The 129,439-nt window shown below is 46.8% G+C and overlaps 4 protein-coding genes, 2 non-coding genes and 1 pseudogene across 7 annotated transcripts in view; 3 read left to right on the top strand and 4 right to left on the bottom strand.

The window, feature by feature from the left end:
- Positions 1-13,965: 13,965 nt before the first annotated feature.
- LOC142802899 (uncharacterized) lies at positions 13,966-15,530 on the bottom strand (annotated as a pseudogene).
- A 4,302-nt stretch (positions 15,531-19,832) lies between these two features.
- On the top strand, positions 19,833-48,172 carry LOC142803870 (uncharacterized). The gene is made up of 7 exons (XM_075890131.1): positions 19,833-19,910; positions 38,728-38,896; positions 39,038-39,186; positions 40,083-40,203; positions 40,631-40,789; positions 45,128-45,253; positions 47,588-48,172. The coding sequence occupies exons 2-7, from the start codon at positions 38,780-38,782 to the stop codon at positions 47,789-47,791; spliced, it is 876 nt and encodes a 291-aa protein (XP_075746246.1). The 5' UTR covers positions 19,833-19,910; positions 38,728-38,779; the 3' UTR covers positions 47,792-48,172.
- A 4,445-nt stretch (positions 48,173-52,617) lies between these two features.
- On the bottom strand, positions 52,618-100,256 carry LOC119185213 (uncharacterized). Of its 2 annotated transcripts, none has more exons than XM_037434310.2 (4): positions 100,100-100,256; positions 91,629-91,730; positions 77,582-77,785; positions 52,618-57,095 (listed from the first exon to the last, which is right to left on the bottom strand). In XM_037434310.2, exons 1-4 carry the CDS (start codon positions 100,154-100,156, stop codon positions 56,661-56,663), a joined length of 798 nt encoding a protein of 265 aa, XP_037290207.1. In that variant the 5' UTR covers positions 100,157-100,256; the 3' UTR covers positions 52,618-56,660. The 2 variants fall into 2 exon arrangements, with proteins under 2 accessions (XP_037290207.1, XP_037290206.2); XM_037434309.2 differs by lacking the exon at positions 100,100-100,256 and adding an exon at positions 99,514-99,964.
- LOC119176171 (uncharacterized) lies at positions 79,335-90,464 on the bottom strand. The gene has a single exon (XM_037427327.2). The coding sequence runs from the start codon at positions 85,071-85,073 to the stop codon at positions 83,202-83,204; it is 1,872 nt and encodes a 623-aa protein (XP_037283224.2). The 5' UTR covers positions 85,074-90,464; the 3' UTR covers positions 79,335-83,201.
- Positions 100,257-116,548: 16,292 nt separating the features above from the next.
- Positions 116,549-116,621, bottom strand: TRNAV-CAC (transfer RNA valine (anticodon CAC)). Its single transcript has one exon. It is a non-coding gene; the product is annotated as a tRNA-Val (tRNA).
- Positions 116,622-126,280: 9,659 nt separating this feature from the next.
- LOC142803871 (uncharacterized) overlaps positions 126,281-129,439 on the top strand; it is a 28,061-nt gene continuing 24,902 nt past the window's right edge. Inside the window, exon 1 of the mRNA XM_075890132.1 lies at positions 126,281-126,315. The gene's annotated coding sequence lies outside the window, so the exon portion shown is untranslated. The remainder of the gene's footprint in view (positions 126,316-129,439) is intronic.
- On the top strand, positions 128,070-128,142 carry TRNAM-CAU (transfer RNA methionine (anticodon CAU)). Its single transcript has one exon. It is a non-coding gene; the product is annotated as a tRNA-Met (tRNA).

Below are 129,439 nucleotides of genomic sequence, written 5' to 3' on the forward strand. Positions count from 1 at the left end.
TATATAACAGCTCGTTAAATTGGAAAAGCCACATCGATCACATTGCGTCCAAAGCAACACGAGCCATGGGGTGGTTACGCAAGCTCAGCAACATAAAAAGGGGGTTGCGAAGAAATACATTGGTAATGGTCTATAAAATGTACATTCGTCCTATCATGGAATTCGGCTGCGTCTTATTTTCGGGCAGTGCGACATATAAAATGAGACCGCTAATACTATTAGAAAGGGAGGCCTTACGACTGTGCCTTGGACTGCCCAAGTTTGTTGCTAACAACGTGCTATACATGGAAGCGCGTCTACCGTCATTGTTAAATAGATTCAAAATGCTTACTATCCAAACATTTTTAAAACTATACACTGTGCCCCAGAGAGCATCCTTTTATGCTTTTATTAAAGAACCAAGTTTATTTTTTGAAACTTGGTGGTCACGATTCCACTGCCCACAGATCTTGTTCGTTCAAGCGCTGCTAGAACCACTGAACGTCAAAATAAAACATATTTTCACAACAAGAGACGTTAACTTAGATCTTATGATAGAATTTGAGAATATTTATCCCTCTAACGCAAAGCAAATGCCATTTCAATATTTAAATGATCGGCTGCAGGATTACTTGGCGCATTTGAACTTGAACAACATAATTGCGACCGATGCATCCGTATCAAATGAAAAGGCTGGGGCAGGTATCTTCTCACGTTCCCTTGACTGGTCCTTTTCGGTTAGACTCCCAGATTACACACCAATATTCATGGCAGAAATATTTGCTATTGTACTGGCACTACGGAAACTTCCTTTGGGCGAATCGGAAGCAGTCGTAATTACAGATTCTTTTTCAGTATGTGCTGCTCTGTCTTCAGAAGCCAACTTAACACTTATGCACATGTTTCGACAACTCATACCGACAAACTTGAAAAAACTGCAGCTCTTATGGGTACCAGGTCATCGTGGCATATATCTCAATGAGATGGCGGATGCACTAGCCACAGTATCTCTTAGCGGTCCCATTATCCCGATTTTGCCTGATACGGCTTACGCGACAGCAATAAGGTTTAGAAACCTCTGTTTGCGTGAATACGACTGCTACTCATTGGATAAATATCGAGATTTCGCACATCTAAGATGCCGCTGGAATAGACAGTGGTGTGCAACACGGCACTTGGAAGTTACTTTTACAAGATTGCGTTGCAGAATTCCTCAACTGAATTATTATTTGCATAAAGTTGGTCTAAAGGCGTCACCTTTATGTCAGACTTGCCAAAAAATGGAAACGATAGATCACTTCTTTTTGTTCTGTCGCCGGTATTCTCATCAGCGGAAAAGATACCTGGTAGCTCCACTTGAAAAATTGGGATTAGAATTAAATGTGGCAGTAATTTTGTCGTTTGGCAGCATCAAATTCGGTTATAGCCACAGGGACGTCTGCTCTGCGGTATTTGAATACATAATTGAAACAAAGCGATTGCCATGTTAATCTGCCTATATATGTATATATATGTATGTGTGTGTGTGTATGTGTATGTGTATATATATATATATATATATATATATATATATATATCATCATCATCATCATCAGCCTGACTACGTCCACTGCAGGACAAAGGCCTCTCCCAAGTTCCGCCAGTTAACCCGGTCCTGTGCTTGCTGCTGCCAATTTATACCCGCAAACTTCTTAATCTCATCTGCCCACCTAACCTTCTGTCTCCCCCTAACCCGCTTCCCTTCTCTGGGAATCCAGTCAGTTACCCTTAATGACCAGCGGTTATCCTGTCTACGCGCTACATGCCCTGCCCATGTCCATTTCTTCTTCTTGATTTCAGCTATGATATCCTTAACCCCCGTTTGTTCCCTAATCCACTCTGCTCTCTTCTTGTCTCTTAAGGTTACACCTACCATTTTTCTTTCCATTGCTCGCTGCGTCGTCCTCAATTTAAGCTGAACCCTCTTTGTAAGTCTCCAGGTTTCTGCTCCGTAGCTAAGTACCGGCAAGATACAGCTGTTATACACTTTCCTCTTGAGGGAAAGTGGCAAACTACCTGTCATAATTTGAGAGTGCTTGCCAAATGTGCTCCACCCCATTCTTATTCTTCTAGTTACTTCAATCTCGTGGTTCGGCTCTGCGGTTATTACCTGCCCTAAGTAGACATAGTCTTTTACAACTTCAAGTGCACTATTACCTATGTCGAAGCGCTGCTCCTTGCCGAGGTTGTTGTACATTACTTTCGTTTTCTGCAGATTAATTTTAAGACCCACCTTTCTGCTCTCCTTGTCTAGCTCCGTAATCATGAGTTGCAATTCGTCCCCCGAGTTACTCAGCAATGCAATGTCATCGGCGAAGCGCAGGTTACTAAGGTATTCTCCATTGACTCTTATCCCTAACTGTTCCCATTCTAGGCTTCTGAAAACCTCCTGTAAGCACGCGGTAAATAGCATTGGGGAAATTGTGTCCCCCTGCCTTACACCCTTCTTGATTGGTATTCTGTTGCTTTCTTTATGAAGCACTATGGTAGCAGTTGATCCCCTGTAGATTTCTTCCAGAATGTTTATATATACTTCATCTACGCCCTGATTCCGCAGTGTTTGCATGACGGCTGATATTTCTACTGAATCAAACGCTTTCTCGTAATCTATGAAGGCTATGTATAGGGGTTGGTTATACTCTGAGCATTTCTCTATTACCTGATTGATAGTATGAATGTGGTCAATTGTTGAGTAGCCTGTTCGAAATCCTGCTTGTTCCTTTGGTTGATTGAATTCTAATGTTTTCTTTACTCTGTTAGCAATTATCTTTGTAAATAGCTTGTATACTACAGAGAGCAAGCTGATCGGCCTGTAATTCTTCAAGTCCTTGTCATCTCCTTTCTTATGTATTAAGATGATGTTAGCGTTCTTCCAAGACTCTGGTACTCTTCCCGTCAGGAGACACCTCGTAAACAGGGTGGCTAGTTTTTCTAACACAATCTGTCCTCCATCTTTCAGCAGATCTGATGTTACCTGATCCTCACCAGCAGCTTTGCCCCTTTGCATGCTCTCCAAAGCTTTCCTGACTTCTTCTATCATTACTGGTGGGGTGTCATCTGGGTTACTGCTAGTTCTTATAGTATTAAGGCCGTGGTTGTCACGGCTACTGTACAGATCTCTGTAAAACTTCTCTGCTATTTTAACTATCCTATCCATATTGGTAGTTATTTTGCCTTCTTTGTCCCTTAGTGCATACATCCGACTTTTGCCTATCCCAAGTTTCCTCTTCAATGCATTGACACTTCCTCTGTTTTTCAGAGCGTGTTCAATTCTCTCCATGTTATACCTTCTTACATCGCATACCTTACGTCTATTAATCAACTTCGAAAGCTCTGCCAGTTCTATTTTGTCTGTTGTACTTGACACTTTCATGATTTGACGCTTCTTAATTAGGTTCTTCGTATCCTGGGAAAGCTTGCCAGTGTCCTGTCTAACTACCCTGCCTCCAACTTCCACTGCACACTCCGTAATGATACTCGTTAGATTATCATTCATTGTATCTACGCTAAGGTTCGTTTCCTCACTAAGAGCCGAGTACCTGTTCTGCAGCGACACTCTGAATTCCTGTACTTTCCCTCTCAGTGCTAGCTGATTGATTGGCTTCTTGCGTATCAGTTTCTGTCGTTCCTTCTTCAAGTCTAGGCGAATTCGAGACCGTACTATTCTATGGTCACTGCATCGTACCTTGCCAATCACTTCCACATCCTGCACGATTCCAGGTTGTGCACTCATTATAAAGTCTATTTCGTTCTTATTTTCGCCATTAGGGCTCCTCCATGTCCACTTGCGGTTTTCTCGTTTTCGGCAGAAGGTATTCAAAATCCGTAAATTATTGCGTTCTGCGAATTCTACTAGTAGCTCTCCTCTGGCGTTTCTAGTACCGATGCCATAATCTCCTACTGCCTGGTCTCCAGCCTGCTTCTTCCCTACCTTTGCATTAAAGTCGCCCATCACTATAGTATACTGTGTTTTTACCTTACTCATGGCCGATTCCACGTCTTCATAGAAGCTTTCAACTGAAGCGTCATCATGGCTGGATGTAGGCGCGTAAGCCTGTACTACCTTCATCTTGTATCTTTTATTCAGTTTAATTACGATACCTACCACCCTTTCATTAATGCTATAGTATTCCTCTATGTTGCCAGCTATGTTTCTGTGAATTAGGAACCCCACTCCCAGTTCTCTTCTGTCTGCCAAGCCCCTGTAGCAAAGGACGTGCCCATTCTGTAGCACCGTATAGGCCTCATCTGTCCTCCTAACCTCATTGAGCCCTATTATATCCCATTTAACACCCTCTAGCTCCTCGAATAGTACAGCTAGACTTCCCTCACTAGATAAGGTTCTAGCATTAAACGTTGCCAAGTTCAGGTTCCAATGGCGGCCTGTCCGGATCCAGAGATTCTTAGCACCCTCTGCTGCGTTGCAGATCTGACCGCCGCCATGGTCAGTTGCTTCGCAGCTGCTGGGGACTGAGGGCCGTGAGTTATCTATATATATATATATATATATATATATATATATATATATATATATATATATATATATATATATATATATATATATATATATATATATATATATATATATATACCCACCATTACCTCTGTCTCAAATCGCATCTGATGGCCTGCATCGCTCCCCGCTCAGATATACTCCTTTTTCGATTTTCGGCTTTCCTTTCTATATTTTTTTAGCCCAAAATTACGTTTTCTTTGAAAAACCATTAGCCTTTTAGTTAAGATCCTGCCGCCCGGTTCTTGGCCGATCCCCCTTTGTGGGTGTGCGCCAGAGTGTCAAGGATCATCATCATCATCATCATCATCAATTATTCAGCGATTGTGCAATTGTCGCGTTCATTGAAGCTCCCTACGTTCGTGAGGCCAGCGTATATCGAAGTCAGTCGATAGTGCTCTAATATTCATCATGGGTGAGTCGTGGGCTATATATACATTTCCGTTTATGATCTCAACTAGTAGACTTCGACCTAGCTGCCAATCACGAAAATGAACTCGTTGTTGATTTGATAACCATAATGGTTACGGTCATCGCGGCGGCATAGTACTATAAAGAGATAATTATTGTTTCTGTGTTCATAAGCGTTTGATGACGCAAGCTTCACTGTAGAACATTTACATTCACTTGAGCCAAGTGCTCTAGAACCTCCTTCTGTGTGATTTTATGAGCATGTATGTTTTGTATGAAAGTAAATAAACTGAAACTGAAACTTGCGCAGCCGGCACTGCTCATGGCTCTTCAAAAGCTTAATTATGAACTCACATAAATGCACGACAAGCATGAATATGAATTCAGGAAATGGAGCGTATGCAAACTATAAAACAAATGTAATGTTAGGTATATTGAACAATAATACAGTACGTTTTATCGGACTGCAGTTGGTGTGAGAAAACTATATTAGTTCACAAGCTGTCGGTTTAACCACGCGTGAAAATATGAACACACAAAATGTGACAGTAAAATTCCAATTGATCATTGTATACAATCCGGGATCCCAGTCAAATGTGCGCAGGCCGAAAACAGGCTCGTACTAACTTCCATGTGTGCACTCTTTTTACAATGCTAATTAGTGCTAAGAAGTATTTCTCAGTTTTGTTGCTGTTAACTTTCGCAGGAGTGTTTTTCCCAGAATATTTAATAGAATTTTTACGCTATAATTTTTGGCGCTATGTGGCGATAGCGGTACAATTGACATCGGTCGCGTCCATTCTCGCCAGATGATAAATATGACCATTGTGACGTCACGATACATTTTCTTTCGCCGAGCGGCACTGTACCGATGGTTCGTTATCGTTCGGTATATCGTAAACAGATGTGTAACTTTGTGAACGGAAAATAAGCAGCAGCTGCCGCCAGCTCATCCACGTTATTATATCAGTCTGAAGTCACCTGTCATTGCGCGTGGTTATAACACACCGGCTTAAATCTGTTACTACACCATGGGAACGTCAGCATGGGGAAGATGGAAGCTTGCGATAAAAAAAAATGCGTAAACAAAAGCTCTGTGCTCTAGTTGACGTTTCAACAAACGGCCATGTATTCACCAATTGATTGATGTGTGAGGTTTACCGTCCCAAAACCACCATATGATTACGAGAGACGCCGCAGTGGAGCGCTCCGGAAATTTCGACCACCTGGGGTTCTTTAACGTGCACCCAAATCTGAGCACACGGGCCTACAACATTTCCGCCTCCATCGGAAATGCAGCCGCCGCAGCCGGGATTCGAACCCGCGACCTGCGTGTCTGTAGCCGAGTACCTTAGCGACTAGACCACCGCGGCGAGGCATGTCTTCATCAAGGCTAGAACAAAACACTTCTGTCCTAGAAGGCAGTCCACTTGTCGGACTGTCGGCACGAGCATACAACCCCTGTTTACGCATTTTTTTCAATACTACACCATATTACTCGATGGTCTTCACATAATGCAATTTCATGTTCTTTTCATTACTATAGAGTAACATAGAAACATATCATTTTGCAGACACTACGAGCACTGAACAAAGTACCACGACAATATCGTTAAACACAACTACTGAACGTAAGTCAAATATCACCCACTACTTAATGATTCCAGTGCGGATTGCGTATAGACGGCAACCTTACCGGGTAAAGCACCATACTTCGCAGTGTTCACTCATGCTTTTACCTTTTAACATTCCGCACTTTGTTCGATTCTGTTTTCGTCCGTAACGCATGCGTGTTGAAGTGGTTGCCCTGCTTCTATCTGCTCTTCTTCTTCACGCCAGAACGTAGAGCGGCTCTTGTCTCTTTATTGATTAACTAGCCGTTTAGTAACGGCATTAGGTTGTCTTACAGAAAGGAGACGATATATCGAAATGCGTTTCATTCTGCCATTCTTATCTCTGTTGTTTTGGCCCCCCAATACCATGACTTGGTCCTAAACCTTGCGTAGTGGACTGACTGAAAACATCAGCCTTTCTGCCCATGATATTCTTTATCTATCTATCTATCTATCTATCTATCTATCTATCTATCTATCTATCTATCTATCTATCTCAAGTGAGCCCGCACACGTGACATGACCATGAAGGCGGAAGCCTTTCCAGTGGAGGCCTTTTCAAAGCAATGCTGTATGAGCTTCCTCGTTGCCTTCTTTCTGATGGCGCCGTTCACAACTGCTCCAACTTGAAGTCGCTTATTGTTTCTTAACAGCATGGTCATAGTCTTTGTTCTTATCGAAAGTTCTCGAGCAGTTCAGCATGCAGCATGCGACTGCTTTGCGAGGCATGATCGCTGCAGACAAAGCACAAAATATGCTTCTTCTATGGGGAACACGGGAGTATTTGCATGTCTGTGACGTCGCATGAATCATCTTAGCTCATGCTTCAAGAATGGAAGCGCAAAAAAAATACAAGGAATGTTTAACGCAATGAAACATTAAAAAATAACGCATGACTCCGTCGTTGGGGGCCAAAAAAGCCGGATAAACAAATTTTTAAAAGCATTTTTATCCGATCTACAGTTAGCTTCACTTGTGTCCAGTACAAAGGTGAACTAAAATATTTCACGGAGAACGATTCTACACGCAAGCTATTGATTCTTTTGGAGAGAAGCTCCTTAGTCCATCCCTCTGCCGTCGCCGTCGAAGCTCCCTGCGCCGAGCAAGCGCACCGAGCAACACAAGAGGTGCACGCTCCCGGCAGATGGCATGCGCTGCGCCACGCACACTCGCACACTTACTCGTTCAATTGTTCCCGCCATCGAACGCAGCAAGCCTCTCCTCGCCCGCTCAGCACCTACCACCTTCGTGAAAGCCAGCAGCGACATCAGGCCCATAGTCGTTTACTCCTATTTCTAAGCAGCTTCACTCATCGGTTTTACTCGTACACACAGTAACTGCCAGTATTTATTTCTAAGCACGCATTTAGGTTACATTTCAAGACAGTTGATTCAAATTTTCTATAGAGCGTTTGTCAATATTGTCTTCTCCATTTTTTTAGAAACCACAACTAGCTCCAGATCGGCCATCATAGACCCGTACACGATCCCAAAAGGTACAGCAAACATTCACTAGTATATATATGCCTTACGATGTCACGCACTTATGCTCATATTTTCGGTATTCCTGTTTTTTCTCGATCACAATCAGAGGGGTGGTAAGTATTCTCGTCGAACGTGCATGACAAGTCACCTTTCGGCATGCTATAGCTCTGGGGCTACATATTCGTAATCATTACAGCAATTACATAATTAGAAACAAACACGGCCAGATGGACAATTAAGAAGAGGCAGGTGTTTACACCAATCACAAAAATATTATGGGCCTGCCGAAATCACTCGAACAAAACAAAATACCCGGAATACTGTGGTATGTGTTGGGTTCTAAAGGACTTTCTGTAAAAACTTCAGTTGCGCTCCTCCCATACCTTCTTGCAATGTCTCAATTTAATTTTATGTCACTGTCATTCCTCCTGTTTTAATATTACGCGTATGTATATAGCTTTACCAAAGCTGTGTAGAAAAAATTGAACATGATATGAGTGCTTCAGGGCTGTCCTTGGATGACAATTTGTTTTACATTTATTGCGATGGCAACTGTATCGAAAGTCCACGTGCATTTGCCGCCGTGATGCTTTGTATAAACTCTAAATCAGCAACATTACCCCACTCTTTGTATGTTGTGTGTGCTCGTGAAAGCGTTGGAGGGATGCCGCCTACCGGTGATCTACCGGAGAGTAAACACGCAAGCCGACTTCCTTCGCACCAAAGGCGCATGGAGATAGAGACCGGAGGTGGTAGGTGTGGCTGTGTGGCTGGTTCCGTGAATGTGCCTTTGACCTAGCGGGTGTGGTAACCCGCTGGGGTGCGACCCCATTCCGACTTGGTATCAGCGGATAGCTCGTAGCTCCGTAAGGGTTATAGTCACTTCACAGAGTCCACGTTTCTGCCATAGACAAGACGAAGGTCCCTTCACACGGTGCAGTGGTCACGTTTCATAAAGGTGCGAGGTGCTCGCCTTACTGCGTATAACATTATAATTTGTTGCTATCTCAATAATTGCTTCGCCCAATTAACGAAACTGCAACTCATTTAACGGCGGAGCTGTGTGAGCTTGGAGAATTCTCGTTAGTCATAAACAAAAAAAATCATCATAAACCAGAACGCACTCACTTATCCTGTTGTTCCTCTTATTTTTCTACTTCACAGAACAAGCATGCTGATTTGTCCGGTGTGTGATGCAATAAGTCTGGTGGGCAAATAACGAGTACAAAGAGAGCGCAGAGCAAAAGTACACAAAAAGAAAATAAGCGAAGAAAAATCGAAGAAGTATAGAGGAAAATAGAACGAAGCAAGACATAGCAAGATACAGAAGGGACGGGAGGCTGTCATGTGTATGCGCGCTTCGATCAACTGAACACACAAGTTGTGTGTGTGTGTGTGTGTGTGTGTGTGTGTGTGTGTGTGTGTGTGTGTGTGTGTGTGTGTGTGTGTGTGTGTGTGTGTGTGTGTGTGTGTGTGTGTGTGTGTGTGTGTGTGTGTGTGTGTGTGTGTGTGTGTGTGTGTGTGTGTGTGTGTGTGTGTGTGTGTGTGTGTGTGTGTGTGTGTGTGTGTGTGTGTGTGTGTGTGTGTGTGTGTGTGTGTGTGTGTGTGTGTGTGTGTGTGTGTGTGTGTGTGTGTGTGTGTGTGTGTGTGTGTGTGTGTGTGTGTGTGTGTGTGTGTGTGTGTGTGTGTGTGTGTGTGTGTGTGTGTGTGTGTGTGTGTGTGTGTGTGTGTGTGTGTGTGTGTGTGTGTGTGTGTGTGTGTGTGTGTGTGTGTGTGTGTGTGTGTGTGTGTGTGTGTGTGTGTGTCCTCAGTCTCATTTGCCTCTTGTGTCCACTCACTAATATCGCAGGTGTTCCCCTGCTGCGTTCTTCTTCACTGCTGGAGTGGTGCTGCTCTTCCTCGTCGGGTTCACGCTCTTCGTGTTCGTAAGCGGTAAGCGCTTATCGTCACGCTGCGAACCTTTACATCACCTTGCAGGCATTATTGACGTGGAGCACCGCAAACGTTATTTTTATCATATCAGGCCCATATTACACAACCTTTTCCCAGTCACGGTAGTGAATTACTACATTCATCAAAAGATTACGACACAGTGGATTGAGTGATGCATGCTATCGATCTGTGTCGTAGAGCAGCTTATGCCTTTGGGAAACGCGTGCGCACTATTCGGGTCGAATTCTGAAAGTACTGTTCGCAGTTATTTGCCACCGGCGAGCGGCCGGATTACCTAATATACCCAGCCCTAGAAGACCGTAATTTTATCTAGCGAAAAAGAATTCAGGCTCAATGCATTTTGCTTAGTACTGGCCTTAATTAGGAGCAAAGAGTTGCTTTCAATATTTCACGTGTGCATCAGAAGATGCAGATCTTCACGCTTCTTGTTAAAATATTAATTAAATTCACGAATGTTGCGAGAGTCAGAGAGCTTTAGTTAGCAATTATTGTTTCTGTATATATAACTAATTGCTGCAACCACACTTGAATTTGGCATGAATCACTTTTGCAAGCCGTCACGGAATGACGTCAGTATCGAAGTTGATGCCTACGAATCGATTGCCCGGAAATTTTCTCTGGTTTGTTAAGGACGAGCGCAGTTCCAGGAGTTCGTGGCGCGCTTCAAAAGGAGTACTGACACGACTTCCTATCTTCGCTACGGGGACGTTTCTTTTTTTTTTTTATTTCCGTGGCATGTAGTGTTAACGCTCTTTATGCACAGGAGCTATGAAACATGTATAACATATTTTAGTTTGACGTTAACGTTTTCGTCTCTCAGCATCTGCAAGACAACGTCACCACAACGGACATTATCACGGCGATTCAACACAGTTCGTTGGATCTGTGAACTCCGTGACTTGGATGCGGCCGAAATAACTGCCGGAGCAGTGAAATGTCAATTCATCCTACGTATTTAACGTTCAACGCGTAAAACTGACGGTAATCTTCAAAGCACTGGAAGAACTGGAAGAGTTGCAGCTTCCATGTGAATCAGACCTGCGTCATATACTCTGCGTACACGCCGCTGCATGTGGTGCCACCCCCTCCGTGCCGAAACCAAAAGTGGTTTTCTCAAAATTGCCAGGACACGGTAATCAACAAACCTTCAGTTTTGAGCTAAAAGTAGAAGTATGGCGTCTATTATACCTGTAAGTATAACGAAAATGAACTGTGACGGAATATTTAATTACAAAACGAGCCCTAGAAGTACCCGGCTATACAACTGCCCACTGCCGGCGACCGACACTTTGTCATGGCGTGTGTGATGTCCTGTGCTTCTTTAAATGTAGACGTCGTCACCTACCCAAGTTTTAGATACTGCAAATTGTTCACTTTTGAATTCCGAGCTGAGAAAAGCGGAAATACCTTCATTGTACGCGCCAAGAAACAAAATCGTTGGCCGGAATACAGATGCTCGCAAAGCAAGCGGATTGTTACGTCGCAGCTCGCGAGTGCGTCCTAGTTTACGGACTTTCAGGTCGGTGACGTGTTTGTTCAAAGCATTTGTTGTAAGTTAAAGGGGGAAAAGAATGCGTCATCGCCTTGAGTGCGAGGGATGAAACGCGAGCGCTCTCTAGTGCTGCGATTCCCTATGCGCGAGTGTGGCTCACTGTATAGTGTTCGCAGACTATGGCGGAACGTATACAGTGGCACCCAATGCCAAGAAGCAAATCTTCTTTAAAGGCTGCTCTTAATTTAAGTTTGTTAGCGTCCTCTATTCCGCTTTTGGTAAAATTTAGGGTGTCGCCGGTATGGCCGTAAAAAAGGTGAAAATTGATAGAAGACACAACACACAACTCACGCACTGTTAAGAAAATGTAAACAAAAGAAGGCTGTATTTAATTAAAAAAACTAGGTTACAATTATTACTCGCGCAACCGTTCAATTCCGCACATCGCACAACGCACAACCGCTCAAGTCGCTCGCAATTCGCAGACTCTTGTTCGCTCGCCGTTCTCGCTGCGTCTCTGGCTCCTCCCGCGCTTTCTCGTTTTCTTCTCTCGACCGCAGATCCGAGCACACATACGCGCACGCTGACACAAACGCGCACGCACCACACACACACACACACACACACACGCACACGCACGTGCACAAATTGTTCCACGAAGTCAGTGGTAGAGGTCCGTCGCTTAGCCATTCGGGGAAACAGAGTCGAACGTCCCACAGGCCACGGATGCACAAACGGACATGTTTCTCTCTTCTTGCACCCGAACTGGCAAGGTGCATTAAAGCGGGCCGCCGCCTTTGTGCTGACCCGGCGCCCGCAGGTCTGGGAGGCTCGCCGATTGCTGTTGCCCGTAAACAAGCAGGACGGCCCCCCCTCGAGTGACCAACGGACACTCGCACGGCACAACACACGCAAAAAGAAAGAAATAAAACAAAACTTGGAAGATTTGAGGCAGTCGCGTACACTCGGTCGTCCTGACAGTCATTAACGTCCTCGTTAATGGAAAAAAATCATAAACAAACCCACACGCCAATACACAAACAGAACTGTTTCCTTCGTCGAAGAAGACAAGAAAAAAAACTGTTTAAGTACGCACAGTTCACTCGGTAAATCCCGGCACACACTGAAGTTCTCACAGACGCCAACGCAACTATGGCGCACTCGCATAGGGATGGGTCTTGGCGCAGCTACGGGCCGAACGTCTCAGTCGCTGCACCTCACATTCGGGGGCGTCCGACTCCTCCGCAGACTCTCCGTCGTCATCAAGGTGTGAATGCGGATGGGTCGTTGTCCAGCACTTCAACTGCGACACGTGCGCAGTTGTCGCGAAGCGGCTCGCCCTTGTTTCGTCAAGGTCGGCAACTCGATACGTGTCAGCTGGCAACACTGCCGTGATTACAAGGGGACCCCTATATTTTGGCTGGGCTTTGGCAGGCCTTCCCGTCTGTTCTGGAGCCCTCGTCATGAAGACCACGTCGCCGACACTGTACATTTTAGCCGGGAAGTGGCGTTTGTCGTAAGCGACCTTCATCTTCTTCTGCTCGCTCACGAGGCGCTGCCGTACACGTTCGCGCAGCCCGCCGGGCTCCTCCCACTCTGACGCTTTAGATTCAACCAAGCGCTTCAGTGCCACGCTGTGAAATTCTGGTCGATAACCGTGTAACATCTCGAAGGAAGTCTTCCCGGTCGTCTTGTTTACAGCGTTGTTCAAGCTGCACTCTGCCTCACTGAGCTTTTCGTCCCAATCTCGCTGCTCTGTATCGACCATCGATGTAGTAATGACTGGGCTCGCATACTCGGAATGTGTCTCAGTTCCGATTCCCTCTCTTTTCCGCTCTCCGACGATGTCACGTATAGCCTCTCGCTTTGCTGCATTCGTGCGGTAGGGCCGAACAGCCACGGGTGCTCTACCAGGTATCTCCTGTATGTCCATCGAAAGGGCAGATGTGCAGCCAAGTTCGCTGAGATTGGCGGCGAAACAATCCCGGTACTCATTTAGGAGGCACGCGAGCTCACGACGCTGCTCCTCTGTTACGGAGGGGTCAATTTTAATTTCCTCGCACCCGATCGGCCGTCGCGCCTCCGTAACCAGAATTTGTTCTGGCTTCGCCGTGCTGCACTTCTCTCTGCACTCATTTATTTCCTTCATCTCGCAACCTGGGATGTCCACCTCTGTCGCGTGGCCAAGTCTTTGTCCTTTACGTACAACCATGTCATCATTTGCGCTCGTAAGCACCGGCACAGTAACCTCTCCGTCCTCCATGTCAACAAGAATTTCGCACCCACAGTTGTTGAATAGCACTGCACCAGTGACGTTAGACTGCGATGACAGTCTCACCCAATTTATAACATTGGCCTGCAGTGGGGTCTCTTCAGCAGTTTTCAAACGTAATTTCGGACATGAAACGAAGGGTTCGAGATGTGAGAATGGGCACTCGTCTCTATGCCAGAATTGCAAGCTGCCGCCCAGCCTAGCGTAGGTCACATATGGCAGTTCGGTAAACGTGCGACCGACAAGCAAATCGACCGACTGGGCCTCGTCAGGTACAACAAGTATCTGTATATTCTTGCCAACGACGCCATCTATCAGCAAGTCGGCCCGGCACCTGCCAATCGCACGAGCAGCTGGAACTCCCTGGCTGCCGAAACCATACAGAGCTGTCGCATCTTCCAGCACTTCCGCTCCACACCGCACCGCCGCTGATTCGCGCAGTAAGCAACCGGAACTGCCTGTGTCTATCATGCCAATCAAAGTCTCATTGCCATTCCATTTAACGTGCTTCAAAAGCACGCCAGGGTCAATTTTCTCTCCAGACACAGCGTTCGTCTCATTTTTGGGGCCTTTTGCTTGGCAGTGTTTTTAGGTATGCCCAGTCCTCCCACATTTTAGACATTTTTCTATTCGTCTTTCCTCTGGGCAATCCCGCGAAATGTGTCCGAATTTAAGACAATTATAACATTTTCGCTCACAGTTCTGATTTGTGATAGGTGGTCGCTGGTCCCACCTGTCGTACCCGGACGCACCCTGCAGCGGTGCCTTGGGTGCAGGTTGCATACGAGGTGCATCGCTTGTCCCTCTTCGCTCAGCCGCTGTCCCGAAGCGTTCCCGTCGCTCACGGTCGATCCGCTCAAATTCCTGAATGTCGTGCAACAGGTCATCCGCGTCTTCATGCGACCTTCCGAGAAGCATTGTGCATAATTCCCGCGATCGGAGACCGATCAGCACCTGCTCCCTCGTATCACAGAAATCTAAGTGCGCCTCTCTGCAAAGGCGCACCTTCTCGTGGAAGTACGCAGCCGTGTTCTCATTTCGCTGCTGCATTCGCTCTTGCATACGCCTCCATCTCTCCGCCGCCCGTGTCTGGCTGTAGAAAGTCCGCCCGAACATCCGCTCGAAATCGTCCCATGATGAAATTTCGGCAGCTCTCGAACGGTACCAATCCTTTGCGGCGCCGACCAGGTGACACTTGGCAGTTTCGAGAAGGAATGGCGTTGGCCACCGGTGAAGCGTAGCCGTCTGGCGTAAACCTTCCATCCATTCCCGGGCTGCTGACGCGCAACCATCACCGGAAAAGTCTGGAATATTTCTGCTCAAATCGGGCATCACCTGAAACGTGTTGATGGCCGCCTGGTGTGGAGCCCCCGACGACTCCGGCTGAGGCAGCCGCCGCAGCAGGTCCGCCAACAAGCGGTCTTTCTCGCGCAAAGCGTCGAAAAGTTCCCGCTTGGTGAGCCCAGCACAGTCGTCGTCATCACGGTGACCACTCTCCCCCGGCGATGATCCGTCCAGCATGGCTGATGTTAGCTCTCTGTAAGTGCACGCTCACTGGAAGTCCACCATTGCTTTGTTCTCGCACTGACGCAATCGCACTCCTCGCTAAGGTTTTTCAAACTCGTTCCGAACGTTTTCTAAAATCGGTCAAATCCCACTTCTGATGAATGTTAGCGTCCTCTATCCCGCTTTTGGTAAAATTTAGGGTGTCGCCGGTATGGCCGTAAAAAAGGTGAAAATTGATAGAAGACACAACACACAACTCACGCACTGTTAAGAAAATGTAAACAAAAGAAGGCTGTATTTAATTAAAAAACTAGGTTACAATTATTACTCGCGCAACCGTTCAATTCCGCACATCGCACAACGCACAACCGCTCAAGTCGCTCGCAATTCGCAGACTCTTGTTCGCTCGCCGTTCTCGCTGCGTCTCTGGCTCTTCCCGCGCTTTCTCGTTTTCTTCTCTCGACCGCAGATCCGAGCACACATACGCGCACGCTGACACAAACGCGCACGCACCACACACACACACACACACACGCACACGCACGTGCACAAATTGTTCCACGAAGTCAGTGGTAGAGGTCCGTCGCTTAGCCATTCGGGGAAACAGAGTCGAACGTCCCACAGGCCACGGATGCACAAACGGACATGTTTCTCTCTTCTTGCACCCGAACTGGCAAGGTGCATTAAAGCGGGCCGCCGCCTTTGTGCTGACCCGGCGCCCGCAGGTCTGGGAGGCTCGCCGATTGCTGTTGCCCGTAAACAAGCAGGACGGCCCCCCCTCGAGTGACCAACGGACACTCGCACGGCACAACACACGCAAAAAGAAAGAAATAAAACAAAACTTGGAAGATTTGAGGCAGTCGCGTACAAGTTGGCCAATAGCAAGCTGCCCACTCTTCGACGTCACACAGCGGGCGCTGGCAGCCCCGAAGAGAGTTAGAGCAGATATTTGTAATGGAACAAATCACCTGAGAAAGTGGTAACTGTGCTACGTTTTGGAATTCTCTCACACGGTTACATGATTTGGCCGACATTTTCAGTAGCAGTGTCTGCTATACGTGACGCATGCTTTATCGCCAAGCCCGAGGAGTGATTTATGACTCCTGGAATGTCTATTAGCAATGACTGTTGCGACCCTCGATGCATGCATAAATAAAAACAGTTTACGCATATGCGTTGTCTATAGCGCATTCTGTCTGCCCTACTCGCAGCAAATACGGGCAGTGCGCCCGGACTGGAAGTCACGGCCGAGCCCGAGCCGGAGATCGAGCGAAGGGACATCGAGCGACGAGACACGCCTGTCGTTCAACGCCCAGAGGACCACTCCAAGTCCCACAAAAGAAAAGTGCCTATGACCTATCCCAAGGGTAAGTATACGAGTCTGTACCGCCTCTTCACCTAATGGCTGCGACTTCGGACCATGAGATAGCAAGATACTCGCGTACAACAATAGAAAACACACTTTCTTTTTTTCTTTGTCCATGAATATATGCAATACGGCAGAACTTGGCAGTTGTAAGAATGCCATTTCTTTTACTTTGGTGAATACACGAGCAAGGAGGCAGTCGGTTGCGTTTCTGTCGGACGGCAACTTAAGTTTTCCTGGAGACAGAATGTGATGTTAACCTTAAATGTGTACAAGTGAAAAGCAAAATTTTAATTCTTACGTTTGGTCGACGACCATTGCTTATTCTCACTTATCACGAAACACTTCGTTATTAAACAATTCTTGAGGAACAAAGCTGCAAGATTTGTGAAACTTCAAAAAATTCATTTCATCATTAATAGATGCATCTTTAAGTAACTGCCGAAAGCGTTGTGAATGTATTCTGAGTGCATCGTCAGCACCGGGTATACACCGATTTTAATGATGTGGCTATGACCATCCTCTCCAACCAGACTGCTTTGCCTATAGATATTTCATGCTTACCCCCGATTACGGAAGTGTCCGTCTCGGCGGTGCAGAGGTTATGGTACTCGGCTGATGACCTGAAGGTCACGCGTTCTCATTTCGATGCAGGCGAAATGTTTGAGGCTTGTGCACTGTGGAATTTCAGTGAGCATTAAAGAACACCGAATGGTCGAAATTTCCGGTACCCTCACTACGGCGTGCCCTCATAATCATCATCACGGTTTCGGGTCGTTCAACTTCAAACGTTAGTGTTTCATATACGGCAGGGCCAGCATTTTTTTTTTCATTCCCTGACAGGGCATTCCATCTCATCTAAACCACTGCTTTTTTTTCATTCATTCAAATATGGTATTTAGGAGCCCCTATTCGTCACCATAAATCTTTACATGACTATGCACCAATTCTCACTGTTATAAAGCAGCCTAATACTTTCCCAAGACCAAATGGTTTCTAAATTTTATATAATCTGCTGAGACTGGCCATTGCCAGTGCAGTCCAAGCATCAGACGCAGTCGTATATCATCGCCATGCTTTGCAGTAACGTTTCAATGACATCGGGTAGGCGACACGTAACTTTTCAAAGTTCAAAGGTAACCAAAGCTCAGCACCCGATATCTTGCAAGAATATTATGCCTAGTCTTAGCATGATAGAAACTCCGTGAGACACGCAATCGATCGCAAAATCGAACGCTAGTTGCATCGCATATTCCTTCATTACGGGCGAACATGTTTTCAAGAGCAATGCAGCTCGCTGCAGTTATTCAATGGTACCTATTTATGGAATTTCGCGTACGGGTCACACAGTGTGAAGGAAAGTTTATACTTCTTCTGCTGCCTGAATTAAACTCGGAAAGCCTTACCTACCATGTGAAGCTAATAATTTGAAGTTAACTTGCAAACTGTTGCCCAATTTTAAAGGGGCCCTGCAACACTTTTTGAGCATGGTCAGACAACGCTACCGATCGGTAGTAGAAGCTTCCGACAACACGCGATCCAAAAATCGTAGCGTGGGACACAGCCTACATGTCACAATAAATGATCAAAGCCATCTAAAAATTGCTTTTTTTTTCTCGGCAAGTGACGGAGCAAGCTCCAAAATCACTCGCAGAAGGCCATCCATCAGCCTTTGGCTGATTTGAACATGGCGCACTTGGTCGTTACAAGGATCGCCATGGGAGGCCGCGACAATAGTATCCACGCGTGCATGTGCTATCGCAATAAAAAAAGCCATGTATTCTAACAAAAAAAATGAAAAAAACAGCTCAAGGTCACGAAACTCACGTAACGCATTTTCTTTGTCCATGCCATTCCCTCCTCTTAGCTTCCAATGCTTTCGTCGGGACGAGAAAAGGGAGAATGCGATTACCGCGTGCAAAAAATCTTTGTAACTCTACTCCTCCTGGAAGGATTCTTAAAATTTTTGCGGCATTTAATTCATGAGACAATAAGCTATTTCAGTGAATTCATTCTATGGTTACTTGAAAAGTGTTTCAGGACCCTTTTATTTGAATTCTCTATTATTTCATGAATTTTTCATTCCTCTATGCAACACAGTTGATTCATTATTAATAACTAATCATGTGCCATGTATGAAGCGGATTGAATAGTCTGACGTGGAAGGTGCAGAAACTACGCTAATGCGTTTCTTGACAATAACTGCTCCACTATTTTTTTTCTGATTCGTCGAACTTTAGGGTGTCATAGTCCATTTCAAGCAGTCAGATAATTTTAGCGTGTATTAGAAATCATATTTGAACTACAAGCGTTGTGCATCACCAGGTTACTCGGCAACTGGCCCCGTATTTTTCATGGCGGACGACCAGATCTATACATCTCGGTGTTGACGCCTTATAGAACTATCCACCTAGTAAATTTCTCGTGTATTTTTTAAAACTAAAAGATTGTAGCCGGAAGAAGCAACCAGAGACATCTGTACCATCTTAGCTGAAAGGGTAGTGGCAGAATATTTTTTCGTAGTCGTCTTTTTTGTTGGTTTTGCATCAAATGAATGGCCACACACTAATGAGCCTAGCAAATCTGCCTGTAATTGTAATTGCCCCCCAGAAAATTATTTACAGTCTGTTATTAAAATATAGTTTCGATTCCCGCTGTACCCTGTCGACAGAACATGACATAAGCTTCTCGTCATCTGCTCCGGCAGATTGTCGAGGTGCTTCCATGGTCCCGCTGCGCTCCGTGAAGATCAGTTGTTGCACACAAGCGACCATTTTGAATGCTTTGGTACCCGACATAACCACAACTAGCCCTACAGGTGCGTGCAGTGGCCAGAATGGACACTGTAGCCTCACATCACGTGACCGTCGATGTTAGAAGGTGCGCCACACGAAAATCGACTTCTATGTCAAAATAAAATATCAGCGTTTACGGCACTTGACTCTTGTGCAGAGCTGTTTCTCAGTGTGGGAGATTTATATGACTGAGTAAATTTGCCTTCGAAAATTTGTTCCACTGCTAGTTTAAGCTACAGCTCCAACTGACTACATATTTCAATATGGGTAAATTTCTTTCGAATATGTGCAGCAAAGCCTACGACGGAGCAGGTGGAGGGGAGGGCGGATTATGATGGCAAAGCACTCACTGGCCTTGCTCCTGGTGAAGAGCTTCTTCACGAGAAGGTGAGGGAGCTTATTCCACTGGCAGCGACGACGACGGAAACGGTCTCCGCAACAGTGGGAACTTCAACGAGCTCCAACACCAGGGAATCGCAAGGAACCAGTAAGAGTTAAAAAAAACGAATTCCCGGTATGGCGCCGAGCGCCCCAGGAGCATTATTGACCATAGCCAATAAGGCTCTGCAGACACTCAGGCGAAATTCAAAAAGTTCTATTTCGGATAAATGAACAGCCTACAGAGTCTTGGTCCGATCTAACAAACACGAGAGCGTTGAAGAGCTTGTTTGGCTGAAATTCTGGTGTGAGGGAAAAATCTTTTCCGAGACCAAAAAAAATCGAGAAAGGTGCAAATAAAGCAAATATTCAAAATTTCCGGGTACGAGTAAAGATCGAACCCAGGCCTACGGCGTGGGTTCCATCACAGAGCCACGAGGTATGTTGAAATTGCTTTGGGAAGAAACACTATATGAATGTCACGTAGTGTACGGAGCTCCGTTAATACTGCGTGGCATAAGGGTATACAATCGCGCCAGGCGTCAAAAGATGTGAAATGAGCAGCGAGGGGGTGCTCTAAAGACCCAGCCATTAAAAAGCGCTCAGACGTGTTTCATCATCAGCAGCAGCACAAGCGCCAACAAAGTAATCGGCTACGTAGATTTGCGTATTACCGTACGGACGAGTAGTTGGCCCTTCGCTGATTCGCAAATGGAATAACTACGGCGTAGTGGGCACTTCACAACAGTGCTTGCAATAAGGAATGCATGATACTTCGAAGCGGCCAATATTACACGCGCGTGGTCGTTGGGCATCCTAACGTCACGGTTGAGGCACGCACCGAAAAACGAAGCGGGCTTGCAGTTTAGAAGGCGATGCGCGCAAGTCACGATTACGCTATCTCAATCATTCTCGAAGGCAAAGCTCAAGCGCCTTCCAATTTTTTAATACTAAAAGACAGTTTCTGACGTGCTTTGGCCACAAATAACACAAACCCAAAGTAAAAAACACAAAACGACAAGCACAAGCGGCTAGTGCTTGTCGTTGTGTCGGTTCCTTTACTTTGTCTTTGTGTTATTTGCGGCCAAAGCATGTTATTAAGCAAGTACCAACTAGGCCAACAATCAGCACAGTTTGAGACGCACGAACTCAAAGAACATTGAAGACATCATAATCGCGAAATAAGGGTCTTTACTTCTTTTTAAACGTACGTATTTTCGCATATTATAAAGATATTTTTTATACATGCGCCTCACGAATCTTCGAAAGAGGGTCAACGTGTTTCTTTAAAGAGATATAAATATGGGTGTCTATATGGCAAAAAAGAGCTGACCAATCTGCCTTATAATGCAGACAGTGTGCAAAAGCCTCCTTTGAGTTTTAGCTTCAACAAGCACTGCCATTGTTATGCCCTATTGTTATTTGTTATTGGAGGCAATTTTTTACTCGTACACTTTCATTTTTCTATATAACATAACTGACCAGAATTGAAAAATGCGAATAACGTCATCTCGCCTTTTTTTTCGCTTTATTACCAGATGTATTGGTACCCTAACGCCATTAACGTTTTATATCACTCGCCGAACACACCCCGTCATTTTTTTCGACAATTTCGACAAAGCCTTCCACCACGCGTAACTTCCACGAACTCAAGCTTATCCTCGTTCTGCAGTACCTAAATCCTTAAGTACACATACAGTCAGATATGACTCAAAAAGTGCACGGCATATTCTCCTCGAAGGCATATGCGTCCTGTACTGCACCAATAGACGCGCACTCCGGGCTGACGCCATGTGTTGGGCAGCCGGTGAGCCCGCCATAAGAGAACATTGCCGAGTGCATGAGAGAGAGAGAGAGAGAGAGAGAGAGAGAGACTTAATAATTTCCGGCAGATTGCTGGGATGGGCTCCCACCTAGGGGCCAACGGAGAGACCGTGTCTCCCGGCAGCTTCCTTGGCCTGCTGGATTGCCCAAAGTTGCTTGTCCAGGCCCGAACTGAGCAGCGCAGTCCGCCAACGCGCCCGAAGGTCTTCATTGGAGGCCGCGACCCCAGAATTTCTGACTAATGCTGGACATTCCCATAGGATATGTTCGAGAGTGGCTCTGGTGGTACAGTACTGGCATAGATTAGAACTAGAGACGTCAGGATATATGTGGTGCATGATGACAGGGTTCGTGTATGTGCGTGTTTGTAGCTGTCGCCACTGAACGGACTGGGCCCGATTTAGCTTGGAGTGAGGCGGAGGGTACTCCCGCCTTTGCAGTCGATAGTGTTGAATTATGTCATTAAATTTAGTGAGCCGATCGTCCCATTCCCACACCCGCGCAGAAAAGTCCGTTTGGAAGGCCGCTTCGTCTGACGTGACTCGAAAAATAAGACCTCGAGCCACGTTGTGCGCCACTTCATTCGGATTGGCCTCCGCGTTACCTAGTGGTGTGTGGGCAGGGAACCACAAGATGTGTACGTATTTGTCCACCTCGTGAATTTTGCCTGTATTAAGAATCCGCAATGCCTCGGGGGAGATTCTGCCGCTGGCGCAGTTTCGAACGGCTGTCTGCGAGTCGCTGATTACGCATGAGGCGTTCGTGTGGGCTATGGCCATCGCGATAGCCACTTCCTCTGCCGTTTCTACGTTCCGTGTGATGATTGACGCGCTGCTTTTGCATTGTTGTGTGTGGTCTACGACAGCAGCCACGAAGTGGTGTGACGTTCCTGGTAGCGTGCTGCGTCGACAAAGACTGCCTCATGGTTGCGCCCAAACATCTTTGACATGGTCCTGGCTCTACTGACACGTCTGCCCTTGTTGTGTTCAGGGTGCATGTTTCTTGGTATGGGTGGTACTGTTAGCTTAGCACGGATATTGCGTGGTATGTCGTGTTTGTCTCCGTGTTGAGTGTGGTAAGTAATACCGAGATTACATAGAATCTGGCGGCCTGGCTTAGTCTTGGCTAAACGCTCGAATTGGGAGATTTGTTGCGCCTCAATAAGTTCCTCAAGAGTATTGTGTAAACCAAGTTGAAGGAGTAGTTCGGTGCTGGTGTTTTGAGGCAAACCTAGCGCTTGTTTGTAAATTTGCCTAATTAGGCTGTTGAGTTTTGACTTTTCCGCGGTGAACCATCGGTGGTACGCCGCCGTATAGGTGATGTGAGTTAGAACAAACGCTTGGATCAAACGGATGATGCTGGCCTCTTTCATGCCTTTGTGTTTATTGGTAATGCGCCTAATGAGGCGCATCGTGTTGGACACTCTGGCTTCAATGTTGCGAACTGTCTCTCCGTTGGTACCCTTACTTTCTATGATCAAACCTAGCACTCTGATTTTGTCCACGGTTGGTATGGCGTGACCATCGCATGTAGTGAGTTTTATATCAGCGTGTGCCTGCGCTTGGGGATGTTGTTTGGGTGGCCGACCTCTAAGTGTAGGGCGATATAGCAGTAGCTGAGATTTCTCCGCCGAGCAGGATAGTCCAGTTCGTTGTAAATACCGTTCAACTGTGTCAATCCCCTTCTGTAATCTCTGTTCAATGGAACCGTCACTGCCGTCGCACACCCAGAGGGTGATGTCGTCGGCGTAAATGGTGTGATGAAGCCCTTGGATGGTTTGAAGTTTTGAAGGAAGACCAATGAGGGTGAGGTTAAACAACATGGGAGATATCACGGAACCCTGCGGGGTGCCCGCACTTCCTATGGTTATTTCGGACGACCTGAGTGCTCCCACAGTGATCGTGGCCGTTCTGCCCGTAAGAAATGCCCTAATATAGTTGTACGTGCGAAGCCCCAAGTTTAGGGTATTGACCTGATTTAGAATGGTGCTATGCGTGACAGAGTCAAAAGCCTTCAGATCAAACCAACTATGCCCTTAGTGGAGCGTCCCGTACTGTCTATGATGTGATGCTTAAGCTGCAACATGGCATCCTGCGTTGAAAGATGCCTGCGGAAGCCAATCATGGTGTGTGGGAAAAAATCATTGTCTTCGAGGTAATTTGTCAGTCTAGCCAGGAAAGCGTGTTCCATCAATTTGCCTATTCAAGATGTTAAGGAGATGGGCCTAAGATTGTCAGTATTCAGTGGTTTGCCTGGTTTCGGAATCAGAATCACCTTGGCCGTTTTCCAATGCGGGGGCAAGATTCCGGTCTTCCAGCAGTTATTAATATAGTCTGTGATATGCGTGATCGACTCATCGTTCAAATTGCGTATCATCTTATTCGTGATGTTATCCGGACCTGGTGCAGATTTGGTGTTAAGTTTTTGTGGGGCGGCACGGATATCCGCTTCGGTGAATTCTTCGTCTAGAGTAGCGTTGATCTGGCCCGTATAATCTGGATGCTGCTGAGTAGGAGGCTGTGAGATATATTTGAGCTCTACCTCCCTAAAGAAACTCCTCCTCGGTGCCCTTGTAAGCATGTATTAGTTTGTTGATGGTTTGTTTTTGGGCGGTTTTGCTGTCTTTTGGGTCGAGCAGGAACCGTAGAAAATGCCAAGTTTTACTAAGACTTAGTTGCCTGTCCATCGCATCGCAGGTTTCATCCCAGTGTTGCCGGCTTAGCTGTGTTGCATACATCTCTATCTCTGCGTTGAGGAGTGATATGCGTTTCCTGAGGTTTCTGTTGTGTTTCTGTGTCTTCCACCTCTTTTGGAGCAATTGCTTTGCCTCGCACATGTGGAGGAGCCGGCTATCGATCTCTTCGAGGTGTGCCTTGGGAGGTACAATTCGGGTGGCATTATTGATATCCTGTTTAAGCGTGTGTATCCAGTCCTCTATGTCGCTGATGGGTTGGACCTGGTTCTCACGTGATTTGCGGAACTGGGTCTAGTCTACCAACTTTAGCTCTTTTCCCGTGGGTTTACGTGGGCCACCTTGAACATGTACCTCGATGCTGTAGTGGTCGCTACCCAGGTCCTCTAGGGTATTTTTCCAGGTGGCTGCTGATGTGTTTCTCGTGAACGTCAGATCAGGCATTGTGTCTTTACTGGAGCTAGTGCCCGCACGTGTGGGTGTGCTAGGGTTGGTGATGAGAGTTAATCCCTCTTGCTGCGAGTCAAACCAGAGGGCCCTACCTTTAGGAAACACATAAGAGTATCCCCAGGCAGTGTGTGGTGCGTTGAAGTCCCACGCTATTAAGATGGGATTTTGGCCAGCGATGTTGAGGGCGTGTTTAAAGAGTGTGAGAAATCTGTGCTTCTTTTGTTTAGGGTTGCTGTATATCTTTAGTATAAAAAGACTTTCCTGTGTCTTGCGTTGCGGAACGAGTTCAATAAATATATTGTCTATATTTGGTAATTTCCGTGTCGTGTTGTGTGAACGTAAGGTTTCGTCTAACTAGGGTGGTAAGAACAGTCGTCTCCCCGTTGGCATGTCCGATCGAGCGGTAGCCTGCCAATTTAGCGAGACAATGTGTCTCCTGCAATAAAATGATATCGGGCTTAACTTTCCCCTTAAGGTATTGGTTAAGATTTGCTTGCTTATTCGCGTAGCTTCTACAATTCCATTGCCAAATTGTGTAGGCGTGATTTCTAGCTATGATGAGATGCAGGGGGTAGGAATGTCGCCGGCTGTATCACACTTAATGTCGACGAGGAAGGTTGCTTTACATTCGCTGTGGGGTCCAGTCTGCTAGGTGGCAGAGGGGTGATTCTAGCCTCCACAGCAATGAGTCGCTGTTGTAGGTGTTCGTTTTGTTGCTGGGTAATTTTAGCTATAGTCTCTACGCGGTCAGTAAGGACTGAGATCAGTCGGGATGCGTTGCTCATCCACTCATTTGATTCTTTGACTGATTGCTGAACTTCCTTCAGGACTTTATTCTCGGGCGTCACGCGTGCGGGTTTGTGTTCATTGGCCTGGGTTTCGGCTCTGCGCTTGGGAGGTGGTGGTGTTGTACCTTCCTCCATTTTTTCACTGGGTGTAACAGCTGAGAGCGGTGGTACTACTGGTGGAGCATGTTTTGTTGTTTTATAATGGTGTAACTCCTCCTTGAGGGTCCTGTTTTCCTCTTCTAAAGCTGTCATTTTCTGGTTACATTGTGCTAACATCTGCTTTAGCTCTGCTATTTCAGCCTCTAATTTATCAAGTTTGCCTTGAGAAGCGGCCTCCTCAGACCCCGAGCGCGCCCCCTTGACTACGTCTACCCAGCCCACCTTGAAGGTTGCGCCAGGTCCAGGTGTACGGCTCCGAGACGGTGACTGCGACCGGGAGCGGCGCCGGGAGCGGGGCCGGGGGCGAGACCGCGACCGAGACCGCGACCGAAATCTCGACCAGGCTTTCTTTCCGGGCTTCCGGGTAGGGGTAGTGTCCCTCTGCTCGAGGCTGTTGTCAACAGGCGTTGGCTTCGTCGGGTAGTCTTCATATTGTTGTTGTTGTCGCTCCCATCGCCGGCGTTTCACCAGGTACGGCGTCTTGTAACGTGCCCTGCACGCCTTCTCGGCCGTCTGGTAGTCGCCGCCACATAGTTGACAAGTGGGCTGGCATTGGTGATCTTGCGGGGGGTTGGTCGTACCACAGCCATGGCACACGTGGTCTTTCGGGCTTGGGCATACATCTGCGCGGTGCCCCAGGCGACCGCATTGGTAACACGTCTCTATCTGTTTGCGGTAAAGGGAGCACTTCAACATTGCCCCACCATATCGAACGTATGTTGGCACGCGAAGACCAGCGAACAGTACCATCACCGCCGTTGTGTTGCTGAGGCGTTTTGCAGCGATGGCTGTAGGGTTCTTTGTTGTAATCACATTAGCTGTAATATCTCGGGCAGTATCTTCCAACGGGATATCACGTATCACGCCTTTTGACGTACCGTCTGGTGCTGCTTCATATGCGCTGGTATCGTACGTCTTGTTGCCGACCACAATGCGACAAATTTTCTGGTATCTATCAGCATGCGCCTCGATGGGTGTGCTAACAACGATGATATTTTGCTGGAAATTCGGGCATATTGTGTCCTCATCTTGGGCGTCTCTCGGAATTTCAGCGGCCTGGTAAACGCTAGTCGCCAGTCGGGCGGCTCCATGATCGGTGAGTCGAAGGCCGCCGTTAGGTCGGATGATGATCTTGTAGTCACCTCGGGGCAGTGGAGGCATCCAGCTTGATCTTGTTATTTGACTCAGGCATTGCTCACGTCGTTTCCTGCTGTTATTCCCTCTTTGGGAATCCGCACCGGGTTCTAGTGATTGCCCGCGGGTCGACTTCTTTGATCCTACGGTGCTCCATCCTGTACTTTCTTCAAATTCTTCACGAGAAATGGGTTCTCCCTCCACTGTGACCTCCATTTCTTCTCAAGAAGTCGGACGCGTCAAACGCGCCGACCGGCGTTTCTTGGTGCCCGCAGAGCTAGGCCGGCTTAGGCAGCAGCGTCTCTGGCAGCTGTGCTGCCGGTGGCTTGGCAGGCGTTAGGCCTTTCCCTCTCGCTAGCGTGGTTGACAAACATGCGTCGGTAAATGTGTCAAAATTCAAGTCCCCACCTGGAACTTGGTGCCGGGCGATTCCTGATGACAAGCTGAATACGCGGGTACCAAAGTCTTGTGGGCTTCTAGGTGACTTCCACTGCAAAACATTCGTTGAAACCGGAGCCGACACGACGCGCGTCCACTCGCTCCGATGAGAGCAGCGTCTCCCCGAGTGCATGAGAGGGGCTATTTCTTTAGTCGTGGAAGGAATTCACTTCTGCACTCAGCTTGTCGGTGGGTCCCCTCCAGAATTTTTCTTAATTGGTATCCGACTATATTTTATTTTCTACACTATATGACATGCGTACTTGGCTGCGTTCGTTCATTTCCGTTGGATGACACAATCAGTGCTTCCCTTGAAAACCATTGTGTATGGCTAAACTCTGATATCGCTAACGTTGTAAAGGTTTCCTTAGTTGTTCTTTTTGTTTCCTGTTCGGTTAAGATTGTATGACCCCACTCCAGCAACAGCACTCTTACGCGACTGCGGTATGCACTACTAAACTAAACTAAATAAATAAACCTTGTCTTGTGAAACACAACCAAAAGCTCTGGAATGATTCTCGTTCAAGTCACGTGTGCTCGGAATACAATGGTCTAAGCAACATTTTGTCGAATCTGCGAGGGAAAGTTGGACACGCACACGCAGCGAGCGCGAATCATCCGGAAGCCGGTCTTCGCCACAGCGGCGGAGGTCCCCAGCAGCTTCCCGCCCGCTCGCTGGTGTGCGTACTGGGAGGCCGGTCCGAGGAGTACGGCCCGCTGGCAGTGGACGGCCTGTGCGACGTGGCCCTGGCGCCCTTCTACGTGCTGACCGGGGGCGACACCTTCATCAGCGATGGTAACGTGGCCACGCAAGCCGTGCTCCTGATGGCTGCCAAGGCCGTCAGGACAACTTACGGCATCCACGTCCCGCTCAAGTACGCTCACCATATGCGCGCGCATGCGGGCTTCTCCATTATTCTGCACGTCTTCGTGAAGAACAGCAAAAATACACACAAATGTGCACAGGTATAACCGAAAACATAGCGAGAGAAGCACAGAAAATAATTCTTCTTTGTAGTGAAACAAAAGTAGAATTTTTATTCATGCCCCTATTGAAAATCTTGGGTTGGTGGATGCTGGTATCGTTGGTCGATATTGTGGAAATAATACTGTATATGGTGGAAATCGTAGTGGATATGGTGGAAATGATAGTGGATATGGTGGAATCTGTAGTGGTCATAATGGCTGGTGACGGTGAAAGTGGAAAAAATGGTGGCAGATGGTTGTGGTGGTGGCGAGCCAATGGTGGCGACGGTGGAAAATGCCGGCTGATGGCAGTGATTCAAAACGTGTTTGGTGGATGGCTTGGTTAACAAGCTCGATGACGGTGGTATGATGGAATGTTGGTGGATGATGGTGGCATGAAGAAAAAGCAGATGGCAATACTTAATTATTCGTAGTGTTTCACTATGGAATGCACAAATAAATATGTTTACGGTCGGAAGAAACCGACGCCGCTCATTCTGCATTCTAGCACGTTTTAAATGCGAAGCATTTCTTAGTGAACTTCGGCGACTTTAAGCGTATCTATCTATCTATCTATCTATCTATCTATCTATCTATCTATCTATCTATCTATCTATCTATCTGTCTGTCTGTCTGTCTGTCTGTCTGTCTGTCTGTCTTTCTGTCTGTCTGTCTGTCTGTCTGTCTGTCTGTCTGTCTGTCTGTCTGTCTGTCTATCTATCTAATCTATCTAGCCGCCTCTGACGTTTAGCTCTCCTGGCCGTTTCGATAATGGTATCAATACCAAACTTGTTATAGCATAACATGACTCTATGCAGAACCTATTTGACTAGCCATAACATGAAAATCACCCTATGTATATGATCAATATTCATGCTTCGCATATCATCAATTCCGACTGTACGTGAAATCTGCCCATTTTCTTTTTAATGCGAAGCATTTCTTAGCGAAAGTCGGCGACTTTGAGCGTATCTATCTAATCTATCTATCTATCTATCTATCCGCCTAGGACTTTTAGCTTTCCTGGCCGTTTCGATAATGGTATTGATACCAAGCTTAGTACGGATAACGTGACTGTATGAAGAACATATTTGACTAGTCATAGCATTAAAATCATGACATGTATGTCAAGAATGTCATGACTTACATTTCATGGTCCTGCAGCTCTTGCGGTGGTTTCGTTCACATGGCATGTTGCAAAACTGGTATCGTATGGCATGATTGCATGGAAAACGCAAGCGACAGACCCTAACATGAAAATCATGACATGCGTGTCATGTAACAACATGACTACATGCCCCGCTCACGATGCACTCGCGGCCCTTTCGCTAGCGTCACATATACCAAATTTGGTATTACACTACGTGAATAAATGACGAAGGTATGAGACTGGTGCAAACAAGAGATGCGTGTCATGTGACATGCTACGCTTATGATGCGCTCGCGGCCGTTTCGCTAGCTTCACATGTGTCAAACTGGGTATTACGTGATGCGCACAGACGACATAGGTAAATGACGCATCCAAGCATGATAACACGACATGCGTGTCATGTAACAGCATGACTACATGCCACACCGATGATGCGCTCATGGCCGTTTCGCTAGCTTCACATATGCCAAACTTGGTATTACGTCACAAGAATGGATGGCGAAGGTATGTGACTGGTGCAAATATGTTAATCATGAGATGCGTGTCATGTGAGAACATCACTACATGCCACAGTGGAACGGCAACTGTTTCTCAATGTTTGCCAGAGCCACTGCATGCAACATATATTAATGAGCAAATTATGGCATGTGATGCAGGTTTTGTGTTGCTCACGAGTGCACGTGCAAAAGCTGCATAGAATATGCGCTGCGTTTGCATAGGGGTCCATTTGGGATAGCTGTAGTTGGACGAATCTGTTCCGAAGAGTTAAACAGGTGGGACTAAGCATGTCACATCTGTTCGTGCGGCAACTAGTTAATCATTTTATTTTCTGTCGAGATGTTCGACACGCGTTCTTGAGAACGGTATGCCAGTTATGCCTTTCTCGTGTTTTGCCTAACTTTGTGGTTAGCATCGCAAGCATGTCCGGAGCCACGCGAGGTTTCTTTAAGGAAGTTGCGGACAGTGCCCACTTTCTGTCAGTTCAGTTTTCTAATGAATACCTATTTTCGGTCGGGCTAAAGAAATTGCATAAGGACATGATTTTTGCGGTTCTTATGGTTAACTAATAGTGGGGGAGAGGGCAATGATAGTCTTAAGCGTGTTAAGAAAATGCGAATTCAGCCACGTGCAAAAAGCTTTTTTTTTAATTACACACGGTCACGTTACCGGTTAAGACTTTTTGATAACATGAAGGATTTTACATGCCATGGGGTTCGAACTGTTTGATCTGTCGAAAGCCGGAGACAATATATCACTTTTTTCTTGCATTGTTGGGAAGGGGTCTACTTCTGGGATGTTTTACAGAGAACTCTAAAAAAAGAACTTCCCTTACATAACTAGGTATCAGGTTTTTAGAAGTAGAAAAAGAGGATGTAGAAAAAGAAGAGCCTTTTGATCTTATAATGCTGCTTGACCTCCATTGTCTATGGCGGGCTAGAATGACCGGTTACTACTGTGACCAGAGGAGGCGCTGCGGTCGCCATTGAGAGCGTACGCACCTCATCTCATCTCCACAGTTTTCAATTGAATGCGCAGGAGTTTCACTGCCTTGATCAAAAGTTTGATAACCACCGACTCCGAAACAATCACGCGGACCCGGGAACACGAAGTTTCACGGTGAGTGTGCATTTTTTGGACCTTTACGGCCACATTTACATTGGCAACGCGTGTGAAGCGTTCTAGGCCCACTGGCGTTCCGACCGAGCTAGGCCGCGTCCACTGCTTGCGGACGCTATACGGCGGTCCCCACAGGGAAGATCCAATCATGGAGATGGACGAAACGGCGTCCGACGACACTCCGGATGGGCACGACGATAGAGATTGTCACAAACCTGCCTGAAGCTGAGACGGATGCTGACGGCTGTATTGAAGTTACGCGACGGAAGAAACACCGCGAAGCTCGCCGCGATGACGAACCATCCCTGCAGCGCGGGACGGAAATGTGCGGCCGCAAAGGAGGCATTGTGAAGAAAATCCTACGTACGAGTAAAATGCCGAGGCTGCCGAAAGGAGACATTAGGGTGGTCATGAGGCGACGAAATGGTCGGAACCACCGCACGGGGGGTGGGGTGGCATTGGACGAAACGATCAGGAGAATGGCCGGCATAAATGCGGACGAAACAATCACGATTTGCTCCAATTGCACTCAAAACATCCTGGTTGCCAGCACGCCCAACGAGGAGGCGGCAGGCAAGTTAGCAACTAGCATCCGCTGAATTATAGTGGGGGACAAGGAACACGAAGTCAGTGCGTATGTCTCTGCGCCGAAGAAATGGTCAAGGGAATAATAAGGGACGTCCCGCTCAGTAATATGCAAAATCAGCTCTCCCGGGCACTGATCACTAGGTGAAACCTCGATCTCGCCTATACGCGAATAGACTCGGAAATACCACTGCAGTAATCCTCCTCTATGAAGAAAACAGAGTCCCGACATGGGTGTACTTTAGCAGTATAATGATAAGAGTCGCGCTCTACCGAAAACAACTCGATTTCTATCGAGATTGTGGAAGACTCGGTCACAGAGCCGACGTGTGCCCGAGACCGGAAGTCAAACTCTGTCTAATTTGTGGCACTAAAAACCTAATTACCACGCACAAGTGCTCGCCAAGGTGCAAAACCTGCGGGGATGCCCACCCTACAGCCGATCACGCATGTAAAGCAAAGTACATGGTTCCGTACGTGGTGAAGGCAAGGAGATGACTCGCAAAAAGCAGGGATGGACGGGAGTATGGGAAGGAGGGCGCACTCACTCCCAAAGATGGCGCGGGGGACCAGTACCCGTCCCTCTCGCAGCATAACCCATCGGAATGTCACCCAAGGAGAGGCCGTTCTAGATCAAGGTCCGCCTCCCGACAACGCAACAGAGCCCTTGCCCCCCACTCCTCCTCATCAGCGGTAAAAAAGAGGCCTCGCAGTAGAAGCAAAAGCCGCAGCCGAAGCCGTACTGGATGAAACTTTAGTAGCGAGCCCAGTTGTTCGTCGGGCAACGGGCAGCCTCCATCTGACGGAAAGCCGAATGAATCATGCAATGTTACTTGGTCACGCCTGGCAGCTCCATAAAGCAGGAGTCCGGAAGGGAACTCACTCCCCGACGACTTAGGGAAGACCTTGAACTCGCCAATCGGGGTGCGGTTAAAGAAGTTAGAAAAAGAGAACAGGAAACTAAGGGACGAACTGAGTAGGGCGAGAAAGCAAAGCGCGAAATCGGCGAAGAAGATCGATGAGTTGCAAAAAATGTTAAACGAACTCCTCAAGCGCATGGCGGGGCACGCTGGAGGAGCCCCCACCCATCGTAGGCTCATGGATCACACCAGTGTGGTGGCGGAAGAGGAGATTGACATGCTCGACGTAGATGGACTGACAGTTGGGTCCAAACTCAAAAATCAGAGTGGCGCGCAAGCGGATGACGCAGAAAAAAAATGCCGCCATATCCACGAAGTGAATGATGATGAGTGGGCGAAGCTCCGGAGGTAAACCTGGTAAACCATGAATCCTCCGTACATTTTGCCCACTCGATTTTATTGCAACGCTCCCCCTAGCGTACGTCGCCGCACTATATCAAACGATGACACGTGCCATATGTGGCATCATTCCTATTTTATAACACCTCGCATCTTTCATAATCAACTACACGTACCACCGTCTAGTTTATAACATCTTGCATCTTTTGGACGGACGGACGGACGGATGGACGGATGGATGGACGGATGGATGGACGGACGGACGGACGGACGGACGGACGGACGGACGGACGGATGGACGGATGGATGGACGGACGGACGGACGGATGGATGGATGGACGGATGGATGGATGGATGGACGGACGGACGGACGGACGGACGGACGGATGGACGGATGGATGGATGGATGGATGGATGGATGGATGGATGGATGGATGGATGGATGGATGGATGGATGGATGGATGGATGGATGGATGGATGGATGGATTGACTGACGGACGGATGGACGGATGGACGGATGGATATGGCTGTACCCTTTAGATCGGGCGTTGGCTAGCGTAATACTTAGAACTGAACGAGAGGTGGCTACATACAGGGGACGCACAGCCCACGCCTTAAGGAGCTTCGCTCCTAAAACACGCAAGAATCGAAGAGACCCCGGTCAAATGCTAAGAAAGTAGAAGTGCATGAGCAAATGATCTACAAGTTGGCGAATAAGACGGACCGCATGTTTGAAATGCTTCTCACGAGGCTGAACGAGTACGACTGCGAACAGAATGCGCAACACGCAAACGTAAACACTCAACTTCTGGCTATGAACCAGCAAACAGAAGACCTAGAACGAAGGAAGGAGCAGCTGCAGGCGCCGGAAAGGGTCGATGCCCCGCCTGCCGTCACTAGCGTTCCGACAATCGTCAAAAGAAGCAATGAAGTCAATGTCATCCGCCCTGGAGCGGAAGGGATGCACGCATATCAGTCGAGCTCCTCCAACACCCTCGGATGACCATGGCTACGCCTCGCGTGCACTACAGAAGACTCATCGTCTGACAATGGAACTGGAGGGGCTTCAAAAACAAAAAAGCTACGCTGACGCAGTACATGAAAACACTTTCTAAAAAGAAACTCCCAGGCATGATTGCCTTACAAGAACATTATGACCACGCCAAGCTTCCGGCGTACGTCACGCACTGTCCCTTCTCCGAGAGCACGGGGCGGAGCGTCACGATATGCATCTTTGTAAGAATGGGAATAGCGTTTGTTGAACACGAGCTGGACGTGGTGAGCGACATCGATAACGCTCTAAAAGAAATCATACCAAGCAAGGGCATAACAGCTGGGCTGTTCGTCCTCAATGTTTACAGCATCCTCTCGAAGAAAAGTCTCGCTCACAACTTTGACTGCCTCTTCCGCGAAGCAATGGCAAAAGCCGCCTCCGAACCTCTGTTGATTTGTGGAGCCTAACGCCCCGCCCATGCACTGAAGATACGGCAACGCCTCGCCCAAAGGGAGGAGGCTGGCCGAACTAGTGGACGACCTTGGCCTCACCTTGCTGAGCGAGCCAATGTTGCACACCAGAATCGGCCGGCAGGGTGTGTGCCGCAACACGACCTCGGACCTCTCGATGTGCGTTAACACGGACGTGGTGAGCTGGGAAAATACGTTTGAAGAACTAGGACGCGATTATCAAATCCTCAACTGGCAAGAAGGCAGAACAAAGCGCAAATCGCAAAGTCAAGATCGTTGATTGGGACAGATTTCGCGAAAACGGGGACAACGAAAAGGAATACCCCATCAAGGATAAGGAGTCATGGTGCAAGAAAATCCTATCAGACGTGCAGAAAGCCGCGAAAGAAATCGAATGGACGGACTGGTAGGAAGAGGGAGGTCCGGGTAGCAAGAGAACTCAAGCCCCCAACCCAACCAGAGTGAACAGCCGTCTGGCGCACCTTGTCTTAGCCCAAAAATTGATGAAGCACAGAGTAAGCAAGCAGAAGTTTAATAACAAGCTGCGGGAAAGATCACCGAAGTCGACCACTAAATCGAGACACACTGTCCCCGCTTATGCGAGCAGGAACGGGAAGAGATTTGCAATACTATGGATGGAAATATGAGCGCGGGACGCACCTGGAAGATTTTGAAGCGCCTGCTAGACCCCACCAGTACCAGGACGGCAGTTCGGACAGAGGTGGCCAAGTTGTGGCACAAATACCAGGATGATGCAGAGGCCCTCACGGACGAGGTCGTGCGGAAGCACCTCACTCGCCCCGAGGGCCTAGATAACCTCGAATATACTGGCGCACCTAACGAAGAGCTTCACGCGGACTTTTCTGTGCATCAGATCAGGGCGGTTCTTCAGCTATTGACCAACAACAAGATCCTCAGGTCACCAACAAGATCCTCAGGAACCTGGATGACAACGCCATTGTGAACTAATGCGAGTATGTCAATGAGTGCTGGGGGACAGGTCTGGTTACGCGCGAATGTAAAATCGCGGACGTGGTGCTTATACTCAAACCGCGCAAGCCATTGGTAGTCAAGAACATGAGGCCGATCTCTCTCACGTCGTGCGTCAGCAAGGTGATGAAGCACGCCTGCCTCAATAGGGTGGTGACGCTCCTCGAAAGGCAAAAGCGTTTGGCACACACATCATCTTGTTCCGTAAAGGACTCTCCACACAGGACTCAAGGCTACAGATTAAAGAACAACTTGTTGAAGCACCGAGCACGCACCTTCGCGCCATACTCGGGCTCGATCTCAAAAGTACTTTCGACACTGTGAGGCACACGGCCGTACTGGAGAAGATCAGTCAGCTAAACCTAGGGGAGAGATTCCACCGATATGTCGGCAGCTTCCTCGACGGGCAAGAAGCGCGAATCAAGATCGACGGGTTACCACCAAAGACGGTCGATATGGTAGGTGCCGGGACGCCGCAAGGCTCCGTGCTCTCCCCAATGCTGTTCAACCTCGTTATGATCGGCCATCCGGAGTGGCTCACCGCGATCAAATGCATCAACCATACAATCTACACGAACGACATTACAATATGGACCACAGAGAGCATGAGTTCTGGGAGTATGCAAGATAGGCTGCAGCAAGCAGTAAGGGAAGTTGAAAAGCACCTCGCAGGCACGCGGCTCGCTTGCGCTCCGAACAAGTCGGATATCCTGCTCTACAGACATCGGAAACCTGGACGTTGCCGAGGTTCGTCAGACGGGCGTGTGTGCGATGACAAAAGAAGGAGTCCGCATACTCACAGTGTCCAAGGTACGAGTCCTCAGCCTCTGGCTGGAAGAAAACTGTGCCAATTCCAAGCTGGTGACCCGGCTGCAGAAGAAAGTAACAGCCGCATCGAACCTGTTACGAAGAATCACGAACAAGAGGAAAGGAATGAAAAGGCACAGTGCAGTGAGACTAATACAGACGTATGCTTCAAGCCACATCACGTACGTTGAAGTTTACGTCGATTGGAGTGCAAGTGAAGGCAACAAGCTGGACACGATCATCCACAGGGCTTACAAAACTGCATTAGGCGTACCTCGCTACACTGCCAACTGCAGGCTCTTTGAGCAGGGCGTGCACAACACGCTCGCCGAAATCATCGAGGCTCAGAGGATTGCGCAGATCGAAAGACTGTCGAGCACCAAGACCGGAAGAATCATCCTCAACTCCCTCGAGATTCGTTACCATGGAATGCGGGGACTGAAGGACGTGCGATTGCCAGCGGTGAAGAATGCTATACTCAGAGAGAATATGTGCGGAAACCTGCACCCAGTGCTCGCGATGCCGAAAAGCGCAGATGCAGAGCGGAGGCGATCCTCAAAGAGCACGGCAGCCGATAGGGTGTCCTCCCCGGCCCGACCGAGGCCAACAGCAGAACGAACGAGAGCAACAACGACGCCAATCAACACCTTCCTTCTCCATGGCGGTGGTCGACACGGGGGAACGAACTCTGGTGAGGGGATCTGCGAGGCTCCTATCGTCTGAGGCGGCAGAAGAAATCGCCATAGCCCTCGCAATAATTCATAGTGGAAACGAGGATACTTATCGTGAGTGACGCCAAGATGGCAGTCCGAAACTTTACAAAGGGATGGGTCTCTGTCGAGGCGGCGCACATGGCTAAATGCCTGAGCCGAAGATTTCAAGTCTGGCGCGATTGCTGCCAAGTATCTGGAGTGGTTCCCCGCGCACATGGGAGAGCTTGGCGGCGACAAAAGATCTGACCTCCCGTCGAACTACGAGTGCGCCCACTTCGTCGCGAGACTGCTAACCTGCCGCGACGCAGACAAAAGGGCCGCTGGTGTGTGACACATCGACGATGGCGAGTCACTCGAGGTCGGAGGACGTAATACCTCTGCGACGACGATAACAGACCCCGAGGCCTTACAGGACATCATGGTTACTTTCCACGAGATCCTAAACCATTATAGAAAAACGCCACGACGTTACCGACCATCCAACATGCAGCTAGAAAGATATCAGGCGCCTGATATGAAGCGTCTGCAGACCGACATATTTGAGAATCCCTGACGCTTGCATAGACTGTGTCCTAAGCGTCTGCAGACCGACATATTTGAGAATCCCTGACGCTTGCATAGACTGTGTCCTTCGCTCCACCCGTCACCCGGATGTCCATGGTGCGAGTACGAGACAGACGACATATCGCGTGTACTTTGGGAGTGTGAGTGCGGTGTTCGCCGCCACTACTCGAACGAGCGTGAGTGTACCCCAGGATGACTGGCTGAGCGGTGGCGAGCCGCCCTTTTCAGCCCATGTGCAGAGGACCAAATCTGGGCGGTCCAGCGAGCCAGGGATATCACCGAGGACATTGCACGATGCTCCGCGGACGACAGCTCCTGGAGGCCTAGCCCGGGCCAGTAATTCTTCGTTGGATCCTTAATAAAGTTTATTACCTACCTACCTACTGCGACCCTGACAGGCGTCCTGAACGCGTGGTTCTCCGCGAAAGCATTGCTCAATACATTGATATGTTCAAACATCAAGACTTTGTTTTGGAATGGCTCTCCAGGGTTGAACCCCTGGTGAACCTGAAAAAATTTTAGCACTGTAATCACTAATAGTTCCATGACTGTCTTGTCATCGCTTCTGTTGTGTATATTATTGTTCATAGCGACCTATATCCATATTTGTAACACATGGAAAACCGGCAACAAAAAAAAGTCGGCATGGCGCAGTTGTTAGCGTGTTCAGCTAAAAAATCGGAAGGTTGCACGTTCAAATTCTCGTGGTGTAGTTCTATGCAATTATTCTTTTCAATATTTTTGCAGCTCTTCACGGTGGTTCTGACGACGTTTCGCGCTCCAGCGTTGCCGGAACTCCTTCAACCACCTTATGCCACCATACACCGTGTGCCACCAATGTTTCCAGCTCCATAATCCATCAAATGGTTGATGATGGAATCCACCATTTCTATGGTGGACGTTTTTTTTTTCAATAGCGGCGTGTTGATTTGTAGCAGTAAACTTGTCTGAGCAAAATGCAGCTGTTAATTACGGTGGCTAATTCATATGTGGCCCAGTGGGTTGCTTCTCCTATCCCTCTACCCCTCCCTGATTGACGCCTCTGTCAAGCTGTTGGTTTCCACAACTTTTCAGCGTGCAGATATTTCAAATTGCTTCAACGTCTCTGCTTAACTAGACATCATTCGTATATGTCAATTCAACGCGAAAATTTCAAAATGTGTGCATAAGTATAATTTCTAATTAATTTCGCTTACAGATCTTATAAAGAAGCTCTCAGACCTAATATTTCGTTGTTGTTCAGTTAGTTTCTGCTGCTACTCACGTAGTGTCATCAATTTTTCATAACAAACATGTAAATGGTAATGCATAGATTTTTTTTTCAGGAAACTGCTTCAGGTTAAAAACGATCTCAACCAACAGAAAGCCCACAATAGGATGAAAACTTACTGGCTCGACCACAACATCTACCACTATGCAGTCCTTGACCTGGAAATTGAGCCCAATGGCACGACAGCTGTCAAAACGGTCGGACAAGTTTTCACCGTACTAAAAGTAAGCGTGAACAATGTGGTAGAAATGCTATCACGTACCGATGTGCTTAGCTTCTATTATAACCTAATGTGGTTCACGTCTTACGTATTCTGCCCCTTTCCCCCTTTCACTGTGTATTCTCACTTAGCCACGTCTCTTCAGCTGTTCGCGAAGATCCAGGAGACAATTCGCCGGGAGGTGTCGACCGAACACATGACGGAAGCGCTGCCCGATGCCTACGTCATTCTGGGCGTCCAGCTGTGGATGCCCACCAACGACAAGCTCTTCAAGGCACTTCAGACGAACGTCCGGTATGCTATGTCTCTGTCCTTACTAAGAACACTTGAAGCTATGCTCAATTTCATGTTCAAAAGGCCACGCAGCAAAGCAGCATGCGGAATTTGTTTCGACGCTCTCGTCTAGGAACAAATCATGTGTGGCCCCATCTGTGAAGCATGGAGCGAGCCAGTGTTCGGTCAGATTAGGCGATTTAAATCTATTTACAACGCAGAAGAAGGCACGCCTTAACGCCTTCTTTACGTCATGCGCAGGCATTGGAAATCACGACAATCGGTGTTTAAAAGCATGCAGTTGGGTGCATCGAGAACGTTAATAGGAACGGTCACTGCGCGAAGCTCTCTGCGATGCCGCGAAAGAAGGACAGCAGCCATAGTGGTCAGTGATTTCCGGTTAATTTCAGAGAAAAACATAACTTTCATAGAGTTGTTTTGCTAAGTTACGTACTAAAATAAATCACAAAAAAGGTAAGAGCGACAGGACTGCGCTCGTTTAGAGTATGACACTGGGCCTATGCGGTGTGTTTAGGTGTGGGTGTCCTGTGTTTCTCATTCACTCAGAACTTACGACCTAGCTGTCCCATAAACATCCCGTCGATCCCAGAAAAGCGTCGCTGGCAATACCGTCACTATTTCGATTGCCTAGGCAAAAGCCTTGTGTATCCTAGCACCACACTACGTAAGCTGAATTCAGATGACATTTATTTTTTACGAAAAACCGCAACACGGCACCTCAAGTTGAAATTCAACATTTCATTCATGTGGAAATGATTTCAATATCATGATTGAAATCATTTCTATCTGATGCACTTGCTTGCGTTCTCATTTGACCTTCTTGGTAGTCATGATGTACAGAGAATGGAAATAATTCGTTCTTTCGTTTCTTTCCTTCTGTTGGCATTCCGTGATAGGTCTTTTTCAATCAGTGCCCTCATAGCCAGAACTCACATCACCGAGCGTGACCAGGACAGCTGTAAGACCAATGGTCCGGCGCCGTACGAGGTTGAAAACAACGACCCCGTTATGGGAATGGTAAGACGAAACTGATGATGACACCTGATGCCGTCATGACTAGCTCCTTGCTGCGCTGAAGTTCCGTCTTCTGTGCATTAAAAGTGAATGAAGCGTTTAATCCAAGCGTATGCCAGCCTCCCTAAACTAGGTCACTATTGTGTGAGAGGTTTCTGTCAGACTAATAATATTATAATACCTTTATACGCTCAGACTTCATTAGACCACGAAACTATTTGCATGCGTTTAGGAAGACATGAAATGCAACATTGCTGAAACTGTGCTGATAGGCCAGAAAATGTCGTAAACTCCGGAATGCTTGCGAAAATGGTTTAAAAGCATAAACAAAAGCGATCATTTTTCTTCACTCGAAAAATCCGTTGAAAGTAATTTCTACGGTGATAACAGGACAATGTCTGTGACGATTGATTCGTTTCATTTGTGGCAGGCCAACGCGGTGGCCTACGTGAGGGCGTTCGCCTGGGTGCAGCGGACGTCCCTGGCCGTGTCGTTCTCGCTGTGCATGCGCTGGTACAAGCCCAGGAAGGAGTTCCTCGTCGGCGTCAACTGCGTCAGGGACGCCATGGCAGTATTGCCCGCCGGAACCGTGAGTGGCACACCGTCTCGCTTCTTCTGTGTCGTTCGATTCTTCTGCACCCATAGAGTTTCCTGAAATGAACTAAAGCGAAATATATCATTCGGCCACCGTATGAATGATGGGTAGTACACGAATTAGCCTAGTCTTCTTGCTTGCCGGTTTCGGGCACACTTTGGCTCTGTTTATTGTTGTGTTTCGTTTGTTTCATTCAAAAGAATGATCCATTGTGAACACTGTGAGCTGATTTGAATCGGTGAGCTTAGGAAAGTAAAATGACGAAGTGAAACTACTAAACATTTGCTGAACTTCGTCTAGTGACAAAGCGGCACCAAGCCTCGCGGAGCCAAACAGTACTTTTTGGCAGTGTCGATGGTGACGCGGCCCGTCAACGCAGTATACTATCGTTACAGTGAGGGGGCCCGTCAGCGTAGTACTATTGTTAGTGAAGGGGGCTGTTAGCATTGTGTAATCGTGATTACGGTAACGGGGCCCGTCAGCGTAGTGAAATCGTAACAGTGAGAAGGCCCGTCATAATAGCGATACGGCTATAGCGACGGGCTTCTTCACCATAAAGCAATACGGTGACGGAGCCCGTCACCGCAGTGTAATGGTAAAAATGAGGAGGTCGATTGCGGTAAATTTGTAGTCGGTTTAGACGCCACCGTATAGCTGTTCTGTTCATGTAGTGGGTTGAAGCGCAGTTGGGAAGCGATCGGGCCACAGGTCATCAGTTCGAGTTGCCGTTTGTTCTCGTGTTAATTTTTAGGTAATGCTTCGAAATTCGTGTTACTTCTATGAAGGAGTCATAGTGTTGCTTTCTTGCAAAGAAAATTGTGTAGCTAGTTGTGCCGGTTGTCGGACAACCCTGCCGTGCATGTGGGCACCGTGCTGTTCGCGTCCGACTTTGGTTCGAATCACGTTTTTCTTTATGTGTGTGTGTTCCCAGTATTGTTTCAAGTATTGTTACTTGTTTTTAAATGATAATGGTGCTTGTTCATCGGGGATCAACCTTCTTTTACGTCCAACGTGAAATGAAGACCCATCACCGATGATTTCCAATTGATACTGCGATGGGCGAGCAGATTCCGTTGTATATGCGTGCGAATTGACTTTATTATCTCATCGAACCCTCAGCAGGGTATCTGTCCCTTTGCATTCATACCATAGCTCCAGTACACATATTGTGAAGTTCCAAAATCAATTCGTTTCACGTGTTTTTCGTGTCTCTGTATAATGTGGATGCATGGGTTGATGCCGAATCTTGTGCAGGTCAACATAGAATGTGTTCCAACCTTGAGGGCTGCATGTGTAGTAGGACAGAATGTTTTATTACGTCCCAAAACCACAATACATACGACTACGATGCATGTGGCTCTGACTTCGGGCCTACTTCGTCTGAAATCGCACACACAGACTTCATGCGATCAAATCGACTCCTTTAAACAAGGGGATATATGCACATCGTTTTCGTCCCGTGAACGTGCGCTATTGCTATGCAAACGTAGATAAACATTCGAGCTGACAATGTCTTAGCACTCGTTTTTACTCAGAACATAATGTAACACAATGTTCATTGTTGAAAATACGTGTTTAAAGTATGAAGCTCTAAATTTTTATTATTTAGCCAATCCGACCAAGTTCGTATTTGTTTATCTGCGGTGCGATGGATATATACTCGCACAGTGGTGTGCTCTCTGTAGCTGTCTTCCCATTCTGAGATGATGCTTGTACTGCTGGAGCGAAACATGTTCCGTATCGTTCTCTGCGATTGAAATGCGAACGCGCCGAAGGCGTGGTTGTGACCGGTCGTCTGGTCGCTTTAATTTGCAAGCGCTGGCTGATGAGGCCGAGAGCTTTGGTAAACCACAAGGTGTGACTGAGTCGATGAAACAAATACGCAAGAATGAACGTGCGTCTAGCAGCGTCGATGTATCCTACGCTGAGAGAAGTTAGCTGTATGGAGCTTGAACACAATCACCTCGCGCAGCAGTAAAGAAGAAAAAAGAATAAATACTTCTCCAATCACTTCAGTAAAAGCACAAACAGCAACAATATGTTGGGGCCCGTCACCGTAGGCCGCGTTGTTAAAATGTGTCACCTCATAATTACGTCATTACGGCTGTATTAATTGCCTCGATGCGGTAGTGTAGGTGCACGCGCCTTTGATGGCGGTGGTAAAACTCGCTGCTCTTGCAGTGTTGCAGTGGATTTCACGTTGGGGGAGCTCGAACCAGGGCTCTGCGGGGGCTTCCGCTCGGCGAGCCAAGGTTCGTCAGCGAGAACCTCGGCTCAATTGATCGCCCAGGTTCTCGCTGGCCAGCAGCTCCTCCCATCGCTCCATTGTCGAATGTTGCCCTGTGCGATTCTCTCTTTAAAATAGGCAACATTACTCGGAACAATATAGAAAGCAGAAAAGAAAGAAAAAAACTTGTCAGCACGATTCAAACTGAAGTCGCACACCAACAACGAACCCAAAACTGAAGTCGCACACCAACAACAAACCCAGCACGCCTAGAAAAGTCAACGCGGTAGGGCACCAGCAGAAACAGCTACATGATTTTCTTGCAAATAAAAGCAAAATTACGACGATTTCAGAGCAGTAACGTCAATCTTGACGGATTATCTTAAAAATAAAAGGAAAAACAACAAAACGGGACTTCGAACTGATGACCCGCGGCACGACCGCTTCCCAAACTACCACTTCCCGCACGCACGTCAACCCACAACGCCATCAAAACAGTTAGACGGTGGCGTCTAAAACAACTACAAATTTACGGCAACGGGCCTCTTAATTTTTACCATTACACTACGGTGACGGGTCCCCTCACTGTTACGATTTCACTATACGCTGACGGGCCCCGTCACTTTAACGATAGTGCTGCGTTGAGCGGCCCCGTCACAATAGTTACTGCCTTTTGGTAACTAGCTATTTCGTGAGATACTTTCTTCTTTACCTCTTTTCCATTCAGTTACAGCAGGCCACCGCTGTTGCCGACGAGAGATGGCGCTACGTAGATATGACTAAAAATCCTGGTCGTGTATAACGGTGGCAGTTTGAGCTTTTCGACTGCTGCATCTTATTTATGTTATTTATGTTAGTGCTCGTCTTTCCGTGTCCGTGATACATATACACATGCAAAATTAAAAAAAAACTACAGCGCACGCAGGGGGGGGGGGGGGGGGGTCTGGACCTTCAAACACTCTAGTAGCGTAGACAGCTTCCTTAAAGATTGCCATTGCCCGTAGCAATGGCACCTATTTGCAAATAAAAGTATGCACACACAACAATGCCGAGTATATTACCGAACAATGCAGACCGAGTCGTGCAATCCTAATAGAAAACGTAAGCGACCGTAACTGTGAAATAGATTCAGTTTCTGAAAAAGCAAGCAAGACAGGTTTCAATTACTTTTATTGTATAGAAATTCGTTATCGCCCTTCGTGAAGTCCTTCCTGTCATCCACAGCATCGACTATGGGATAAAACACAGCTGTGGCAATGCTGCGAAGGAGATTGACTAGCTAACAGCAGCACCATGTGTATACAGGTCTGCGCTCTATAACAAATGTGGTACAGATAAGTTTTCGTTTTGATTCCTGAAGAACCGAAAAGTAAATATTAGGTTTAAGAAAAATCAGTCCAAGGATAGAGCTTAGCATAAAGATTACTGATAACTGAGACACGCCGCAATCTGCACAGTAGGATGATGTGCGCTCCTGAAACGGTTTTTCTCGGAAAAGCCATCAGATTAATGAGGCATCATTCAGGGATATACCGATACACTCATAGCTACATTTTTGTTATTAACGGTTTCATGTTTTTTTGTTTCTAAATAGTTGTTCTTTTTATGTAGGCACGTACATGTTACGCTGTGTATCCCCCCTCTGCAATAATGCGTTCGCGCGCTGCAGGTATTTCAAATGAATAAATAAAAATGAATAAATAAACAAAATCAAAGTTACTGAATTTGACATTCATCTTGGCTTTTTCTTTCATGCGACCTGAAAGAATGCTGTTCATTTCATGGTGCTTTGCATGCTTGTTATCACGACACTCTTTATATCGGCATGTAAAACAAATTTCGTACAGGCCGTCTCTCCCAGCGACGCATGTTGTCTTCGATAATATTGTTACTTAATACAATCAAATACAATTTTCTTCTAGCCACTGTCCAAGCGAACTCATATGATGTAATTAGTAATGCTGGTCCCATGTCATGTACATTACAGATGACTATATAATTACTTCTAATGTCCATTTACTGTACAGAGGAGGCTCCATATGTCAGAGAAGTTACATTCTGACTGCGTCTGTACGTGAAAATTGGCACTCGGCTCACTTTTTCAGGTATGCAGCGAGAAGCCGGACTTCTTCGCGAACGAGAATATCGACAATACGCAGCACACGGCGTTCTCGTGGCAAGTTCCCAGTCTGATGGCCACGTACGACACCGCTGACACGATGCAGTGGAAGGTGAGTGCATGCACGCGACTTGGCGTACTTATAACGTGGCTTCCGCGATTAGCTCCGGCTACGCACCTTTGCTCGCCGCGCTGCCGGAACTGCTCACGGAGGCCACGCTCGCAACTTTATTTTTAAAGAGCTATCCGACAGATGCGGATCAGCATAGGCAAGAGAGCTAATTTTCACGTCAGAATTCGTTCTATTTTCACTGTGCTAGCTGCGGGAAATGCGATTTTTAATAGCAGTATGTTCGAAAACACTCATTGGAGAATATTTGCTACGTATTGGATATTTTACTTATGTTATCTATTGATGAAAGAAAAATGAATGGATATCTAATAGTAATATGTAAAAACACTAATTGAAGAATAATTGCTACGTATTGAATTTTTATTTGTGCCATCTACAGATGAGAAAAAAGTGGTTATCCGGGGTGAAACAGCTGAATTAAAATTTTGAGCAATTTTTTCAGCAGCAAAATATTACTTTCGGAGCACTGAAATGGACAGTTGGAGCTGGTTACAGGAGAAAAAAAAACATCCTTTTTTATCACGAAAGACCAAGCTTGGAGTAATATAAAAGGAAGCCTTACATTTCGAAAAGTATGTATAAGCAATTCAACATCCGTAAAGCGCTCAGAGTAAACGTGAGTGCTGTTAATTCAATAGAAATAGTATTTTGAACCACCTTACTACGCGAACAATGATAAAGTTCACATAAGCATTTGCCACGTCTGTCAAATCATTTGACATACTCGGGGAATTCAAACGCGGATCTGCCAAGCTGGCGAACTTAAAATTCAGGGGATTCGTGAAACTGAGGAGTAAGGGTAGGACACAAACTGGCGCAGAAGGAGGGCAAAAACGTCCTACATTGCCCCAAGTGATTGCCAGTATTTTTTGGGGACGTCACCAATCTTACTGGTACTCACAATTATGCAGCGTACACACGCACGAGCATAGGCTTGTGCAAGATTCCCCTTCAGGGGGGACGAAGGTTGATCACAGTGCCCCCCTCCCTGATACGTCAATTTATGGGACAGACTTTGCGCCCCCCATCCTTATTTAGTCAATTCATGGGGCAGATTTTGTGCCTCCTTTCTTAGGTCACTAAAGCGGACGCCCACCCCCCCTGCCCCCTCGTGCGCACGCCTATATGCGCGTGAGTAACAACATAAAGTGTGCCGTGTCCCGCGACTAGTGCTGAAAGCTCCTTCCAAATCAAAATACGCTTTTTCGCACGGCACACGTGTACTGTGGCGAAGATGGCTTAAGCAGCGTTCTGCAGTGCCGAATCTAACCCGTGCAGAATCTGGACGGGTTTGAACAAGGCCATGAAATTTTTAAACACCGCCACGCCCACCCCCCTCCCCCCTTATTTTTATCTATTTTTATTTTCACTGTGGGGTTACGTTCAGGGCAACTCTTCTGGGCTCTCTTACAAGACGCGTTCTATTACTGGGACGACGGAACTGACGCTATACTCTGACAGCAAATTGTTTTATGTGCCGTTGCTATGGCACCAAGGTGTTCGCGATAGCAACGCCGGCATTCGCAGCATGCGACTCGGTTCGCGTGCGAAAACGCAACCTGCGCTTCCAGCTCTATGCTAACATGTCCCAAGGACTTGTTTTTGTGCTAGTTGGTGCATACTTGGTGCAGAAGACTGAGGCGCAAAAAACATATCGTGAAGCAGGAAGAGCAGAAGGCGCTGTTCTTCTCTTCTGCTCTTCCTGCTTCAGGATATGTTTTTGCGCCTCAGTCTTCTGCGCCAAGTATAAAATGCCACAGTCACGTTTGCCGACTAGGAAGCTTGTTTTCCGCGAAGCCGGCAACGCATTTTTGGCTTGATGTTGCGTCGTCCCGCGTATAGGCATGCACTGCGATCAGCGGACCGACTAGCGCACGGCGTTGTTACATTATGAGATCGATCGCGTCTCACGATGCCCTGACCTAATGAATATATATTCTAAACCATGGTTTATTGCTAGGGCCTGCGCGCTTGAAAAGACTAATGACGCAAACTGCTGGTGGTATCCATTTCTTGCTCGAGTTTACGCAACTAAGAAAATTTTGAGGCAGGACGGACATTTTGGCGTAGCGTTGCGCCGTTGGCAGAGTTTTGGTAGCGGCTGAGACAACCAGTATCACGAAACAAAAGCATCCGAGATCACGTGGCGTTTCGCTACCTATCCACTTAGGCGAATGCGCGCACGCCATTAAATCATGAAGAAAAATTGAAAAGCGCTCTCAGGTACTATATCACAACATCCGCACGTAGAACCCACAATGTCTGCGCTCTGTTGTAAACACTCGTATTCGGTGCTTGGAACGGGCCTCGCAGATGTGTTCACTGTCGTACGAGTACCGGCGGCTGAACCTGGCCGTCGCTCTGTTCGACGTGGAGTGCGACGACTGGCGCTCCCAGTGCAAGCGTCCCAGTGCGTCACATGTGCGGGGTCATGAGAGGACACGCAGGATGCGCGCCTATTTGCGCGGCAATGTCAGCGCCACGTGCCAAGGAGTACAGAAGAAGGTTGTGATATGAGCGCGTGCTCGACATGAAGAGCCCGTGTACACAAGCAGCATGCGGATAGCATGAAACCTCAATAAACTTATGATGATAACTCGCTAAAAAGTTTTTGCAATATTGCTCTCATCGTGCTGTTTTAGTCCCGTGCTGAAAATATAAGTTCATATATACCATTTTTGTAACTGTATATACACATAAGCACATGTAGAGATAAAATCACACTTGTCTAGGGCACCCATCCGGGCACTGCAGCTGCCATTTCCTGCAGACATATGTCAAGACCGACGCCGCAATTACACCACACGTGGTCATACTGCGTGCGAGGCCCTTGTGCTATAATTTAAGCATGAACGGAAGCTTGTGGCTAACGTGAGGTAGAAGCCGCGGCTAACAAGAGCGTCGACAACCACGCGCTCCGCTGCTGTAGACAATCCGCATTTTCCGTTTTCCTGTGCTGCCCTCTGGCGTTTTGGTACGGGCTTGGTAGAGGCCAGGAGAACGAAGGCCTCCAAGACCAGGAGTTTTACCGCGACCTTGTTGCCAGAGAAGGGCTCATGCACCGCAGTATCGTAAAAAAGGAGGATTGTGAATCTATCTGTACATGTGTATGAACGTATGTCAAGTATATACGTGCGTATATGTTTATGTATGTATGCATGGAACCACGGGTATGCTTGTGAGAGTTCGCGACCTCAGACTAATGAAAAATAGTAGTACTAGTATATAGTACTAGTATTGATTGATATCTGGGGTTTAACGTCCCAAAACCACCATATGATTACGAGAGCACACGGGCCTACAGCGTTTTAGCCTCCATCGCTAATGCAACGGCGGCGGCAGCAGCAGTAGTAGAAAATTTCATCCGAGAGCACAGGCAATTCGAGAGTAGTTACGAGAACGCGTAAAAAACAAGCAAATGATGTCGAAGACACACACCGATGAAAAAAATGCCCCCACCTCCCCGAAGGTAATCGCGATGATATGCGACTAGTGCATTGAGTAGCGTCCATAACAGCGTTTCGCACGTGAGAAACCAACGTTAGAATTTTTCGCTTACACCATGTAGGGTGCCTCGATATCGAGGCACCTTAACACCATTAAGTCAACACATAGTGTTCATGTGATGTCACTTCCACCATTGTCGCCTTCTCCCGCCATGCCCGGGTACCTCCCTGGGTACCTACGGCAGTTCGCGTGCTGCGGCGCGGTTTGTTGGGGGCTCGTCATCTGTTGTGTACGATGTTGAAAGGGTAGCATTGTGGTTTTTGTTGTCGTACATTAACGAGCTCATCGGACCAGGAAGACCTCGTTTGTTCACTCGATACAAGACCAGAAAATCAACATGTGCGACACGTATACCAGCCACCGCGTGCACCGGCTGCCCGCCACGACCTACGAGGGCCCATTATCTCACTTTCACCACAAACACTACAAATTGCGCGGCCCAAGAACAAGTGAAAGCCCAAAGTCTCTCGAGCCGCAATTTTAAGAGGGGATGAGCGAAGCGCAGCAGCTCCCATCATCGAACACGCGTCGTGCAGAGCTAGGCAAGTTTACGAGAGATATTAATATATTGCTGCGGCCCAGGCCACCAAAGTAGCAGCGCCCCCCCCCCCCCCCATGTGTTTTAAACAATGCTGATGTTGAGCCTCTTCGATTGAAATACGTGGAAGCAGCCGAGGAAAATATTATGCGGGGCAGATAGAGACTTCGCGTGGTGCGTGCCGCGGTATTGCCGGTCATCACTTTTTTTTTTTTTCGCGTATGTTTTGACACCTTTTTCACCTTGTATTTTACTTTTTTTGTACGCTAATGTACAGTGGAGTCCCTGAAAATGATGGAGACCGTGTTACGGAATGAAATGACCAATTTTTAAAAATACTGACCCCCAACTCGAACCAATCGGCTGTATTTCGAAGTGAACTAATATTGTTTTGCATCCTTTTTCACGGTTTGTTTCAATGCAATACCCGAATTTCCGTGATCACCATCACGATTTTAACCGCCTCCCTGGCACGCTGATTGTGCACGCAGTGGTCGCGGATAAGTTTGTATGTGCAGTATCTCGGTAAGCTATCTTTGTTTGCAGGTAAGTGCTTGGCTATGGCACTTACCCGGAATGAAGTTACACCTTAAGCCCCAAGTATCTCCGATTTTCTTCAAGTAGTTTTCTTTTTGTTGTTGTTAATCTGCGCCAGCCAAGCACGGCGGTGCTTTTCGGAAAATCGCAATGTGCGTTCTCAATTTTAGGTAAGAACGTTCGGAGAAGAAACTCCTCCGAAGCTCTGCTCCCGTTTTGGGGACTACTAAATCAAGTTGCCTCTCTAGCAGCCTTCAAACTTGCATCGTGAGGCAAAACTAAACGGGCACAAGCACGAGGAGACAACACGGCAGCGGTAGGCGACGGACTCTAGGTACCCGGGCATGTCGGTGGCGCATTTCGAAAGTGACGAAAGGGCGCTGCGTGACGCACGTGCACACTATGTATAGCGCCCTTCACCACACGTGGAGTTTTTCAGTCGCGAGAAACTCTGTGTGCGTTTCCAGCTCTAGTAGCTAGCGTGCACGGTTAAAAAGTACTATGAAGTGAACAAAACAAGCAGCGTTCTCGGCTCTGCATTTGTGTTTCACAGCGGCGTCTCGAGCATACATTTCCAGATGTTCGTGAGAGGCGCCCAGCCAGCGAACGGTCGAGTGGCGCGCGATCAGAAGGGAAAGTGGGGCGCAGGGAGGAGAGCGAACGGCGAGGAGCAGCGAAGCACTGCACCCACCCTCTCTCACACTGCATGCTCCGGTTGCTAGGGGCGAGGATAAGCGCACGCGCTCAAAGCTGTTGCTATGGGAGAGGAAGCGAGCACGAAGAGATAACACATTCGCGCGGACATTACCGGATGCCTGACACAGCCGACTAAGAAAGGCATTCGCATGGAGCCAAGGAACCCATTTTGTCGTTCGTGATTACGTGCGCATTAAGATACCTGCAGTTCACGGCAACCTGTCTTCACAATACTCTGCACACAAGATCATTGGAAAACGTGGACCGGCCTCGTACCTCTGGAAATTGGGCGTGTGGAACACATCCAAGTCGGCTGCTGTTCACCCTGGTGCAGTCAAGAAAATGAAATTAGGCACCTTTGCTGTTATGAACTGATCACCTGCATCTAATCAGTCATCTAGTGCACCGCAACCCGACACATCAGGAGCGGACGAAAATGCAGGCCCTGGAACATCTGGTGCAGAGGGCACGCAAGTATCAAACAAATCTGTCGAGATCTGACGTGCCCGTCAGAACAAAGCGTAAGAAGACTCTGCAGAAATTCAAGAATTTCGTTAAGAGAAAAAAAATCACAGCATGTCCACGGAGAGGATGATGCGTGGGGCGAAGCTTCGGAGGGTTTTATCGGTAAATCATGAATCGTCCGTCTGCTGGCCGCGTCTGTTTGTCTGCCCATCCATTCATCTAGTGAACACTCCAAGTACCACCTGGAGTTAACAATCATGATTGAATAACTCTGATCTAAGGCACGTAAGCGTTATACCACTAAACTACAAGACGATGTCCGCAACGAACGTTTGCTGCACGGTAACGCCATTCTCTTGAACCGCATTATCACGCTAATGGTTAACTGTAAATGTCTAATATCTCGTGTAGAAAGAGAGAGAGGGTTTTAATTGCAATTGAAAGGATAGCTTGAAAGATTTAACCAACAAGTTATGTACAGCACTTCTCGTGTCGCTAGCCGAAACTAAAATCCCTCGATTTTTCCTATTTACCTAAATACTGACAACTGCCTCCACTCCCAGCCCTCTCTCAAGCACAGCCATTTGTTTTCCAACATGCAAGATATACAAAGCCACGTACGTCTAAGCACATTAGCCAAGAATATTTCAGCGGAAAATGCGGTAACATGAAGCACCTGAGAATTCTCCTCCTGCCGATCCCACGCGTTTCACCAAGTGCCGAGAAAAAGTTTGGAAAAGCAATACTGACAAAAACGAGCATTAGGACCAAGATTCGTAAGTGGCGCTTAAACGGTTGTGGGTAGACTGTAGTCACCGGTACTTGAGGAGAATGGAAAATCTGGGGGCTTTGACAACGACGACAGTATCCACCAAAGGGGCAGCCATAATGGAGGTCATCCAAGGCGCTCTAGAAGGAGAGATTTCTTGTTTCCATGGTATTCACAATCAATGCTCTCCACGCACTGGAGCCAAACTATGCGTATTAAACATTTTACTTTGATTTCAAAGTTTTTGCAGCCTAGCACTAGCTGGCCAAACTAAATGGACATCACGAGGAGTCAACAGATTTCACTGGGCTTGCGAACTCTTGCGTCCTGGCAGCCCAATTCTCACAAATCACCTGTCAAAGCCGCTCAGCAATGTTCACGGGCACCACGCGAGACTGACAGCTAATGACAGAGCAACTGCCAGTATGTCGTGAGTTACAGCCATCTCGCGAAATCAGACCAATGTCTCCTAGGTGTTGATCGGACTTGTGCTAATCAGTTGAGGTGCAGCGGCTCCCTCGATACCAAAACAGTGTCTAGTAGGAGTGGTATTTAAAAAAAAAACATATGCATTACCAAGCACCAAGACACCACGGTTCTCAACGCCAGTCTTTTTAAAGTTTGTGTCAGTACCTCATCGCGATAGGAAGATGGGTATGGCAGTGTGCGTCAATGGTAGGGCATGTTATGAAGGGCTAAAATGTGATGGCCCGCACCAGTATAGTCTTGCGTACACTGGCTATTAATTAGCTTCCAGAACTGATGCTGTGATGCCTTCAAGCAAAAAATCCAGTGGCTCAAAACAGCCAAAGCAGGGAAAGCAACACACCGTACTTTGATGGAAACTTTATTGTGAATTTACATTTGCCATTATCATGAATGAAAAGAAAACAAAATGATGAAAGACCAAAACAATGGGAACGTTTATGACCACAAAAATAAAGAAACTCATGGCTGTAGGAACAGGAATGAGAGCAGGTCGAAAAAGCCACTTAGTGATGCACTCGGACGGGAGGATGCAAGAAGAGCTAAGACAATTACTGACTACACCGTTTGAGCGCACGTGCAAAAATAGTGGTCACAGCAAGCAAATGGGCTCCACACATGCGCTCATGCATTGTAAACATTTCTAAGGTTTACAGCTTTCAAGAAGGTCAAAACGTTGATGTCAAGGGAGCTAGGTTCAGCACAAAAATCCCCATTCTCCTAAGTACTCCCCGAATTTCACAACTTCATGTCCAGGTAAAGAAATGGCAATCATGAACATACCCCTAATGCTCACTGTGTTTCCCTTAATGCATATGCAAAGCGCTAAGATTCTGTTGGGTAACCGCTTTTATTACAGGAGTACTTGTGCAAGAACAGAATCTAGTGCCCTCGTTCGCTTTTTTTTTTTCAGCCTAGTCTAGACACATTCATTGAGAAAGTACACTACATTTCCCAAAGTGTGAGGTCACTGAGCTTACGACGGTAAACCACTAGAAAATCAATGAAGAGTTTACAAAGTGAAAGGGAATAGTTTTCTTGGGTCAGCAGAGAGACTCAATGGTGGTCACAGGCACCACATGCAACCAAGAAAGGCATTACACAAAGGGTTTGTGGCAAAACGCGCCGCGAGATCCATCCGAGCCAGTCTGACTCTACGCCACTGCATTTTGCAGTCGCAATTGGCACACGTGAGCTCACAGACAGCACAGCGTAGAAAAACCACCGACCAAAACCATACAACAAAAAGCAAGAGCTTGATTACACACTCCTGTATAGAAAATCTTTTCCTCACTTGTACGACAAAGCAGTCACAGACATAGAGGCCGCAAAATACACGTGTCTTGCTCCTGTACAATCGGTCCGGAAAGCAGACTTTCTGCATTACTTAATTAGGGCAGGCTGCCACTGTCAGTTCACGAAACCCACACAGTCAGGCTTGGGATCAGACGACCAAAGAGCATTCGCAACCCACTGCCGAGGCTTTCAAGACTTGAGCTCTGCACAAAAGCAGCAGTGTGCAAACACTCGCAGCTTTTCCGCAACAATGCACTAGCCAGCGGCACAAATGCACACGTCCACACGCATACTATTCCCGACTCTCAATGAATGGGTGAAAAATAAGGGAGGAGGGGGTTTGGCATAGACAGGGTGTGCCTGGAAAGAATGACATTTAGTATAATCAGACATGGCTCTAAATGAGCATTTTCAAAAGCCAATCTAATTAAATTGATGAAGGCGGTGAGGAAGCAAATTCATGTATTTACAGTCTGCCGGCAGGAACATTTTTGTTCGGAGTCCCAGCTTCCAGAAAGGGCTGCGTGGTAAACAGCGGGCCGTAAGCTAGCCCAAGCCAGTTAAGGGGCAGACTGGTCTTTGGGACAGAAAAGTGACCAATAAATTCATTTATTATTATTGACATATTTGGTTGCTGCAAGTATTTTTTTATCTGCACATTTTCTCATACCAGGAAATGGGTAATTTCTTTGTAATGTCATTCTAACTGTCCAGATTCTTGGTGCTGTTAACATGCAGAACTTGCAAAATATAGGGAACCGACTTAGAGGCTTTTTTACATTTTGCCGGCACCTGTATTAGAAGCTCTGCTACGAATTTATGAGCACCTTTATGATGATTGCAAAACATGCACGCCATGATTGTTGCTTTTTGAAGAGGCTGTGTGTTTCCAGTTTTTTCTATTTTTCTCATAAAGTAAATTCACGACTGTTCAATTTTGAGGCCTCAATATCTCTGCAGCTAGGGCAAGTACACTTTTTGCAATGGAAACCTGTATGTGTGTAGAATGCAAGTGTGGGAGCAGAATTTAGACCACAATCTTTTTTAATCAATTACTCATCAAAATTGTAACACAACTTCAACTGCTTTTGAAAATGGATAGTTCATTTTGCTATAGAATAGCCACGAAAAGGCAAAAAACAAAAAGAACTTGCATACTTTCAATCTATAGTCATTAGTCTTTGTTGGCATATCTTAAATATCACTTTTAATTAAGCAATTTTTTTCTATGGCAGCCTTAAACAATAGTGGTTGAACTCATGTTATCTCAGGAACAAAACTGGAAAACATATTAAATATTTGAAATCAGCAGAAAAAACTGCATAATCCTATGCAGATTGATCAAGATCACTGAAGATATAAACAAAAAAAGTTCTGCCACCTCAACGCATGCAGTCCTGTATTGTTATGTAAGCTACTGTGAACCAAATTAAGAATTTGAGATTAAGCCCTCAGAGAAGTAAGTTCCAAGCCGGCAATGTCCCTTAAAATCTACCTAAACTTTTGATCGACAAAAACCTGCCTCTTGACAAAATAACACACTGAATAAGCTGGGAGGATTGTGCGACTTTGGTACCACCATTCAAATGCGAAAAGCAAATCTATGGAAAAGAAAAAAAACGCAGCTTTCTGACAACTACGACAATGATGCCCCGAGTATTCTTTACCAGGGAGCATGAAGGTTATAAAATGCAGTCACAAAAGGGGCACAACGAATGAATAACTGAGATGACTGCCCAGAAAGTAGCCCCAGTGCTGATGGCTGTACGCGTTTCTTCCTGCTCTCCTTCCTCACAGAAATATCCTTTACCCGCAACTTGCAACACACATTCTGCATGTTCATTCTGTCCATAATAGAAGCTGGCTATCTTGAGTCAGCACAACCACCAGCACTCAGAAAGAATGTCTGACAGAGCTATGAATTGTAAATTAAAAACAGTATTACTTTAAAAATATTATGAGAAAAATTGACATGCTTCCCCGCCACACCTCATTATGCAAGCCTTACTGTAGGACGAAACAAACAAAAGAATGAACACGACTTGTGGATGAATATCGAAAACAAGCACGTTAAACGTTACTTAACAAATACACATACAGTCAACCCGCACCACACATCAACTCTTCACAAGCTGGTGCCACCAAGACCAGGCTTGCCACTGAGTGTTAGCAGATAGACAACGCATACACCGTGAGCTGATCAAAATTCAAGGCAAGCTGAGGACTTTATGTAAACAACTCCTGCGTAAGTTTGGCTTTCCAGCAGCCAATGACAAGTTTTCAAAGAAAAAAAAAACGATGACTGGGTCATTAAATGACCACCAAATCTATGGCTCCGGTGTCCTTTTGTTCAATGTAATCCCAATGTAATTCCTGTTTGCTGCTATTAGAGTGCCTATCAGCTTCATGTTTCAAGCAAGCCGATAAAACCAAGCAAACTGTTATCAATAATCAAAGCCAGTGAAGGTGCAATTAGTTTCATATTCAAGCTTTTGAAATAGGCACAATTGACAGAGAGCAGCGCCAGTGAGCGTAAGTAAATGGCAGCTGTTGCTGTCATACCGATACGTAGAGCTTACTGTCAAAGCAGCACTGCAAGTTCACTGAATGTGCCCGGCCCAAAAGCTTAGCCTTATGTACTAAGCACATCACTTGCAATCATCATAGGCCTTGTCGCAGGTAAATGACACAAGTGGGAACCAGAGCTCATGCCCTGTTACTCACTGCTAGCCTGAAAATTTTACCCAGGCAGCTATCTACGTGACTGCAACCTACACCCATGGTTGGAGTTGACTGAAAATGCAAATAAATACACACATTGCTTCTTCCCTCATAGTGAAGACTGGTGGGGGCAGCATGAGTGAAGTGCAGCCAGATAATTCCCACGTCAGTCACTGCTGCGATGTGCCAAGCTGAAAATGTTGCATCAAACAGAAGAACCAGAGGAGGACCTGTGAATTGCTAATGCATGGCAGAAGCCCTCAAGGACTCCAACAAACAGGCTTCACATTGGGATGATGCAAGAAATGTGTGATCTGAAAGGGGATGCGCGATGCCTGCCAGAGGAAACACAGCAATTGGGACTGTGCACACTAAGCAGCCACTTCCTCTGGTGGCTTGGTGGCCACCGGCGCCGAGACACTGTCCCCTGCGAGGGCGTTCTCCTTGGCAACCGGGGGCTCGGCATCCGCTTTCGAGTCTGCCGTCGTCGTGGCTGATGCCTTGCTGCCACCGTCTGTGGTTGCCTTCTCTTCTTTGTTGTTGACTTCGGGCTCGTTGTGATCGGTGTTGGCATCTTCGGAAGCCACTTGCCGAGCCTCGCCTCCACCGTCGTCGTTGTTCACCTCGTCCTTCTCGTCGTTTTTGTCTTTGTCGTCAGTTGACTCATCCTCGTTGGCAGCTGTCGTCGAGGCTTCCTCGGCAGACGCTGCCTCTTCCTCCTCTTCTTCGCTCTCCTCCTTCTTACTGCGCTTGGAGGCCGCAGCCTTCTTGGCCCCACGCGCTGGCTTAGCAGGGGTCTTCCGCTCCTGAAGCATATGTTAAAATATGTGAGGTTTACGTACACAATAGTGTTTTTCTATTTTTTTTTAACAAGCAAAACCATACCTACCATGGCCAGTAAGCCAATACAAACACGTACCCACTATTGCACATACAATGACCATTGCGTATAAATGACGTTAGTATATGGCTCGGCAAACAAGTTCAATATGGCTGATACCGTCTGACACACTCTGCATTTACATGCAGAGTGTATGTTTCAAAAATTGCAAAATTTTAAACTACTCTTTTGCCCAGCAAGCTCTGTTTCTGTCACAATGGTCTTGCACCATTGACTCTTGGTTTACTTCAAGGTTTGTTGAAGCCAGCTACACATCCCTCTTGCGTGGCATTAAAGGGTCCCGTAAAACACTGTGACATGCTTATAAACATTTCAGATAAACACAAGTTCAAAATGCTGTCAAGTTCAGCCACGTTAAACGCGACTCCGCTATGCATTGTGAATGTCCAACAAAAAAACAATTACGTGGACCTCTCTAAAGACTTGCCAAAGAATACAGGATTCACTCAACGTGACATCACTTTGGATGCAATGCTAATGGCAGCAGTGCAGCAATAGGCGCAGGCCATAAATAACCAAAGACTTAAGGTTAGCCTGCTAGTTAATCTCCACATCTCTGAGTACCAGTAACTCTTTCTCACTACGCTGCAGGTGCATGCAATTGTTGCATGTTTTGGTTAAAGATTCACAGTGCCACGCTGCTCATACTTCAAACAAAATGAGCCTCCAATGCGCTTGGTGGTGTGATTTGGAACAACACGGCAGCTGGACGACAACACGGTAATACGTCTCATGCCACTGGCAGGCCAATGGTGATTTTGCCTGCAATTGGCAAGTGCTCTCTGCTTAACAAAAGGTGGATCAACTTTCTATGATAGCCACAACGTGGAAAATTTCGTATGATGTGTTACTCCAGTAGCCCCACGATGGTGTCCCAGTCAGTCTCACCATTGCTTGAGAAGGCACGACTGGCACTTCCAATTTAAACACTGTTGCCAGTTTCCGCTCTCCTCACAATAATTTACCACACAGGAAACACTGCAATGTACAGTGTCTTCAGCTAGGATGCAAGCTCGACACCACCAGTCTATTGTGGCCTATCAATAGCCATGTGCTACCAGAGCTAAACATTATTTGTCTCTGTACACTCTGGGCTAAAATGTTTAACATTAAACGTCAGTTTTCAAAAAATACACAATTTTTGCGATGCTCTATCCTTGCCTGCATTATTTTTCTGGATTAACAACTGTGGTCAGTTTGTATTGTCAGAGGAGAGTACTAGCATAAGTGTCATGGACGTTGGACATGTTTCATGCCTGACGCAATCTACAACATCGAAGAACGGTGTGCCTTTTCTAAGCATGAATGACGCTTCTAGTAGCACAAGGTTGACAAAAGCATACTACAATTTTGATTACACGACTTTAAGGGGGGAGGTGGCTTTGAAAAAAAACTTTTTTATTTGTTGACCTACAGCAATCAAATTTGGCATGCATACTCATAAGTGTTTAGAATAGGGAAATATGCAGTTTTATCATGATAGCTTCAGTAGTTCTCAAGTTACATAATGCTACACGATCCAATTACATGGTCTGCTTGTGGAAAGCCTGGCGCTGCAACAAAACATGCCAGGAAGCTGCGAATGGCATTGATCTTTACTCAAAAGAAAGCTACAGGGTATGACACTCTCGGAATTTTTTAATAAGTTCTCTTTTTTTTAGAGATCATAATGGCTGCCGACACACATTGTCAGAAACAATGGCACGGACAAATCATTGTCTAGAAAAATAACAGGGCCACAAAACAGAAATTGAAGATTGCTGTACCCTCAAGCAGTGTTCAGGGATTCAGGGAAAAAAAACAAAATCAAAATCGGTCCGGTCATTCTCGTGCTACTCTTTCCACGAGCAATGGACAATGTCCAAAACACACTTGTGAGAAAAAGCCTGTCGAAGTTTTCGACAGGCTTTTTTCAATGAACTTTTTGTTTCTCGTTGGATATTGATGAATATTGGCACAGACACTAAGAATAACCTCACAGTGCTTCCATACAAATTTTGAAGCGATACCACGAATACTTTACAAGAAACAAATTATTTATTCATTGAACCATGTGGAGGGGCTGAGCATAATGTCAAAAAAAAAAAAAAGTATTGAGAAAGCTGCGTTCAAAGTTTGAACTTTTCTTTACGTCTCTAAGACAGCTGAAAATTGTGATTTCAGGTTTGTCTTGTGATATTTGACTTCTTTTCATGATTTACTCTTTTTCATGAGTTACAAAGAACAAGTATGGATTTCAAACCAAGTTCTTTGTATGCAGGAGTGGTGTGATAGATATGACAGAAAAGATTGTAATTGAATAAAACCATATACTGAAATTATTACACATACTTTTTTGTGCTGAAGTTGTAATTAGCGTAATTAAGTACTTGATTACAAATATTCACTGAACTTTTTTTTTATTTGGAGAGAAGTTTATTGCATCAGAAAAATGAATCACACCATGACAGCCTATGCCTTCTTTCTAAATAACAAAGTTATGGGCAGAAGACTGGTGGCACGGGAATTTCTAGCAGTATAATTAATGACACGAAACGGGCATATAAAAATTCGTGCCCCTGATTCACACATGCTCTTTCGCCGCTCTAGCCGTGAAACGCATCATCTTACAGCCGGTCGCGGAAACTCTAATTTACAGCAATTCATTAGCCTCGGAACATTCATAGACGTTCGTGGCAATATCAAGCACGGCTCCAAGCACGTCTGAATCTCGCATCACAAAAGCTTACTGACGGCACTCCATATGACCGTGGTGTGCGCGGCAGCGTGGACAGTGCAGCCGGCGCGTAATGCACTTGCCGGCGGCGTTCGATGACGATGTGCGAAATGTGTAACTACAAAGACAAAAAATCGGCACGCACTGCACTTGGCATCACATTTTCGAATAACGACACGCGAAACTGCGAGCCGCTGTTCCGAGCGATCCTTGGCAGTGAAGAGGGGGGGGGGGGTGACGAGCTTGACTGTGTTGTCCGCTGCCGATGCGTAAAATGCCCGTACAATATTCAGAGGAGCTAGCGAGTGATGTGGAACATTCCTTGCGAAGAAGCACGTCACCAAGAGTGCGCTTGCGCGTCGTTCCTGCCCGCAGTCTCGCTGTCAGCGGAGTTAGGCCTAAAGCCAACTCCGATGACGCGCCGCACTCGTAGACCGCCGCGCACCCGCTTGTAGTAATCTGATCGTGCATCCGGTGCGGCCACTCGTAGTAATCAGATCGTGCCGCCGCTTACAGCTTCGTTGCTTGCGAAGAAGCACGTCGCCACGAATGCGCTAGCGCGTCGTTCCTGCCCGCAGTCGGCGGAGTTAGAGCTAAAGACGACTCCAATGACGCGCGGCGCTCGTAGACCGCGCTGACGCTCGTAGTAACCTGATCACGCATCCGCTTACTGCTCGTAACTAAAGCGTAGTTATATCTTAAGTGAATATCAAGCCGTGAACACGTCACGAAGTGGCGATTTTCGAGAGCCATGTCCTCGCGACGCACAAGCAGCAGACGACAATCTCCCGGAGCGAGCATCGGGCCAATGGCGAGGCGAGCTGAGGCAACATGGCGGCCACGGCCAATCAAGGGCCTCAAAACGACCTTCAAACATTTGCTTTTTGCTCGCTTGTTGTTAAAGGGAGGAGCCAGCTGAGGCGGGAAAGTTAAACACGGAGAAATGCTCTTTCCGATGAGCCCAAGAAGCCGGCTCCCGGCCCAAGCATCGTGAAGCTATAATTTTTTGAAAAACGCAGTTTTCTCGCCATTTCCAGAAAAATTTTTGCTACCTAGGTGGGTGAAACAAATTTTCTGAAGCACTTTTGCGCGGTTTTCAGTGTAGATATTTTGGAACCGGATAGAAAAAGGGTTCCAGAAACGGAAAACTTGAGTTTCAAAAAATCAATTTTTTTTGCCATTTTTCGCGATCCCAAAGCCGCGTCCCCCCTTAAGGGAAAAAGACTAAGAGCTTGGCCAAGAAGCGTGTAAAGACCACGTGAATAAGCCTACAGCACAATGCTGTTTTTCGCCAAGGAAAGCAGATCAAATTATTTGCAAAAATGGTTGCATTATTTAATTCAATAAATTGAGTGAAAATTGCCTGCACGTGAAATCGAAAGCAAAATCACATTGGCAACAGCCTCCCATCAGAAGTGTCAGACAGTGTCATTGCCGTCACATAATAGTGAGAAAGCACAAGCTTCCTTTCACAGGACACCTTTGCAGACTATTTGTCGTCTTGTGCAGGGCAACATGTAGAGTTTGGCCGTTCACGTCAAGCGAGTTACTTAGCACGATGAAACAGCTGTGTCATGTCCTTTCGCACTCTCAAAGCCTCCGACTGCCAGTGCCACAAATGAAGGAAGATACAGTGAAATCTCGATACAACGAATTTGAAGGGACCGCGGAAAATAGTTCGTTATTTTGAAATATCGTTATAGTGAAAACATCGAAAATTCACATTAAAAATCGTAAATGCAACAAAAGGAGTCGCCTACCTTTGCTGTGTACACATCCGCAAACGCTTGATTTTATGACGAGCGTGAAAAGAAACAAAACGCGAAGTATTCCGGAATGAGCGCACGTTTATTTGAAAAAGTCGGTGATCTTGGCCTGGCGGGTGCCGCTCAACTGCCGCAGGACGAACGCTTCGAAGTTGTTAACATTCTTATGCTCTGCTTCGGTGGCATTGCTGCACCTGCCAAGGTAAGTGCGCATCTTTCGCACGCATTCCATGATGTCGGCGTTGGAAAGCGATTCTTCTGGTTGGCTAACGGGCGCGGTCTCAGCGTCGTCTTCGCCATTGGCGTCCTCGTCGCTGTTATCACCACGAACAGCACTGACGATGTCATCGGTCGTCAGTTCGGCTGACGTGCATGCTTCGTCGTCGCACTGCACATAGTCCTCGAACGTCACCGAGGCATCCATCGCGAGTCTTTCGACGACTTCTTGCCACATGCCACTCGCGTCGCTTTCTTCGCTGCCTTGTTCAGATTCAGATGGCATTACTACCAAGCCTGCCTTCCTCCAGCAGTTCTGGATGGTGGTTGATGTAACGCTCCACCAGGCCCCGGTAACCATTTCTGTGGCCTGTCGCACATTGATGGAGGTAGGCAGCTTCATCCGAAGATTTATCAGCAATCACTGAACCAGGCGTGTCCGGTAATGGGCCTTGACACTTTTTATGATGCCTTGGTCCAGTGGCTGGAGCAAGGACGTACAGTTCGGAGGCAAGAATTCCAGCTGTACATTTGTCAGCCTGACATTAACAAGATGCGCCGAGCAGTTGTCGGCGATAATCAGGATTTTCCTACCTGCGCTCCTCATCTCATCGTCCACCTTTAGTAGCCACTCAGAGAATAACTCTCGTGTCATCCACGCGCGTGAATTAGCCCGATAATCGCACGGCAATGAAACAACGTTCCTCATGCAGCGAGGCTTCTTGTATTTGCCGATCACCAAGGGCTTCAGCTTCTTGGTGCCTGTGGAATTGCGGCATAACAATACCGTAATCCGGACTTTGGACTGCTTGCCGCCTTTGCAGCTGTTCCCTTTAAAATGCATGGTTTTATCAGGAAGCATTTGATAGAAGAACGCCATTTCGTCCGCATTGAATATATCATCTTCGGAGTATGAAGCGACGATTTCGCGGAACTTCTCGTCCCTCCATGCAGCAGCGCTTGCTGCATCTGCCGCCTTCTCTTCACCAGACACCACTTGCCAGGTGATTCCATTCCTTTCACGGAAACGATGAAGCCATCCCGCGCTTGCTTCGAAGCCTGTGATGTCCAAAGCATCAGCGAATTGCCGGGCTTTTTCCTGCAGCATGGGTCCCGACACCGGCACATTTTGAGAATGCGCGTCCTTGAACCAAGTCAGTACTGCAGCATCCACTTCTTGGAAATTCCCAAGTCGGAGCCGTTTTCTTGACGGTGCGAGTTGGGACCCTCGGTGCAGCTCGAGGATCTTTTGTCGGTCCTTCAGGATGGTTGCGACAGTTGATGGTGCAACCCCCATCTCGTTCGCAATGTGGATTTGTTTTTTACCGGCGTCCACTTGAGAAAGAATATCCACTTTTTCTTTCAAAGAAAACTGCCTCCGTTTCTTTTTCGCGCTGCTTCCGGAGCTCATCGCGAACGCAGAAACGAATCACTCTAACCTTTAAAACGAGAAAGCCTACGACAATCGTGCGACGTTGCCGGTCGACGTAACAAAACAAAGGCGGCGAGGTTAGACTCAACCTGGCTCAACGAGCATGCAAAAAAAAAAAAAAAAACATCGAAAACAAGGCACTGGCGATGGCGATAGGGCTAGCCAGGCTAGTGCGCATTTAGCATAAGGCAACGCATGGAGAAATGAGCAGGAGCTCTGATGATGATGATAGTGCCACATATGGCGCTGGGCATTTAGACCGCCGCACGTAATTTTTACGCTAGAAATTCGTTATTTCAAAGTGCTCTTAAGGTACCAGGGTGATAAAATTTGATACGTTATTCTGAAACATTCGTTATTCTGAAATTCGTAGTAGTGAAATATTTTTACATTGAACCAAAGGACATTTGGAAGGGGATTTCCGGAATATTCGTTAATCTGAAAAAATCGTTAATCTGAGGTTCGTTATAACGGGATTTCACTGTAAGCTGTGTGTTGACCAGGAAGTCTCCGAGGACCGAAAAGTTGAAAATATCCAGATCTCAAAGAGCTTTCCGGCCAGTTGAAGCTACTCCGTATGAATAGAGCTTGTCTAGACAAGGACCCTGGATATGCACGCAATTGAGACGCACACACAAGCGCATGAACTTCGCGGAGAATAAATTTTTCATTCTAGGGCGACATACTGCTATATCACATCCTATTTCTGTAATCGTCAACTAAAAGGAACGTGAATTCTTATTTTACACTCAAATATTTGGTCGGCGTTCGATTCAAGGACGGAAACTAAGTTGTAAGATGCGGGGTCAGTGTAAAATTGCATGGTATAAACAAGGTTTTTAATACATTATTAATATGAGCACTTTGCCAGGACCAAACTGATTCATCATAAAATGTGGGTGGCCGCACAACCAGGGGACATATAATTGAAGTTCCACCGTGTTAGAGAAGTATGCAGCCAGGAAGAGAGCCCCACTAAAGTGAGCACCAACAGTGGGAAACCAGCTGGGGCAGTGCTGATCATTAACACTTCACCTACCAAACACAAGCTCAGCTCGTCCACATAGCTTTAACCACTTTTACCGAGGATAAGCCCCACTTGTCCTCCGTAAAAATGGTGAGAAGTGTTTGGGGGCACCACATTTAAAAGGTGCACTGACATGACTCTGGGACATCACAAAAGAGACACTTCGTTTTCATTGGTATGCAATGCACTCTCCAGATACAAAAGTCAGCTAACAAGCATAAAATATAGCCCTGCCACGGTAATCTAGTGGCTAAGGTACTCGGCTGCTGACCTGCAAATTGCGGGAGCGAACCCCGGCTGTGGTGGCTGCACTTCACTTTCGATGGAGGCGAAAATGCTGTAGGCCCGCGGGCTCAGATTTGGGTGCACGTTAAAGAACCCCACGCGGTCGAAATTTTTGGAGCCCTCCACTACAGTGTCTCTCATAATTGCATAGTGGTTTTGGGACGTTAAACTTCCCATATCAATCAAATGCATAAAATATTTTCTTTCATTTTAAAAATTCCATCGCTGAGCATCAGCAGGGCAGCCCCACCCATGCCTGCCAACCTTGCAGCGTAAAAATTCCAGGGATCCCAGCGAGCGAAGAAAAGAAGGTTTTTGTTTGTTCGTTTTTTACACATCGGATATCACGACACTGTGACATTTGTGACTCGCTATTACTTCCGTCCACAACGATTGCGAAAACATGGCCTTTCAGAGCCTCCACCATATTAAATTTGGCATCTGCAGCCATTTCCTTGACAATGGCAGTTTTTTTTTCCATGTCTACACCCGTACCGCATTGTGTCCTCGCACTTCGACAACATTTTTTGAAACAATGATCATGTATGATCACTTACACTAAGTGGCAAGTTGTGTTTCACAAGAAATCCCGTGAATAGCCATTCGGCATGGATCGCGCTGTGTTTGCAGCTCTTTAGGAAGGAAATTCCGATGTTTCCCTGCCCTTCCGCAGCAGGTACGCAGTTCTGATGCTTCTATGTGCACTTTCATGTCTGCCTTGCCGACGTGCATAATGCTTACATCTCAGGCACACATGATATGGAATATGTACTTGCCACCTTTGCGCGAAGTCACAAACCATGGAAACTCAATTCTGAACCAGTCCAGAAACAGTAGCAAGTATTTCTTCACTTTTGACACGCGCCCCCACAACAACAACATAAATACGCGCCCCCACAACAACATAACAAACACAGCTGGCGTCTGGGCAGGTTGCGTAGGCCCAGCGTACAAAATGCAGGAGCCAAGGCAGACAAACACAAAATTTGTGGTACCTTGGTACCTTTTCCTTTGCCTAATTTTGGTACAGTGGCGAGCGCATAGATGTACAACACTAAAGTGCCTAGATTATACTTCGCGGTACCCTAACGTACCATTATTAAAGAGATCGACAGCTTCCCAGGACATCAAATCAGATGACTGCACGGATTGAAAGATTGTCCCTCATAATGACTCAAACCAACGCCGACTAAATTTCAAAGCTGAAGGGCTGCCGCAGTGACGTCAGAGGGCGGGGGCGCAGTTACGCTGCGAACGCGGCGGAAAGCCTGTGTTTCGTTCACGTTTTAGGAGAACCAACGCTTCCGCTGTCGCAGCTGCTGCGGCTAGATTGGGCCGAATAAAAGATGTGGAAAAAAAAGTCTTACTGAGCATGCTCAGTTGGGCAACTGGGCCCCCAACCTCTGACGTCACTGCGGCAGCCCTTCGGCCTTGAAATTTAGTCGGCGTTGCTCAAACCAACCCTGTTTCTCTCGTGAGAAGTGGATTTCTATTTTTATTTCTTTATTAAAAATCATGAAAAATTGCCAGTGGCGCCCTTGGTGTCAAAAACTTGAACTATTCGACGTACCCTGTCACGTGAACGTAGATTACTGTACGCACTGAACAATTTTCTTCTTAGTATTAAAGTATTGTTCGCTTCTTTATAGTAAAAGATATTACTCCATAAAGATGTGCACATAGGCCTAAATTATTAGTACGCATTGAAGTGGCGCTGCCTTTGCGTGATGTATGACCCCATGCTAATCATCGCGTCTTGATTGACTTTTCCACATGCTCATGAAGCCGTGCACGCAGTTTGCAGGTCGCCAATATTTTGCAGCAACATAGTTTTTCTACCTACACTATGTTTCAGACTATGTCTCAGAAATGACGTGCACTGCTACTCGGCACTGCGCGTATGCGAGCATATGCGCAGTGATGTTTTCGGTGATTTGGCCTGGCCAGTGAGTCGAGAAAATAACGACGACTGGACAAGCCTTCCACGACAAGGAGCAACAACCTCGGGCACGGGTGTACACAACACAGTACAAATAGAGGAAAGATGTATAAAGCCATATCCTCTCATTGTAACGGCTTGTTGTTTTCGAGAATAGCTGTAAAGTTCAGAATAAATGTCATTAAACATAGTAACATGAACTCCTGCGAAAGCAGAGCGACAACATGCCCAAGCCGCTAAAAGGGCTATTGGCATCGCTATTAATTCTCATTGTCACTGGACAAAAAAGGGACATCAGCCTTTCAGATAGAAAAGTACCCCTTATAAAATAAGTACGTGCTTTTGGGATTAATCACTGCAGCAATGAACACTATGAAGGGTAAGCTCTCTTGTGCTGAAAAGAACTGTGTCAAAAAAAATCTGTTCTGGGTCTCCTTAAGCTCACGGAAACTGATGTTTACCTGGTTTACAAGTTCTAAAATAGTGAATGCTTCATACTATTTTGTATACTACCCACAGAAATGTGATTTGAGCTGCTTTTGGCAGGAGTTGATAAATCCCCTTCAGGTGCAAATTATGAAGGAGCGTGCTTAGTTTTCAGAGTCAACAAAAAAAATGATGTTAATTGGTGCATCGAGAATTGGAATGCGTGGCTGTATTCTGGCTTTTAAAAAATTTGAAACTACCCTCGAAAGTTCTTCACATGTACTGCAAGTACATACACACATTAGTAACATTACCCAAGCATAAGAGTGTAGACAACTCTGCCTCTCTTGCAATGCCTAGTCTTAAAGTAGCAGAACGAATTTAAAATTTAGCTATCCATAATTAAGTTATAATTACCACCAACCAGTCTAGGTTTGAGATTTGCATATGAAAAACTATGCAGAAAACATGGGGCATCCTAGAGCAATGAAGGAAACTAAAGTACAAAAGGATAAGGAGAAGAAAGGCAGTGCGCAGGATGAGTGCTTGCCTAGTTCGCTCTCTTCTCTTTCATCTCAATTTGTTCGCTTGATTGTGCTAGAATGTGCCATGCAGTCTAGGCTTCGCCACATGCTTTCCGTTCACATATTAGAATGCTTAGCCCAAGTGGCAGCCCCAATTTCTTGATACTCAGGCCACATGACTACCAGTGCATCATTCACACAATTTCGTGTGATGAACAGAGTGTGAATATTCAAAATATTGAACATTTTTCTAATAGCATTTGATATTCAATTCCATTCGCACTGGAATTTTTTTCACTATTCAAACACTATTCCAACTTTGGAAAGACAAATGCAGCGCACGTCCGAACGAGAGTGACCCCTTCGGATCTTTAATATGCTTTACCTCGTAACCTCCTCGTATCACGGCAAAAATGTCTTTCAGGCTCCGCTAAAGTCAAATTTCTCAAAGACCAATACAGGCGTCTTATTCAAAGTGGCCTCTTCAGATTTTCAAATGCTCCACCTTATCGCAATCCCGTATTCCGTCAAAGTTTGTCTTTCAGGCACTGCTACGGGCACAAATGTATTGACTCAAGAAAATGCTGGTTCCAACATGGAGATGACAGATGTGGCAGAGGTGGTGAAACAACTTAGACCTGAAATTCGGCCAGGAAGTCCGAAAAATAAGACGCCAAAAATTTTTACCATCCAAAATTTCAAATGCTCTTGTATGCCGACGTCTACGAAGAAGATTTGGAACTTCTTCTAACTCCAAGAGGGCACAACCCTATCAGCAACATCAGTTGGGCTTTCACGAAAGTTGAAACAGGAGGAGAGGCTGAGGAAATAGCATCTTTGCCTTTCACGTGTTGGCAACACGAAATCATGTAGTAATACGATTTGACTTCTGCACAGCCTCATTCTTGAAAAGACAACTATGAAATACCACCCCGCCAGCCTTCATCAACAAAGTAAAAAGAAACGCTTTCATGTTGCTATCTCGCAAGAATATGCCTGAAAATCCCCGAACTTTTTTTTTCCTGCAATTTCACTTCGAACTATTCCAATGGTGGGAATGCCTTCTAGCATTTCGGAGCAGGCAATATTTGCTTTTCGAGCAGCCACCTATGTGCTTGGAGCATGCACGGGCTTTTTTCTATGACGCGCACAAAGGAACAAAATTTAGGTCTAATTTAGTTTATTGTTACCTCAGCTTAGATAATCATTTATACAGAAGCCGCAATCCCTCACAATAGGCACAGAAAATAATCAAAGTAGGATTATGTATAGAAGCGGTGACCTAAGAATATGACGGATGTTGCACCAACAAGCTAACTGCAGCATGAAATTGATAACAGCGCAAGCGCATGCACACACACATTCAAAGCTCGTTACAGTAAAATCTCGTTAAAGTGTAATAGCTGCTAGGATTGCCACTAACTACGCATTAAACGTAAACATAGTATGCATTAACCACCAAGTCAAAAGCAAGTGCAGGGTTCCCCTACGAGGGGAGGCAAAGGTTCATCGTAGCACCCCCTTCCCTATAGTGTCAATGTATGGGGCTGGCGTTTGCTTCTCCCCTCTCTATTATGTCAGTGGATGGGGCCGACTTTGCGCCCTCCTGTCCTACCTCCTGTCCTACCTCCTTCCTATTAGGTCAATGTATGAGGATGACATTTCACCCCCCTCTCGCCCTCCTTTCCTATCAAGTCAATGTACAGGGGCTGGCTTTTGTACCTATGTCAATGTATGAGGCCGACTTTTCCACTCCCCCTCCCCCTCCCCACGTACCGGCTAACTTTGCACCCCCCTCCCTATCGGGATTTCCTCTCTATTAAAGTGAAACCTCGTTAAACCGTACCCACTTAAACAGTAGTTTTGTTTTAAAAGTACAGTCAACTGCTGGTTTTTCGGACACCCGAATTTTCGGACATGCCCAATAACTCGAACATCTTCGCGGCACCGCCATGAGCCCCATAAAATCAATGTATAAGGAAGTCTGAAATTTTGGATGCTCGAACCCCCGGAGTGCAATTTTCCGGACTTTTTGACGCGACGGAAAATCAGAAACCACCACTGACTTTCAGTGGAAACCACCACAACTGCGTCACACGCGATTACGATCGCATAAATGAGCGCGCTGGTCTACTGTGGCGACATCTGTTGCTTGGACTCGTTGATAGTTAGCGGAGAAACATACACGGCCTCCGACATTCCTAACACTGGCTGTGTTTATCGTGCAAGGGTGCTTCGCAAACAATCCCTGAAATTCACCCTGAAATGTTTTGGCTCCAATAAAGTTCCTTTCGCTTTAGTGCTTGTGCGCGTGCGTGCCACTCTGGCTTCCTGCGCAGCGCTTTCGCGAAGCGTTTCACCACTTTGAACTAGAACTAACCGTCACACACCGATTTGGTCTGGCCACGCTGGCTATCTTGAATGTTTACCAGCGCCACCTCCAGAGTACCCGAGGCACCGTCACCTGCCGTCGCGCCGTTTTGTTTACGCAGCCCACATGATGTTTGGCTAGCCTAGTGCATGGTTCTGCGATCGTGTGAAGTGTGCTCTGCAACGCTAAGCCTAGGTGCTTCGACGCTTGTCAGCAAACTCCTTTGTTCACATCGTGAGGATTTCGCTAGCCTGCGTTGTCCCCCACTCTGCCTTCGTCGTCCTCGCCGATGGCATCGAAGCGCGGAAAACAGTACCGGCGGTTAACGATGGAGAAGAAAGCTGCCATTATTATGTTAGTGAAGAGTGGCCGATCGCAGACTGACGTGAGCTAGGAGTTCGGCACTTCCAAGCAAACAGTTTCCGATTTTCTGAGGAACAAAGACAAGATCTTGGAAGCAGCTGAAGAACCGTCTGGTGTTGAAAAGCATGAATGCAAGCCGAGGTGTTCATCCAAAGCTTGAGGACGCCCTCGTCGTGTGGCTTAATTCAATGATTGCCAAGTGGTTGCCAGTCTCGGGCTGCGTCTTGAAACAAAAAGCGGAAACTTTCGTGCTTCGAATGGACATCACGGTTTTTAAGTTCAGTGATGGATGGCTGAGAAACTTTAACCATCGGAATGACCTCAAGTTCAAGAAGATGTGTGGCGAAAGCACCGTCGTCGACAGTGCAGTTATTGCGCAGTACCGCAGTGAAAAACTCCAGTCTTTGTTGCAGCAGTTTTCTACTGACAACATTTTCAACTACGACGAAACTGGCTTGTTTTACAAGCTGCTGCCGGAAAGAACACTCCCTTTTGCTGGTGACGCATGCCATGGTGGCAAGCATAGCAAAGAATGGCTGACCGTTCTTGTCAACAGCGATATGTCTGGCAGCGAGAAACTTCCTTTGTTAGTAATCGGGAAGTCCAAGAGCCCGAGGTGTTTTAAAGGGGCAATGCTGCCAGTGTTATACGAAGCCAAAAAAAAAAAAGGCATAGGTAACGCAGCAGTTGTTCGAGAGTTACGTCCGCAGGTTGGACAGGAAGTTTGAACAACAGAACAGACGTGTTCTGCTCTTCGTTGACAACTGCGCTGCTCATGGTCACATCAATAACTTGAAGGCTATCCAGCTGGAATTCATGCCACCCAACACGACTGCAATTCTCCAACCAATGGACCAAGGCGTTATCCGTAATCTGAAACTTTTGTACCATTCACGTATACTCAACCGCATAGTGCTGTGCTCGAATAACAAGAAAGGCTACAGCGTTTTCCTTCGGTCTGCTGTCGGAATGCTTGTGGACGCATGGAAGGCAGTAACACAAGACACGCTTCGCAACTGCTTTCGTCACGCGGGCTTCGTACTCGACGCAGAGCAACAGACTTGCCTGAAGAAAGCGACAGCGTGACTGACTTGTGCCCTCTCATGGACGATATTATCAACGACCTCCGCTCTGTTGGTGCTTCCATGCCCACGGAAATAACTTTTGAACGGTTCGACGACGCTAACAACGAGCTCGACTTCTGCGCGGAGCTAACCGACAACGAAATAGTCAGTCATTTTATGGCGGATTCAGATGACTCCGATGCGGAAAATGAGGAACCAACGCCTGCACCACCTACAACCGCCGAATTGATGCGAGCATTGATGACACTGTCATCGGTGTACAGGGATGACATAACCCTTGCTCAGATCGAGGCGAATGTGATCACATGCAAGCGGAACGTCGTTCAAACAACGATCAACAAGTTTTCCAAGTCACTGCAGCTCTAACACCGGCTGCCCTGACGGCACCCGCTGTCGGCTGCATGCATTTTTCTTTAACGGCTCTTTTCAGAGCCACCCCACTGATGCTTTGGCAGAGTTCCAGAAGTCTGGCACTTCGACCTTGACCCTCTCGATCCAAGAAATATCAATGAAATGATGCGTTTTTGCTTGCATTGAGAAATATTAGCAAAATGATGCATTTTTTTTTGCTTGCATTGAAAATTATGAGTAAAATGATGCGTTTTTTTTTGCTTGCATTCATTTTTCCGGATTGCCCGAATTTTCGGACGGTTTTTCGCTCCCTAGAGAGTCCGAAAAATCGGCAGTTGACTGTAGTAAAGGCAAATCCCCGACTCGGTGGCCATTGAACATAATGTATTTTGTATACGCAAAAACCGTACCAGCTTATTGCGTATGTATCAATTATAAGTAGTTTTTCTAATTTTTGTTCCGCACTCGCCGCAGCATGTCGTCCCCCTCTGGGCGTCCCGACAGAACAGCAAGCCCCAAAGATCGAAAAACGCCTCGCTTGTTTGTGTTGATGATGATGGTGACTGTGTTGGTGAGTGCAATCTCTTGGATTTTTCTGCAACAAGAAACACTCGGCCGGCTAAGCTTCTGGTGTTGTCTACGCGATAGCGCTTTGCACAAACACAAAAACACGGTGTGCTTTGCTTTCTTTGTTCCTTTGGTGCCGTGCATATGTGTTCTCTGATTGTTCTGTGCTCTACAGCTCTCGCGTCATTTTTTACGTGCTGTGTATGTGTGCTTGTGCTGCTTCATACTTCCGTCGTGCCGAAGCTGGGACAAAAGCATCAATGCTGAAAATAGAGGATAAATAAGACATAATTTGTGCTATTGAAAGTGGCACGAAAAAATCGGCACTGGCATGCGAAAAAGACCACGGTGTGTGGAATTTGGAATTCCAGAGAGAAGTTGCTCGGCAGTGCTGCTGCAACTGCGAAAAGGTGCTGACTACGCGGTTTGTTGCTTTGGGATGTAGAGGAGGCGCTGGTGAAGTGGCTGAAAGCTGCACGGTTGAAAAATCTGCCCATCAGCGGACCCTTGCTCATGGAGAAGGCCCTGGTTTTTGCCTTGCAGCTCAACCATGACAACCTCATGTGCAGCAATGGCTGGCTGGCCAGATTCAAGGTGAGGCACGGCATTACCACGAGGACTGTTTCGGGAGAAGGTGCTGCTGCTGACATAGATGGCGCGGAGCAGTGGCAAAATGGTCAGCTGAAGAACATCTTGAAGACTACGCACCTGATAACATCCTTAATATGGATGAATCGACGCAATTCTTTAAGCAGCTACCAGAAATACGCTGGCGTTCAAAGGCGAGGCATGCACCGGCGGCAAGCATGCAAAGGACAAAATATCAGTAGCGTTTTGCGTAAACATGACTGGAACTGACAAAACTCTCTTCCTTGTGATTGGAAAGTCGGCGAAGCCTAGATGTTTCAAAGGCACCCGATTGCCATCAGGGGTCATCTATCGCAGCAATACCGTAGCATAGATAACGGCAAAACTCTTTGAGGAGTGCGTGCGCCTAATCTATCGTCGTCGTTTTGCGGCAAAGAACAGAAGAGTTGTTATTATTTTAGACCGCTTCGGCACACGTCGCCCTGGACAACCCGATGGCTGTGAAGTTGGTGTTTCTGCCACCAAACACACGAGTGATTGCCCAGCCCTTGGACAAAGGCATTATTCGAGCTGTAAAACAGCTCTACAAGAAAAATCTGCTGCACAGCTTTCTTCTCGCCATTGAATGTGGCAAATTATTCTCCATCGAAGTTACTGGCGCAATTCACCTGCTCGAATACTCATGGCGGCAGGTTGAAGCAACGACAGTTCAAAATCGTTTCAAGCGTGCTAGCTTCAGTGTGTGTGCGGGCGACACAGATGACGCTAGTGACACCATCGACCAGACTTCGGACATCGTAGACCAAGCTTGCGAAACTCTGCTAGCTGAAGTGCTGGAGCGGCAGGGCATTACGGAAGGCATTTCTTTCCCCGACTTCAGATATGCAGACAGCGATGTGCAGACATCTCCGGACTTGTCCGACGAAGCCATTGTTGCCTCGGTTGTCGAAGTGTCGCCAAATGATAGTGATGAGGACGACATGAAAAGCGACAACACGGGTGATACAGGTCCAACAGTGGCCGAAGCTGCGCATTGCGCCAGCGTCATGCGGGTGTTTGTCGAGAAGAGGGGGCTGGCAAAAAAGCTGGCTCGCAGCATAAGTGAGTTTGAGGCCGCTGTCGTTGCTTCTAGGCCGCTGTGTCGTCAAATGAAGATAACAGACTTTGTTACGTGAAGTTGATAAATTACTGCACGTTTTTTGGTTCTTTCATTGCACTACCTGACGCTATTCCGGTTAGAAGTACTATCGTGTAGTATGTACTTTTTCCGAGCTCCGGCCAATTACCGTTTAAGGAGGTTTCACTGTATGTCAATACGTGTGGCTGGCGTTGCTCCCTCCCTCTTGCCCCACCCTCCTTATAATGTCAACGTATGCAGCTGACTTTGCACTCAACTCACCACCCCCCCTTGCGCTCGCCTGTGATAAAGAACCGATTTTTATTTGATTACGTATGCCATCACCGACGAAATAACTACAGTGCCTCGGCAAATATTGCCTAAAGTGCCCACCACGAAGTCATTTAAAAAATTTTTGCCAATGTTCAGAAATTATTGGTACTCTCGCGCGACAGTTCGATGGCACGTGGTGGCGACATCAAGGAGCATTTCGAAACTACTGCAGAGTCCGGGATACACAGCCAACGAAGCGACTGACATAGCGACGAAACGAACATAATAATCGTCCCTCTGCGATAAATGTGGACCGCTATATACTACAAGCATTAAGTGATGACAGTTTTTTTTTTTTAGACACGGTACGGTTGCATGCAACCTGTCTTTTATCGGTTATTTGCGTGCAGTGCTTCGCTTACTTGTCATACACACAATGGCGAGCCACTTGCTGTGCACAGATGCAGCCTGTTGCAATAACGTGACCATGCGAGCTTTCTGAAAGCTATGCTCTAGCAGTCCTGGCAGCAGAAAAAGGCACGTTTAGGCTGTCTACTGATGAAAGCGTGCACTACGTTTGCAGTCTTGGTGCCCACGATCAACACTCAACTTCGCAACAGCGAGCTGCCTTCGTTTCTGCGAAGCGGTGCCTGCTGAACATGGTCCCGCACAACGATTGAGGCAGCAGCGATCGGCGCCTCAGCGCTCACAGGTAGTCGCCGGCTATTAAACGCATGTAGTAGGCAATATAACATATTGGCACGCTTTTCACTAGTCACCACATCGCCTTCGTTCTTGACCCATGGTTACCAGAAAAGGCACTGCCACAATCCTGTGGAAAGTTGATATGATTGATTGGCCAATTCCGGGCTTTTGCAGCAGCACAAGTGTACAAAACAGCGGCCATCACGTAATAATGCAATCACGATGTGTGCCTTCAACATTACTTTTGGTTCCAACACCTCCTTGTGGCGCAGCAATGGCACAAAGTATTCAAGAAAGACCCTTTTGGAGCAGTAATTTCCAGTTGGCGCAATCGGCGCAGGTTTCCCACCACAGCTATACTAAAAATATTTGATTCGATTCGCACTGATACTTCAATATTCGAATTCACTTTGCATTGAAAATTTGGCTATTCGTACGGCTCCCGTAATAAACTTCTGGCAACCTTCAGGCTCCAACACATCCAGTTCTTCCCATTATCTCCTGCTCTCAAGAAACAGGTACAGTCGAACCCCGCTACAACGAAACTGAATGGGCGCAGAAAAAATTTCGTTGTAGTGAAATAAAAAAAAATATAGCCGATCTGATCTAACAAACCAAAAGAACGTTTATTCTCAAAATTAAAAAATGTCTGCTACCTTTTATTCTATCCTAGCAGTGCCACGACGCGATTCTCACCCATGCATAGCGAGGCCATGGAGAAAAGCATGCTGAAACAATGATTACAACCGCTTTTGTGAACGAACCAAACAGTTGCATTAACACGTTAACACCAGCAGCTGCCCTCCGTCGAAACGCCGAGATGGCAGCAGGGTATCGTAAAGCGGTGACGTTTGCCTTATTTTATGCCATTCTTATCATCCATCACTCGCGGCTAGCTGATTTTGTTGATAATGCGGAAGAACAGCCGCTCTGATTAGTTTCCACACTGGCCAAGCATGAATAAAATGATAAGCATCGGAATCGGAAAAGGCATCGTTCCGTGGTTGCACCCAGCAGCTGCGTGAAGGAAACCATCAACTACTGAGCGACAGAACTTCAGCTTCGGATTGTCTGCAGCTATACAGTAAACCTAATCTTTAACATTTGATGCATTTTCAGAACCTTAAAACGCCCACGAAGTCTTAAAACACGCAACGGCACTAACATAAATCACCGCTGTTCAACAAGCATAGGCGCCACCATTGCTCGATAACAATGGCAATGGAAATGAGACTGCCCTGCTTTTGCCATTGGCAAAAGCAGGGCAGTCTCATTGCCTTCGCTATCGAGCAATGGGGGCGCCCATGCTTGCTGAACAGTGATAGCTTCTGGTGGTGCTATACAGTTTCATACAATAATACCTAGAGGGGAATCTGGCACTAGTGTCTACGTGGGCTCTTTCAGCGGTGCTTGTACACCCATGAGAATTATGGGAAGTACAGGCTTCGGATTCGCTTCGGATGGATTACGCTCTTAAGATTTGCGACGCTTTTTTTCAAAGTGTAAAACAAAATTATACGAACCTGTATTTAATTGAAACTTGCATTGTTTGTGTGTATGCAAACTTTGTTGCAAAATGTTTTTCGTGACAAGGCAGCAAAAGTGAAGCCTGGGCACATTTAATCATCAGGGTGTGCATTGTTCTGCCACTGCGTTCCAGATTTGGCATCAAGATTTAATACATTAATTTTTACTACACTTGAAAACAAACAAGCTCGTTTTTCTCTCCAAGTATGAATTATTTATGGAAATAACGGTACAGTACAGAAACACTTAAGCTTTCGTATTCGGTGATGCTAGGTGCATCTGTCCAAGTGGTCTGCCCCCAACGCACCTCTGGTTCTGTTGTGAAGTCGAGTCAGAGGAGCGCGACGGTGCGTTTACTTAGCTTCGTCGTTGTTTTGCAGTAGATTTAAATGAGTTTAGGCAAGACGCGCTCATGAAAAAACATGAACTCGATGCAACATCCTGCACTGGCATGAGACGCTACATCTATGCTCAGCGGTGAGTGGACGACGCTTTGTTTAAACTAACTATGAAGTACGACTCGTAAAGCTGCAACGTCGAAGCAAACTTCAGAACTAGCGGTTTTCAGCCTCTTTGAACAACAAAGGCACTGCTTCAGCGCTTTTTACCGCACCCCACTACCCGCACTGAGTGAAGAACGAAACTGAAGCTGTAAAAACAAGTCTGTAGACAGTTCGCTATCTAACTCTATCCTATTCGAAGCCTGTGCTTCCCATAATTCCCACAGAGGTACACGATCGCAGCACCACATTTCTTTCAAGGTATTATTGTATGAAACTCTATGGGTGATGCCAACGCGTGTTTTAGACTTCGTCGACATATTTTCAGATTCTGAAAATGTATCAAAATATTAAAGATTGGGCTTACTATATAGCAATGAATATCTGAGCCCGGAATCGCATCGTGAAATTTCATTGAAGCGGGACGACAGAAGAAAAAGTGTTTGTTGTGGCGACAATATTTATGCATTGACTCCTATGGACTACTGACAGGGAATCGTGAATTTTTCGTTGTAGCGAGAATTTCCTTAAAGCGGCGTTCGTTGCAGCGGGGTTCGACTGGAACAACTGCAGAGTCACACTCGCACCAAGATGATACAGAGGCAACACTCACAGCCCGCGTCTGGCGCTGCTGCCGAGCCGGGGGAGCAGGTGGGGTGCCCCGCGTCTGTGAGCGCGTGCGCCTGCGGCCGCTGTCGGGGTCGCTGCTGTCCTTGTGGCCAAGTTCCTTGAGAAGAGCCTCGCCCTCCTTGGCGGCCGCTTCCAGGCTGCTCACACGCCGCCCACCCGCTGACTTGTTCTCACGCTGGGGACGCGTCTGCAGAGAGCAAACACATTAGACTATTGCAAACTGCTTCCACAGTAAGCAAGACCGACGACTGTTTTGAGTATAAATCAGAATCATCGTTCAAATATGACTCATATAAGTACTTATTTCACAGACACAAGAATGAGAATACATTAAAACCTCCATATAACGAACTCAGATATTAAAAAAACATTGGTTATAACAAAGTAAATTGAGAATAGTCTTGCAACAAATATAGCATTAAAATATGTTTATAACGAAATTTTGGATATAAAGAACTTATTTTGCTGCAAGATATAACTTTGTTATAATGAGGTTTGAGTGCAGTGCGTTTTAATTTGGTGCTTTTATACTCCGCTCAGCAATTTACAGTTCGGGAAGCACAGGTGCTTAAACTCCCTCCGTTTACCTGCAAGTAACAAAGCACACATCCCTTAACAGGGAGCCCAAGTATACAGTGTGTGTCGTTCCCTTTACACTGGGTTTGCACGGAAAGTAATGGGACTGATTTTTTACACCAGAAGGGAGAAAGGAGAACTGATTGGGTGGCAGAAAGGTTTTGCTACCAGAAACCAGGATCTTCCAAGCCTTCGTAGAGCGCAGATCGAATCAAACGTGAACCTAATTTTGAGACGCTATGTCATCTCCCCAATGAACAATTTGTTAGAGCAGCATTACGCAGTGAAGTTTTACAAAAAACTGGGTAAAAATGTGCATGAGACACACGGCGTAATGTAGACTGCTGATGGGAGAGACGGCATGGGTCGATCAAGTGCGTCCAAGTGGCATAAATTGTTTCGGTACTGAAGAGACCAAGCTGAGGATGTGAAACGATTAAGACACCGTTGAATGTGCAGAAGTGACAAAAATTTTGTGAAAGTTCAAAATCTCGAATGCTGGCCACAGATAGGATGTGCGAATGATATCAGAACAATTAAACTTGCCAAAAACTATTGTGCACTGTGCCCAAAAACTTGAGATTGAGAGCAGTTTGTGAGATATCACTGCATCATGGAGGCGCCATCACGACAGTATGCCCTGCCACACTGCCTTTGCCATCACAGACTTCCTGATCAATCATGGCATCATACAGCCTACCCAACCACCCTACTCGCAACTCGATTGATATGTGGGGTTTAACGTCCCAAAACCACTATATGATTATGAGAGACGCCGTAGTGGAGAGCTCCGGAAATTTAGACCACCTGGGGTTCTTTAACGTGCACCCAAACCTGAGCACACGGGCCTACAACATTTCCGCCTCCATCGGAAATGCAGCCGCCGCAGCCGGGATTCGAACCCGCGCCCTGCGGGTCAGCAGCCGAGTACCTTAGCCACTAGACCACCGCAGCGGGGCACCCTACTCGCAACTCCATAAACGCTTCATGTGCTGGCAACACTGGTCGAAAGAAAAAAAAAAGATGGCTATGCTCAACAGGGTCAACGCAGCACGGCGCGTTGGCCTTGTTAAGCGGTTTGTGCAAGCAGAGGTCAAAGAATCACATTGTGGCGCCGGAGAATTTGCGCCCCCCCCCCCCCCCCGGCTTCAATATTTCACTATTCATTCTGTATAAAAGTCGTTTTACGTTTCCTAAAAGCCATAGAGCTGAAATACCTCCCACTGAGTACGACCAATATTTTACAGCGGATAGACCAAGCTGTCAAAGAATATGAAGGTGTTCTATTGTTCACGTATTCTGCAGCGTGTGTTGCTGTGCCTAGAGAGCCAGATGAAATACAACGTCAACTTGATGCCAGCCGTCAGTATGCTTGCCGATGCCTGGAAGGCAGTGTCGGCAGGCATGACTAGCAACTGTTTCCGGCACGCTGGATTCTCGTTCCGTAGTGAACTCGACAGTGCAAATGAAGAGCCGGACCTGCCGCCCAGCACAACAGGCTCAAATACAAAAGTTATCGACAACCTGCGAAACTGTGATGTGCCGATTCCTGACGCAGTTACGTTTGATGACTTTGTGAACGTCGACAGCACTGTGTCGTCGTGTGCAGAATTGAATGACAACAATTGGGCAGGTTCTGCAATCGCCAAACAGTGATTCTGACTCAAATGATTACGTAGCACTGTGTGCACCGCAGCCGACACATGCAGACCTGTCTCAAGCCCTCGCAATTCTTTCGTTGTCCTATAGCGAGCATACCACACTGGCGGAAGTACACACGGACTTGGTCGCACGTAAGCGGCAGTGCGTGCAGCAACGCATGGAGAGCTTTTTACGGCCTCCGGGTCACTGAAGCGTCAATAGGAGTACTTTATTTCCACACATTCAGCTTTTTGGACATTCAGTAATTCAGACTTATTTATGTTCCCCGTAGAGTCCGAATTATCGATCGTCGACTGTATCTATCGCAAGACTATTTCTCATTTACTTCGTTATAACCGGTACTTCATTACATTCAGGTTCTTTATATCGAGGTTGGAGTGAATTCTATCACCATGGATGAAAAAAATGTTCTTACGTGAAGACACACAGGTTCTTTAGTGTCGCCTTCGATTGAAATCTCTGCTGGAGTCGCCATGTGGCCACTCTAAAGAAGTGCCTAACAGCCATAGCCCACCTTCACCAATTTATCTGAGTGAAAACATGGGGCATGTCACTGTACGCGATGCTGCAGCCCTACAGGACGCTGTTTCTTAGATACTTGTTGTACAGCTTGCCAATTTTGAGAAACGCTTGCAAAACCAGTGTACCGTATGTTCTCGCATATAACCCACACCAAAAATTGAAAAAGATTGCTTGAAAAGTGGGGGTGGGGGGTTATCTGCTAATAATACGGAGGCAGAGGTCGGCTTCGTAACAATGCATGGCCTCCCATGCAGTATGCATCCCCATTGGCATCGTCTGATGCAAAGCCAAAGCCAACACAGGCCATCACAGATGCCCTCCGTAACGTGTTTATTCACTTTTTACCTGCTTTGTTTGATTTGGTCAACAGCGTCACAACAGTGATATGACAGCGTCTTTCTCCAAGTCAGGTGTCGCCAATTTGCACCATTGGTCAGCCTTGTCCGGTGAGGCACCAGGAGTGGGTCTCGGTGGCAATCTTTCAGCGTGAAAGAAAACTTTAGGATTAAAGCTTCTATGAAAGAAATTGGCAACAGAGCTGCTGCGAGGAGGCACGACGTCGACGAGTCCAGCATTCGGACTATTGAAAAAGAAAAAGAAAAAAAGGCCTCTCTTGAAAGTGCACGCAAGAAGCGAGCATTTCACGGTCCAAAGACTGGTGCATACCCCCTTTTTGAGACCCAGCTTGTCAAAATTTATTGAGGAGCGGAGGAGTCCCGGCCACGCTGTGTCAACAGAAATGGCACAAATGAAAGCGCTGAAGTTGGCCCGCAAAATGAACATCTTATGCGAGTTTCGTGCGAGCCTTGGGTGGCTCTAGCGACTCATGGCCAGGCATAGATTTTCAATGCGGCAGCGAACGACAATGTGCCAGCAACTTCCCAACGCCTAAGAGCATAAGCTGTTGAGCTACGAAGGTTACATCATTGGGCTGCAGAAGGACCACAACTACTAGCTCTCTTCGCTGAGAAATGCTGAACAAACACTTATGTACTTCGAGATGACCATGGACGCCACTCTGCCGAAAAAGGACTAGTAATCTGTAAGCGTACTGACTGGCGAAAACACCAAACTCCGCTGCACAGTAATGTTGTGCGCTTTGGCTGACGGAACCAAAGTGCGCCCGTACGTAATCTTCAAGCACAAAATGCTACCCAGCACTCCACTGCCACCAGAAATTGTTGTGCGAACCGAAGATAATGCGTGGATGAATGGTGACCTCATCTGTGACCGGCTTCGCACGATCTGAAAGAAGTGTCCGGGCGCCATGATGGCACGATGGTTGATGCTATGTTGGACTAGTTTCAAGGCCATTGCACTGGCGCAGTGAAAGCACGCCTCGCTGGCTCCCGCATTAACCTCGTGATCATACCCGGCGGCATGACTTCCGTGCTACAGCCACTAGACGTGTGCCTCAAGAAGCCATTCCAAGGTGCACGTGAAGCAACTGTATGCCGAGTGGATGGCCGACGGCCATTACGCCTTGACACCAACCAGATGCGTGCGGAGGTCATACGTGCTGTTGTGCCAGTGGATCGTGGAGGGCGATTCTGACACACATGGTGCGCAAGAGCTTCAAAAAGTGCACCATATGCAATTGCTTGGATGGCACTGAAGACGACTGCGTCTTCAAAAGCGGCAACGAAGCCTCAGATGGCAGCAGTGACAGCGGCGAATCGAGCGATGATTGAAGGAACAGGAATCGGCACCGTCAACATTGTGGCGATCACTTCGAAATAAAGTTCTTTTGTAAACGAGATTGTGATGTGTGGTGCAGTTGTGCCTTCTCAAAACAGTTTTTTTTTAAAGCTAAGCATACGAGTTATACGCAAAGATTTTTTTTTTTTTTCCACGGATATCGAAGTTAGGGGTGCGGCTTATATGCGAGAAAATATGGTAGGCACAATCGAAAACGCCCAATACCAGGCACTCGGAGTTTATCTTGGATTGCCCCGTTGCACATCAACAGCGGAGAACATCACAACCGCCAAAGATCATCCAGCCACAATGTGCCATTACTCTGAAGGTGCTTGCAGTGCATATTAGGCACCTTGCTCACCCACCTGCCTACCACCTCGCTTCAGTTCCAGAATACCAACCGAATGCCTCCTTCTGCAAGAGAATACAGACTTACCACGGGTTCTTTCTAACAGACCACACACCTCCGGAATGCATCCTGGGGAGCTATTCTTGTGGTGTCCAATTCGTGGACATGTTTAAGGGGAGACGCTACTCGAAAACACTTTTTCGTTAGTTTTCAAGTTAGGGTTTCCAAAATTTAGCCACAGAGATATTTTTTCTTGTAGATTCCAAAACTGTTATCAGATTTTGTGTAGCCTCATTACTTTTAAAGTTATTATACATGCAATAGCAAAACAAAGGGATTTTTACTCTCGCTTTTTCGACATCAAAACTTTTGTGTAGATGTTTGTGTAATAGCTTATTATGCTTGTCATGAACTACTGTGTGCATTTAAGAGGTTAAAATTACGAGAAAAAAAAGCTGTTACTACAAAAAATGAACAGATCTGCCAAACTTCTTTTTTTCAGGGTTCCTTGTATCATTTCTTGGTATGTTTTTATTGATAATGGCTATGCATCATAAATCAGAATAGATAACGGCACTCTACACACCTTGAAGAATGTGTGTGCCAAGTTTCATCGCAATAGGACAATATTAAGGGGATGAAACTATGTGAGTGAAATGTGACCGTGGCCAAAAATTTCAAAATGAGAAAAACACGTTTGAAAGTTTGAAACCTGTTTACTAATTAGGGCGCACTTGCAAACACTCAAAAGTGTGTCTAATGCACAGGCAGTATGTCCAGGAGCTGGCCACGGTGACTAGAATTCACCCGCACTGTATGTAACTCCTTCGGGGTCCTTCCGAGCGGAGTCCTGTAGGCGAGCTCTCTTGGCCGATGTGCGGGGGTGAGCCCTCGCCTCAGCAGTCTGTTGGGCATTCATCTTCTGAATGCGCCTCTTGTCGCTGTAGTCCCCCAGGGTGGTCAAGCTTGCTGGTGGTAGAACACCAAGCTCCTCCAGGACCACCTCGAAGCTTGCATGGCCCTGGTTATACCAGAGCACAGCAATGGCTGTGGCAGTCTCCACAGCACTTCGGGAAGCAAACTTTGTTTTTGGGCACAGCAGCCACACCTTGCTGTTGAGAGACTCAGCAGCGTTCTGAGTTTTCCCTCGAAGGCATCGGGCCAGCAGCTTCTCGTCAGAAAGGCGCTTGTATATGGGCAGCAGTGCCCGGCCCTGTGCCTTTGTCAGAAGTGGTGTATGCTGTGGTGCAGGCTCGCCCATTGCTTCAGCACGCTTGTGCTTGCACCACGATTCTTGGCCTGGTGGGCAGAAGTTGTGGCTACCAGCACCATCAGTGGAGCAAGAGTGAAAGTAGGACGCCCATATGGCAGTGTACATGTCCCGTAGGTTGCCTCTATTGCCCGTGATGGCGATCTGATAATATGTCTGCAGCTTTTCAATGGTGGCAGGCTTGAGCTTCTCACCTCTGGGCAGTGGTGTCGGCAATTTGCGTATGCCAGTGCCTAGGCGCTTTGCAACATGATTAGTGCAGTCCTCCTTGCAGATGGCACTTGCACCGTACACCTTGGCATCACAAACTCCGTTATATGCTTTCCTGTCGCCATCACTAAGAAATGTTGCGAAGCGAAGCGGAGTCTCATACAGCAAAGTGCGCTCCCATGTCCGTAGTGCTGCTTCAGCTTCCATGCCATGAGCGGAGCTGTCGGTGTTCTTCTCACAGACAGGTCTGTGGTAGGTCTGCCAGAATTCCTCTTTAGAGCCCATGTCGTTGTGTAGACTGCAAGCGTGGCAGTAATTCGACAGCACTTCGAAATCTAAGCGCGGGCCGGTGTCCAAGGAGATAGCTGCGCCGACTCCGTTGTGGCTTTTATGGCCTTGTTTCTGCCAAGTTCCATCATACATTACGGCCACGTCACTACTATCAACCACCTGCTTTGTTACGGCTCTTGCCTGGTTCAAATTTTCGGTCACGGCCCTCATAGCAGCATCGTAAACCTTCTTGCTTATTGCCTGGAAGGTTTTGTGGTGCATGGGCTTCGCTAGTCCAACAATCGCACAAAACCGCGAAAGCTGGTCATGTCCGATGCCTATGGCACGCGAGGCTACAACAGCTTTCACATTAGCCGGGAAGCTATCGCGCGAGCTGCCGTTGCCGTAGTGCCCCACCTCCGCGCAGTCGTCAGATGCTGCGGCGGCTTTGCCGGAGGCAACACGCCTCGACGTATGTGTCGAAGAGAGAACACCAGACGCGCACTCACTGTTCTCACACCGCAACTCTAGACAGGACGACAGTCCTTTGCGCCGTTCTGCCACCTCGCGAACAACAAGTTTGTGTTCACGGCAAGACGGGCACTCCGCTCCGCCCACAAGTGCCGTCATCACATCGATGTCGCACAGCACTGCTGATGATATGCCATCATGCGCATGCCTTTGGTTCTCAAAAAACTCCAGTTTTTTTTGTGAGGCGCTGACGAAGTTTGCAGCAGCGTCGAGGCCGCCGGCGAAGTCACTGTCGCGATAGTTGCCGACGCTGGGGTTAGGCCTAGACCTCTCCGGGCCGTTCACCTTTGCCGCAGTCTGACAACGCACTTTACGACGTTTTCCCACATACTTGTTTATCGTACGGTACTTTTTCACCTTGTACACCTGCTTTCTGGCAGGATTCATCGCGTAACTAATTGAATAAATCCTTGCGAAGTTCAGCTTGCGATGCAGAGCGGGGCCGAAGGGACAAGCGGGCACTGCGCTAGCCAATGGCGCGCTCGCTACGGCACCACGTGACGCGCCGCGCGATTCAAACGGCACGCAGGGGCGTTCAAAAAAAGATTTTTTATAGTATTTTTTTCTTTCCGGACGAGACTTTTCGAGCCTGTGTTCGAGAGAGCATGGACAACTCTAACCGCCTCAGTGATTACAAATGGCGCACGGTGCCGCTGCCTCGAGATACCGGGGCCGGCAAAACGTCGATTTTGGCAGATTTCAGCGATTTTCTAGGTCTCCGGGGCTTACTTGAGCGCATTTTTCAGTAACTTCTGACACGAATTACCGATTGAAATTTATTTCTGGTAAACATGAATGTTTAAAGAATCTAATACGACTGAAAACAAAAAAGTGAAAATTTCCGGAAAAAACGCGATTTTTCGATCCGCGTCTCCCCTTAATTCGACGAAAAGCATTCAGTTACGCTAAGAAAAAAAAAAAGGCGAGACGTGACGTTATGGCGCACTTGACCACGTCGGCGCATCGAACCCACCAGTACATTTCCAGCGTAAAAAAAGGAACTAAGTGGACGAAATGTAGAGTAACAGTATTCGTAAGCAAACTTGACAAGTCTGCATGTACGCATGATCTTGTTGAGATGTTTGATTAGCAAGGCAGAAAATGCATAAAGACCTTTCAGGGGCGCTAGGCAGGTGGCCACATTAAACCTAATTCAAGGACTAATGTGACTAGAATCTATGCACGGCCTCAAAGATGTGCGTCTAAATGTGGATCTCTGGGGGCAGCATTCGTTGTAGCAAAACGCAATAATTCTTTCTCAATTGTGTCGAGGGCCGTGAAAGCTGTGTGGCGTCAAAACGCCATAGTAGAAGAAAGAACAGAAATAAGCGGCGCACTCCAGCTAATCAGTAGAGGCCAAATTCGATATGTCCACAAATTTCACACCACGAGAGCAGCTCCGCTGAAACCCCTTCGGTGTTTGGACCGACCAAAGCTACGCTTGACAGTGTCAGGAATTCGCAATAGGGAGGAGCTCTCATTGCCAGCTCTGAAACAGTCTACTCATGCTGCATGAAGAATACAAAAACTATGATAAGCTCTACACGAATGGCTCGACAACTGTTGGAGATCTTGCTTGGGGAGTGCGGATCTGGCAAGAAAAGAACATAGGACAGAAAGGGCACTCGTTTGCAAGTGAACCTATTCGAAAAAGCTTCATGCCAGAAAAGGTTATGCGCAAATGTAATGGCGGCAACAGACACTGTCACAAAAAAAGTTTTTAATCGCTGGCAAACCCTGTACCAATCTAAGAATCTTTAAGTGGGAGGGAGTACATTTAATCAGTTAGGGTCCTTTCTGTCTTGTGTTATTTTCCTAACCAAATCCACGAAGCTTCCCTAAACAAGATATCAAACCAACTAGCCTAATTGACCATATTGAAACTGTTAGAGGATGTGCAGACGCTGTGACCTTCTCAGCAAAAGCCAAAAAAGCATCCCGTTTCAGATGTGCACTCCGCAGAATTGGAGAAGTAAGTGGACCATTGTCTATCGGACCAATTGGACCATTGACTATTGGTGACCAGAAAGTAGACCATTGTAACTGATTTTAAACCAGCTTTGCGGTGTCTTCGAACTGCTCTATGTTGTGAGCCTCAAGACTAATTCAGGGGTGGAAGTGGTTTTGAGTGCTTTGGAGCAGCTCAGGGAACAGGAATAATGCTGTTTTGTGACAGCTTTGGCGCAGTAAAGGGAAAATTTCTGAGCAAGTTCGGAGCACCAAAACATGTGTTTTGGAACAACGTGAGTTATTTTGTGAGCAGCTTTCTAGGGTCAGACATCATCGTCAATCAAAAGTTATTTCTAGTAAAAAAAATTACAATGGTTCGTACTAAACAATCGGTACTAGCGAGCTTACCAGACTTACCACGCACAAATATGTGTGGGTGGGTGTCTGTGTTACAAAACATGCTCATTTAATACTTGGATTGAAAGAAAAAATATATTCTGGGTGATAAAAACGGGAAACTATTTCCTTAAGTGAATGCACCTACTGCAAAAAGTCTCACTAGCCACAGCAGCATTGCAGCTGATGTTGCACCTAATGTGTGAAACGGAGTACAGACGATTTCAAGGTCACAGACATTATACCCAAAAAAACTTCCAGTCACCTCATTTACCAGCTCCTAACGTCGAAACTGAAAGCACGTTTTCAATTTCCTTTCAAGCGTAAGGAATGTCTCTCATATTTCACATAAAAGAAATGTGCGTAAAGTACAAGGGAATGTTTTACAGTTTTTATGTAGCTCAAAAGAACATTCATTTGAATATACATTGCCAGATAAGGGGAGGAAACCGTAGAAAATCAGCGGGCTATTTTTTAAAGATCTTGTGATCCACAAATGCTATAAAAGCACATCGGTGGAAAAAACCGGAAGTCATCAAGGGGCTGTGCTTGTAAACCTTTAAAGGGTCTATAGGTAATCGTGGCGAACTTTGCTAGACGGAAGTTTGTTATCCCCACGCTAGTTATAAACACACTACTCTGCTCATCTGTACTCGGTCTGGAGCGAAGTGGGGCGAGCAAATCACTCAGCAAATCTGTGCGCACAGTAGTGCAACCTGCCTGACATCGACGGCGTAGGCAGCCTAGGCACCATTCTGCACGCAACTAACCAGTAGATTTTCAGAATCGACACGACTGCTTCGCAATTCAATGAAAGTGTCAGTTGTCGCTTAGTATCGCAGTAGAGAAGCGCACATATGTATCGCGAAAAGCCGATAGTGTCCGTTTTATCAATTTCAGTCGCTGCGTATCCTGAACGAGCCGGAAGGCTCCTTGGCGTCAGCACTGCGTGCTATAAAACGATCGTTCTGAGAGTGCCAGCCCAGTATATTTTTCGCACTTTGGAAGAACGAAGAAAAGACTTTCTGGCGGGTACTTTTGGCAACATCTGCTGTGGTACTGTACCTGTTTCAGGAGATATACATTTGTACTTGTAATCGTGCACTGCCGTTTAGCCGTATTCCCAGCTGGTAAAAATTAGCGAGGTTTCACTGTGCTACCAGATAATTCACAGTTACTCATGCTAGTGCCACAACAATGGCGGTGAAACCATGGCGATAACTGCGATGAGACGAGCACTAGCGAACCGAAATACAACCAGAGAACACACAGAGAACACCTATACCACTTTGATACAACGCGATCAAACTACACTGGATATGAATGCGGCTGCGTCCTGTCCTGTGTGTAGCCAACGCTCAGTGTGGCTCGGTTCCAAGAGACAATTATCGCCGAAACTGCCGTTTATGCACAGCACGTTAGATTGGCGCAGAATGGCACAATTGGCACAGCACTTCTACCCCTGATAATGATTGCTAAAAATATGACAACTGTACAATCAATTATTAGACAAAAGGCATGACATAACCTTTCAGTGGTTACAAACAACGCTGCTGTGGTATCACTGGTAATGAGCATGCTGACGATGAACTAAGAATGCTCATGAAAATGGCGAGTTCGAACCTATTCTACTATTAATAAGCAGCGGAACACTTGCGCATAATATCTCAAGGTCTATATGGAGCACGTCGGGTTTTCTCCATAGCCGTCTTCACAGCCTGGATTTGTGTCAACAACTTCATATTCTATCTGGCCTACCTCGCTCTGAGACGACTGTTCTCTGGCGCTTGTGGCTCGGTGTGTCTTTTACGAACTCCATTGCTTGTCGTATCGCACGGGCAGACAGTGCTGCATGTGAACATTGCGGCACTGATGAAACCATTGAACATGTTTCAAGTCTGTGCCCTCAGTACAGCTTTCACAGGTGGTCCCCCACAGCAGTATTTGTGTAACTCGACGCCCAACCGCTTTCCGAAGAATCAATCTTAGAATGCTGGAAAGATCGAACTTCACGCCTGAAAGCAACGAAGGCGTTGCTTAAGTTCGTCCGAGCGACCCACCTCGTTGAACGTTTGTGATATTCCAGTGCGTGCGTTTCTGGTTCCTTCACCCTCTATGATTTCCTCTTTCTTACTTTTCTGTCTCCCTTTACCCCGTCCCCAGTGCAGGGGGGTCAACCAGATATTAGTTTTCCGGTAAACCTCCCAGCGTTCCCACATCACATCTCTCTCTCCAAAGGTGCTGCCAACACCGCCTTTGTGGCTAATTTTACAGTGAAGCCAAAGCAAGCTGCGTAAAAACTCAACATGGCCGAATTTTTAATTGGTCGCCCGGCTGGCTCCATGGTGTACCACACAGGAATGGTCCCGAAGTTGTGACGAAAAAGCTAGGTTTCCAATACATTGGGTCCCTAAGGAGTAATCTAGCAATAGAAGATCTGACAGGAAAGTAGTAAAAAAATAGGGCAGCTTCGTACTAGTCCTGCCAAGTCTGAAAAACATGTAGAACTGGGCGGCCTTCCTCCTTTTCCTTCTCTTTCTTCCTTTGCTCTTATCTCTTTATTCTTCCTCTCTTCTTCATTTCTGTTTCTTCGTTTTTGTTTATCTCTTGGTCACTTTTTATTCCTCTTCTCTCCCCCCACCATTTTCTTTTTTCTGTACATCTTTTGTTCTTTCTCTCTCAGTACTTGTTCTCTTGTCAATCGGAGTTATTGCATCCCACACCGGACAAATCGGCACATGTGCTCCAGGAACGAAGAAGATGAAGAGCATGAAGAAAGCGCGTGCAGGTTGATTATGATCACTTTTGCTCGCTCACTGGGTTTTCCCGAGCCGACTGCTTTAGCATTTAATGCATATAAGAAAAAAAGAACTCTGGGAAAATAGGAAAAGGCGATCACAGATTTCCCTTAAGTGGATCTGCCTAAGGGTGTCGTCTGCATGATGAAAAAGCTAATGGGGTGTGTTTCCTCAAGAGTTCGAACACCCTATAAACCCCCTTTTCCCTGACACAGCTAATCCATGCACACTAAGCACGAGAAAGGGGTTGAAACCCCATTAGCTAAGGCCAGTAGTGGCTTTAATAGCACAGAGAATAATGTGACGAGGCATGATCTGCCTCACGACTCCGTTTGCAAGTTCATAGCACTTGATGTTCATGCGAAACAAGCCATTCCATTATGGCCACAAACCCTTTCTTGAATGCCCATGTTATGCCGCTGTAGTCAGGTACGTTGAGTACTTGTCGATCATCACTTTCAGACAGATGCAATCTTTCTTCGACATCGAAAAATCATTTGATAAATTACTTCATAAACAGCTGTAACTAAAACTAGCCCACCTGAATCTACACTCCAACATTCTCACATGAATCGCACGATTTCTTACCAACTACTCCAGTTGGTTTCAATTAAAAATGACCGTTCTAAATCTCTCCCAGTACCATTCGACGTACCCCCCCCCCCCCCTGTTTCAATATATATATTAAGCTTCCCATCCATGTGTCTTCCCCTATCCATTTATTCGCCGGCGACTGCATCATCTATAGTGCAGTCGCTAACATTTCTGATCAAACTGCCTTCCAGCAGGGCCTAAATCTTGTGCAAGAGTGGTGTGATCGTTGGCTAAAAAAACTTAATCCCACTAAATGCAAACTCGTTTAATTTCATCGACAGCATCATCCTTTATCACCTTCATTCTTAATGTCTGATTCGATTGAGGAACATGTTGAATCATATAAATACCTAGGCATCACCTTATCATCTGACCTTTCCTGGAACACAGACATCAACAACGTCATATCTGCAAACAGATTCCTCCGTTACCTAAAACATCCTTTGCGTCGCGAACCACTAGACATGAAACTTTTCACCTACAAATCCCTCATCCGATCCAAACTAGGACATGCAGCGCCCATCTGGAGCCCACACCAGGCATACTTAATTAAAAAGCTAGAATCTGTACAAAATTGTGCCATAATGTTCATTCATTGTTCATACTCATATAAGTATATCATCTCTAAAACGAGAAACGAAATTGATGTTACTAATCTTTGCATGCATCGCCAGTCTGTTAACATTCTTTCACAGTTTGCTCAATCAAACACCTTACATCATCCCACCATTGCGCATATCTCACCGCACGACCCGCCCTTTTATCAATCGCATGCACACGTGCCCGCACTACTCCCTTTGTCACATCATTTTTTTTCACACAGCAATGGACTGGAATGGCCTCCCCCATGACATTACTACCATCATGTGTCCACCATCTTTTGCTGACAACATAACTGCATTATGTTCATCAAGAAGATCGCTCTGCACAACCCACATTTGACATTTGTTAACACACCCCTTATCTAATACTCTAATACCCCCTAACTGGGGTCTTTAAGGTGAAGTTGGTAATCTAAAATGCAGTGGTTAGCTGACTGTTAAATTTTCATGACATGAAATTTTGGTGATTGAGACATTGTAGGACACTTTCTCTAGAATTCGGAGAGATGGTCTAGCATGCACAAATCGTACAGCTTTTGCCCGCATAGTCTAAGCTTCTGGTCTACCTGTTGGTCCACAACGAAGAGGCCCGCCCAACTCACCCTGGCCGGCTCAGCTTTAGCCTTCTTAGCGGGGGGAACAGCTTCCCCATTGGTCTCTTCCTCCTCCTTCGAATCTGTGGCAGGCTTCTCAACTTCGGCCTTCTAAAAATTCAAGACAGAAACAGCGCTTTGTCATTAGCTGCAGCAGAAGGCCACCCTCTTTTGCCAAAACTACAATCATTTCACTTATAAGGCAAACTAGAATGAGCACGGCTGCAAGCCTCTCAACGACAAAATTCAGCAAAAAAAAAAGATAAATCGCTAGGATAATTCAATAAAGAGGAAATGTACAGCATGTATTATCAATTACCCCAGCTTGTTCAGCTTTCGCGAGATCATTTTACCGACTCTGATATTCCTTTCAGACAGCGTAAAAGGATAAAAAAAATTAAGCTTTACAAGACAAAATTACAACGCTATCATGTGGCAGGCTGTAATACGGGGCTATGAAGTAATTTGCTCCCCCCCCCCCTGAGTTCTTTAATTGTGTACCTAAATATTTGCACACGTATGTTTGTATACTGCAGCCATCCATATGCTATCGGTGACCAATATTTGAACTTGTGTGTGTTCTCTAGATTAGTGAATGACACCTTAGTAACCTGCCATGAAGGGCAGCAGTGAAATTTTGGAAGTGTGATTAGCAAAGCACCGTTGAGACAAAGCACATATTTGAACTATCGCAGGTAGAAATACATAAAGATAAAAAATGTTAGGTCTATAAAGAAGAAAACTCATCGTTGGCAAGCAACATCGCCACCGCTTGGGTACTGGGCTTTTCTCGCTCGGCTCGTGCTGATCATCGCCGGCATCTGCTTGAGCGTTGCTCCGCCCCGATCGTGTTTTCATCGTAGGGCCACCGTCGCAACAGTCGCCAATAAACCCCTTTTCAATTGGTGGAGGGTGCTGACATTCCCCGTTGCCTGAACCTGGGTGCTGCCATTCGCCGTCGCCTAAACCTGGAGCTGCGCAACCGAACGCTACCTCCCATCATGGCCACTAACAACGCGCAACCTGTCTCTTTCACTCCATCCCCCAGCAACCCCGGCGTTCTTCGTTTGCGAGAGCCCAAGGTCTTTAGCGGAGCTGACGAGACCGACGTGGAAGACTGGTTCGCTAACTACGAACTGGTGATGCGAACAAGTTGACTAATGTCATCTTTCACCTCACTGACGTGGCTGAAGTGTGGTATAACAACCACAAAAACGACATTACGACGTGGTCTATCTTCAAAACGTCGTTTGCTGACATTTTCGACCGACCCACTGTCCGCAAGTCCAGCGCCGAACAACGCTTGCGGACTCGCACACAGAAGCCAACGGAATCTTTCACCAGCTACGTCGTAGACATTATTGGTCTTTGCAACCGTGTGTACACCGCCATACCCGAGTCGGAGAAGATTCAACACATCCTCAAAGGGATAAATGACGGCACATTTCAGATGCTCCTGGCACGCAATCCTGCCACCGTTGTGGAACTTGTGACTTTATGTCAAAGTTTCGATGAGTTGAGGAAGCAGCATGCCCTACTCGGCCATTTTCCTCACATGCCGACTCACTATCCAGTCTTACTTCTGTTCCTGATTACACACCAAACCTGCAAGAGATTAAAGACTGTGCATGAAGAAGTAGCTCAGCAGCTGTCGATTCCCTTCACGCAGCAGCCGCCATCCTCTCGTTTGCCCTCACCAATCCGCGACGTTGTTGCCGAAGAGGTAGCTCAGGCTGTTCCCGTCGCTGCTGTGGCCATGCCTGTTCCCCATGCGCCGGCTATGCAACCCATGGCCTCGCCTCTCACTTATGCCCAGGTGGTGCGCAGCAGACCCCGCCAGCAGCATTTGCCCCCCATGTCTGCACTTGCTCCCCACTCTACCCCTCTTTCGACACCTTGGGCTGCACCGCGAGTCAGCAATTCCTGGCGCACTGCTGACAAGCGACCGATCCCCTACGCCTGCGGTACTCCAGGACACGTGGCACAATATTGTCGTCGACACTTTCAATCGCAACACAACGCTACTTGGCCGTTACTATATGACCCGCAGCCCACGCACCTACCTGCTCCCTATGCCTCACCGCAGTATGGCTACACTAACCTTCCCAAGTCTCAGTCACCCCAGCCCTCTCTCTGACTCACTCTCCCCGCTCGCCGTCTCCTCGCAGGCGATCTCTGTCCCCAATGCGTCCCCGACCCGCTTTCTCCAACCGGGAAAACTGAACGCCGCAGTTCCAGAAGCAAGAACTGTGCCGTCGTCGAAATGCCCAAGCCCTCGCACTTCACCTGCTAACGTCGTCGCCATATCTGTCGATGGTGTTTCTACCTTTGCCCTCATCGACACAGGTGCTGCCGTTTCTGTTATAGCCGCCCAGCTCTGCCGCTCCCTACGCAAAGTGACCACGCCGCTCTCTGGACTACCGCTTCGTACGGCTAGCGCACAACCAGTTCGACCTCTCGGCATCTCTGCCGCTCCCTACGCAAAGTGACCACGCCGCTCTCTGGACTACCGCTTCGTACGGCTAGCGCACAACCAGTTCGACCTCTCGGCATCTGTACAGCCCGCATATTCATCCAAGGCTCTATGTACGTTGTCGAGTTCATCGTCGTTTCGGTGTGCTCGCATGACGTTATCCTCCGGTGGGACTTCCTGTCACATCATCATGCCGTCATCGACTGCGCACGCGCTTAAGTTCAATTTTCGCACCTGTCTGACGAACCTTTGCACAAAACTCTTGAAAGATCCCCAAAACTCGTCGTGCGTGAAAACACTGAAATTCCGCCAGCCTCTCTTGCCGTTGTCCCTGTTTGCTACAACGACCATAAAGATGCTACAGTAATGTTTACACTTTCCGAGATTTTCATGAGCCGCAGAGCAGTTTCCTTGCCTTTCGCTACACTTTAAGTCACTGCTGGCCGAAGCAATATTTTCGTCCACAACCCCCTTTCTGCACCGCTTAGGCTACTTGCCGGCGAATGTCTGGGTCAAGTGGAGTACCTCGATTCCTCTTTATTCCTTAACATGCCAGACGAATCGTGCAGTAGCGCCTCGACAGAACTTTATGCCCTTTCCCCACTTGAATGCTCATCGAGTGGCACCTTCTCGAGCTCCATCGCCGAAACCTTAAGTGCCCATGAATGCGCCGAGCTTCTTAATCTCCTCCAGCACTTCGCGAATTCATTCGACGTTTCTCAGCCACAATTGGGTCGGACTTCCGCAGTGCACCACTACATTGACACCGGTTCGCACCACCCATTGCATCAAAGACCGTACCGTGTCTCTGCTGCAGAACGTCACGTCATCAACGACCAGGTCGAAGAGATGCTACGCCGTCACTTTATTAAACCATCGCACAATCCTTGGGCATCTCCTGTCGTTCTAGTTCGAAAGAAGGATGGATCGATTCGATTTTGCGTCGACTACCGGCGATTAAACAAGGTGACGGGGAAAGACGTCTATCCATTACTGCGCATCGACGACGCCCTTGACAGCCTCCAAGGAGCCGAATTCTTCTCCTCCTTAGACTTACGATTTTTATACTGGCTGGTTCCTATAGCAGAAGCTGATCGCCAGAAAACTGCGTTCATTACACCAGATGGCCTGTACAAGTTTATAGTAATGCCTTTTGGGCTTTGTCATGTTCTTGCCACGTTTGAACGACTCATAGACAACACACTGCGTAGACTGAAGTGGTCTGTGTGTCTATGCTACCTCGAGGACATGGTCGTACTCTCTACCGATTTTTCTACACATCTGCTTCGGCTCCAAGTGCTTCTGACGTGTTTAACCAACGCTGGGCTCCACAACTGAACCTTAAAAAGTGACGCTTCGCCGCGCGAAAGCTGTCAATCTTAGGACAGGTCGTGTCCAAGCATGGTGTTCTACCGGACCCTGCAACACTGCGAGGAAGAGTTAGATTCCAGAAACCTACTACACTGAAAGAATTACACAGTTTCGTCGGATTATGCTCGTACTTACGGCACTTCGTTCGAAATTTTGCGTCGATCATGTCACCACTGGCCAACTTCTTACGTGGTGACGCAAACCTTTCATCCTGGTCTCCTGACTGCGACGTCGCGTTTGCCACGGTCCGTAGTCTGCTAACATCTCCTCCAATTTTTTGGCATTTCGATCAAACAACTGCAACGGACGTTCACACAGACACTAGCGGGGTTAGTCTTGGCGCTGTCCTCGCCCAAGGCAAGCCGGGCTACTCCAAATACGTCGTCGCTTACGCGAGTCGCACGCTCACTAAAGCTGAGGCCAATTACAGCGTCACTGAAAAGGAGTACTTAGCTCTAGTGTGAGCGCTTTGCAAGATCCTCCCTTATTTGTACGCTCGCCCATTCGACCTGGTAACGGACCACCATGCACTTTGTTGGCTCGCCACATTGAAAGATCCTTCTGGCCGCCTAGCTCAGTGGGCACTGCAAATCCAGGAGTACGACATTCGCGTCATCTATCGTAGCGGACGCAAACATTCTGACACCGACGACCTGTCCCGTTCCCCTTTACCTCCCGACCCGGTCCGCAGCACCACTGATACCAACTCCGTCGCATCTCTCAACCTCGACTCCTTTGCCAGTGAACAACACAAGGACTCGTGGATCGCTTCCCTTTTTGACTGTCTCTCTGGATCGTCAACCACTGCGGTATCACGATCTCTCCGACGTCTAGCTGCTCATTTCGCCATTCGTGATTAGCTGCTACACTGGCGCAACTACGCCCCTGAAGGTTGTAAGTGGCTCTTGGTTGTCCCGCGCAGCTCGCGATCACAAATCTGCGCCTCCTTTCACGACGATCCCCAATGTGGTCATGCCGGAGTTTTCAAAACTTACAAACGCACTGGCGCGGAATGTATGATTTTGTTCGAAAATTCGTTATGGGCTGCCCTGACTGTCAACGCCGCAAATCATTGCCTTTCCACTCGTCCAATGCGCTTCAACCGCTTCCGTGCCCTGCCAAACCTTTCGATCGGATCGGAATTGATCTTTATGGCCCTCTACCGACAACATCAGATGAAAATCGGTGGATCATAGTCGCTGTGGACCATTTAACACGCTACGCTGAGACCACCACCCTTCCAAGTGCCACTGTGCGGGATGTAGCATCCTTCGTCCTTCATCGCTTCATACTACAACATGGTGCACCTCAAGAGCTACTAAGTGACCGAGGTCGAGCCTTCCTATCAGAAGTCCTCACGTCTCTGCTTTCTGAATGCCATGTTGTTCGTCGCAAGACCTTGGCATACCACCCGCAGTCTCGGAGAGATTTAACCGCACCCTTGGCGATATGCTCGCGATGTATGTGACATCCGATCATACTAACTGGGATCGCATTCTTCCATTCATCACGTTCGCATACAACACCACGGCACAGTCTACCAATGGATTTTCACCTTTCTTCTTTATGGACGCGAACCATCCCACACCATAGACACTCTCCTTCCATAACGTCCTGACGCATCCGAATGCCCATCTGTGTCCGAAGCTGTCCGAAATGCGGAAGAGTGGCGTGAACTCGCACGCACCTTTACGTCACAAGAACAGCAGCCCCAGAAAGAAAACAACGCCGACTCTTCAGAAAGCCACAGCTATTCCCCGGGATCACTCGTATGGCTGGCTGTTCCTTACTAAACCCCCGGCCTTTCCTCAAAACTCGTTCCAAAGTACGAGGGCCCATACCGCGTTTTGGAGCAAACCTCGCCGGTGAATTTTCTCATTGAGCCACTTTCCCCATCTGACGACATGCGCCAGCATGGACGTGACATCGTCCACGTCGCCCGCCTTAAGCCATATCATAGCCCTCTGCCTCCACACTCTAAGGTCGCCAGAATGGCTCTTGTTCGGCAGGGGGAAAATTTTGAATAAGTAAACACATCGTTGGCAAGCAACATCGGCACCGCTTGGGTACTGGGCTTTTCTCGCTCGGCTCTTGCTGATCATCGCCGGCATCTACTTAACCGTTGCTCCGTCCCGATTGTGTTTTCATCATACGGCCACCGTCGCAAAAGTCGCCAATAAACCCCTTTTCAGGTCATCCTGACATAAAAAAAAATTACATGAAGACAAGTGTTGTTTAAACATTGCCTTCAGTGACAACATACTCTGAACAATTTCACAACATGACAGAGTTGTTTCGGGTAAACAATAAGAACTGGCAAGTGGCTAGCTTGTTGCAGCTTCCAGTTCCCGAAAGTTTGTTGAAGCTTTCATTTACACGAGCTTTGAAGTCTTGCATGTGAAGTGGAATAAATATTAACATGACTCCCCTTTACAGTACTCCCCAACCGTCTACAAGGTGATTTTCGATAATGCGACAATTTGTGCTAGGTAAGACAATGTAGAAAATGTTTAAATTGCATAAGCTGACGGACACATCGGTTACCTTTCTAAGCGCACTACAGTACTCTGTGTGCTCAATGATGCCAACTGTTTGAACTGTGAACGTCGGTGAACTGTGCAGTTCGCTAAAGCGAATGGAGAGCAACCCACAGTCAACAGTGACAACGTTCACTCGGCAAAGCACAGAACACTGCAACTTTCAATGTGGGGATAACACAATTTTAGGCAGCTAAACAGTGTGACACCACGGACGTTGACAGCGCAGATATAGCAACACAAGGTAGGCCACACTGCGTTCTAAGGTAACAATCAGAGTTCTAGAACATGAGTTTGTAGCATTTGCATTGGTTGAGTACATAGACCACAGGGGAGTAGCCAGAAAGGGATTCACCCCCCCCCCCCCATATTTCTGAAATGTGTATGTTTTTCATGTGTACATATACCAGCAAATAAAATTAATTAAACCCTCTTCCACAAAAATACTTCTGGCTACGTTACTGGTACACAATTTTCAAAACTTAATTTGCATATCGAAGGGGTTCACACATCAAACAAGAGCAGTGGCGACAAACGCTAATGCAAACTTTGAGGTGCCCCACTCTAAATCTGTCCAGTAAGAGCCAATTAATGACGATGTCCATTGGCATAGCCTTGATGTGGTGCAGTTGTAAATGGTCACTCAGTCTATGGCACTTCAGAAATTTGGCTCCATCTATTTCATACATATTCTGAATATTTATTAAAAACGTATCTGTCGCACACGCGCAACGGCGTACGCGTTCGAACACCGCTAGCGCTTACCGATTAAAAACTCTAGCGTGCGTTTTCGAAGCGCTCCAACCGAATCGAATTTCGCTCGCCATCTTTTTTTTTATCAATGACTTGTCTTGCCTTATACTTGAAGCAATTATCGCTTGACAGCCGTCTTAGTCTGCGATGCAGAAAATTCCATGATTGCGGAAGCACAGCGCCACCGCTTGAATGGATTGCAGCGTTAAAAACTGTTCTTCCCTTCAAGCTACTACTTCCAGCACTATCACAAACTAAGACGACGACACCGATAGCAGAGACTTTTTTTTTTTATCTGTTCGGTTGGCACGATCAGATTACAGATTCCTTTCCAGTTCCATCTTCGCGGAGCCTGGTACGCGTTTACGGCCAATTCCGAAAGCCGTACGCACCGCACTAATCCTTAATTACGCTCGTTTTTCTCTACGCTCACACCTCTAGCGCAAACGATAAACGCGACTCAGCCGCAACTACCACCTCCACGCGCAGCAAAGATGTCGGGTAGAAAGTGCGATCGCTTTTTCGTTGCGGATTCCTCGAAGGTTTTGAAACTACAGAGAATGAAAGCTATAAGGTGCCATCTCCAGCGGTATGTAGGAACGTTTCCTTCGGAACGAGAAGCGCAGCAGGCGATGCAAATGAAGCGAAATGGAACGATCGCGCGGGCATCCCTACGAAGACTGCGCGAGATGGAACGCAGTACTGTAAATGCGCGTCACCGCAGATTTCTTGCTGCTAAAAGGCAGAAAAACGAACTTACCGGAACCTTTCTGATCCTCATGACTGCACAGTAACGTGTAGTAAATTCGCGAGTGTGAGCACTGCAACGCCTTCCCGAATGCCGGTAGTTCGAAGATAAATCCAAGTAACGGCGATCCCTAAGAGCAATGGCACCGACCGGCCAGTCCTGGCGAAAGACGAAGGTGAGAAGGAACAGAAAAAAAAGCCCAGTGGGGAAAGACAGGCGCCTCGTAGTCATGACAACGCTGCACGCGCCTCATATGAGAAGCGAAAGATGGCGCTAGGATCGCATCAAACAGCCGCCGCTCCACGAATCGCCCGCCATTGTGGACGTTGTCTGAAAGACATCGGATTCGAGTCGAAATATTTCGCCGATCATACGGTGCAGTATGTTGCCGACGAAGTGCGATCACGCCCGCCCTCAAACCCGCAGACTATGCCGCAGCAAACGCCGGGATTCAACACGTGCCCCCGGCGGCGTGACCACGACGTCTCCTCTGGGACGTTCGAGAAAGACGGTCGTTGGCACGCAGTGCTAGCCTCGCCACAAAACGCCGCCGGCTGGCGACGATCAAAGATCGGCACAAGTTGGCCGCGTCGCTCACCTTGGTCTCTTGCTCAGTGCGATCTTCCATCTCGCTGTCTGGGTTGTTTTCCGACATGTTTTCGCGAACGTGTGCGTACACTGCGTCCACGGCGCTTACACCCGCACGAACCACTCACGGCGAGTTTGAAGGACAGCGTGGGTCACGTGACGGGGCAGGTCGCGACACCAGTGGTGCGCGGGGGAAGCAGGTATAAAAGCGCGCTTTTCGAATATGCCCTTCGGGGACGTTTTCTGCATTGGCAACTCGCAGGCACTCGCTGCGAACAATGGATGAACCGGCTTTCGCTGTCTACGGTACGGAGGCACGGCGCACCTGCCTTGGATGTTAACGCTGGAAGCAACCAAATGTGGCAGTGCGACCAAACAGGCCGAGGTTCGGCAGCTGTGCGCTAGGACCCGCGTGTAACCTCCCTCTCCGCCGCTCTCATGTCCACAAGTGCGATCCCGAAGCAAAAATGAAAGGATGTCGCTTTGTCGAAGCCGGTACAGGCAGACGAGTGAGCGATGGGAAAACCAGTCGTGCGATTTCCAGCTGCGTAAGCAACTGTATTGAAGAGTGGGGGCGATTCAGATAGGTATATAACATAAGGCTTAAATGAGAACTAATGGTCCGCAAACAAGCATAGTGACTTCTTGTATTTAGAGACGGTTGCAGTATCGCATCAAGAAAGTAAAAGTTCAGTCTAGGCCGAACATGAATGAGACTTTCATGAACACGCATGTCTATACCCATCGATTTGTCCAACTGTTCTGGCAACATCTAGCTATGTTATACTTGTTCGGAATATATTATAAACGCGCATTCTAGGTCCACTAGCAAGTTTGACAGCCAACTAGTTCAAGTGGGGGATTTGCATAAACCAGCCCCACGGAGGGCACAAGTCCCGAGGTGTTACGCAAAGTCAAGTCCGTGAGTGTCTGACCCCGCTTGTGTTCAGGCTAGGGGGTCAGAATACGCCAGCCTTTTGCAAGTACAAGTGTCTGCCGCACTCTTTATAGGTTTATCTTTGAACAACAGTGCCCACTCCATAGAGCCTACCCTTAAATCGGAAGGTCTTCTAGAAACGAAGTAATATAAACATGAAAGCTACTGTTGGTGCTTTTTGAAACACTGCAGGTCCACGTGTCGCGAGTGCGTTTTTATGCAGGCCTTTAATATGCAATGTAAATAAAAAGCCCCATGCCTGCGCGGAACGCGCAGCACATTCACAGTGAAGAACGCTATAAGAGCGGCCTTTCAGAGCCTTTTCTAACCACTCTTTGGGTAACTGCTACAAGCGTATTATGCTGGGTACCCACTACACCATAAATAATAATTTTTGTGTGGTAGGCCAGCATTCACTATGCTTACCTTCTTCATTCTTCGGAGAATGGTGGTATCCGCTACACACAGGCTAGGAATTTTCTGCAGCTTTTTTTTTTATGTGCAGTATAGATAACGACGATGAATAATTATGTCTGAAGTGGACCGGTATGCGCTACAGTTATTAGGTGATCAGGAACAAGATTTGTAATGGAATGGACCCACTCGCTACGCAATTCGCATTGTGTGACGCCTGGTTGTTCCTTTGGGGTTCTAAAACGCTTTATTACTCACATTAACGCGATTGCTTTCCCGACACCATGCTTGCCTAAAGCCAGTTTTTTATAAAAACGCGTTCTTAGCACGGGCGTGGTTCTTCTGGGATATTCTGCAGAAAACGCTCAAAAATTATTTACCGATTGATGCCTACGGTATCAGGTTTTTACCAGTGAACGAAGAAGACAATGGAGCACCCTATGATATTGTTATGTTGCTCGGCCTTCACAGTATTTGGGAAAAGTACATGGCAGTCTGTCATGCGAACATCAATACACTGCTCATTCGTGAATATTTCCGCCAAATGATCACGACGTTTATAGAAGACTGTAAAACTAACGACCCAAATCCAGAGTGGCTCGAACAGCTTGAGCCACTTATCCGCACAAAGGAATTCCAGTCATTATGTAACCATTCCGTTCGTTAACTCTGTATGTAATGTTTAGGCAATGTATTATTATTGTATTTTGTGCAAAAGTAAATAGTGAACAGAAAAAACTGGCGTGGTTTAGTGGTAGGATACTAGAATTACACGCAGCGGATCGGGGTTCGAATCCAGTTGCCGTCTTTAATATTATCTATTTACTGAGTTGTTTCTTTTTATATCTTGCGATACTGGTTACGGACACCGGCGGCGGCGAACAACTATACGGAGCCGCGCATTACCCATGTTTTGACCTCTCTACAGCTTTCGCTTTAAAACGGGAAACAAAGAAAAAAATAAAAACGATGTAAATGTTTTATCGTGTGGAAATCTATATATGTAAAAGTAGTGGGTAAGGTAAAGTGTAGTTATCAGAGGTCAGAGAATTTCTGGCAGCGTTTCTCAAGTTTGCTTTCAAAGAAAGAAAATTATAGAGCTCTTCTTTCAATCTTTCTGGCGCGCTGACGTCCACAAGCTGACGCACATTTTCTACCTCAGTGTCATGTACTTTCTATCAAGATGGAATACCAACATGCCCAAGCTCACGTTCTTTAAGAAAAAAAAATCGTTCTCTAGAGTGAAGCAAGCAGCTCGTCAGCTGTGAACTATATAGTAGTGTTGCCCGACTGTCACGTCGCTCGCGTGTGAATAAAAATATTAATTATCAATTGATTGCTTCACGAAATGCGCAAAAATTTCGCCAGCTTTTTTTTTCTTATGTGATGACGCGCATGAGGCAGACAACGCATTACGATCATCGGGCCCTGTTCGCTAGACACAGCGAATGAAAGCACCTGTGCAGAAAAGAGACGTGAGAATCGTCTGGGGAAGGCAGAGGGTGTTGGAGTCGGCACACCTTTTCTTCTGTGCGTATCCAACCCGTTGCGTTGTCAATTATTCTACCGTGTGCTAGTATATTGATTCCCGCCACGGTGGTCTAGTGGCTAAGGTATACTCGGCTGCTGACCCGCAGGTCGCGGGATCGGATCCCGGTGGCTGCGGCTGCATTTCCGATGGAGACAGAAATGTTGCAGGCCCGTGTGCTCAGATTTGGGTGCACGTTAAAAAACCCCATGTGGTCGAAATTTCCGGAGCCCTCCACTACGGCGTCTCTCATAATCATATCGTGGTTTTCGGACGTTAGACCCCACATATCAATCAAAAAGGTCCGCTTTTCAACTGTTACAAAACATAGAAGCCCTTCAGTTTCGTGTCATAAAAGTGTCGTGTTATGTTTCCCACTGTCACGCAGAAAGAACTATATCGGGCAAACCAGCCTGTAGCTAAATGACAGACTCCGTGAGCATTTTAACAGTTCTTAAAACACAGCAACCAGTAATCTCAACATTGCAGGAGTTGTTCGTGCACTTTCACTTGATGATTGAATTCATATGGTGGTTTGATATGATGTTAAGCCCCACATATCAATCATTAGTATATTGATTTTAAAATATGTCCAGTCGGGTCAATCTTAATCGACTATGTAGAGTCGAATTCAGATAGCATGAATGCCAAAGGAATTCAATGTTTTAGGAGCGAAGCTCCTTAGGCAGTGGGTCGTTCCCTTCTCCGTATGTAGTATGTAGCCGCCTCTAGTTTATGGCTTGCTCGATAGATGGCGCAGTGTGCATATGTTTTGGGAAATAGTATAATTATATTTTGTTGGTGGTTTTCACAGCATATCCACTTAGTGGATGATGATGAGTGGGGTGAAGCATCCGTTCATCTGTGTGTCCAAACGTCAGTCTGTCTGTCCGTGTTTCCGTTCATCCATGCGTCTATCTGTCCGGCTTTCGTCCGTTCGTTTTTGCTCCCGTCTGATCGTCCGTTCGTCTGTCCATGCGTCTGTCAGTCCGTCCGCATGAACGGATATTAAGGTACTCGGCTGCTGACCCGCAGGTCGTGGGATCTAATCCCGGCTGTGGCGGCTGCATTTTTGATGCAGGCGTAAATGCTGTAGGCACGTGTGCTCAGATTTGGGTGCACGTGTGCTCAGATTTGGGTGCACGTTAAAGAACCCCAGGTCGTCAGAATTTTCGGTGCCCTCCACTACGGCGTCTCTCATATTCATATATATGATGGCTTTGGGATGTTAAACCCCACATATCAATCAATCAAAAGAACTAAATTTCCAGAGCCCTTTACTGCGGCTTCGTTCATGATGATATCGCTGTTTTGGGACGTTAAACCCCGACAATTATCGTTATTAAATTCGGTACGGCGCACGTAGCAGCTTATCCAAAGGAATATAATCATTGAGATCTCAAGGAACAATAATGGAGCAGTGTTTGAGCAGTGTGGGACGTTTAAGGCGAAATTAAGAAGTGATAGGCATTGGCATGCAGCTAGGACGCAAGATCAAAGCTAGCCACAGCCATTGACTGGATTACAAGATAAGGCGAGCGCGCCAGGGCATGGGGGCTGGCAGGTGTGTGCAAACGGTGCACTGGCACCCCCCCCCCCACACACACACACACACAAGAAGCCAAAAGTCACACTAACGCTTGCCTCTCTACTAAAGCCGCAGCACCGCTCCCCCACCTTTCTCATCGTGATAAAACACGGGTCACTGTGCACCCACAAGGCAAAACCCTGCGACACTCATGTGTGCGTATGGAATATGTGATGGGCATTTATGTTTTATAAGGATCAGAATCCTCCATGAAAAATTTTTATATGCTCGTGTTTGCAAAAGAATTCCGGCCAATCCTGATAGCACAGAGACACGCAAGTATAGAATATGTAACACGAAAGTGGCATTTCGCTTCGCAACCGTGCGCACGCAAGCATCAGTTATTCCATTTCGATAGCTGTAAGGGTCTTGTTCTTAAACGTATTTTTATTCGTTTTGGTGAGTACACAACAACAAATATCAGATAGAAATGAAGTGTATACGTCTAGTCCCTTGTTCTTCCTCAACCTGCTTCATTATTCGTTACAAACACATTTGTTTTTCGCATAAACAGGTCCAGTTATTGCGATAACAAACAGGACAGTTGTCGCGATGGTGTACACACACTAGATGGGATAATGATGCAATAAAGAACACCTGAACCTCGTTTGAACTACGTCGATGACATTGCATCAATTTGTTAAGCAACGCAGGGGACGAATTGGAGGCAAGTGGGAACTTAAGGACTCTTTTTTTTTTCTTAGGCCAATAATAATGATAACTAACAGACAATAATGCCACGGAAAGTACAGAGCACGAATTGCAATTCATGATTACTGAATTACACAATGAGAGCAGAAAGGTAGATCTTAAAATTATTTTGCATAAAACGAAAGTAATTTACGACAACCTCGGAAGGGAATAGTGCTTCAATATAGGTAGCAGTGAACTTGAAAATGTGAAGGAGTACGTCCATACTTAGCACAGGTCGAAGCTATTGAATATGTAAGAACAAGAGTGACAGAAAAATTTCAACAAAGAAGTGCCTTATGCACCACAATAGACAAGGATGGATCAAGTGGAACAATTTCTCCATTTTCACAACGAGTGTGGGAAAGGGCTGAGGGTTCCCATGTACTACATCAAGAGGCCCAGATGGCATTCCAATTATGCTGATAAAGACATTGGGTCCGAAGTCTAAGCAGATTTTGAGAGAGGCGTTGATCAAAATAATAATCGATGGTGAAGTCCCCGATGGATGGAAACTTAGCAGAATTAGCATGGTCTATAAAGGAAAGGGGGACAAAGCTGACAAACAACTACCGTCCTATAACGGTGGCATCAGTGGTTTACAGCCTTGCGATGCAGATTATAAAGGAAAGACTGCAGACGTGGATAGAGGGTGAGGGGGTGCTGGAGGAACTGCACAATGGGTTTCGGAAACACGGGAGGTTGGAAGACAATATGTTCCCAAGGATGCAGAGCATCGAAATAGCAGAAAAGGAACACAGGCCCCTGTGGCTAGCATTTTTGGATATCAAGGGAGCTTACGATAGCGTGATTCAAGAGGAATTGGGGAGAATACTGGACACACTAGGCGTGGAAGATGTAGTCACTAATGTTTTAAAGAACATCTATAAAGGTAACAAGGTAGTTTTATAAAGTGGTAAAAACAGGTATACAAGCCCACAGAGTTAAAACGGGGTCTTAGGCAGGGGTGTCCTCTGTCACCCTTGTTATTAATGATGCACCTACAAGGATTAGATGTCAAATTAGAGGGAAGTGGAGCCTCTCTTTTGTCCAACAAGGAAAACTCTTTGAATAGGCACTACCAGCAGTAATGTACGCGGATGATATAGTGCTAATAGCCAACAACAAGGAAGACTTGCAGAGATTGATGGGCATCTGTGGTAATGAGGGAGATAGATTAGATTTCAGATTCAGTAAGGAAAAATCAGCAGTCATGATTTTCAATGATAATGAAGGTAGTGAGCTTAGAGTGCAGGAGGTCACGCTAGAGACTACAGATATATACAAATATCTGGGCGTATGGATGAGCAATTGGACCGAGTACCTAAGGGAACACGAAATATACGTGACGACTAAAGGTAGCAGGAATGCAGCAGTTATGAAAAATAAGGCACTGTGAAATTACAATAGGTATTATGTTGTGAGAAGAATATGAAAAGTCATGGTTTCTGGTCTGACGTTCGGCAATGCAGTCTTGTGCATGAGATCAGAAGTTCAATCAAGAGTAGAAATTAAGCAACGGGGGATAGGTTGGTTTGCCTCAGGAGCTCACGGGAAAGCACCAAATCAGGGAGTGCAAAGTGATATGGGATGGACATCATTTGAGGGCAGGGAAGCTAGCAGCAAGATAAAACTTGAGAAGCGATTGAGAGAAATGGGGGAGGAGCGTTGGCCTAAGAAGGTTTTCAGCCCAACATGAAGAATGTCGATAGAAAATGGAGGAAACGAACCAGAAAATTGACGGGTAAATACTTGGAGAACAGCAGGGGGTCAAACCAAAAAGAGTTATCGGTTAAGAAGAAGGTTAAGGAAGCTGAGACCGATATGTGGATAATCGGCATAATAAAAAGTCCGCTCTAGAGATCTATCGAACTTTTAAGAAGGAAATTACAAGCAAAGGTTCTATGATATTGCTCGGGGTAGTTCTCTACTGTTTGAGGCCAGGACGGGAGTATTGCGAACCTAGACATTTCGGGCCAAATACGAAGGGGTAGACACGGTATGCAGTGCGTGTAAAGAGGAGGAGAAAACTGCCGAACACTTTATAATGTTCTATAAAGGTCTTCACCCTATATTTCAGGATGATGGCGCAGAGTTTTTCAAAGCACTGGGGTTTAAGGACAGGGAGGGCATAATAGACTTTAAACGGGCAGAATTAACAAGAAGCAGCTAGGTTATCTGATTGGTGGCTAAAGTGAAGACAAGAATGAAAATTAAACCCTGCACTGCAAAGTACCAGTCCTCAACCCCACTATATAAAGGGGAAAAAAAGATATAGTTTTTGGTTCACTAAGTGTTACGACTTAAGTTGGTGGCGTGAGCCACCAAGCCGTACAGCCATATCAATCCATCCATCCATCACGACTGCGAAATTTTAATAAAGTGTTATGTTGGCTAGCAATCCTGAACGCTGTTTCACACAAATATGCGAACCTGAGTTTCAAGACCGACGTCTGTCGCAGCCTAGCGCTGCTGCATGGAAGAAATATTAGAATATTCAGGGGGTGGCACTGGGCAGCCCCTGTTTGCACCCCCCTCCACGCACCCATGGTCATAGGCGTGCGCAATGTTCCCACTCAGGGTGGCGGGGGCGAAGGTTCGTTGCAACTTTTAAGTCAATGTATGGGGCGGAATTGGCACCCCTCCCCTTCCTTGCTAAGTCAATGAATGGAGCAAACTCTGCGCACCCCTCTTAAGCGAATAGGAGGGGGGGGGGGGGGGGCTCCCCCTGCCCCCTGATACATTTCGCACATGGCGGCAACCTGGAAGCAAACGTCCATCAAAGCCATTTCGTAAACGATTACAGCCATGTGTTGGCGACGTGGCAGGCCGATTTCGGAAGACGTCGGTAGGAGTTAGAGCGAATATTAGCCCCGAGAACGAACGTTGGCGTCGCCGCAGTCGCGGCGAAGTGACGTCACGGCACAGACTCGCCTGCTCCGCCACCGACGGTCGCTTCTTTCTGAGCCCGCCTTGTACCACTCTTCTCAATTTCTTCTCAATTTCGAGTAGTAGATTACCAAAGGTACAAAGTAAAGATATTTATTGCTGCTAAAGGTTAAGATGCGAAAGGTATGGACCCACTTTGAAAATGAAAGAGCAGGACAGCGAGACATTAGTTGTTTTTGCCATGCACGTACTTGACGAAATCAATGCTAATAAGATATTCGTGCTAAATGGGTCTGACTTCATTACAACTTGGCATAGACTACGCGATTAATCAGTTGTGTCGAACTATTATAAATGAAATTGGGACGTTTTCTGTTTACTCACAGCATTGCAATTTACCATGCTAGTTAAGTCTGCCTCTGCAAATAATGCCGCAAATGAGACAGAATTCCGCTTTGGGATACAGGAGACTGTCTGTCATACACAATCACTTACAATAGTGAGGAAAAAAAAGTAACGCTGCAAACCACAGAATGATTTACGGAATTCTGAGAAGTCGGGATACTCGATTCTCATGTACAGATTTATTTTTCTCAATAGTCGTCTGGATTACGCAGTCGGATTACGCAGTCTGGATTACCCCTATTTACGCAAAAAGCTGACTCATTTACCAACACGTCATAAACGGTAATGTTCACTTCACGCAAGAGCACTGCTGATAACAATAAAAAAACACGCCAGAAGGCCGTAATGAACTGTTTCGATGACGCACGTTGCTTTGTGGCCCACGCGATAATGAAACGCCCTTTGCCTGAGTGAACCAACGATCCGTCTCGTACGTCATGTTCATGTATACAGATTGATGCTGTTCTGGGGTAATCAACCTTGCGAAAAATTTATTCATCGGGTGGCTATCTAAACTGGTACTTACAAGCGCGACAACACAGTTGCTAGGATATTGCACGTAGACACGTATACCAGTAGCAGTTTCTGCAACTAACCTCAACTTGTTTTTCTGGTGAAACGAAGCGCCGAAATTATTCCCCAAAACATCAAACTAGACAAAGTGATGAAATATAAGCAACTACATACTGGAAAATCTAACGCAACATCTGTGGCGGTATTCACCGCCGTAGAAAGAAAAAAACTGCCAGCATTTACCTCGATGCGTCCGATATAGGTATACCAATTGTGGAGGCGAAACAATCGCATGTTTTTAAAGGAATCGCTCATGAACAGCACAACCTGAAATGCAAGTACGCTGTCGTATACGTTTCAGAAGCGCGACATGATTGCGAGGCACGCTGCAGAGTAATTGTGGTCATCTCGCTTTTTTTTTTAACCTACTGCGCATGTATTGTCTTTCTCTTCACACCCCTGTCGGAGTGCACGCGGATACCATAAACCTCATCAAAGCGTGTACGCTGGAGCGCCGGCACCATTGGCGATCTACTGTAAAAAAAAAAAATTTAGCTCGTCATTGTTTTACCTGGAACGTAATCGATGCTGCTTCCGTCATTTATTTTAAGAGTGAGAAGAGCAAAACGTTTACGCTGGCAGCGCAAAGGCGTTCGAAGCGAGCGCGTGTTATGTAGAGGCATCAAATTCTGCCCAGGCGGCGCAGCGAAAAACGCCGCCACCAGCGCCCCCGTTGCCACGCCGGCCATAATTGGGTAGTGCACAGAGAGCCGTCCGCAAGCGAACGTGCATAGGCCCTCCTCCTTCGTTGGTCTTGAGACGCGGTTTCCTGAAAATCAAGGACCTAGCAAGCTTCTTCCTTCAATACAAACTTGCTTCATAAAAGTAGGAAGCTCATCAAAACGAAATGCGGGAAAAATGGCTCGCTTCATAAAAATAGGAAGCTCATCAAAACGAAATGCGGGAAGAATGCAAAATGTGTTTAATTTATTTCAGCGTGCTGCATCTGGCAATTTAAGTGCAAGCGAGCATTCTATGACATCTAGTTCGAGGCAAACACTAAACTAAGTGCATATATGAAGACTCTATATATGCGATCAGTGGTACGAAGCTCGCTTTATCCGGCACGAATGACCCTGGTGATTTTCGCTTTGCGGTTGTTAGCAGCTGCTTGCTGTGTATTGAAGTGTCTTATCTGGCATGTTCGAATGCTCTGTTGACGGTTGTCTTCCCTGTGTGTATACTGCGGATTGAGATACATGCGTGTCCACTTTCTTAGTGTACAACGAAAGGCAAAACCGATGTCTCCGAGATAGCTCCGGCAAAGAAAAAAAAACTGCTTGTGGTCGCGATCACTTTGCGATTTACCTGTAGGACGCACGTGTTCGCATTTCCTATGTAAAACTGGCACTTGGAGCCTTCAAAGCCCTAGTGTGCTTAATGCTGTGCGGTGGCGATAACTTCAGATTATCGGTGGTCGCAGCGTGTGGGATGTTTATCGCAGCCGGGCGTCACTTGTCTACTGATGCACCTCGTGCACCGTGGACAGAGGGTCCGTTAAGCTTCATATTCGAAGTTACCATGTCTCTCCGTCAAAACTACTCAGAACAACAACAGAAGACCACGTTATCACACTTACTCAAGCGAACGGCCGTGGCGAACGCGAGTATTCGCTTACTCAACACGTTCGCAACGGCCTGTATTTAGCGCTCTCGCCATTCTGCTTTGCGAAAGCTGCGGAAATGAGTAAAACTGAAGTCATCTACGTCCGTGGCGATTCCCAAAGCAACAGTAGCGCAGACTGGGGTCTTTTTTCGTGGAGCGCAGAGCTTGCGTCTGCTCTTGCTTTCGCCGTCGTTAAGGACTAGCAAACACTTCACGGCAGTTCGGTGACGCGTCTAACCAACGGAAAGAAATTGATAGCTTTTTTTTTTTGGTATGCAATGCGCAAATACATTTATTATTGAGCTCAATCGTAGTTTCGTACGCTGTAGTTTCACCTGGTTGCGCAGCAAACTGTGCAAGGAAGTCAGGCTTTGCAATACTCAAAACAGCGTTTGAAGTACGCACTAGTAACAGAATTTCACTATCGCGTTCGACTCTTAAGCATACAAATTAAGGTTCCCGAACTTTTTCTAACCAGTACAATTTTTTATAAAAGCTCTATAAGCTCTACAACAGTAAGGTTACAGCCGTTTTTTTTTTGAACAAAATCAGATCGAGGTTGCGACTAATTAACAAAAACTCTTCAAATACCTCTTCAGCTATTAACTTCAGCGCAACAACTTATATTAAAATTTAGTGAGTGTCAATTTCTGGGATCTGTATACATTTCTACAGAAACCACAAAAGGTGCACATAGAATGAAGTGTTCGTCATCGAACTTGCCGGGCGAAATCGAAACTGTTTGCTCAAGACGCACACTAAGCTCGACTGGTCTATATTGCGTCAGATCTGAACTACCCTTCTCATGGAGGTGACAAAGTTGGAGAGAGAGAGAGAGAGAGAGAGAGAGAGAGAGAAATAATTAAAAGGAAGAGACAAGGAGGTTAACCTAAACGAACTGGTTTGCTACCCTGTACGGGGGTGGGGAAAAGGGTCGGAAAGAGGATAGATATAGAGAGATATAAAATAAATTAGAAAAAAAACACACATGCGCACACATTCAGGGAGTTCCGATTGCAGTCGCTTAGACAGGCCGGTTGAACGCAAGAAGCGCATGAGCGCCTTCACGGCCTTCTTCTGCGACATGAAGTCCTGTCGGCAGCGCAGGAGTCTTTCTTCCGAAAGAGGCTGGTTGTCCAGTTCATCTAGTGCATTGCAGAGTGACTGTCTCTGCGAGCAGTATTGTGGGCATTCATACAGAATGTGCCAAGTTGTTTCATCACTGCCACAATGGTCGCATGCAGCAGTGTCAGCCATTCCTGTGTGGAACGCGTATACTCATACACGCTTCCCAGTCGCATTTGTGCTCGTAGCAAAGAGCTCTCAGTATCCGTTTCAGAACGGAATGCATACGCTCTACCGGATTAGATTGCGGGTGATGTATCGAGCTGTGCACTACTTTTATTCCACATTTATCCATAAAGGTAGAGGTAAGGCAGCTGGTGAAGCCGTTACCATTGTCGCATTGGATTTCAGAAGGAAATCCGACGCGTCCAAATATAGATAGCAGTGCATCCACGACATGAGGGGAATTGAGCTCCTTAAGTGGTATCGCTTCCGGAAATTTTGTGGCTACACAGAAAGCCGTCAGGGTGTACCGACAACCTTGCCTTGACTCTGGCAGTGGCCCGACGATATCAATTGCTAGGCGCCGAAAAGGTTCTGTGATAATTCGCACAAGCTTCATGGGTGCCTTCCACTTGTCCGTGGATTTCCCCGCTCTCTGACAAGTGTGTCGCATGGGTGTACAAAGTCTTCGATATCCTTCCAGCATTACGGCCAATAAAACTCAAGGGAAACTCCCGCCTTAGTCTTTTTTTATGCCGAGATGCCCTGCCCATGCGTTTTCATGCGCCAGTTCCAATAGCTGGCGACGATACTTTTGTGGCACCAAGAGCTGCTCATACTTGCGACCCTGCGCATTTGTGTAGCTCCGATACAGAAGCCCTGCTTTCTCAAAAAAAGAAACATTCTTTTTCTTTTTTCTCAAGTTTACACTTTCGATTGGCGCTTTAATCGAGAGGTCCTCACGCTGCTCTGGAATGAGCGTTTCTCGATCAACCCTCGACAGCTTACTCCAACTTTCCGCTACAGGCGAGATGTTACACCCCCTCGCTCTGACTCAATTGCGCCATGTCGTCTCCTCCTGCTACGGAAACCACGCCAGTTGCTTCGGCGACGGGCCGCTCGAGTGACTGCTCACATGACTCACATGGAGAATTTCCTCTCTGAGGTTCCGTCGACTCGCCGCCAAGGTCACTTGATGCTTCATCACATCGAACAAGATCAAGCTCCTGCGAAAGCTTCCACGCTTGCGATCGCGTGAGGGCCATGTACGCTAAGTTGGAGAAGAACGATTTACCCTGCTCTTTGAAAAGCTACTCTGAGTTGTTAGAGAAAAGATAAGGAAAACGATCGGGAAGCGCGGCAGACACAGCCGCTTTGGTGCGAAGCTTACCGAACGGGCCTTCAATGACAACCGTAGCGATTGGTAAGCAAGCACTCTGCTCCTCGGCGACTTGCGTGATCCACGAGCATTCTCCTGTAAAGTCATCCAGAGACACGAATCAAGGATGGACAACGTCCATGGTTGTTGCTGAGTCTCGAAGTGCTCGACACGTTTTTCCATTCACACTACTTTCTTGGGGATACGGCTCTAACAACCACATGTTCTTTTCCGATTCTCGGATTGTTGCGAAAGCAAACTTTTGCTTACAGTTTATAGCAATGTGCCCTTCCTTTTTGTAGTTGTAGCAGATTAGCGGCTTCTGTGATTCAAACGCCCGTGTTGTATCAGTGCGTTGTTTAGAAACCTCACTCGATTTCTCCGCTTCCGTTTGCCCTTCCCCTACAGTGTCCTTCGTAAGAGACGGGTCCTTCTTGAAATTACGGTGCGGAGCGGGTTTCCGTTGATCAGGTTTCTTTGAAAAGCCCTCTTTCCTTTCATCATTTTCAACGCGCACTGCCCTGCTATGCAACTTTCAACGAGTATAATACTTCTCAGCTAGCTCTGCTGCTTTGTTTAGCTGTACTTCACCAAGTTTGTCCTGCAGCCAAAGCTTGACATCCTCCTCGATGCAGCGGTGGAATTGCTACAATGCAATGTATTTTACCACTTTATCGCGATCGTCACACCTCCGCCCTTGAGCCATTCAATTAAATCGGCTTTAAGACGAAACGCGAAGTCAACGTGTGACTCATTCCCCTTTTTAGCATACCGGAACCTTTGCCTGAAAGCCTCGGGTGACAACTTATAACGTCTCAAGAGCACTTCCTTAACCTCGTCATAGCTCTCAAACGCTTCCCTCGACAAGCAAGTTATCGCGTCGGACACTTCGCCGGGAAGAAGAGCTAACAGGTTCTGCGCCCAAAGAGACCGCTCCAAAGCATTTCGCTGACAGACGTGTTCAAACTTGACGAGATACTTCGCCATGTCCTCGCCTTCTACGAACGGTGGCAGTTGGTCGCGAATTCTCTGACCGCTGACCTGAACTGTCGCAGAAGCTACGCTAGGCACCTGCGAGCACTGTAGAATTGCAAATTCTATTCGTTTCAACTCAAGGCGCTGCTGTCTCTCGGTCTCCTCACGCCGTTCTCGCCTTTCAGCTTCTTCACGTTCGCGAACTTCTACTTCTCGCCTTTCGGCCTCCTCGCGGCGTGCTTTGATATCCGCCCAGGCCTCATCGACTTCCTCAGCCGACACTCCTTCATCCTTCATGATCTCGAGGATCGCTTGCTTTCGTTTCGCACGGCCCAAAGTAATGCCGAGTTCCTCACAAATTTCGATGAGTTCCTTCACTTTAAGGTTCTCCATCGTTCACACTAGCCTCTTGCTGTTTGCCCCTGTTAAGGATCTACTTGCCGTACCCACTATCTACTAGCAAGACGCAAGTCTACTAGCAAGACGCGCAAGCAATTTTTAGCACTCCCGTGTTTACCCCCTCCGCATTAACGTTGGTTTCAAATCTCTTCGACTTTGCTTGAAACGATCAAAGCTCGCTCTAATGCTTCACACAGCCCTTCTCTAAAATACTATAACCTGAGCTAGAGTAGTCTGGTGAAATGAGGGGAAAAAATCAGGCACTCACCGCATCGATGTCGCTGACGCCGGCCGATCCCACCGCTGCCAGCCACTGTTGCGGAAGCGCGCCTCCGACGACGTTAGGAAGGGCGCCACGAATTTCACCGCTGCAACCACTGTTACGAAAGACGGCGACGCGAACACGATCCCCAAGGCACCACTGCTTCGAACTCCGCCGGGAAGGTCACCAGCCGTTTGGTAGCGTAGGTTTCTCAGCTCACGACTGCTTCTGCACAGAGCTGATAGACGAGTGGACGAGACGACGGTGAGTTAACAAGGTTTATGTACAGAAAAGACATAGAGGCGTTACCAATTCGGCACTGGGGCCGACAGCTTAGAGACTCGGACAGCCGAGCTCTCTCCTCTGACACATAGGTTTACTGGTCGCGACGCGCCGCAGGGCTTTTTTTATATGCACCGGGTGGATTCTTTGAGTAACCAAATGTCCAACCAGAAGCGCCGCTGGTCATGAGGTCAGAATCCTCCAATGGTGTCGCCGCTGGGCCGCGTCATTCTCATCAAATACGGAGCCGCTGCACGTGGCTGCACCCAAGGTCGAGCGACGTCGCCACGCATTGCGTAAGACTCGCCAGACAGGAAGGCGCCGCCGCGTGATGACGCCGTGGAGTTGTTCGCGTCAGGCGGGCTCGCGTGCTGGCCTTGACACAGATTGCCTTTTTCGGAGGCATGGACGTTCGATGTGGACTCGCAGGCATAACATCAGAGATATACATTTGTTTTCAGCCGTTGTGCATTCATTAAATCACGAAACAATAGCCTGCTTTGATTTAAATGCAGGGTATCAAAGCATAAAACGAAGCTTCGGCACATTCGTAGGGCTGGAAATACCGCGGTAATGTGGGTTTTAAAGAATTGCTTTTTGGTTGGGTGAACTGAATCAAATTTAGTTATTTTATTCAGTTTATTCTTTCTGCAGATTTCAAACCACTAACTTTGCATTTATAAATGCTGCACTAAAGAAAAAGGTATGCAATTTTTTTAATGTGTGCTTAGCGTATTTCTTGCGGTGCTTTTAGGAAACATTGCTTTGTAATATAGTTCACGATACTGCATCAAAGCAAAGTATGTCAGAAAATTTGGAAGAGATGGTCGGTAGCTGGCAAGGCAAATCAGACTATTTTAAATGAACTTCAAATGCTATATAATGCAAAAATACGGAAATGAATAAAAAATGTTGGCTGCGTGCAAATTATCGAGAATTATAATTTGGTGATTGTTACTCGGAATAATCAAATTACCATCTGCAGCTATAGGCCATCTCACTGGAATCATCTCCTATATTTTGCTTTTACATAGGATATCGTTAACTGTAGCGTAGGTAGGGTAGCGTAGGACAAAAATTGTTTCCGAATGGCTTCATATAAAATATGCTAACGACACGTTTTAAAGATTGCACGCTTTTCGCTCTAATGAACCTACTATAAATCTAGTGAATGAAATTTACAGAAAAAAAAACTGAATAACGTCTTTGCAATTCATTCAATTTCCTCAACAACAACAACAAAATTGGAATACTCAAGGAACCGGCGTTTTTTCAACACTGAGAATTAGTCGAGTGTCGTTTTATGTTTTGATGCCTTGCATATGAGTTCATGTGCGCCATTGTTGTTTGAATCAATCAATGTCTTACAGGCGCAAACAAGCATCTCTGAGTTCATCGTCGTTTAACGGCACGCCTTAGCGAGAAACAGAAAAAAAAAGAAAAAAGTGTAATGAAAAAAAAAAACATGTTTCCGCCCGGGATCGAACCGGGGACCTTGCGTGTGTGAGGCGCACGTGATAACCGCTACACCACGGAAACACAGGTGGAGGGAGAGTTCTCTGGCCGGTAGCCAATCCATTCAGCAAATACACTCCCCCCACCCTTTTCTTTCATCTTTAGATGATGCACATTTTCTTTGTTAAACAAACAACCTTTTGTAGACAAATAGGCAAAAATAACCGCTGCATTTCGCTTTCATCCCTCTATTATTGCTTGCTGTCAGTTGAGGGGGACGTGGAGAACAAAATATAGCCCCTTTCTAGCCAGGGGCGTAGGGAAGTGGTGACCGGGTGGACAGATGTGGTCGAGTGTCATTTTGTGTTGTGCATGTACAAGTGAGAAAAAAAATCCGGAGCTTAGGGGGGGGGCATAGACTTGGTGTACTCCATTCTGGCTACGCCACTGTTTCTAGCTTCTTAGCGTGTCGAGCGTATTTGGCATCCTACACACGTCTTCAAAAATCGGCCTGACGCATGGCCAACACGTGGCTGTAATCATTGGCGAAATGGCTGCGATGGAGATTTGGATAACTCGATGTTTGCTTCCTGGTTACAGCCAGGGGTGTTGGAATGGGAGTGCAAGCGAAGGGAGAGCTACCCTCCCCCTTCCCGGAATTTCGGTTAATATTTTCCTATGCAGTAGCGAGAAGCTGCAGCAGACGTCGGTTTGCAAGCTTAAAGTCCACATATTTGTTTGAAACAGCTAGAGTTCATCACTGCTAGCCAACTTCACACTTTATTAAAATATTGGCGGTCATGACTCGGCAGAATGACACGCCATCCCATATTCCTGCTCTTCTCCCCATCGATGCATCCTCCTGAGAAAAGCTCCACGGACGCCCTTAATTCCGCCACACAACTGGCATACGAAGCCCACAATGTGATGGCAGACTACAGTGTACTACTGTAGCCGGACTAAGCGTGCCATATCCCTCTACGTGCTGAAAAAAAAAAAAAAAGTCTGGTCGACAACTCGCGGAATGACTGGCACGCGATGACAACTTTTCAGAACAACCTAATGGCTTGGCGATTTCACTGTAGTTTTTTATGCGTACAATTCCTTTTTTGTTGATTTTTCGTTGTGACTAATTAGCACGTGTCAGACTTATGTCTATTAATGTTGAGCTGCTTTGGCCTTTCGTTGTTGTAGTTTGCGCCAGTCCTGTGTACTCGCCTTCGTCCGTGTCTTTTTCGCTCAACCCAAATATATTTTTCAAGAAAGCACCAACTATCCCAAACGAAAGCTTTAGTGTAGAACTAGTCGACGAGGTTAGGACTAGCGAGCGTGGGACACCCTGCAAAATGTTGTCTTGAGTTGACGATCCCAGGTTCGCATTAGTGCACTTTGAGAACTCTTACGTGATATATTTCACTCTCACAAGTTAATTATAAGCGGAGACAATTAAAGGAGCACTGACATCAAATTTCAAGATCGAGATGTGCCCATTAATCGATCACTTGGTATGCATAGGTGGCTTGGCCAAATTTGAGTGGCGTCCGTCGCGTGGAATGTATTTTATTTCGACGTCAAACAGCGTAGAAAAGCTGAGGAGAAAAAAAAAACGAAAGATAGACTGCCCTGTGACATCGACACTAGGGCGCCGACTTTCGAAGAAGTCTTGGATCGAACGCTCAAGCTGTTCGGACTCAAGCTGTTCGGACCTGCTGTTCGGACGCCATCACCGCTGATCTTCCGCTGAACCGGGCTTCGTTCTGAACCGGGCTCGTCCCTTCGGACTCTTTCGGACGGTGGTTTGGCTGAGTTTTTGGGTGAATTTGACCTGTTGAAACTAGCTGACGTGGCATATTACTTCTTTAAGCAATCGAATTAGTGCTAATGTCTAATTCATCTCCTGGCCAAGGGCATAGCCCTTGGTCAGCCTCCTTGCCTAATGATGAATTGCCATTGGAATGTTTTTTCCGCAGTGGTGTTGGAAGCATCCCTGTTGCGCTGGTGCCCTCGAATGGTGGATTTATTAGGCTCAATAACCCGAAGGCGATCCAGGTGGGGTTGCAGGCCATGACGCCGCACTTTCAGCTGATAAGTGATGTTCGTCAGTTCGGAAGAGGTGGTTTGGTATGCAGATCGTCAGATCCTTCGTGCGTTTCTGACATCCTAAAATGCAAGACATTTGCTTCGGTCCCGGTAAGTGCATTTATCCCGCCTCATTTAGCGTGCACTAAGGGAATTGTACGAGGAGTCGACTCTACATTAACGCCCGCTGAGACTCTGGAAAAGCTGTCTGATGCTGGGGTCATAGCTGTGTACCGATGCAACCGATTAGTTAACGGTGAGAAAGTCCCCACTGAGTCGGTTATTGCTACCTTTGCCGGCACTTCCTGTCCATCCGAGTTGAAAATATGGCCGCTCATTTTCAGAGTCGAACGTCTCGCTTCTCGTCCTCTCCAATGTCAAAACTGTTGGCGTTTTGGTCACAGTGCAGGGGGCTGTAAATCAAATTCACGTTGCCGCATCTGTGGCGATACCCACCCATCGAAGGAGTGCATCGCCGAAATCGAAAAGTGCTGCCTCTGTGCAGGAAATCACGCGGCCGATTATCTGAACTGCACCGCAAGGTCCAATGAAACGCAACTTCTAGAAATCATGGACAGACGTCGTTGCTCGCGGCGAGAAGCAATAACAGTTGTGAAGGATAGAGCCTTTGGATATGCCGGAGTCGCGTCGAGGCACGAACAACTAAGTGAGACGAAGATTCTTAATCTTATTGAGGCTGCAGTAGAAAAGGCGATGTCGAAAGCGCTGGAACACATAGTTACGAGCGCGCGAGTGAGTGCATCTCTCAAGTGTTTTGCTCACAGATGACACAGCTGGCTTCTGTGATAGCAGTACCGATGGCCAAGTCGGCACCTTGTGCAGTGGAAGTTATACCGAATTTAGCCCCACAGCGACAATCCCGCGAGGAGAAAACCCCAATTTCGTCCGTACCTTCTACGTCGACCCACGTGGAGGATCAGAATGAAATGGACGTATGCCAAGATTTCAGGCGTCAGAAGCGCACTGGATCTCCATTAAAATCTCCTTGCCCAAACACAAAACCCAAAAAGGGCAGCGAAAATGCCAGTGCACTTTTTAAGGAGAATATTTTAGAAGCTGCCGTTGCTGAAGTGTTTCGCTCGTCAACATAGATACCTTGAAAGTACTACAGTGGAATTGTAGGTCTTTGATTTCTGCTTCTACTGACTTACTTTGCTTAATTAATCAGTTATATCCGGATATAATCTTATTACAAGAAACCTGGCTTAACCCTGTTAAGAATTATCATTTAAACAATTTTAGAGCATTTCGGTTAGACCGTCCATCACTAGGAGGTGGTCTAATTATACTAGTCTCGAATAAATTTTGCCGCACAGCGAGCATAGCTTTTCAGCTTATGTCCACAGACTGTGAAATTTTGGCAATAGACCTCTGTCTGCCCGGGCACCACCCTTTTTCACTTATAAACGCATATTTTCCAACGGGTTTGCATAATACTCAACAATTAGATACTGCCTTAGCTAATTGCAAGAATGATTTCCTTCTGACTGGTGATTTCAACTCACATCATGTTTCATGGGGATTTCGAACAGACCATTCTGGTACTCTTCTGTGGGATTGGATGATTAATAAAAATCTTACCTGCCTAAATGATAGACAGCCTACTTTTATTCGCGGACGGACACGATCGGTATTAGATCTCACGTTTTGCAGCCCAAGTGTTTCAATAAAGTCTTGGAAAACAATTGATTTCTCTTCAAACAGTGACCATCTTCCTGTATACTTTGAAATCTCATGTGCTGTGAAATCTATTGAAAGGACAAAGAAAACATTGATCAATTACAAAAAATTTAAAGACTGCTTGCGTTCCAACATTAGGGCAGTGTCCAGTGGTCAAAATGAAGACCTCGGCAGAAATCTCTGTTCTGCTTTAAAAATCTCCAAGAACACTTCAGAATTTGTAATTGCTTCGTCGTCATCCAAAAGTGCCCAACCTAGTAGATGGTGGAATGATGAGTGCACACGAAATTATAGAAGAAGAAAAGCCGCATGGAAAAGACTTATATGTAATCAGAGTCCAAAAAATTGGAAGGATTACCAGTTCATTGCGGCAACATTTAAACGCACTATATCGCGAGCGAAAGAGCAATATGACCAAGAACATTTCGAGTACCTGTCTAAATCAAATAACAAACGTGCTTTATTCAACTTCCTTCGTGGTAGGAAGAAGACCCCTATACCAGGAAACGTTGACTCAGTAGTTTACACCTCACAGGAACTACAGGAATCTTTGAATCAGTTGGCTAAAGAATTAGAAAACAGGTTCTCAACGCATCTTCCTAATTCGGCTTACACAACAACCATCTATGACTACACAGAAATATCGACTTCCGAATTAAATCAGGCTATGGAAAGATTGCCAAATGCAGCACCAGGCCCCGATGGAATAACAAATACAATGCTAAAAATACTTCACAGGGAATATCCGAATGATCTGTTAGGTCTCATCAATTATTCCCTTAGAAGAGCATGGATCCCTTCTGAATGGAAGATTGCGAAAATTATACCATTGCTTAAGAAACAGGGGGCAGGCTATAATTTAGACAACATACGACCGATAGCCTTAACATCTAATGTAGTAAAACTTATTGAAAGGGTACTTCATGGTCGTATAATTAGGTTTATTAACGAGAAACAACTGTTGAGTTCTTCCCAAATTGGCTTTAGATCTGGATATTCCATATGGCATGCACATGTAGATCTGGAAAGTCGTATTCATATTGCCCGTCACAAAAAGCACTTTGCGGCTTTAGTAACGTTAGACATATGTAAAGCATATGATAGTGTAGAGTATTCTATCTTGACTAATCAGTTATGGAGTCATGGACTTCCACCTTATATAGTAGCATGGGTGACGGAATTTTTAAGTAGAAGAGAATTCTATTGTTATCAAGGCGGTTTCTCTTCCTGTAAGCACAAGCAAACCCGAGGTGTACCTCAGGGGTCAGTACTTTCCCCGGTTTTATTCAACATATTGCTTAGTACCATCCCCGTTCATCCAGAAGTGAAAACCTATGTTTATGCCGATGACATTGCTTTCTTTGCTATGTCACATGACTTCCACTGTCTCTACACTATCTTGCAAACATATCTTAATAAAATAGAACATTGGTTGGATGGATTGATGTTGAACCTCAATACCGGTAAATGTGCTATTCTCGTTTTTCCAATCAAAGATCCCGTGCACATATCTATTAATTACAAGCTTCAAGATATCCCACAAGTACAATCATTGAAATATCTTGGAGTTATGTATAATGAGCATCTAAATTGGCGCCCTCACATTGAATACATCGCGACAAAAGCAGTACGCGCGATGGGGGTATTGCGGAGGTTGAGCAATTGCAGATCAGGTATGAGAAGAAAGGCACTTTTGATTATATATAAAATGTATGTCCGACCTGTGTTGGAGTTTGGCTGCATTCTTTTTTCTGGTGCGCCAGCCTACAAACTTCGGCCGCTCGTTCTGTTGGAAAGAGAGGCTTTACGGCTCTGCTTAGGACTTCCAAAGTATACTGCAAATGCAGTGTTATACCTTGAAGCACGAATACCAACCTTATTATGTCGCTTTAACATTCTTACTGTGCAGACCTTTTTACGACTATATGAAGCACCGTTTAACCCTGAACAAATTATTTTTATTTCCAATCCTGACCTATTCTTCTCCGTGCATTGGCCCAGATTTACCAAACCACAAATAGTATTTGTTCAATCGTTACTTGAGCCCCTAAATGTACACGTTCGTGATCTGATTTCTTTAACTGAGCAACAAAATTCTCCAGAAATTGTTTACCATGATATCTTCCCAACTCACGCAAAGCTATTACCTACAGGCATTTTAAATGGTTTATTGCAGGAGCATTTAAGTACTCTGCCAACAAATGTCATTATAGCAACGGACGCATCTCAATCACATGAAAAATCAGGCGTTGGAATATATTGCCCCGTACTTGATTGGTCATTTTCACTTCGCTTACCGGACTTTCTTCCTGTCTTTCTGGCTGAATTCATGGCAATAATGTTAGCTTTGCGAAAGGTAAATATTTCCATTCCAGTTGTAGCAGTCATAACTGATTCATTATCAGTGTGCTCTTCTCTGTCCGCATCTGGTCACTCACCTATAGTGAAACTTTTTAAATCGTTAATCCCCTGTCATCTCCGAAGTATTCATTTAATCTGGACACCAGGGCACAAAGGTTTGTTGTTAAACGAAATAGCTGATTCTCTTGCGAAGACATCCCTTTCGACACCAATTATTCCTATTTTCCCCCATACAGTATACATTACGGTGGCGCGATTTCGCACACTTAAAATCAGGCAAAATTTATCTGACCCTGCACTGACGGCTTCTCCAGAGTACAAACACTTGTTATTTCCCTGGCGCAGTGAACTGACTAAATCAAGGATGATGGAAGTTGTCATCACGAAATTTCGTTGCCGCGTTACCTCCCTCAATTTTTACTTGCATAGATCAGGCATATTGAATTCCCCTATGTGCATTTACTGTAATCAAGAAGAAACGATCAGTCATTTTTTATTACATTGTCGCCGTTTCGATTTATTCAGGCAAAGCATACTAGCACCACCTCTTCAAAGACTGGGCTTGCAACTATCACAGCCTGATCTTCTTTCATTTGGAGCCTCTACACTGGGTTTCAGCCACAGGGATGTTTTATTCGCCGTTCAAGAATACATCACTGCGACTAAACGATTTTCTTGCTAAATTGCTGTCTCAAAATTTGTCTTATTTTTTTTTCTGCAAACTTGATATCGGTATTTCAAATCAAAATTAAGTTACAAAAAAAAAACTGTAGGAATGACACAATGCTGAAAGTTTAGGGCAAATTCACCTTAAAATCGGCCAATCCCCTTCTTTGGGTACGAGCCATTTCTACAGGGAAACAACAACAACAACAACGACACTAGGAGACAAGACAAGACAAGACTAGCGCTACGTGTTCGGTGTGATACATTCCACAAATACCATATTGAGTGACGATACGCTAGTAACGATAACGTCGTCGATCTCTGAGTGTTTGGAGCCGACTCCCAGCCATGCTCCCTAGTGGCTATCCTTGCTGTGTTGAAGCGTGCGTTCGATTCATCGTGTTGCATCGACTGGTTTGCGTTGTGCTCCACTTCGTGTGAGTACGATAATTCAGAGCGACAATACGTGCCAAAATGCCGGGGAAGCGCTGCGTAGCGAGAACCTGCACGTCGAGGCGCGGAAAAAGCGGGACGTGCGTGGCGTTTCATGCATTTCCAAGCCACGAACCTAAACGCAGCCAGTGGGTTGACTTTGCGCGTGCCGATGGACAGAGGGACTGGACGTCTGTGAAGAACAACCGCATTTGCTCCCTTCACTTTGCGGCGAGCTGCTGCAGGGTAAATCCTGCGTTGGCGAACCAGTTCGGTTTCACTGGCAGTACGAGGCCTCTTCTCGAGGCCGGGGCTATTCCTACCGTGTGCCCTGCTGCAGCTGAAAGCAGCGATTCACTCGCCAAACGTCCGCGACATGAGGTGCGTAGTTGGTGTTCCTGAGCTCCGACAGTACGACCGAGACTGATAAATGATTTGCATTTAACGCGGAGCTTGTCAAGCAAGGATCGTCGGGAATCACAGCGATACCCAGTTCCAAGTCGCCGTCACCATCACTTGCCGATGTTGACCACAACGACGGCGAGGACGACGAAGTTCGCGACAGAGAGAGAGAGAAACAACATTTTTTGTGCATCCGGCGTGCGGGAAGTCCGCGCAGGGCGCGGGTATTCCCTATCTAAAAACTATAGCTAATAGTCCTATAGTCCCAGGCTCTAGATCTTGAGGATGTTGTGCTCTGGCTAGGCATTGGATACTCGGGCTCCTCCGCTCCCGTTGTCCGGGGCGTCGGTTCCCTTTCTCGTCTGCTTTGCCAGGGCCTCCTCAAGCCGCTGGATGGCCCTTCGTTGTGTGTTTAAGTCTTGGGAGCGTATCCATGCTCCCACCTCATCGGGATACGTGGCGTCCTGGCACTGCCCATTCCCATTGTTCACACCACTGTTACACCCGCCCCACATGATGTGGCGGAGGGTGGCTAGTTCACGTTCGCACGCGCTACACTTAGCGTCCACAAACATGTCGGGGCATACGTGCCGGGCCAATGCTGGCGTTAGCACGCATTCCGTTTGCAGTTGTCGGAGCTTCACTGCTTCCGCACGTGACAGTTCACGATGCGGGGGCGGAAAGGCTCTCCTGGCCTCTCTGTAGGCCGCCAGGATCCCTCCGTAGTCGGTGAGGGGATCGAGGTCTTCTCGTTCTTCACCGCTGGTTTCAGGGAGACGGGCTGCCGCGGTCCGGCACGTGATGAGATCACGGGCCACAGCGTCCGCCTCCTCGTTGCGGTTCTCGATGTCGGGAGCCAGGTGTCGTCCCATGTGGGCTGGGAACCATTTGAGGGCGATGGTTGGTCCTACAGCGGCGCCGCGAGCAGCCCGCGAGGCCGCGATGGACGTCACTAGCCGCTCCGTGCCCCGCCAGACCATGCCTCGGGCAAAATTCCTAATTGCCTGCTTTGAGTCGCTTAGCACCGTGCGCGTGCCCGGCCTACCTGTGGCCAGGGCTATCGCCGCCTCCTCTGCCTGGCCGGCTGTTCGGGCGCGCACGGTGCTTGCTGTTAGTAGTTTACCGGTAGTGGCGCTGACCACCACTGCTGCGAAAGCGTTGCGTCTTCCCGAATATCTTGCGGCATCCACGTAGACTGCGCCCTCGTCTCTCTGATGTTGACGGGCCAGCGCCACTGCTCTCGCCGCTCGCCTGCCCGCGTCCCTTTCTGGGTCCATGTTCTTTGGCAGCGGGTAGACAATGATTTTCCTCGCTGCCTCATCGCTCAGGGGGACTTGCTTTTCTAGCTCCCTGTCCGGTCCTGCGCCCGGGCGTTCTCCAGGAGGTAATAATCCTACCCGATCGAGTAATCCTCTGCCCGCGGCTGTGTCGCTTAGGCGGCTCAGCTGCGAAGCTCTCTGGGCCTCGCTGATCTCCGAGAGCGTGTTGTGTGTTCCCAGAGACAGCAAGGCCGTTGTTTTTGTGCCTGGTAGAAGCCCAAGAGCCCCTGCGTAAGCCTTCCGGATGGCAGCGTCGATCTTGGCTCGTTCCGCGCCGGTCCAGCGGTGAAAGGCCCCCGCATATGCCGCGTGGCTTATAACGAAAGCCTGCAGCAGATGCAGGAGCCCCCTCTCTTTCATGCCCCGGTAGCGGGACGACATTCGCTTGACCAGGCGCGCTGCGATGCCCATCTTGGTTGTGATGTTCTTGACCGCCGTGGCGTTGGTTTGGGTGCCGTCCACGAACATCCCCAGGACTCGAAGCCCCGGGACGTGCGGGATCTGCATACCGTCACTGGTGCGCACGATGATGTTCTCGGCCGCCTCTCGACTTGCCTTCTTTCTGTGCCTCCCAGGTGGTGGCAGGATGAGTAGCTGTGATTTTTGTGGCGAACACCGCAAGCCCGTGCCCAAGAGTGCGGACTCCACGGCGTCCACCGCCGCCTGCAGACCCGCCTCGATGTCTCCGTCGCTTCCACCCGTGGCCCAGATGGTTACGTCGTCGGCGTAGAGGCAGTGTCGTATCCCCGGGCCCAGCGCCTCCAGACGCCTGGCCACCTCGATGGCATTCAGGCAACCGGAAGGATACGCTGCTTGTGGTACTGCCAGATATATTCGATTCTTTCTCCCCCTTCCACATTCTTGTTAATTTGTTTTAGAGATTCTGGTTTATCGTATTCTTCTGCAATATTTTCACGTTTTTTTCAAAGGAACATTGTTATTGTTGCTATCTAATTTCTTTTTATTATTTTTAGCAAGCGTTGTAAAAAATGATCTATTATGAGGTACAGTGTGGCCAATCCCCCTCGTGGGTACGAGCCAAGATCTCCTAGGAGACAAGACAAGACAAGAGGCATGCCTACGCCTTTAGAGAGACACAGCTGGACTAGCTGGACCAACGTTACTAGATCTAGTAACGTTGTAGCTGGAATGACTGCACGTGTGCTCCTAGCAAAAGAAACGCTAGTGTGACGTCACCATTTCTTATGAAAGCGGCATCAGCTGTGCAGCGGCCTCGACGTGACCGCGAGATAACGCTGCCAGAACTACAATTTGGTGGGCTTTCCACCCATTTTTAACCACGTTCGATAGCGAATATATTAATTAAGATTACAGATACTCATTAGCCACTTAGATGCGTTTTAGGTCATGAATCGGTACTAGGGGGTCGGTAGCTGCTCGTTAACGCAAAAATCTTGACATGAGTAAATTTGTGACAGTGCTCCTTTAAGGTGAAAATATAATTTTTAAATTTTGTGCCGAAATCTCCACGCGTAACGTCTAATTTTTCAAAATGTATTTGTATTGTCGCGACATTGTCTCGGTGAAATTTTCTGAAACTCTATGTGTTCAGTCTATGGCCCCCACAGATGACAATGTACTTCATTTAAGCTACGCTAGGCCCAGTAGACGCACAGAACGTCTCGAAAATCTTTTACGTATCATGGTGTTTGGTGCGAGACTCTCAAGGTGGCGTCTCCATTCTCCACCCTCGTTTCTTCTCGCGCGTTTTCACGCTTACCAAACGTAGTTTCACGCTTACCAAACGTAGTTACAGTGCCTAGAACAGTGCGCAGTGTCCCGCTAAGATGGTGTTTTCGGGATTGCGAAATGATACTTTGCTAAAATGCGAAAAATCATTTTGCCCTTTAGTGTCGGATCCTTTAAATAAGTACACGCTTTCAGAAGGCGCTGCGCTTTGTTAGCTAAATATATCGCGATTGTAATAATAATAATAATAATAATAATAATAATAATAATAATAATAAGAAGAAGAAGAAGAAGAAGAAGAAGAAGAAGAAGAAGAAGAAGAAGAAGAAGAAGAGTAATGGAATAGCTAACATTTATTCTGATGTCGTTGTGCATTTAGAGCAGTTGTACACGACTCACGAGCACAAACTCCCCATAAGGGCGTGCATACATATATAAAAGAAAATCAAAGAACGAAATATATTGTGCGTGGGGAACGGCGATTTAGGTGGTGTTGGTTAGGTAAGGCGTAGTGTCATCTTCTTACTAAGCTAGTGTGAAGAAACAAAAAAATAAAAAACGCGCAAATATTACTGTCATGATGGTGATGGGATAGCCGGATCTAATGTAGCGAGCTTTCCACTATTTTTCGCGCGCGCGCACACACACACACACACACACACACACACACACACACACACACACACACACACACACACACACACACACACACACACACACACGCACACACACACGCACGCACGCACACACACACACACACACACACACACACACACAAATTTGGCAACCCTCAACTACCTATAGCGACATTTATATCGAGCTTTAGTGTGGGAATTGTCAATTTGCTACGGCTTCGTTGTCCGCCTCGGTAGCGCAGTAGGCAGCGCGTCAGTCTCATAATCTGAAGGTCGTGAGTTCGATCCTCACCCGGGGCAAGGCGGCGATTTTTTTAATATTTTTGTATTACGTTATTATTATTATTATTCTTCATTTCCCTTTGCTCCTCATTTTACGAAATCTTGAATACGCTTGCGTCTCCCTATCACGGTGCGGAGTCCTCATTTGTGAGACGCGCCATTGTGAAAGTGAACGCCTCAAACAGCTCGCAGAGCGTAAGAACAGGAGTCACCACGTTATATATTCAGTCACAATGAAAAACACCAGCAGAAAAAAAGAGAGAGATATAAGCAAGGAAGTGCAGGGAGGTTAACTGATGCACATCTGGTTTCCTACCCTTTACTGCAGGAGAATGATTAAGGGGCGAAAAGAGAGATGAAGAGAAGAAGGATTGATAAAATCATGAGAACATTTAGGGGAGCATACACAGTCACCCATATTACGAAGCAAAGGATCGTATAGGGCTGAGGCGTAGCCAGAAATTATTTTCTGGAGGAGGGTGGGGCTCGACAATAAATTATGTATATTCATGCGTGCGTTTTACGCACGCATGTATACACAAGCAAAATTTAAAAGAAACTTCAGGGGTCGAAGGTTTGAACCCCGGCCCCCCTTGGCTACGCCCCTGATACAGCTAGGGCATAGGTGGGTGCACGATGAGGGTGATTGCCTTCGTAAGTCAGCTACCTTTGCCGCCCCCCTCCTCAAAGGTGAACTTTGCGCACGATTAAGCATTAATCCCACTGTTTTAAGCGAGTATGAAGTACGTTGTTTTCGCCAAATGGCATGACGCAACACGTAAACCTCTAAGGAGCTGACTCAGCTGAGAAGGTCGCAGGGATCGGTTCCTTCCTGCAGCGGTAATGAAGTTGTATTTTCGCCCCCTTTACTTTCTTCAAGTAGATCGCAATGGTTAAATACACTTAAACCAGTATAACTAAAAATGTTACTACAACTTCCTGGGAATCATTATATGCTGGTTTTCATTTCTTCAAAGAAACTAGCCCTCGAAAATTCTCTTCGTTCATTCGATCACACTTTGTCAGGTGACCACTGCAGCGTGCCTCATAGAAATTTTTCCCAGAGGGATGGAGTGCCAGACTGCCATTTGTGATTATATATATATATATATATATATATATATATATATATATATATATATATATATATATATATATATATATATATATATATATATATATATATATATATATATATATATATATATATATATATATATAAACTTCGTGAATAGTGCACTATAGGAAACAAAACAATAAAATATTTATTTATTCCTAACAGTTTCGGCTGGTGGACCAGCCTTCTTCGGAGGAT

The sequence above is a fragment of the Rhipicephalus microplus genome, chromosome 3 (assembly GCF_043290135.1).
Source record: "Rhipicephalus microplus isolate Deutch F79 chromosome 3, USDA_Rmic, whole genome shotgun sequence".
NCBI classification, from domain to species: domain Eukaryota; kingdom Metazoa; phylum Arthropoda; class Arachnida; order Ixodida; family Ixodidae; genus Rhipicephalus; species Rhipicephalus microplus.

Coding starts and splice junctions, on each gene's coding strand:
- LOC142803870 (XM_075890131.1), top strand. CDS start 38,780: ATGAAAACTTACTGGCTCGACCACAACATCTACCACTATGCAGTCCTT. Junction 40,204..40,630: donor ACGACCCCGTTATGGGAATG/GTAAGACGAAAC, acceptor CATTTGTGGCAG/GCCAACGCGGTGGCCTACGT. Junction 45,254..47,587: donor CTGACACGATGCAGTGGAAG/GTGAGTGCATGC, acceptor CGGGCCTCGCAG/ATGTGTTCACTGTCGTACGA.
- LOC119176171 (XM_037427327.2), bottom strand. CDS start 85,073: ATGAATCCTGCCAGAAAGCAGGTGTACAAGGTGAAAAAGTACCGTACG.
- LOC119185213 (XM_037434309.2), bottom strand. CDS start 99,732: ATGACTACGAGGCGCCTGTCTTTCCCCACTGGGCTTTTTTTTCTGTTC. Junction 77,786..91,628: donor CTAAAGCTGAGCCGGCCAGG/GTGAGTTGGGCG, acceptor TGCTCTCTGCAG/ACGCGTCCCCAGCGTGAGAA. Junction 57,096..77,581: donor AGCAGCGCCAGACGCGGGCT/GTGAGTGTTGCC, acceptor CATATGCTTCAG/GAGCGGAAGACCCCTGCTAA.